The sequence below is a fragment of the Mytilus galloprovincialis genome, chromosome 9, assembly GCF_965363235.1.
Source record: "Mytilus galloprovincialis chromosome 9, xbMytGall1.hap1.1, whole genome shotgun sequence".
NCBI classification, from domain to species: domain Eukaryota; kingdom Metazoa; phylum Mollusca; class Bivalvia; order Mytilida; family Mytilidae; genus Mytilus; species Mytilus galloprovincialis.
In genome coordinates, this window is record NC_134846.1 from 62,939,472 (window position 1) to 63,062,202 (window position 122,731).

A 122,731-nucleotide genomic window follows, 5' to 3' on the forward strand; every position below is an offset into this window, starting at 1 on the left:
TGTGTGTGATCAATTTAACAGTGTTGATCTACCTTGAATATAAAATAAATTGTATACTGATGTATAACAAGTTAAGCTGAGTTATCTATCTTACTACATCCTAATGTAATACATTGGACATATTGTAGATCCTTATTATTGTATCATGTCTATACTCTTAAACATAAGGCTGCTAGACAGAGTTATCTATCTTACTACATCCTGATGTAATACATTGGACATATTGTAGATCCTTATTATTGTATCATGTCTACACTCTTAAACATAAGCCTGTAATGCAAACTTCATATTTAAATTGTCAATGTAGTCTAGATGTTAGATAATAAGTATATATGCATGTACCTTATACATGTATATTACATGTGATATGATGTTATTTCATATTTAACCATGAATCAGTTATAATGTAACTCAAGCTGCAATGCAATAATTTCAGGGAAACTTAAATTTCTATGTTTTTTACCCTTTACCCTTTCACTATCCTACATGTACACAGTATAACTCAAATTGTAGGGGAAAAAATACCTTTCATTACAATGTAAGCATTTAAATAATCTGTTTACAAACTTGAAATAGTATGAGTTCAAAGTGAATCTTCTTATTTTTATAATTTTGTACAAACATGACATAAAGAGAAAAAATATATAGAAATTATTATTCTTATTAGCTGATTTGTATTCAATATTTTGGAAACACTAATCCATGTTCACACAAAAAAATGTGTGTGCACTAGTACTATGCAGTTCAATTCTATAACAGTAAACCTTTAGAATGATAAGCAAAATATGTCTTTGGAACAATACAACCAGAAGGCAATGATTGCAATCACAAAATTATTGGAAAATCATAAAGTTTGAGAAATTAATAAAAAATTATCTTATCAGGTTTGAAGGTATTTTTGTAATAAAAATTTGTTGATCATTCAAGTATATTTGTTCACTTTATTGATATCACTAAAAAATATAGTTCTACTGCAATACATGTGCATTGTATATCACATGCAATAATATGGTATAAATTAAAAAATGCAATTTTACAGACATTACACATTGTTACAGAGATGATTATAAGTATGAAGACATGATGGTTTTAGAAAAAAATGAGTTAAATTTGATATATTGTTTTAATTAAAAGACTCCCTTTCACATCTAAAAAGAATAACTCCATGAACTTGCACATGAAAAAAACAAATTGATGATAAATGAAATATTTAAATAAAAATTTCTTATTCATTATCCCTTTCATGCCTTTTATCAAATTTTGTACAGTTGATAACAGTTTGTGTGCACATGTATACAATTGCTCAATGTCCATATTCATGTAGGACTAGTACAATGTACTATGTTAAAATAAAAAGCAAAAAAAAGAAAAAAGATTAATTGCTTTATTGTAAGTTGACTTCTAAATACATGTACATAAAATTTTGTATGTGTACAGGAAGCAAGCTTCCCCTAGCATGTAAAGAATATTTTATACTCTTACAGTAACAAAGATGTACATCATTTATGTCTACAGGCCTTCTATTCTGAAACATATGTTTTTTATGTAAAAATAAAATTTAAACTCTTTAAGCAAGCTCCTTTAATCATGTTAATTTGTAAGCCACACTTTAAATATGACAATTATAGAAATATTGACTAACTTTTATTTTCAGACTTGTTTATACATGTTATAGGGGGTACTCACTACTGAAAGTTTAACACAAGCCTCTGTACACACAAAAGTTCAATTAATATTTGGCCACATAGCGGTGTTAAAGCCCTAACACACACACACACACACACATGTAAGCATTAAAGTATATAAATTGTACAAGCTAAGAGAAATAATAAATTAGAACCAAAATCCAAATTCAACTATTACATTGCAGTATAATGACCTGAAAGTTTTGTACATGTAGCTGTTATATTTTATAAACATGTGTTAGTGTAATACACAGAAACAAATAACTCTTTTCATAATTTATAGTCCAGTTACCTGGTTACATTTTTTCAAAAATCATAAACCCTTCATACATTGTACATGTCATATAACAATTAAGAAGTGTACATGTACTCTACGTACAAATGTATCTGACCAGGAGAGCCCACAGTAAGGTCCTTAGGATAACTGGTAAAGATTTGAAGAAGATACATATATGTACATACATGTATCTATATGATTACCATCGCAGTTATTCTAACAACATTAATTTACTTTTTTCAAGTAAATTGTTTATTACATGTACATTTCTGTTGTACATGATCAGTGGCGGATCAAGAACTTTTCATAAGGAGGGCCCTCTCCCGTCATGCTTCAGTGATTCTCAATACAATCAACCAAATTTTCCCCACCAAAGTCCCTCCCCTCCTGAGTCAACCTAAGATCATGTAAAAAAGCTTTTAACTAGCTTTAGTAATGTTAGAATAAAATAAGATCTTTAATTTTTCTTTCCATGATTTGTTTACCACAGCATGAAAATCTGAAGACTAAGCCACTTACTGTATGGGGCCATGTCCTGTCCATTCAAATATTTGCCTTTTAATAGTTTTTGTACTTTTAACTATTGTAATATATTGTCATGTAAAGTTTCATTGTTTTACAAAGAATTCAATTTCTGTATTATAAATCATCAGCTCAAGTCAATAAAATATTTATACAATTTTGATTCAACTTTACTTTAAGAAGAAATTTGTAATTACATGTACATAGTGCCAGTGCTAGCATTCCACTTGGAATAGTTACAACCAAACATGCCAAATGTAGTTGATTGATTAAAATGTGCATACAATGTAAACTGTTGTCTAAATATAAATATGACCCCTTGTGGAAGTCTTCAGATAATAAAAGCTGCCACAAACAAATCTAATGAAGCAAAGTGAAACTGTGAAAGATTATTTTTTAATCAGTTTGAGTTTTTCACAACTAAAACTTATAAATTTTCTTATATATACGTGTACAATGAACATTGTATATATCATGTATAAGATTCACCTAAATCATGTAAATAAAGTTAAAAAAAATGTTAAACCTGTTTAAGGGACAAATCTACATGTACATGATGTATGAAAATTTCTGTTACAACAAATCATGCTAATACTGTACCATTTGCTGTACACGTACATTGTATGTACAAGTATAACTATAATTTTAATGAATTTAAACTTGATGTTTGTTGTGATAAACAAACCATCATCACAAAAGAAACTAAGAACTACATATGTAATTGTTTAATACACTTACACTTTACTTACTTTAAGTCTTATATATACACACCAAATACATGTACACAAAAAAGGTCTTTTCTAATTTTCTACTTTTAACAATAAATAACATTTCAAAATTTGTGGAAGTGGTAATGTTTCAATGTTTTGTCCAAAATATTTTCCTTTACAACTTTCACTGACTGCTGTTCTCAATATCCTTCGACATATTTGTTTTAGCGATGGTGCATTTCTTGTAAAATCATCAAGATAGCCTATAGCCGCAGCATTTCTTCCTGTGGCATCATGTAATGAATGTTTTACACATCGTATAAGCCACATTGGAACTCCTGCTAAAAGAATCAATCTCATCATCTCAAAATCTTTATATTTAGAAGCCCAGAATAAAGGACTGTTTTGGTATGAGGACACTACTCTAGGTCCATCTAAATTACTTCCATTTAGCACAAGTGCTTTAGTAATGTGAGATGTCACCTTGTACATCATGGCAGTAATGAGGGGTGTGTAGTTATATCGGTCTGTGATATTTACACTAGCACCATTGACTATTAAATATTCCACAAGATCTGGCATTTGCTGTCTAGCAGCCACCCATAGTGCTGTATGTCCAAAATTATCTTGCGCATCAATATCAGCTCCTGCATTCACCAGGGATATAACTCCTTCAGTAAAATGCATCCTACATGCTGTAATTAAAGGAGGTTCTCTTCTGTTTAATTCATCCTTACTGACGGTGTTCAAACAAGTTTTACCTCTCCTTTCAGAATGTCGCATTAACAAATTAAAGATATCAAAATGTCGCTTATAAAGGGACAGTGACAAAACCGTTGCCCCTTTCACTAGAATATTGAAATCAGCATCTGGGTGAGACAACAATATATTCCTTACATTTTGTGCATTGCCAGAAATAACTGCCATGTAGAGATCAAAGAAAATATGTGACTGATTATAAAAGTTTATAGCCTGGAATGACCCAGTCACTAAAATACCTTCATTTTTCATGTTATCAGCTGATTTTGGCTGGAATGTACTATAGTCTTCCCGAGACACACGTTCAACTCGACTTAACATTGTCGCTGTATTGAGATCTATTGACAATTCTTTGATAGCACTATTTCATGAACATCAGTTTATAGTTTATAGTAACTTTTTTTTACAATTGTGATTACATCAATACATTACGCATGAAGCTTACGTCACTACTGCACTACACTGAAATGTGATCTTCTATCATAATCCCTACCCGGGTTTCATATTTCAATCAATTCTGGGTTCGTGTTTCAATAATCGATAAATTTGGTGAATATGTGATTGTCCGTGCAAACCTTTCCATGAAATCGATGCATACATCAATTTTTTAATAGGATAATTTCATAATTTCATTCAAAAACAGGATATACGTTTTTGCTGTGCGGTTAATCAAACTAAACAAGGTGACCAAACCCACAAATTAGTTGCAGAGTATTTTGATGTTGATTTCCGGTTAATGCTTGTGAAGAACAAGCTTTGTGATTGGTGAACTGAGGACATATGATCCAATTAAAAAGTCCAATACAAACTATTCGTACATTCCTTGCCATTTACCAAAACATTGAACTTTTAGTATTTTGATAACATTATTACCATCAAAATACACCATGCCAACTTGTTTAAGAGCAAAATGTATAATCGTTGGTAAGTTGAGAGTCCACCATTTTTGCAAAAAAGTATAATTTCAATACAACAATGCCCTTATTTTACTTTTAAAGATATATAATTTCTACATGTCATATGTCAGACTGTCAGATAAAAAATGTATGTACCAGGTCATGTCATGATGTCCATGAAGATGTACTGACTAAGTATGGTCTACAAGCTATCGACACATTTTATGGACTGTACGAATGCGGCTGTAGTCCTTTTGTCCATATAGTTAATTTCAGCCTTAATAGTCGGTTTGATGATAGTCTGACTAAATAATGGAGCATATCATAGCTAGTCAAGTAATGGAACATCTAAAAAAAAACAATATTTTATATGATTTACTACATGGTTTCCGATCAAAACGCTCTTGCAAGAGACAACAATATTAACATACAAACTGATGTCGTTGTGATGGACTTTGCTTAAGCTTTTGACAAAGTCCCTCACAAAAGGTTACTTTACAAATTAAAATACTTAAACCTTAACCTTAAAGTTTCATCCCAAAAAATCAAATATCGGGCATACATGTCATTAGTCAGACCTAAGCTTTAGTACAGCTTTTGCGTCTGGGACCCTCACACCAAAAATCAAATCAACCAAATTGAGATGGTCCAACTAAGAGCTGCTCGCTACACATGTAATAGATATCCATGATATCACAATACCAGCTCTGTCTCAAATATGCTTGATCACCTACCGCAGCCTACATTAGAATTGAGACGTATACAAACAAGACTAGTGGTATTCTATAAGATCATACACCAATACATAGCAATCTACCCTAAAGATCCTCTCTCTCGTTAAATCAGACAGTAGAACAAGACATAAACATACCAACCACTTTAAACAAATTCAAACAAATAAAGATTCTTACAAGTTTTCATTTTATCCACATACAATAGTACAATGGAACTTACTTCCTACATCCTTTGTACAACAGTCAACGGCTTCAAAGAGCAGATATCTATATCTACTCTTTCACAAATATTCTAAAAACTGCATAACATGTACATAGTTTTACCAAGAAATATACATAGGATAACAATCCACAAAAAAAAATAATTAATAATTAAATCACTGTTATATTTTTACTTTATTTATTTTTTTTTCTAAGCACCAATGCAATGTAACGTAATATTACTGCAAATTTATTTCTTTTTAATTGTAAATAAGCCACGCATGCAACGGCACGTAATAGTCCAAGTTGTGACTGAGTGCGGAAATATGAAGATAGATAGATAGATAGACTTTCGTTTTAAGTAGCAATACACAGTTAGAAGTTTAGTTTCGCATTATGGCTAATTTGCTATGGTGATTTTTTTAAATATGAAAGTTTTTGTGCAACATGTGCAATAAAATTGATTTTTAGATAATTGAAGAATAATATAGCCTTCTTAGTGGGTTCATGTGAACATTTAGAATGTTTTTAGCATGTTTTATAGGCCATTTATCTGTTTGACAGTCCGTATTTTCCTATCCGTACCACCCATAGGTCCCTAAATTATTGTAGTGTTTATCAACAAAGATTTTGCGCTTGATCTTTTCAATTCAATTTAATGTAAAAACGAGCAGAAATGCATATGATTTTTTTTGGACCATTTAATAGATATATAAACTTATGTTTTCAGGAAAGGTATCACTGTAATTGATTGAAATTTTCCTTTGGACCAAATTTTGGAGACTTTTGTGACATGTTCAACCCCCTTTTTTGCTATATTTTGTATCAAAGAAATGCAGATTGTTGCCATGGTTACACCCAAAAGGGATTATATTTCACCATTATGACCATTATAAATCAAATCTATGGAAGATTCTCTTTCTATAAATATATAAATGCATAACACAAATATTAAACCTTATGTGTTAAACAGGAGGGGAAAGAGGGTGTTTAAAATTTATGAGTGTCAATTTTAAGTTTTTTCCTAACTGTGTATTGCTACCTTAGTCAGAATAATTATGATGTCTTGTAAGCATAATGGTGGTCACTTTGTTTACTTGTTTGAGGAAATTGGTTAATATTAGTATTACTTAAAGTTCTGTTACTCTTCCCGAGACTGGTCATGTAATTATTCTTGTTGGGACTTCCTGCTTCTTGCACGTGCCCGACATACGTCTTGGCTTGGCTTGTTGTCCCTAGGAACTATAATTATGACGTCACTCACCAGGTTCAGGGCAGTCTACACTTACGATTTGAAATGAGCAGATGCTCATATCGTTTGGCTTTAAATATGGAACCTTTATTTAAACAACTGGTAGACTAGCTGCCACTGTATATTTTATTCAGTATTCTTTTATGTAATTGTATGTTCAACCATAATGTATGTCTTTAAAACCAACCAAGATGGCCAACATGGCTAAAAATAGTACATAGGGTAAAATGCAGTTTTTGGATCATATCTCTGAAACCAAAGCATTTAGAGCAAATCTGCTGTACATAAAATTGTTATGAGGTTAAGATCTATCTGCCCTGAAATTTTCGCACCAATTGGGCAACTTGTTGTTGGGTTGCTGCCCCTGAATTGGTAATTTTAAGAAAATTTTGCAGCTTTTGGTTATTTTATTAAATATTTTTATAGCTAGAGATAAACTGTAACAGCAATAATGTACAGCAAAGAAAGAACTACAAATAAGTCAACATGACAAAAGTGGGCAATTGACCCCATAAGGAGTTATTGCCCTTTATAGTAAATTTTTTACAATTTTCATAAATTTTATAAATTTTTTTACAAAATATTTTCCACTGTCACATTCTGGGCTATTTTCATTATTGTCAAAGATAATTGTTAGCAGCAAGATTAAAGTAAAGTTAGATCTACAAACACATCACCAACACCAAAACACAATTTTGTCATGAATCCATCTGTGTCCTTTGTTTAACATGTCTAATATGCACATAAACCAAGGTGAGCAACACAGGCTCTTTAGAGCCTCTTGTTAAACAAACTCATCCTGTGGATTCGTTCCTTTAGATAGTTAACTTGTAACTGGTATATAAATAGTACATAGATGAAACTGAGCACAAGTTTTAAATATTTATCAATTTGACAAATATCTCATACACATAATTTTTTTCAGGTGATTCTTCTGTAGGAAAGAGCTCCATATGCCAAGTTTTTCACAGCGATGGATCACACTTTCCTAAGAATTACACAGTAGTAAGTTTATAATTTATTAGGCTGGAACTTGTCCAGTAAATTAATTTAAAATTTCATGCATTATCCAAAATATAAACACATTAATCAATACAAATCACTTCAGTTGTAGCAAATTAGAAAATCTGTCATTTTGTAGTTTTACCAAAATTTCAAACATTACTAAATGGAAAAATGAAATAAAAAAATGGGGTCACCATTCATTTACACTCACAATCTGCCTAGTAATGGAAATGAAATAGAACATTTGCTTGTCAACTCTGCAAATTTTTCCTACTGAATAGAAGTTGAGGTGACCATATTTCCATACCAATCCTTTGTACACTAGTCATGACAGTATACATACATTTATATGGATAATTAAAAATGATATATAATTTATCTTGTTTACGACAAAGAAAATCACCAGATTATCAATAAGCATAAATTTACAAATGTGGTATGAAAAGAAATACATAAATCTATGACATCATGTTATGAATAAATTCAATTTTGATATAAACGTATATAAATGATACTAAATAATTTTTTGAAGTTTAAAATGTCCAAAATATACAAATACAATTAGTTGATTATTTGATGATTCTTTCCAATTGTCAAACATCCATATCACAGAGAGACAAAAAAAAGAGGAGTAAAACATTAAATTGGACATAAAAAAGGGCGAGAATCTAAGGTCAGTCTTGCCTGTTGGTGGGTAATTTGAAATTTTCAATGAGTATGTAAGTTCAATTTGAAATCTTTTATTTTCAGACAACTGGTGTAGAACTAATGGTGAAACATGTCAATATACCAGATACCAAAGATACAGTTGTAAGTTATATTCTTATCTATTATTAACAAAATAATAAATTTTACATGTATTGTTATCTATTTAGAACTTCATGTGTAATCCTACACATTTAAACAACTGTGAACAATTTTTTTTATATAATAACAAATAAGTTTATGCATCCTTTAAATCAACAACAGCATATTAAGCACATGCCTTGAACAATCATTGTGTAAAAGTTTCATGAGAAGTATATATTAAAAGCATATTTAATTTATCAAGAGACATGATTTCGCCTCTCTCACCATGCTCACTAAAAACTCTGGAACATTTTTTTTTTAAATTCAAAAATTTTTGTGATGCTTTTATCATGTTTATTAGATACACGCAAAGAATTCAAAAGGATATGTTTTAGCAAAAGTAAAAAAAATCACATCTTACATTTTTGTAGCATTATTTATAAAAGTATGCAGCATTTTCTGAAATTGAAATAATTGTGTTTATTATTCAACAATCCCAATGATGAACACCTTAAAAACAACTCAATTTACACAAAACAAGAGCTAGTTTACATGGACCCTACACATCACATGTGTAAAATTTGGTGAGGATTTTTAGGCAAGCATGATTAAGTAAAACAAAACATGCATTGATGAACATAAACTATAAACCATGTTATGTTAGAATCGTACTATAACCACCTTAGTCCATCTATTTTAATAATGGAACAAACTAGTATCGAATGTAATAATAGCTACTTCTATTAAGATACTTGGCAACTAAACACAATCAAATATTAGTATACAGATTGTGTATGATTTATATAATAATATATGTATTTATATGTTCATTTTTGTGCAGGAACTCTTCATGAATGATTCTGCTGGAAAAGAAATATTTTCTGATTTAGTACAGAAATTTGTAAGTACATGTGTATATATATGTTATGAGTGAGAAAAATTCCTAACAGTAATTGTAATTTTACAGAAGTTAATTTTTATAGTGGGAGTCAAGTGAATGAAAGAAGATAAAAGGTAATAATCATTGAGATGTCAACCCAACAACACAATCAATACATCTAAAGGTGGTCACATGGCCTTTTATAAAATATATTGTTGGCAAAAACCAGGAATAATGAGTTCTGAATTAACAACCTCAGTTACTTACATGTGTATTTGGGAAACAAACAATGAGAAAAACATTGCAGAATTCAGATTTTGCCAAGTTACTGAAACCCATTGTGATGTGTCAGTGATGCTTTCACCATCATAACCATTCTATAAACCTGTAAGTCAGCACATTTCTAGGTCATCTGAATGTCCCTCACATGCATGTGATGCTAGACTGACTGGTTAAATTGTGCATGTACATGTATGGTTAGCTCATTTCTAAAAATACTGGTGAATTTATAATATTGCAACTTTATAGTTCTTTGATTTAGTTTCGTTCAGAAATGTTTTTGCATCATATATAACATGTACAGATGTATCAATTTTATTATGCAGAAACAAGTATTTTCTTTAAGGTGGGATATCCATTGGATTAAACAATGGAATAACACAGTGCTCAAACAGTGCAAGATTAGTCTTGTTATAAAGGTTTAACTGATGTAAACAAATTTTACATATACAATCAGTTCAATTGTGGGGCTATTATTTTAAACATTTTGTGTTTGTCTGATGGATTTGTATGACAAATCATATTTTTCTTATTCAATAAAATAATTTATCATGGGAGATAACTCAGATGATTTAATGGTAAAAATTATCTTTTTTGTTTAAATAGAATGTGAATGATTGTTAATACAGCTTTATTCTTGATATTTTTCAGTGGGATCACCCTAATGTTATCATGGTTGTATATGATGTCACTAGTGAAACTTCATTTTCTAGTTGTGCAAAGTGGTTAGAAAGGGTACGGTCACAAAAACCAGATGTACATCTACCAGGTATATGATACGATATGATTGCATTGGTATAAGCCTAGCATGACTAGATTATATATTTGATTTACTCTCCTTTTAAATTTTCAAGTTTAAGCATAGTAAAATACATAACTGATTTATTTAAAACAGCAAAATTTTGTACAACAGTAATTTAACAGTAAAATGGTGTTATGAAATACTCTTGTACATGCATTTTTTAAGACACTATTTAAACTTACAAATCTTTCTGGAAGTTTTGGTTTTTGTTTGAAAGTTAAAGGAGTAGGTCCGGTAAGACCCCTTTTTGGCCCCAAAATATAACAGTTTTACAAAATTGTTAAAATGTAAACTTTTAGTTATTTATTTGACAGTTGAATGCGTCTGCCACATAAATATGAGCTGTTTTTGACTATGCAATGCACATATATCGGTTTGTAGCGCCATTAAGTCATGCTAAATTACTGAAATCTTCAAAATTCTAGCATTTTAGTTAAATTTTAGACGGTTTCCGTGTAAAACGAAAGTGGCCGCATTCGTGTTCATCCTTAATATTGAAATGTAAGTTGTATTTTATGATATTACATAACATATATAAAGGTTGTGGATGAACACGGATGCGGCCACTTTCATTTTTGACAAAAACCATCTGTAAAGTGACATTTTTCAGCATATTTGGTAGATTTTTCATATTTGAGCTGGAATCGGGTCGTTTTTAATGACTAAATCAGTTAAAATCTTTCACATAAACTAATTGAATCAAGTGAAATAGACACTTAAGTGTTTAAAAAGTGGTCAAAATCTTTCGTCAGATGAAACTGAAATTTGAGGCCAAAATGAGTCCTTACCGGACCTTCTCCTTTGCAGCTTTAAAAAAGGACTTGTTGGAATAAACTTTTGTTCATAGATCACAGATCAACAGAATTGGAATGGAAATAAAATGTAAAGTATAAAACGTTTTGTTTATTTTTCTTTTACAGGTGTGTTAGTAGCAAACAAAATAGATTTAGATCAGAGAAGATTAATAAGTCCTAAAGCTGGTCAGGAATTTGCAAACTCAAATGGTCTCAAATATTTTGAATGCTCAGCAGTAAGTATTAGAGACTTTTAAATGTAAAATTAAACAAGGGGTTTTAACAAAAATATCTACTTTCTCTCTTTATCAAGCAAGCTGTTTTGATTTCTTCTTTTTTAGTCCTCAACCCTCCCCTAACCTAGGACTGAGATGTGACAGCACAGCATAAGAACAAACTATAAAAATAAGTTGTAATAGGCTCAACTCAAAAGCTTTTCATTGTTGATTTCTAGTTTTTCGTAAAATTGTTGTTCCTTATGCTTTTTACAATTAATGATCTATTATTCTTATTGTTGGGAAAAGCTTCCAATAATCCATTTCTAAGTGCATGGGAATATGTAAATAATTATGTTGTGTTTTTTTGTTATTGTAGAAAGAAATGCAGAATGTGGATGGTTCATTTTACTACCTGGCTAATGAATTCTACAAACTATACCAGGAGAAGATAGAGACATTTAAAACACTCACATGATCATCAGAAACATTCTAATTAATTTATTACATTCCGTCCAACTTCTGTTATTATGTAGTAAAATACATTCACTACAATTCATAGTTTTCATTACTGTTGCCTCATTGACCAGTGAGTGTGTGTCCATTTCGTCTGCACTTATATGCTGTATGATATATCAAGATTTCATTTTTTTTTTTTTTTTTTTTTTTTACATAAATATGGCTGTTAGTTTTCTCGTTTGAATTGTTTTACATTGTCTTATCGGGGCCTTTTATAGCTGACTATGCGGTATGGGCTTTACTCATTGTTGAAGGCCGTACGGTGACCTATAGTTGTTAATGTCTGTGTCATTTTGGTCTTTTGTGGATAGTTGTCTCATTGGCAATCATACCACATCTTCTTTTTTATATCAACTGCTTTAGAAACTTTTATGCACTGCCTTAAATTCCCTAAAAAAACAAAGGTCTCTCATATTTTGTGAAATGGATAAAAATTGTTGGAAAATTAAACTTTGATAGTGTTTGTTCAAAATTCTAGAATCTGCTTGTGCTAGAATTTCAATAGTCCTTAACATTAAATTATGATATGCTATTCAAATTGATTCTCCTTGACAAAAATTGATTTTGTAATAATTTGGGGGTAATATTTATCACAAATCTTTATGCCCCCGCTGTAGCGTAGTGGGCATTAAGATTTTACACTTGTTATGAAACTTATACTAAATCCTTACTACAACAAAACACAGATCCAGTTTGAATTTTGAAGGTGTCACTTATACTGTTCTAGAGTTATGCCCCTTTACATATGGAATAAAATGCTGAGTTTTTGTTTCTGTTCTCTTAATTTTATAAGTTTGATGGATCTTATACACAATGCTTATTACTACAAAACACAGATCTAGTTTGAAATTATTATTTTGGAGGGGGGATTTTTACTGTTCTAGAGTTATGCCTCTTTAGTATCTGTTCTGTAACTTTAGTTTGCCTCAGCCAAATGTTATGAAACTTATACTGAATGCTTGCTACAACAAAACACATGAATTCAAATAAAATTGAAATATATATAGATGTAATAAGCTTTTCCAAATTACTTCTTGATGTCAATTTTAAAAAGGATGAATTTTAGTTGTTGTGAGGAAAATAATCACAAATTTTGAGAAACATCTTTTATGTGTGAGGATTTCAATAAAAAATGATATGTAAGTACAATATGAATTCCAAATTGATCCCTGATGTCAAAATTGTGGTAAAAACTTGAATAGTTGATAAAAAATGATAATCTATAAAAAAAAAAAAAATTAAAAAAAATGTCTGTTTTTTCAAAGATTTCAATTAAAAGTATTATTTTTGAAGCTAAAATGAATCCCTATTTTAAAAAATATTCTTGCTTGAATTTTGACAAAACTTTGCTGTCCTCAAAATTTATGAAAAATTGGCATCCCATGAACATGAATTGCTTTGACTGCTGATCAATATCTGTGCCTCACACAAAAATATGCAAGTGGGTCCTTTGTTGACATATTAGTTTTCTTGTTATCTATCCAAATGAAGTAAGAATGGTTTATGAAGTATCTTAAATAAAAGATAATAGTAATCATAAAAACATTGAGAACTATTTGATAGGAAAAGTAAAATAGATGGTTCTACTAACTAGTATTGTGAATTCCACATTGTGTACTTATGTATACATATTGTGATTAAATTTATTTCAAAGCCACACAATTCAAGAATACAGTTAGTAGTTAAGACAAATTATTACCAAGAAAGCTTCTCAGATCAAAGTTATCATCTTATTAACTGGAAAGCTTCAATTTCATTAGATTTCTTTTTTTTTCAAGGGGTATTATTCCAGAAAGTAAGAATTCAAAGAAGACATGTTAATTGTGAATTTGAAATGTATTTCATGGTTGAAAACAATGCTTAATATATTGCCCAATGCCAATTATGATAAAATCATCTGTCACTTCTAATATGCTGATGATTAATTTCTTAATGTTCTTTCCTTTTTGCCTTTTTTTTGTACTGAACATGCATTAAACATTTGCCACTAGATGTTAGAAAAACAAAAATCAATCAATAAGTCTTTCCTGAATATTACTAAAAATTTGCAGACAAACAAAATATCAATTTCCTAAACTGCTAGATGACATGTTGAAAAATAAACTTTTCCTATAAGTGTTCTATTACCATTATTGATTTCAAATATATGTAAACTTCCATCAATTTTATGTTTTCACATATATTTGCAATGTTTTAGACCCTAGCATATTTTCATTTATCATGTTAACTATGTATGCCCAGCGAGAATTGAAACAAATCTGACATGTTCATAACATTTATTCTACTGTTTTGTTACTGCTCCTTCACACCTTTGTACAATGACTGAAAATAGTCTCAAACAATCCCAATGCAATATTTTAATGCTCCTGCTTTTTAGTGCAGATCTGAAAGAGGGATGAAAGATACCAGAAGGATAGTCAAACTCGTAGATTGAAAATAAACTGACAAAGACATGGGCTAAAAAAAAAGGCAAACAGACAAATAATAGTACAGAAGACACAACATAGAAAACTAATGACTAAGCAACACGAACCCCATCAAAAACTGGGGGTGATCTCAGATGCTTCTGAAGGATAAGCAGACCCTGCTCCACATGTGGCACCTGTCATGTCGCTTATTTTATTACAAATCCGGTAAATAGTCTAACTCAGTAGGTCACATTCGTGAAGAGGGAAGGGTATTGTAGTTACGACAGAAGGAACATATCCGATATCATCTGTGAAAGGGTTATTCAATAACGGTCAATTAACTCGTGATGAAGTCCGCAAAATTTACATAGGGATGATTTCAACTTCACCATTTGGAACTCTTGGTTAAATAGCCTCCTTGTAAGTCAAGGGAATCATGATAGGAAATACAGGCCCTGGAATATCGTATCAATTGGGAGATATATACTCAATTTGCAGGTGCTGCTGAAATGTTGCTACATAGAAATGGAAAGTTCACAATTGAGAAGCTGAAATCATCTCTTTTGTCGTAAAGTTTTGTTTTCAACTGACCCTCATTGTCAATTCTTAGATGTAAATCAAGATATGAGGCAGACTTAACTGTATCAGTAGTATCCTTGATCTCTAGTTCAATGGAATAGATTCGTACAACATAGTCTCCAAATTTTGTATTAGTGAGAGAACATCATCTATATAGCGGAACGTAAAGTTAAAGGACATTGCTGACTTCTTATCTTTCTTCCTAAGAAGTTCATTTCTAAAGTCAGCCTCAAAATAATAAAGAAACAAGTCGGCAAGAAGATATGCTCAATTGGTTCCCAAAGGAATTCTGACAGTCTGTTGAAAAACACGTCCCCAAAATGTAACAAATATGTTATCATCCTGATTTTATCAATCTATAATGGAGAATTTTAGGTTGAGTTTGTATTTTTTCAGTTAGAATAACAGCTTACAGAACTTGTGACTCAATCAAGACGTAGCAATCATTCCACTTAAGCTTGTTGCCATCTTCAATATTAAGCCTGGAACCTCAGTTTTAAGATTTTTTAACACCAATAACTTCATAAATCTTTTATTGAATTATATGAAACTTGGACAGAAAATTTTATATGATCAATATGCTTAATTTCTCATACAGTAAATTAGCATTAAGATACAGTCTTAGGTTAAAGTTTTTAAAAACCCCAAAAAGGTTGTCAAAATTTCATGGAAGACATGCATAGAAGATTTCTAATGCCATTTAAAATTGTATCCATAGAGAAATTTTACTCTTAAATAGGATAATGTCTAATACAAAATAATGATTTTTTTTTCATTATTGTCTCTCGTGCAAAACATTACAATTCAGTGACTGAGATGGCATAATCTATTTGTGTAAAGCTTTATACTTCAGCAGGTAGAAGTCTTGGAGGTTTCATACTTTGAATGTAGATTCCGTATGTTTAGAAGTTTTCGTCTGTTCTATGTCAATTGTCCTTGACCTCTTTTTCTTGGTTCAGTGAATGCGTGTAAATATCAATATTTTTTTTGTCATGTAGAGTACGCACTTATATAGTCCGAGATTACTCTGACGTCCAACGGCTGTTTTGGCAGACAAGCTGGGGCCGTGGGACGTCAGAGCTTGTCCCATATCAAAAAGTGGATATTTGCCCACCCAAAATAGATGCGCTGCTTCGTCGCTTCTGGTGCCGACTGACGGCCTTGGAATTATATAAATCGGGCCTCAATCTGTTCATTTTTCATTTATCTCTTCATTTATGTAAGTTTCACCTACCTGCCAACCTTTATTTTCTCATCATTAGACAGTTTTCACAGTGACTCAGTGACGAGTCATTCTACTTGCAATAATAGATGTAAGAAGATGTGGTATGAGTGCCATCAGAGCTCTGTCGTCCCACGGCCCCAGCTTGTCTGGCAAAACAGCCGTTGGACGTCAGAGTAATCTCGGACTAGCACTTATAATGAGTAATATAATAACTACATTTAATTTGGTGTATGGGACCCTTGCAAAGTCTTGTCCGTCAAACATGATTCACCGAACCTTAATCTCATTTCATGGACAAGTCAGTATCTTGGATACTTTTGGATACTTTTAGCAAAAGGTTCATTTTATTTTGTGTACAAATGATTGTTAGGTTAACCTGTAGATCTTGCAGGTTTTATCTGACATTAACCTAATTTTCATAGTTCATCGGTCGATGTTGAGTGTACACGTTTTTGTCTTTTTATCAGATACTATAAGAAATAGGTCGCCTATATATATATATAATGTATGAAATGATGGCATGGTATACATGTTGTCCATCAGTGTTTGGCTGAACTAGACCTCAATTTTTGGTTCATTGGTCAATGTTTAGTTTTGTAATTATGTCTGTTTATCAGCTACATAAAGCGATAGGCTACTACATTTGGGGAATGGTTAATTGTAATGTCTGTCTGTCTGGTAGGAAGTAAAATCACAAGAATACTGAACTCCGACGGAAATAAAACGGTAAGTTCATAGTCAAATGGCAAAATCAAAAGCTCAAACACATCAAACGAATGGATAACAACTTACATATTCCTGACTTGGTATAGGCATTTTCTTATGCAGAAAATGATGGATTTGAACCTGGTTTTATAGATAGCTGAGCCTTTCATTTGTATATCAGTCGCATCATCTGCGTTTTATCTGACGTTTATTTCATTTAAACAAGTGCATACTGGTGACTTACTGGTAGAAATTTGCATTTTGTTTTGGTTGACTGATGTGGCAGAATTTAAGATTGAGATTTTTTTCTGGTGTACATGTCTGTCTGGCAGGGGTCTTCTGACCTTGACCTTATTTTCATTGAGTTCATTGAGTCTTGATAAGGATGTCATGGTGCGGTCTGTTTCTCGTACTATAAGCATTATGTCAACTTTATTCTGTGCGTAGAATGATTGCTGGGTGTACATGCATTTCCTGCGGTGTTTATCTGCCATTGACAAATTTTCTTCGATAATATGTATTTTTATGTATGTACATGTAGTAAAACTTAATATTTATGAGTAATCACCCTAAACTCAATAAAATGTAAAGCAGGCGACACTTTCAGCGTGTGCACTCGTATGCGATAATGATATTGCATTTTAGTTATGCTGACTGAAGATTGAAGTTTAGGAATTAAGGTACTGGTTGGGATGGGTATTTGTATCATAAAAATATATCTAGTTTCATAAAAATATATCTAGTTTCATAATAGTATATTTAGTTTCATAAAAATAGATCTAGTTTCATAATAGTATATTTAGTTTCATAAAAATGTATTTCAGGAAAAAGGTTCTAGGGGCATACTTTCCAAATGACTTTTTCCCATATCTAATGTAAATAAACACCCTAAGGAGTTTATTATCCTTCTACCATCATTTTGATCACTCTTGTCGCGGATTTCATACTTAAACACTAATTACCGGGTATGTGCGTTGTTGGGAGCCTGTTTCAGCCTTACACCCAACAAATAATTATTGCTTACCTTTATTTAATGCTGTATTGGTTTAATAACTAGTTGTACAAAGTCAAGAATATGACAGTTGTTGTCCATTCATTGGATGTGTTTGAGCTGTTGATTGTGTCATTTGATTAGAGACTTTCGGAGTTCAGTATTTTTGTGATTTTACTTTATACTACTGTTTTTAATGCCATGATACTTATTGCAAGTAGAATGGACGTTTTTACCGATACACTGCTGCGTCAGCATGCAATGCATCCCATTAACTGGTAGTTTGTTAGTAGAGGTTTGACAAAGGTTTAGTTAGGGGACAACCATTTGATATTCAGGGCTGGAGGGGGCAAAGTATTTTTTGCGGATTAACTATTTGATTACATCTGTTGCTGTTTATTGTATTTTGTATTGCTGACTATTCATTTTCATCCTTACGTCTGTATTTTCATTCATTTCCAATACCAAATCAATAGGTTAAAATAATATTTTTATTTAGATTTATACGTCTTATCTGGTTGCAGGGATAAAAGTCAATGTGACATCAACCAACGATTAAAACAATAAAGCCACAAAATGTGTTAATTTGTCAATATATGGTCTTTAATTTGGTTGAAAGTGTCCGTGGGTGACAGGATAAACCAATAAATAACGACAACGTGAAAACCAAACTAGCTTAGAATATGATAACATTCAGGATGGGAAAACATATTGTAAAACTAAAACAAAACACATTTTTAAATTTGTTATCGTACTGATTTTTTTATTTCAGCATTTGCTACAGATGACATATTTTTAGTCTTATTTTCCTTTCTTCAATCGCAGTATCCTGTCTCTTACTCTCTTCCAAAAATTCCCTTTTCCGTTTGGCTTGTTTTTCTGTAATTTGAAAAAAATCTAATTTAATATACAATTGAATGCATATGAAACATTTGTTCACATACTATCGAAAAAGTCTCTTCTGTTATTGATTAGTTTTAGTATATGATTTGGTTTATATAAAGGCAACAGTAGTATACCGCTGTTCAAAACTCATAAATCTATGGACAAAAAACAAAATCGGGGTAACAAACTAAAACTGAGGGAAACGCATTAAATATTACAGGAGAACAACGACACAACATTAAAATGTAACACACACAGCAACGGACTAAGCATTAGACAAATTCCGATGAGAATAACCAATATAACATTAAAACCTTAGTATTGCAATGGAAACGGAAACAATATTTAAATTATTGCCATTAGAAAATATAATATTATCTTCTTTTCTATATATAAACAGTACAAATTAGGACTAAAACTAGTCAAATATATAGCAAACAGCCACATGTTCTTATGGCATAGAATCTCTTTTTTTTAATTTGGTTTTATATATTAGTATATCTTTAAATAGTTTTTTTTAAATAAGGAGATTTTTCTGTAATATTTTGAATTATTCCCACTAATTAACTGTGACACAATAGACGACACGCAACATTGTATCTTCAACTTTTGTATTAGGTTTTGGACTTTCAGATATTATGGATTACAGCATCCCTGTAACTACATTAATTTTCGATGCCTTTCTGGTGCAGAAACATTGAAACCTTAAATATTCATATCAATAGAATATCACAGGGACTTTTTAGTATAGACTGTATTTAAATATCACACAGGACATAAGAGATACGGGTTTGAAATTTAGCAGCAAATATATATATATATATATATAAACTACGGTGATGGGTGTATTCTATAAAGGTAGAATAATTGTACAAAAAGAAGCATAAAACAATGACCATTCATTTTCAATATAATCTTTAATATTTCATTAGCTTTTTTCATGTCTTAATCTTTTGTATTTAAAATTGACCTTTTAAATTGTCAATACTCAACAAAAATGTAGGTAGTGCAAGTTATATTCATTTAGTCAGATAGAAACATTTTGCCATTGAGCTGTGAACGTATAATTGTACGTATAATTGTACTGGTCAAAACTTGAATTTTATTGACACTAACCTTCCCTTCATTTCTTCTTAGTGCATGATATTTCTGAAATGCTGTCCTGTCGAATGTAAGGTCACAATCTGAAATATAAGAAACCCTTTGAAATTTGTGAATGATTGTTGATATCACCAATAAACGTCTTTTTTTTTGTTTGTTATGTATGATCACATGATTGTGTTCTTTCTCATTGACATAACTCCACATTATCTATTATTCATAAAGCATTATTGCGAGAAGTGATAAAGATGACCCTATTTCTATAATGCCCCAGTAAACCGTTTTAGTGTGTGATTTCAGAAAGGCTAGTTAATAGAAAACAAAAAAATATAGACAACAATAAACGAATCATGATATACAACACATTACTACACTACACTATCATCACTTACAAAAGCTGTTTTTTTAGCTGTATTCTGCCTATGGTTACGCGCTTCTTTTGACAATATTATACAATTACTGTCTTTTGATGAGGTATATTTGTAGTTTTATTGACTTTTAAAAACTGATATTCACTGACATTATTGATCATGTAATTTCATTTGTAAGTACTAAATTTAAACTTAACCTTTAGAATTCAATTCGTTCCAATCATCTTTACAAGTTCCTCGGCATGATCTGCAAGTTCTGGTTGCTGAAAATATTAAACAAAATTATGCGGTGTTACGTTATTTTAACAAAGCTTAGACAATCTGTACACTTCGTCAAAATGATCAAACTTTATGAACGATACGTGTTAAATTCATTAGAAAAAAATAATCTTAAGGTCAAATTTGATTTATTGACAATCCTACAGTATCTCCGTATTCTTATTAATAGTTATTGTTGTATATTATTTCGTATAGATTCATTATGAAGTAACCAATTTATTTTCTATTTTCGGGGAAAGGAATGGTAGGAGGATTTAAAAAAAACTTAAATAAACGAAAATGAATCTTGACCCAAACATTTGTTGAAAATAGTTAAATCTTTCCGCGCCATGATTAAACAAAGCGTTTTGTGCAGAGAAAATCCCCTTTACCCTCCCACATCAGAATATTCGACGGTGTTATCTTGTAAGTAACTTTTGATGAATTATGGCTTACATCTATGCAACCTTCATGCATCAATATCTATTACTAAATGTTTTACCTCTACAAGTTGATCTGCATTCTTTGCAGTTTTCCATTGGTACAAACTTATGCTTCACGCCACATGCCTCTATCCTATCCCTATATGACTTTCTGGCTGCCTTCATTTGTTCTCTCAACTCTTCAAGTGTCTCACGTTTCACAATGTCGTCATCAGTTGTCACTTAAACACAAACAAATTGCAATGAGATGCTAAGAATTTCAAAAATAATTTTAAACACGTATCTAAAATAATGATAGTATAATACCGTTATTCGTGAAGGCATTGTTAATCTAATGATATCAACGTCTAATTTTTCTCTTAAATGAAATGTTATATTTGTTGGATTTGGTCTTTATTTAAAACATTTTCCTGCTACATTGTTTTTCAAAACTTAATTTGCATGTGCATACAAAGTAAGGATACTCATTTCTATTCGCAAAGGGTACTGTCATTTATGTTTTTCCAAACTCTAGTACTGTCATATGTTTCAATATCCAAACAGTTTTAAACAACTATTACCTTCCTCCTCTTCGTCGTCTCTCTTTTCGATTTCTGATGGGTTATCAATATTTTCATCATTCTCCTCTTCTAAAGATTCGTCATCAGATCTTTCCTCTCTTTCCATTTCATCAATGTTTTCATCGCTTTCCTCGTCGATAAATTCGTCTTCCGATCTTTCATCTTTATCATTCAGGTCATCCTCATCAGTGAATTCTTCCTCTCGTTCTGATATGTCATGGACGTTATCATTGCTGTCTTCGTCAAGGTTACCAAAGTCATCTTGACATTTACCAGCCACAAGGATGGCAATGAAAAACAGGACTACCCGTGTTGTTTTCTACAATTGTCAAATCAAGTTGAATTGACCATTGTACGGTAGATAAATGATAAAATGTTTGAATTTTTGAATCACGTTAATTATCGACGCCAAAATTGTTATATTCATGTAATGTTAAATTTTTAGCGTGTATTTAAAAAAATATCAATTTCTATACTATTAAACGAGAAGACCTCATTTTGTGTGTCGCTTCTCTTCCTTCCACAATATATTAATCATCATGCCTCTGTGTCCTATAGGTAACATGCATAGTCGCATTTGTCATCCATTCTTATGATTATTGAGATTGAGTTATTTTGGGAGAAAAAGACAAAAGGGTGTCCGGATATTGATTCCGTCATCAGACTGACTTTTGGCCATAGATAGGTTTTCCGGTTTTAAACATGCACAACTACATCCAATCGTATGATTGATAACAAAAATGAAAATTAAATAAGCCAATCAGAGCGTTCTCCATATTATGGTTTTTGGATCGCAAGAACCACAACTATTATACCTCCTTAGAGAGGACAATTATTTTTCGCGTTTATCTACATGTAAGCTACGATTATAATACTATGATATATAGAGACTTTCTGTATAATTCTGTCTACTGTTTTCTTTGAAATGACTATTTAAGGGGTCTTACCAGTTGCATATATATTGAAATAAGTAAAACATGTGGAAAAAAGAATGTGTCCATAGCACACGGATGCAACATCGGCACTATCATTTTCTATGTTCAGTGGACGGTGAAATTGAGTAACATCTCTAATTTGGCATTCAAAATTAGAAAGATTATATCATAGGGAACATAATTATTTACTAAGTTTCGAGTTGAATGAACTTCAACTTCATCAAAAACTACCTCGACCAAAAAGTTAAACCTGAAGCCGGACAGACGAACGGATGGTACGAACGATCGAACGAACGGTCGCATTTCTTTGAAATGACTATTTAAGGGGTCATACCAGTTGCATATATATTGAAATAAGTAAAACATGTGGGGAAAAAATGTGTCCATAGCACACGGATGCAACATCGGCACTATCATTTTCTATGTTCAGTGGACGGTGAAATTGAGTAACATCTCTAATTTGGCATTCAAAATTAGAAAGATTATATCATAGGGAACATAATTATTTACTAAGTTTCGAGTTGATTGAACTTCAACTTCATCAAAAACTACCTCGACCAAAAAGTTAAACCTGAAGCCGGACAGACGGGCGGACGGTACGAACGAACGAACGAACGAACGAACGGTCGCACAGACTAGGAAACATAATGGCATTAAATGGAGCATAAAAATTTATTGTTGAAAGTGAAAGTAGTGATTTGGCCAAAATGAAAGTATGGTGGAGACTTGAGGGAGGCAGGACTTTTTCGGGACGTCAGGATCGGGTGTTTTTAAGCTCGGGATTTCGGGGTTTATCCTTTAGTGATCCGGGAATATTTTTTTTCGAATTTCGGGATGTCGGGATATGAATGTCTTTAAATTCGGCACCTCGGGATTTCATGTTTTTAAGCCCGGGATTTCGGGATGAGGACCCCTCCGATCCGTGACCCCTCAAATTAGCCTTCGTCATTTATACAAGATTCAAATCCTCCCATTGGCATGTTAATAGGGCTCTGAAAAGAAAAAAAAAAGTACTGATGGACTGTCCTAGAAGCATATTTATTTTTGTTAGAATAATAATGGTCTATAAGCAGTTACATTTTATTTATGTTTGAAGCGGTGCAAATTTTTAATTTGATAATTTGATTTGACTTTTACAAAGAAAATGCATTGTAGTAAAGGGGTAGAATAATTGTGGTTTGAGGCCAGAGACATGAACATAATTGAATTTAACAGAAAGGAAACAGATAACGGACTTAGGAACAAAAGTGAGGGGGCTTTTGATACCTTTTATGAAATTCTCCAGACATAATATCTTTTACAAAAATTCACCCTACAACAGTTTACAACTGTGTATGCCCGCGATTTCGCGGGTGTGATCTAGTAGAATGTTTAATTTTGCAGTTTGTTCCACTGCCAATTCTACCTATGAAACAATGTTCAAAAACATAACGTTTGACATTATATGACATGTTCTATAAACTGTTGTCTTTAAATTTGTCAATCCATAAAAATTATGAAAATGTTGTGCCTGTTATGGTATATAGAGGTATAAAATTCTGAGATAAGTACCGGTGGTCTTTTCAGTCACTTGGCCGGCTACAGTAGTTTATCGATTTTCAATATCATAATTCGATATGAAAGAGACAAATCAAGATAACAAACAAAAACTGAGTGAATCGCATGAACTCCAAAAAGGGTGCATTCGTAAGCGTCGACATGGTAAATATAAAAAAGCAGATGTGATATGATTGCCAATGAGGCAACTCTCCACAAGAAACCAAATGACACAGAACTTAACAACTATAGGTCACTGTATGGCCTTCAACAATGAGCCAATCCCATACCGTCCCCGAAATGAAAAATGTAAAACAATTCAAACGAGAAAACAGACAGCCTAATATATGTACAAACAAGAATGTGTCCATAGTACACGGATGCCCCACTCGCACTATCATTTTCTATGTTCAGTGGACCGTGAAATTGGGTAAAAACTTTAATTTGGAATAAAAATTAGAAATATCATATGGAACATGTGTGCTAAGTTTCAAGTTGATGTAACTTTAACTTCATCAAAAACTACCTTGACCAAAAACTTTAACCTGAATTTCGCACTATCATTTTTTTATGTTCAGTGGACCATGAAATTGGGGTCAAAACTATAATTTGGCATTAAAATTAGAAAGATCATATCATGGGGAACATGTGTACTAAGTTTGAAGTTGATTGGACTTCAACTTCATCAAAAACTACCTTGACCAAAAACTTTAACCTGAAGCGAACGGACGCACAGACGGACGAACGAACGAACGGACGCACAGACCAGAAAACATAATGCCCCTCTACTATCGTAGGTGGGGCATAAATATGAACGAAAAACAAATATGCAACACATGAACAAACGACAACCACTGAATTACAGACTCATGACTTGGGACAGGCACATACATACATAATGTGGCGGGGTTAAACATGTTAGTGGGAATCCAAACATGTAATTCTTGCATCATCCGAAATAGGAGTTTACACTCTCAAAATTTCACAACTAAGACTAGAATATAATCGGCAAAATTACGGATCTGACGACTTAACTGGTACCTAAAGATCTAAAACCACGAAAACGTCGTTTGATAATAAATATCAACTATTTAGTTAACCAATTCGTGATGCTGACCATAACACCTATTTGTTGATTTCAGTAGCTTTTCTCCATTAATCTGTTGAAGAAGTGTTTGTTTAAAGATCATACCCTGGTAATGAAGTCAGAATAGCGTCAACATGCATGAGCGTAACATAATAACTGGGATATGAAAACGCCATAAGAGGGATAAGAGTATATAGAACTGCTACGAATAAGGAAAGTTGGCAATAAGAATTTTGCTGGATGCTTTTTCGTTTTGTCTTTGAGAAGGTTCTGAATTACATCTGCTTCAGATGAATATAATGACACTGTCAATAGAAAGATAGATTTTAATCAATACACTTGGATACATGTAGCAATATCTTACAGGTATATTGATAGGGAAGACTATTTGACCCGGAACGTAGAGCTTGAACAAACTTTGTAGGATTAGATCAACTACAAATGAAAATACCAGAAAGGTAACCATATACGATAACTCTTACAAGTTTATAATTACCTTGTTGGAACAAAACAGAATGTTCAGAAACTCATGAAATGTTTCAATAATAATGCATTCGCAAACTAAATAAGTCACAAACAATAATTACATGTCTTGATATTGGGCAGTAATATTACAGTGATAACCGCAATACTTATATAATAGTTTTGAATACGCAATACAAGCTTTCATTCATCAGTTTTAAGATTTTGATTGTAAATCAATTGAACTATAGGGCATTCAAAACGCTTAAAAGTGTTAATATGATTAATTTTAACTTTAAAATGTTTTTAATAATTATAACTCAAGTTCATCAAAATAATACGAATAAAAAAATAAAACTTACCATTATGCTTCGAATAAAATACAATATGTTACAAGTGGAAAATTGTATCAAATATCAACCGTTCTGTGAAATATTATGTTACTTTTTAATTACTTTACCACACCAACATCAAAATTTATGGATTTGTTTTTAGATTTGAAGACTGAACACTTTTCTTTAGAATAGAAATTCTGAAGATGCAGATTCCAAATAAATTTAAAGGAACTATATGCAATCCCATTTTATAAGAAGCAGGACAGAAAAAAAAAAGAAATCAATTAATATTTAAAAAACAAAACCCGAATGTATTGGAACAACCACCACCAATCTATCACGTCTGCTTTTTTGTGGTACAAAACTGAATATTTTAACATTCTTATTATGACTATATATTATTTTTTTTCCTTTTTGCTAAAATAGACTTATATAAATGATACAAATAAAATAAAATACGTTAGCTCTGTTCTAGATAGATTACAATTTGTTATCATATGAAAAGGTAATACATTTAAACAGAGAGCGAAATTCATCACCAAGCTATTAAGTTTGGAGTCAATAACAGAAACACTCTTGACTATCATTGCCAAAACAAAACCCCATCCAATATCAATTGATAGACTGTGATTGCCTTTCCTAACCTTTCTTTCTGTTTCTAATTCTCGTATTAAAATTGTTTTTCAGATAATTTATGTTTACAGAATAGCTTATTCAGTGTCCTAAATCTATTTTTGAATATATTAATGCTGTATATTTTGCTTCAAAATATTACTTTATGAAGATGCATCAAGCTATCCTGCATATAATTTTGTACGCAAGACTGCGACTTTGACGCTCGAATAAAAAAATATAGACGTAACGTTAGATACTTCACAGTTCAAATTGTTTTTGTGTTAATCATATATTACTATCACTACATGAATTTTATATATGTAATGTACATTTCAATCACTCAGGCTTAAAATACAGGATAAGATAATTCGGTAAGGTTTCTATTAACTTGTGTTTGACCTAAAATTGGCCATTTTGACCAAGTTTTATTGGAAATGTATACAATTTATTTACAAAAAGCTTTAGATGATGATGCAATTTGGTGTCCGATGGACAGTCGTCTCATTAGCAATCTTTCAGCATCGTGTTATTTTTATTTTGAGTTGATATTTTTAGCTATAATTTACAAAAAGTATACATTTTGATAATATTAATATTACTCATTTCAATTTTTCTTAAATGTCCTGTACCAAGTCAGGAAAATGGCAGTTGTTATCTTATAGTTGGTTTCTGTGTGTGTTGCATTGTCGTATGTTTTTGTTACACTTGAGTGTTTCTGTTGTTTCGTTATTTTCCTCTTCTGGTTGATATGTTTTCCTCGGTTTTAGTTTGAGACCAGGATTTGTATTTTCTCAATCGATTTATGCCTTTCGAACAGTGGTATACTTCTGTTGCCTTTATTTCCCATAAGCATGATTGGTTTTACTATTTTATCAAAACGAACATTTTGATCTTTTTCAGACAGATTGTTCATGCACTTACACCATACATTTGTTTTGATGACTTTATCGGTTGTGTCATTTTTTTATTTGAAAAATTTACAGATCTTGAAAAAAAAAATACCCACATAATTTTTATATTTCAAACAATAACCGACCACAACAATTTTAATTTATGCGGAAGAAACATTTATGTCTTTAGTTAGTTATAATGAGCTATAATAATATACTATTGACTTTTTGGATTTTTTTGACAATTTGGACATCAAATAGTTATCAAAGGTAATAATTTCATACGCCAGACGCCCGTTTCGTCTTCATCAGACTCATCCGTGACGTGCAGATCACAATAGTTAGAAAGCCAAACAAGTATAAAGTTTCAAGAGCATTGAGAACCCAAAATTCCAAAACGTTATGCCAATTACGGCTAAGAATATCTATGCCTGGGGTAAGAAAATCCTTAGTATTTCAAAACACTATCATCTGCATTCGGAAGAACAATAATTCAAAGCCTTAATTCAGCACATTTTCAATTTCCTCGAGTATACAAATCAAGCTATTCATATTTAAACTAAAAATAAATTGAAAGAAAATAAACTAGAGGCTATACAGAATAGTGTCGCTCAACTGTATTTTTGTGGTTCTCCAACAATGAACACTCACCAACACTGTAGATTACTACAATAGAATTCAAGACTAAGATATCTTGCTAATCATATCTTACTGATAATTTGTACTCTGTTCAGCTTCTCTCTATCTTCAATAATATTCGTACAAATCGTCATTAGACTGAAAAACCCCGATCTGTTGACCTTTTTTGGAGATAATTTCCGCTACTACAAATCTTATCCACCAAAATGTTTTTCTTCACAAAACAAATACTTGTCAAAGGTACCAGGCTTATGATTTGATGCGCCAGACGCGCGATTCGTCTACATAAGACTAATCAGTGACGCTCAGATCAAAATAGTTAGAAAGCCAAATAAGTGGAAAGTTGAAGAGCATGGATGACCCAAAATTCGAAATAACTGTGCTAAATACGACGAAGGTAATACATGCCTGGGATAAGAACATCTTTAGTTTTTTTTTAAATATTTCATACCTTTGCAAACAATTAATTTATAAAAATGACTATGTATTTGATACTCATGTCAACACCGAAGTGCTGACTACTGGTCTGGTAATGTCCTCGTGGTCGAAACGTCCACCAACAGTGGCATCGACCCAGTGATATAAAAAAATCCATCATTCAGTTGAAATAAATACCTCACATAAAGAGTTGACTGCCACGACAACTCCGGTCATGTTGACATATTAATAGCTTGTGTCCTGCTGATCAATTTTGTCTTTTAAAGTTTCTATATATCTAAATGTATTATAGTTTTCAAGATAAAAGGCAAAAATGGCATTAACTTCTATTACATCTTATCTTACTGACCATTTTGCTTTATTAATTTCTATCTATCAATTATAGTGTTCAACACAAAAGACAAAAACGCATATTTAAACATTGTCATTTAATTACAACCATGCCCATAAATAGTCAACGGACGATTATAGCAACATGAAGGTATTTGTAGATCCTGTTTTGCTGAGTTGTCGTTCTGTTAGGATAATAATTCATTTAATGTGTCGACTGACTATGTTAACCTTTTTGTAGATCTTGTCTTGCTGTTAATATTTTCTATTTAGTTTCTATATATCCACTTACGTTTCCCCTATAATGCAAGAATAGATTATAATCATCATTTATGGGCAATATCTCATGTAAGGAGTTGACTGAAATTAATGTCATGTTGCTTTTAAGATGCTGTTTTACTGATCATTTTTGCTAGCTATTAAAATGTCGATCTATCGAGTATAGTTTTCAAGATCATACATAATCACGCAAATTATTTTATGCAGAAACTGCTCCAACAGAGTTATGAGAAGGAAAGATTAAAAATGAACATCATCACCAATTGGTTGAACTAGACGCTGTGTCTGTCTTTAAACAAACTAATGACAATTCTGGCGTATCAACATTTTAATCCTGGTACCTTTGATAACTATTAACACCACTGGGTCGATGCTACTGCTGGTAGACGTTTCGTCACGAGGGTATCACCAGCCCGGTTGTCAGCACTTCGGTGTTGACATGAATATCAACTATATGGTCATTTTTATAAATTTTCTGTTTACCAAACATTGAATTTTCGTAGACCTAAGGATTTTCTTTGATTACCTTAGCTGTTTTTGGCACAATGTTTTTGGAATTTTGGGTCCTCAATGCTCTTCAACTTTGTACTTGTTTTGCTTTATAACTATTTTGATCTGATCGTCACTGATGAGTCGTATGTAGACGAAACGCGCGTCTGGCGTATTAAAATTATAATCCTGGTACCTTTGATAACTTTAACCACGTCTTAGAGATTGTGGTTTTTACATATATGTCGTCTGTCTGCTAAGTACAGAACGTGTCATATTCCCCAAAATACGACGAATACCGAGTGTATATTCGCATTGATATACGATGTGTCTCGGTATTTTCTACATTCAACATTCATGTATATATTATTGATGTTTCTGCTAGATAATATGTTATGTCTTATCGTTTGTAGTTCACATATTTATAAGATAGCCTTATAAATTATCTACCACAGGCATAGATTACCTTAGCTGGATTTGGCAAAACTTTTAGGAATTTTGGTCCTCAATGCTCTTCAACTTCGTACTTTATTTGGCCTTTTTAACTTTTTTGGATTCGAGCTGATGAGTCTTTTGTAGACGAAACGCGCGTCTGGTGTATATATAAAATTTAGTCCGGGTATCTATGATGAGTTAATTTTCATCATCATGAAAATTGCTTGGACTGGTATTGCGAATATAATTGTTTGTTGGCGTTTGTTTATGTTGCACTTTGGTGTTTCTATAGTTCCTTTGTTTTCCTCTTACAATTGATGTGTTTCACTCGGTTTTAGTTTGTTACATAGATTTGTTTTCTTTCAATCGATTTATGACTTTTTAACACCGGTATGCTACTATTGCCTCTATTGGTAAACATGAAGACAATTACTAAAACAAATCAACAACAAGCAATTTCAAGCATTTTGACATATTTGAAGATATTGTCACAACACCTATTCTAATTGATATATTGTTAATCATTTCAAAGAACTTCGCATGTTGATCGTGACGCCGTTTACAGTTGCCCTCTTCCCATCATATGTTTTCTAGAAAATAGAAAAATATGAAAAAAAATCATTATTTCAGAGTCATGACTCTTTTAAGAAGTCGTCTGATAGATTCATTACTAAATGGACAGTAAGGAGATATTGTCGTTCTTACCTTTTTAAAGATTTTTTTCTATATAAGCGACTTTCAATATTTAAGACATTTTTATACAATCTTTAGCCATGTCGGTTGGTCATATTGATTGGCGTGTGGACTCAATTATTAAACAAGATACATCAATAACTTGTTCCCAATCCACTATAAATAAATAAGTTTAAACTAAACAAGATACACCAATGATGACTTTTGAAGTTTGGTTCCAAATGGCCCAGTAGTTGCAGAGGCGAAGATTTTATAAAGGTTAACAGACGACGGAGGACAGATGACAAATGACAAAAACGAAGACGACGAAGGGTAGACAACGAACGACGGACGACTGATTCTAAGTAGTGGTAATAAGCTATTTGTCCTTTCGACATTTGTTGGTAACATCCCTGTCTAATGGTTTAAGGTGGACACTTGTCTCATTGTTAATCGTACTACAGCTATTTATTTTTAAATAATATGCAATTAACAATTGGGGATTATGTGAGTCCTCGTTCACGATGGAATTTTCTTCTGATGTCATACAAGTGAGAGGTTTAGCTAACAATAAAACCATGTTTAATCTATCATTTTCCACTTTAGAAGTGCCTGTAACAAGTCAGAAATGAGACAGTTGTTGTCCATTTATTTGGTGTGTTTGAGCTTTTGATTTGCCATTTGATCAGGGACTTCCGTTTTGGATTTTCTTCAGACTTCAGTATTTTGTGATTACTTTTTCTAAACTAAACGGGCAATTAGATCAAATTTGGAAGCAAGAGAACAGATGGCACGTATGGAAATATGTCGATATTCATTTTCAAGAAGCAAACTCAAATTGAAAGAAAGAAAACAACCTATAATATGATTACCACGCGTTCAAACTCTGAATTATTCATGTTTTTTTTTATTGATGATTACACACTTAGTATACAAATTTAAACTGTATGTACTTAGTATATAAAATTTTGAAAACAAATCCCGTGAGGTGTTTTTCGAATATTCTATACTAATTCAGATAGGTTATATACCAACTATTTGAAAGCCCGACAGAATCAATAAAACCTAGTCGAAAGATCCTCTGTCCCACCATAAGAGGTTTACACAAATGTATTAATACGCTAAGCTCTCGCATCTTCACAGTTTACGATTTTCTTTAACATGAGTGTTATCCTTGTTCAAAAAGTACCCAAATAGAGTTATGAAAAAGAACCATTTAAAGTTATACTGTCACCACCAAAAATTAGTTCTCCTATGTGTCTGTGTCTCAACTCAGTAGCGACATGTTTACACAATATAAGATTTTGTGATACCAGAATAGTCGTATGATCATTCAATTTAGCGAGTGTGTCCTATTCTTGATTGTGAATTCGCTAAGCATAACAGGAGACGCTAACCCCTATTTATCGAGTTTATCAAATGGTTTGTTTGTTACCATAATGTGTATATTTTTAATAAATTTGTGATTTTTTATCCTCGATCTGTTACATTAATTTAAGGTCTACTTAAAAAAAAGGGGGAGCGAAGGATATCAGAGGGACAGTCAAACTCATAAATTGAAAAATACACTGACAACGCCATGGCTAAAAATAAAAAGACAAACAGACAAATAATAGTACACAACATAGAAAATAAAGACTTAGCAACACGAACACAACCAAAAAACCGGGGTTATCTCATGTGCCCCGGAAGGGTAAGCAAATCCAGCTCCACATGTGGCAGCCGTCGTGTTACTTATGCTATTACAAATCCGGTAAATAGTCTAATTCGATAGGATTCGTGAAAAGGGAAGGGTATTGTAGTTCCGACATAAGGAACATATCCGATATCATCTGTAAAACGGTTATTCCATAACGGTCAACCAACTCGTGATGGCGTCCGTAAAATTTACGAAGAGATAATTTCAACTTTACCATTTGGAACTATTGGTTTTATAGCTTCCTTGTGAGCAGCAACCCTCTATCAAGGAAATCATGATAGGAAATACAAGCCCGGGAATATTGTATGAATTGGGAGAAACATACTCCGTATATAGGTGCTGCTGGAATGTTGCAACACAGACATGTAAAGGTCACATTTAATGTTATTAAGTTGATTTATTAGTTTTAGTTCGATTATTGTATCAATAATAAGCTGAAAAACTACATAAAACTGTATTATTTAACTCATTATAATACCGAAGGGCTGGCAACCTATTAGGATGGCATACCTCTGGATTTTCTGGTATTAATAACGAGTGGTAATGATTCCGATGCATTGCACAATTTAAAAACATCATTTTGCTCGTGTTTCGTAAAATAGGGTTCCAATTCTTTCAGGTTGCCGTTAAACTGTTTGGCTGTTCTTTTAGGTCCTCACAGTTTTAATGCTACTTAATTTGGTTGACTTCCCAATTTTGTGGTATATAGCGTTACTCGTGAAAACTATCACATTTCATTGAAATCGCTTAAAGTACGATAGAACATTTCGAATGTGTGAATGACAAAGAAATTAACCCTTAAATACAGTGATGAATCTTCAACAATGGAATAAAACTCTTAATCTCAATGACATAAGTATTTTAAATACTTCTAATCGTTTTAAAATGTACTGATATTTTTGTTTCTTCTTTTTTTTGTGGTATTAATCAGTGAAAAAGAAAACAACAAAAGGAACCATTAGATAAAAACAGTCACTATATATGGTAAAAATAAATGTAAATATGGGGTATACTTTTATGATACAACAAGACGATACAAATGTATTTTGATATCAGTATGCGATCTTATCTTTAGAAATAAGAAAGGTAAAAATGAGAATGGAAATGGGGGACAACAACACGACAGAAGAACAGAAAGAATCCACCAATGGGTCTTCAACATAGCGAGTAAATCCTGCAACCGGAGTCTTCAGCTGACCTAAAACCAATGTTTTCGCTTGTTAATTGGAAACGGACGTCACACTAAACTCAGAAACATATATTTATAAATACGACGGGGTTAAACATGTTTTTTGAAATCTCAACCCCTATGTAGAATAAACGAGCTCACGGCGATACTCACTAAACTAGTGAAATCTGGTTGAAAGATTATCTTTCACAAGGGTATATAAAAAATAATTTCAAACTTAAGATCATCCTAAGTTTATAGAAGATACAATGAATTACTATAGTAACAGACACAATCAAAGTTCAGTTACCAACATTTCTTTCTTTCAGCACAAACAAAAACCGATATGATAAAAAAAATATGCTTAAAAGGATAACAGTATTACCAATTTTTTCGTGGTATAAATACGGCCGTAACAGGTGACAGTCCACTATCAACATATCACAGAACAAAAAAAAAACAACAAAAAACAACCAAGTATGACTTATTTTTATTACCATAATCAGAGCGAGCCTACTTGTAGATCTTGCAATACATAAACACTACCAGGTTAATAGAAAACCCGTTTATATATATGTATGGTGAGGCCATGTGAACTGAACTATTTTTACTACGAATACTACGACTTTATCCATTTTTACAAACGACGAGGTACGTCAAATTGGTCATTTAACTGTTGTCTCGCTTTAGTGGCATTTATATATGATGTTTTATAGATTTATGGCACCCTCAACGGAGTTGGGGTGACATATTGTTATTCTACGTTTCTTTTTTTCCTTCTTATTTTTATTATTCTTTCACACATTTTGTCCATCGTGTTTCTAAGAAATGAGTGATCCAATGTTGTTGGAACTATAACAAAATGAGGACCCCCATTTGAAGTTGTGTATCTGACTCTGGAATTTTTTTAAATGTCGGCCGTTTCCATGGAAACTGCTAAAAAGTGAAAAATTTTCAAAATTCTAAATCTTTCATTATAAGACCTAGCTGGATGAAACTTTATGGAAATGTTCCTTGGTATGCCTAGATGTCAAGACAATATTAAGAAATTCCAAAATGGCCGCCATTGTCATGGAAACAGGGCAAATGTTTAACATTGAGCCTATGGAAAAATACATAAAAGCTGCATTTTCTTTAAGAATATTGCATAGAGATCAATGAAACTGTATTGATATATAACATGACATATGGCAATGAGATGCCTGCTTTTTTGAATTTTTGAATTGTCTACTGTAACCATGGAAACAGTAAAAATATCAAAATTGCAAAAAAAATCAAAATGCTGCAAACTGGATGACACTTTACAGAAATACAGAAATGATAACTGACATGGGCAGAATTGCATTTTGGAGTTGGAAATTTCAAAATGACCGCCGTTACCATGGAAATGACTAAAATGTCAAAAATTTCAAAATGTTCCAAACTTAATGAAACTTTACAAAAATGATAATTTCCATTTGTAGATACGCTTTTTGACTTTGTAAATTTAAAAATGACTGCTTTTATCCTGGCAATCGGGGGATGAGGGTGCCATCCGTTATTGCTAGCAATTTCAAATCTAGTATTGACTGTTTTTGTTCTATTATAGCGTACTACAATTTATAAACCAGTATCTTGGCCTAAGCTTCCAGATTATTTGCAAGTTACCAATGCAGTTCACAATTACCAGTAAAAGATATTGATTAAGCTCCTTTTTTCTTAATTTGTTAACACAGTTAAATAATAAATAAACTTGAACACTATATAGATTCGTAATTCTAGCGTTGAAGTATTAAATAACACAAAACACATTTAGTTTTGTTATCGTACTGAACTTTATTTCAGCATTGGCTTTTAATGAAATATGTTTAGTCTTTGTTCAATCTATGTATCCGGTTCCTCATTTTCCTCCAAAAATTCCGGTATCTGCTTTGCATGTTTGAAAATTTGAACTGTAATGAAAAAAGAATTACATTATTTGATGTCACAGACATTTTTGAATACCTGCAGACTTATTGATTTATTTATGTTTATAAATGTATATCTCACATATCTTTAAGCACGTCAGTAAAAAAAATCATATTCTAATATACTTAAGCAATTCACAGAACAATGACAATCTATGTTATGTTAAAAGGAATACTGTCAGTTTTATTTCAAATATTAATTTGTTTTTGTAGTCGAAATAAAGAAAATAAAAATCTAAAACATCGATGTGTGATCAGATGGAAAGAAAAGTTGTACAAATATTACAGTGGACTGTTATAAATGGATAATTAATTTTAAAAACGTTCGTTATTATGTTTCAACATATTTTTAATTCCTTACCCATTCTTTTCTTCTTTGTGCGTAATATTTTTTAAGTGCTGTCCTGTCACGCGTGAGGTCGCAATCTGAAATGAAAGAAGTTATGTGTATTCTGAAATCATCATATTGTATGTTGACCTATATACGTCCTCTTGTTTTTGTGCTGTTTGATTGCTCGCAATGATAAAACTCGCATCGTAATTTTATACAATGATACAATTATGTAATGTATAACTGTAAATTTACAACAGTATGCTTTTACCAGTATTGAAATATTGAACAATAATAAGGAGTAATCAAATAAAAAAATATATATTTTTAATATTACAAATAGAATATAGAAAAACATCAATGTTGTCAATGGGCGAATTAAGCATAGGCTTACACAAAAGAACAACAACTTAATATGTAAATTCCTAGATAGGTGACACAGACTATCAGAGATCCTTCTGAATTGTTATAACACACTGATTCGATCTGAGCTATATCAAAATGTTGCTTAAGTGCAAAAAAGTAAACTGACGACTATAAATAGTCTTGTTACATAAAATTCACCATTTCTAAGAGTGAAACGTACAGTTCGATGGTTGACCCCATTTTTGTGTAAAAGGTAAAATAGTAAATACCGGACTCCAAGGAAAATTCAAACGGAAATTCCTCTCTTAAATGCCAAAATCTAAACCCAAAACACATCAAATGATATGTCTCTGTCGTTTACCAAGAACAGTTGTTAAATATAGTGATCTGGTTTTGATAAACTTATCATAGATATATCAGGAGGAAAATTTTGGAAATATTAACGCTTGAGCTTCTTGTCCTTACCAAATAATTTCAACGTTATGCAGTGTCATTGACCATTTAGTATTTTCAATCATACTTAATTTATCTTATACTTTACCTTTAGATTTCAGTTCTTTCCTATCAGCCCTACAAATTGGTCGACATGATCTGCATTTTCTTGTCTCTGAAGATATTTAACAAAATTATCTCTTATTTCATAATATAAACAAAGCTTTTCGTCAAAGTGAATGTTTATACTTTGATTATCGATACTTAAAGGCCCATCTGTTCAAAGTTTACAATATCACAACGTCAAGCGCGCAAGTAAAGGTTTTTATTATAGATGTATATACAATGTAGTTAGCAAAGGTATCAGACTTATAATTTGATACGTCAGACGCGAATTTCGTCTACATAAGACTCATCAGTGACGCTAAGATCAAAATTGTTAGAAATCCAAACAATTAGCAATACACAGTTAGGTGTTTAGTTTCTTATTTTGGCACATACATGACACAAACAGTAAGCTTTATATTGCAAGAAAGCAATGCCAAGGGGATGATAAAATATATGAGGGCTTTAAATTTTTTCCTAACTATTTATTGCTACCAAAGTTGAAAAGCATTGGGGACTCAAAATTCCAAAGAAATTGTGCCAAATACGGAGAAGCTAATCTATGCCTGGGATAAGAAAATCCTTACTTTTTCGAATGATTCATACTTTTGTAAACAGTTAATTCATAGAAATGACACATAATTAATATTCATGTCGACACCGAAGTGAGCACTACTTGGCTTGCCATACCCTCGGGGACGAAACGTCCACCAAAAGTTGAATCGACCAAGGGTGTTATTATTTATCTTTATATGGTAACGTGCACCAGCATTGCCGTATAAGTTTCGTTTTAAAGCAAAAAAGTAAAGTTTTTATTTTATGCATACATAGGTAGATCTGTGTTACCCCGATTTTGTTTTTTGTCCATGGATTTATGAGTTTTGAACAGCGGTATACTACTGTTGCCTTTATTTTGCTATGAACATTTATGAAAGCAATACATTTAAATACAATTCTCTATTAAGAGGCAGTTTTGTTTCAATTTTCACAAAATAAGCTAACAGATATCGCATATGTATAATGAGTTTGTAAGACTATGATTTAAATTCATTGTTCACTGTTTGTTTTGGGCATTTTTCAATTTGGCTATACGTTTTAGTACGTTATTCCTTAAATATAAGAATTTGAGTTCAATCGGTGGAAGTGCTTTTAGCAAGTTTTGACGCATTTTCAAAGAAATACAAAACGATAAATGATAAAAGAAAGCTGTTATTTGGAAAGAATATTTGTTATGTTTTGATCAAATTTGTAAATAATTTAATTCAACAACAACAATATTTCACAAAAAGTATAGCTGTGATTTGTTTAAGATGCTTATACTTATAATTTGCTTTAAGATCCTCTTGGCAAAATTTGAAAAACAACAAATCAACCATACCATTTTATGCATACATAGGTAGATCTGTGGAAAAAATGTTTTAACTGCACTCTGTAAATCAAATTCAAGACATTTTCAAAATGATTCCAATACAAATACATACTTCTATTTTGTTTTGGTCACATTCGATTTTCTTGCATTGATATTCAAATATCATTATCATTGTGTTTTTGTGTACTGTTTATACACATTTCTATTGTTCATTGAAATGCAGATATCTATTAATTGTTACCTCTACAAGTTGCTCGGCATTCAAAACATTTTTCCATGGGCACAAATTTATGCTTTACTCCACAGGCCTTAACCTTTTCTTTGTATGCATCTTTTTCTGCCTTTATTTGAACTCTCAACTCTTCAAGCGTCTCACGTCTCACGATATCATCGTCATCTGCCACTAAAACACGAATAAATGAAAAAAGTAGCCGTTTGAATAAATAGATTAACATGATTAATACTTGAATTTATATGACATAATGAATGTATCTTATTCCCAGTATTAATCTCCCAGTGTCTCATTCTTTTCAGCGTTCATGCGATTCCATTAGTCCTTGTAATGCATTTTTACCGTACATGTAATTTGTCATGAACTTTTTATGGATTTATGAGATTTGAACATTGGTAATAACCTAATGTTGCCTCCAATCTATTGGATATATTATCAATAATTTCTTGTTCTAAATATGCGGGACATAATTGTCACTGGGCATTACTTAAACGAGCAATAACCAATCAATCTAAATTGATTTATACCATTTTTTTCAACCCTTACTTTCATGTGATTGAAGGAAATGGTTACTGTTTCTACGCAATAGTGGTATGGTGGTATATTCCCATTTCCATTTCCATTCTCAAGTTTATGTTGCTACAAAAATCTTGAACCGTTTAATGATTCAATATCCAAACTCTTTCAAATGTTTCTTACCTTCCTCCTCTTCGTCATCTCTCTTTTCAATTTCTGATGGATCATCAATGTTTTCATCATTCTCCTCTTCTAAAGATTCGTCATCAGATCTTTCTTCTCTTTCCATTTCATCAAGGTTTTCGTCGTTTTTCTCGTCGATGTATTCGTCTTCTGATCTTTCATCTTTGTCATTCAGGTCGTCCTCATTTATGAATTCTTCCTCTCGTTCCGATATGTCATGGACGTTATCATTGCTGTCTTCGTCAAGGTCACCAAGGTCATCTTGACATTGACCAACCACGAGGATGGCAATGAAAAACAGAACTACCCGTGTTGTTTTCTATAATTGAAAAACCAAATTGTGTTTACTAATTGTAAATGATTTGCAACAAAGAGTTGATACAGATTTAACATACAAAACAAGATTCCAATCAAGATCAACAAAAATTAGAATAATAAAAATATCGGACTCCATGTAAAATTTTATAAGTAAAGTCCCTGATCAAAGAACAAAATGAAAACAACTGACTTTATACAGGCATTTCTTTACGTAGAAAATGATGGATTTAAACCTGGTTTTATAGATAGCTAAACCGTTAACTTTGTATACAATAAATAATAATGTTAAGTTTCTCTGTTAACATTAATCTTGAAACATCTTTCGTTCATCTTCAGCTTTCATCAAAAGGCCATATATATCTTGACCAATCGTTCTGATAACAAACCATAAAAACTTAAGATATACTTTTAACAATAGATACATGTCAAGACACACTATTGGGTACCACAGGACATGTTCTTGTAACTAGTAATCGTGTAAAATATAAAATGATATATAACGTCACAAGACAATGGCGAGGTAATTAAACAGAAACTATAAAAGATCCTTTATCATCACCAATTTTCCAAATAACACCCAAAAGATATGACATTGGATAGCTATTTACGCGGCGATTGCAGACTAATGAATGTTACATTTTTCAAAAGTACAGTAAGTCTTTTCCAAAGCTATGAAACAAAGTTTACTAACAGTAAAGACAATCCAGGACAAGGAATCTGAACGTTGTACGAGGGAGGAACGCCAACGATCCTTTATTCTAACTATTTCATAAAACTTTTATAACTTCAAATTTCAATAAAAAAAAATGTATATGAATAACAATATACGCTTGAAGGATGAACACTATTTACAAAATCAAAAGGAAACACATGACATCTGAGAACATGTAGAGAAATTGTTTTACCAATATATCTAAATACATATGACAAGTAGAAAAAATGTTTTGCAAGTATATTTATAAAGGAGACGAAACCTAATTAAATCAATACTATACGTTAATGTATAGTTTGTACGAACACTTTTACATTTTTAAAAATTCATTAATCATGAATAATTTTTGCAAGTCTCTAATGATGCAGCAAGAATATTTCAATAAAAGATTTTTTATAGATTTGGGCATTTTTGCGCTAACATGTTTAACATTACTAATTTAAACAATTTTGTGCAATGATTTCAATTCTATTTCAAATAAATTAAACAAAAAATATATCAAAACTTACCATTTCAACTTCTAACAATATACAATCTGTTGCAAGGGAAATCTGTATCAAATATCCCTTTTTTTGTTTATCTCAAATTACTTTTTAATTACTATCCAACGCCAAAATCAATATTTTTTATGTTATTTCTTTGAAACTATTTTTCGATGAAATTGAAATTCTAAAACTTTCAAAAGAATTGAAAAAAATTATCAGATATACCATTTTGAAACAGAACATATATGATATGGGATAACTAATGGGTCCGATTGTAATGTATTTAAATATCACCCCTCACCTTATCATTACAACTTCTAAGGAGAACTATTGTTGATGCCTGATTTGTGATAATATAGATGCTCCACTGGTTGCATCTAGTCGGAAATGGAATAAAAAGCATCTTAAATAACCTGTTTGAATAGTTTTTCGCTAATAAATTTTGTGGCTCTTTATAGCTTGCTGTTCGTTGTGAGCTAAGACTTCGTGTTGAATGCCGTACTTTGACCTATAATAGTTAAATTTGAAAATGTGTTCCTTGGATAAAGATTTGTCTCATTTGCACTCATAACACGTCTTTTCATATATACTAACCATATTCCTAATGCAACCATATTTCAGATTTAATATCGGGATCCGCAAAATAGTAAAAACACTCCGCTTATTAGATTTTTGATTATACAAGAAACCCCCTTGTGTAAACGTCTTTTGAATTTAACTCTGAATAAACACGTGACATTAATTAAACTTGATCGAAATCAAATTTCATAATATAAACACTTAAAATGTGTTGAAAAATGTAATGCACATACATACAGAATATTTTAAATCAAACTTGAAAGTTAAAAGCTGAAACCTTAGTTTTAGTGAAATCATATAACAAAGGTACAGGAGATAATTATATGATGTTTTAATAATTTGGTTTTAAGGGGCATTGGCTGTCAAATTCATGTTCACCGATTTGACTCAAATTCCCATATTTCATTTATTACATACTAAAACCAATACCCTAATCATAAAAGTCTAAAAATAACGATTAACAAAGCATGAGCTCGATGAAATATTTCATCGTTTCGGTTGTATTTAGTCTAGACACCATCTAATTAACAATTGAGTTGACCCCTAAAGACTGCTGATGGTCATATAAGCGATAATAAACATAAACAAAGATATAGATCATAGATAGTGAACTCGTGCAACTAAATTTTTCTATGTCTGTTTAATTTCATTTGAAAGGCAAAACATATATCTTAATCATCGCTTTTGCCATTTATAAGAATGAGTTTTAGACCACCAAATCAGTCACTTTAAAATTTGATATTCAATTGTTATTTCAATAACTAAGTACGCATAATTCATGCGTAATCCATCGGGTAAAAATCGAGGGTTACATGATTACGGGTTCAATGAGGTCAAATCATTCACTTGCAAATAAATAATTCTTCGTCGAAGATTTCAAATAATTTAGAATTTTTGGTTGCTTAAAGCGAATTGTTATATTATCATTTCACAACTTCATTCTCATTAATGATTGAGAATAAAATGGATTTTTTTTTCATATATCTCGTAGCAAGTGCCCCTTTAACATCCACTTATATTATGCTTCAATGTATATCCTTACTATACAAAATTTAATGAACAACAAGGATATAGGGTATCCATGATCCATGACACAAACTCACTACATGCACATAAAAAAAAAAACACACACACAAAAAGCAAAGGAACAACGCTTTTATTGCTAGTTGTTCTTCATAAAGTTTTATAAATCCTTTATAAAAAGATTAAACATTGGTTGGAGGCTTTTTTAAAAGATAGATATTTATATATAATTTATAATATCCTCAGTAAAAATATTTTAGTACTTAAAAATAAAAATGCTTCATTTATATGATATACATGAGTTCAACGTAAAGATGATATTTTGGTAGTGCAGGCTTATTGAATAAAACAGATTTTCAAAGCGAAAATTAACCATAAGTAGAATCAAGATTTTTACTTTTTACTTTTAATCAAGACATAAGCAAATACCAGAAATAAGCAAATACAAACTTAACTATTTGTACGACATAAATAAAAAGCTAAATTTCCTATGACACCACCCAACGTAAACATGCATGTTATGTGTGTATCTTTGTTTTTATCTAAAATAAAGTAAGTTTTATATGATGCATATGATACACTATCAACAATACATATCCTGTTTTTATTGTGGAAACATACAACAATGATTTAGCTGTATATTCAACAAATTGATTTAATTGAAATATGATCTTAATGGTTTTGTAGAATATAAAAAGATTTGAAAAGTGATAGAAACCTCTACATTTGATACGAATTCTTACAATATATTTTGACATAAAGATAGATTTACGTCAGATTAACACGTACTTCAAAGGATAAAGGGTAGAACAATTTGTTCATATGGTCATAAAATATTAAATATCCCGCTGTGGTGATGATGTATTTTGTGGTAGACCATATCATTAATATCACACTAAATGAAATGTGAGTACAAACCATGCCCTTTCGTTTAACATTATATAAATACTTCTGACACAATCAGAAATGTTTCACATCAACCTAGATATATCAAATTCAAAATATAATTTCAGATAGACCATTATTCAGGTCCATCTTTTCAGATATATTTATAGATTTTCTTTCACTGGCTATTTCAAAGGATTTTTAGTACATTCCATCAATGGTGAACATGTTTTGTTTAGATATTTACGAAATTATTTTGATTTTAAAGGGTATTTCAACTACAATAGGTCATTTTACAGTTTGTCGATTTGAAAAAAGTAAAAAATAAAAATGGAGAAAAAAACAAAAGTGCAGTTAAAATCAATCAATTTAAGAAAAAAGATCATAAATAAAATACTGTTAATAGGGTTTTATAATTTCCTCTAAGAAATTATTGGTTACATTTTATCATAGCCGAAGAAGAAATAAGAATAAAACACCGCAGTTCACAAAATGTTACACATAAAGTTTAAGATTAAGCTTCACAAACTCAACCTCAAACCGAGTTGTAATTCTGGACGCAAGTCTGAATTTTGGGTCCTCATTGCTCTTCAACTTTTCACTTGTTTGGCTTTATAACAATTTTGATCTCAGCGTCACTGATGAGTCTTATGTGGACGAAACGCGCGTCAGACGTATTAAATTATAATCCTGGTACCTTTGATGACTATTACCTACGAAATATATCACATCAATTTAAAGCCCAAAAATATTATCATGTTTGAGAACATAAGGCAAACATTATATTATCAGGTTTAGAAATACATGTTCAACTCTAATTTCTGACCTTTTTAAATTTAATATATTTAATTTTCCCAGCTGTCGGTGTTTTTAAATAATATAGTTAAGTATGTCGATGAATGAGCTTTTTGACGCAGTACTGCTGTTTATGTTTTTGGAAAATTGTGAATTTTCTTCTATCTTTATTATAACTTTGGATGCATTTGTTGCATGTCTTTATATATATATATCATAGCTTATAAAGACTATTTAAGTTGTAGTTACTTGTGTCTTATTCTTTTTGTTATATGTAACAAGTAAGCATACAGCTGCCATATATGCATATACTGAATGAATGCCAGTTTGATCTAATCATCTACATGTATGACACAATAATCAATATAAACAATATTAAAACTTATATGTTTCATGAAAATTATTTAGTTGGAAATTTTCTGTTGGAACTTGGCATTGGAAGCTAAATTTGCCTGGAAATTTTCTTTTGGAAGTTATATTTGCCTGGAAATATTTATTTCCACAGGATTTTTTCTTGGAACTTTTAGTATTATTCTCATTTTTTTCCTGGAATATTTTTTTTAAATTTTTGAAATATTCTGGAAATTATTGCCAACTAAAAGAAATTTTCTGGAAAATCTGAGACTTTTACAAATTTTTTGTCTGGAAATCCTAAAACTTCTATTAGGGGGGGGGGGGGGGGTATAGACTATTTCTGGAATAGCCCAATTCACGAATACAAGGTTTCCGCTGATTTTGTCAGTTATTTAGTCCAAATAACTATGACGTCTTGGAAGGCTATTTCTTCCTGTCGAAGTAAGGCACAGGGGCTTGTTTAGTAGGTCAGACGAGGGTTTACTGTCAATGGTGATCGCTATCCTATATAAAATATAGGATAGCGATCGCCATTGACAGTAGAATAGTAAGGCGTTAAAGAAAAAAAATATGATAGCCTTTCAAGATGTCATAATTATTTGGACTATCAGTTGGTATGACTGACATTAGATGAAATAAAAATAGATATGTCAGCTGATAAAATATTCAATAGTTTTTTGTTGGTTGAAATGTCCTGAAATATGATGGGTTTATGCAGCACATGTATCCCTTTACCAGTTCACTGGCTTCATTTTTGAATAATAGACTACAGTAGAGACTAAATGGGGACTAAATGTGTACAAACATGACATCTAACTATGTTGTAGAAAATGTGATCATCAATTTATCAAAAATATATACACAGAGAACAATATATTTCACAATACATATGCATTAATCCAAATTTACATCCATTCGTACGGTCTCAATAGAAAAATTTCCCACGGAAATGTCATGTGATATAAACCAGGAAATTTCATCACCGATACAGGTGAAATACGTAGAATAACAATTGTGGACACAGCAATAGGATCAGATATAAGACCCTGATGAGCTCGGTGTAAAGTAAAAAAATGTAAAAATCAATTATTAAATAAATTTGTTCGATTAACCTTAAAGTGAAGACTAATAAAAATTTGCGTGTATAGAGTGAACCCCCTAAATAAAATAATACTGTGTTCTTGACGACTTCCCACCGCGATGATCGATAGAAATGATATTTTCCTATATAGTATGTTAATAACAACAAAAAATGTTTAAATCAAGCAGCACAATATGAAAACTTACTTTGGAAATCAGTTGAATAAGGTGCATTAGATTGAAAGAAAACACCAAAAAAATAACAAAACTAAACCGATATGAAACCGAACTAACCGATATGAGAGATCTCAAAGTAAAACAACATGCACAAAACTTAACTTTAAGAATCATTATGGTATTTTTCAAATGGAAAATAAAGACAAAATTTATCTTTTCAATAATTTTAATAGATATAGGAAGATGTGACAGGAATGTCAATGCGGCAACTCTCCATCCAACTCATAATACCATTATAGTTTAAAGAACGGCTTTCAACAGTATAGAAATAATGGCTATGATCAAATAATTTTCTGGAATTCAGAAGAAAAAACAATATTTTTGTGAATTTGGTAAGCAAAAAATAGTTCAAAAGATCTGATTATATCTAATGTAAGCTGAAATTATGTATCTAAAGAAAAGACGTGCTTATTTTCCAAGGCAATTGATTATTTATTTGACAAATATACATGTTTTATGTCATTTTAATGGAATAAATAGCAACTTGAAAGACTAAACATAGCACTTATTTAAATTTCATTGACATTTTATAGTATTTGTTATAAAATGCGTTGTTAATATAATATGAACATTTCGATGGAAAAAATCCGATACCTGAAATATATATCCTGTCATAAAGTTTTAACATAAGGATTGACTAAGTTTACATACAATTAAAATGATAATAAGTAGACAAATATGTTTAAATGGTCGTAAAGTAAATAAAAAACATGTTATTATATTATTCATATGAAGCTACCCGCGGTTTTACATAATCATAAGGGAAATGATATAATTCACGATTTCAAAATTGTACAAAGAATAATTATGATCGGCATTTTACAACCGGACAATGATAATTGTGATTCTGTCAAGGAACGGAAGCGTCTTCCTGATGATTAAAATAAAAAAAAACGACATTTCTATCTTAGTCATACATATGTAATATTACGCTGAAGTACTTTCTATATATCATATTGTTAATAGTTCTTGCTCTTCAATTTCGTACTTAATTTTAGCTTTAACACGTTCTTTATTCAAGCGTTACTGACGAGTTTTTTTGTAGACGAAACGAGCTTCTGGCATACACAATTTTACGCCTGGTATCTATGTTGATTACATTTAGATACTGTCAAGTGTTAAATGGAACATTGTAAATACAAATTATCTCCCTGCTGATTGGTTGAGTTTGTATGTACAAGAGCAACATGACAGGTGCTACATGTAGAGCAGGATCTGCTTTCCCCACTGGAGCATCAGAGATCACCCCTAGTTTAGGTTGGCTTTGTGTTGCTCAGTCTTTGGTTTTCTGTGTTGTTTTATGTACTGTTGTTTGTATTTCTTTTTCTTTTTTACAAATGATGAGTATAAATATCCCTTTGTTATCCTTCGCCTCTCTTTTACACCGATTTATGTTAAATATGAATTCAAATGTTTATTGTTATAAGTAATTAATATTTATGATCCTGTATTCTGTTAACAACTTTTAAATACTTATCTTTTGTCAATGCAGACAAGGTCATGCTTTTGTCAGTTTGTTTATGAAAACTTAACATTAAATTCGATGAATATATGTAGTGATTGATATTTTAGTCTTTGACACATGGTTTTATTTATTAATTTAAAATGGATATGAACTAGCTCTCAGTGTCTGAAAAAATATAAATCACAAAAATACTGAATTTAGTGGAAAATCAATTCGGAAAGTCCATAATCACATGGCATAATCAAATAACAAAACGCATCAGAAACGAATGGACAAGAACTGTCATATTCCTGACTTGGTACAAGCATTTTCAAATGTAGAAAATGGTGGATTAAACCAGGTTTTATAGCGCTAACCCTCTCACTTTGGTGACAGTCTCATCAAATTCCGTTATGTTTACATTGATGCGTTAACTAAACAGACATAATGAATAAAATAGTCAAAATATGGGTACATCAGTCATCATCGTATAACAATCTTAAAAGGAACAATTTAACAGAACACAAAAACATCTATCTACAAACACATTCATTGATTTGTGTGTCTGACGTTAGAAAATTTTATACGTCACATAGATTTGTCGTTCAATGTGCATACAAACAATTTCATTTAATTTACATAGGCATTGTTAGCTTATAGGGTTAAAAAATCAAAAGTATGTAAGAATAAATTTCAGAAATAGACCGAGATTGAAAATAGTCCAACAGTTATATATAGAATTTATAAGACTCCACAAATTGTTAATTCCACTACGCGATTGAATGATTTTGAACGTTTAGGGTTCAACGTATTTTGTAATTCATATAAATAGAAATATATCATAATGACATAAAATAGAACAATATCATACTGACGGGATCTTTTAAAGTACAGAGTCACGTTATAAAAACAAAAGAAATACAAAAAGTCGCATATACAAAACACGCCACCGAAAAATGAAAGACAATACACATTGACGAGATGTATAAGTACCGAGCCACGTCATAAGGATATCACATCAAACCATTCATCAGTAAAAATAATATTAATAATAGAACAAAGACAAATGAAAGAACTATAAAACACGTTGTTAAGATGATAAACAACATCAGTACGCAGAATCTATACATCAAGACCATCGTGTATTATTTGTGAAGTTGATACGGAATATTTATCAACAAGGTCTTGGTACCTTCCGATGATCTTTTTTAGAAAAAGGACGAGACGTTCTTTTACATAACCCTGGTTCATCAACTTTCTACTCAGACACTGATGACGTTTTACAAAGTCTGAGTAGGAGCTGCAAGCTCTTGGATATTGAATAAGTTGGGAAATATATATCCCATATGCAGGTGAAGTTGGTATATTGCTACTAAGGTGCGGGAAAGTACCCTCAGATCGGTTATTTGTTTTGGTTATTGAATTTCTTTCCGATCTGACGAGTATAGAAATGTCCACTGATTTTAAAGTTAATTTTTTTTTTATCATAAATCCAGCCGTTGGTTTTTATTTTTTAAATTGTTTTACATTTTGTGATATTCAATAAAATTAAATTCACTTATCACAAAAACAGAGTGAAACACGACTTCAGAATTTTGAAACAGCATTGAAATAAAATATAAAAAATAACTCAATGAAAAAACAACAACAAATATTGATATGTAAACTTTTAAAAAGACTGGTGTTTGTCTTCTTGTCGTTTTTTAACATGGTATCGGCAAGTTGTTTGTCACAGAATGTTCTACGACTTATGTTTAATTGTTGTGATAGTGTCTTCTGCCTCTTTTATTCTTGCTTTTTTTCTGTATTATTTGTTATTTTATAAAAATCAATTGAAGTCTCTGTAAATAAAATCGAGCATCCTATATACTGACACTTATTTTATATTTATAAAAATCTAAAGTTGGGACAAATGTTCAATTACAAGTATAACAAAACTTAAAGTGACGTTGTTTTCAATTTGACGATTAAGTGATTAAGCAATTTTTCATAGTTGATAAAAATGTAATCTGACCTTGATCAAATTATTAAGAATGTGTGTGGGTAACTTAATCAAACACCTTTGATAACACGAAAGAGAAAGAACAAATTTTAAGAGTGAATTACAGGGTATGCCGTTTTTGCGTGACCAACAGAATTAAAAATGGACAAGGTGTATTAATAACGAATCTTGTTTTATTATATTACATCTTCCAAGTAATGTCTAATTGCTCAGTGTTGTTTAAAAACAACTTCCTGCTTATGTTGAGCCATGTATTGTCATCAATGGTTTTGGCAACTTCCTTGTTAGAGGCAGTCATAATAGCATATAATAGTTGCTTTCGTTTATTGTTTTGTACATAAATGAGACCGTTAGTTTTTACGTTTGAATAACTTTAAAATTGTCATATTGAGTCTTTTATAGCTTACGACGCAGTATGGGTTTTGCTCATTGTTGTACGCCGTACAGTGACTTATAGTTGAACTTTTATGTCATAATGTCTCTGGTGGTCAGTTTTCTTGTTTGCAATCATGCCACATCTTTTTATTTGTATATCCTTATGCATGTGCTGCTCTAAATGCTACAGAAACAAAAACAACACAAAAACAATTAAAACTCCAGGGGAGCTGACCATAAAAACATTATTGAGGTTATCTCTTTTGTCGTTTATCTACGCCCCAGAAAACTCAAAATTTCCATTTATGTCAGTCAAGTTATGAATCTAACCCAATGACATAGATGCACATTCACAAAAGAAATTTATATTTTATATTATATATCAATGATTTTAAGAACATCTATATAGCAGAACAAAAGTTAACAAGAGCATTATGTGAGCGATCATGATGTGGTAATCTTAATTCAAACACGAAAAACATAAGAAGGTCATATAAAATTTGCTGCTTTTGTTTACTTCACAATATATTATTTGACTTTAAAAGTAAGTTATATTAGTTGCCGTCTTCTCTTCATTTTAAAAATTGAAAACTATGTGTTTTTTCTAAAAGTTGCAATAACTATTTAATATCCATTCAATAAGCAAAACAAAAAATTATATTAGAGCAGATTGTTAAACCAAAAAAAATATCAACAACCGATGCGAAGCCGAGTAAAACAATCTGCTCCATCACCTGTAATTCTTTTTAATTCAATATAAAGAATGTTCCGATTTTCTTTAAAGCTTTAATAGAAAGAAGGTAACTTTCTTAATTTCATGTAACTATTGCTGTAAAGGTACAAAGTATACGATTTATTGGGGGATGCAAATATCATTACCACTAATTTACTGAAATTTGATCGTAACTTCAAATATAAAGTTTAATTAAATGTCGTTAAAAGTAGTAAGAAATTTATAAAACATTTAATTTCACTGTATATCAACATTTGCGTGACAGAAAATTATAAAAATGGACCATAAAATGAGAACAATTTCGCTTTGTATTTCACCACTTTGTAAAAATCGAGATTTTATCCATACGCTGTCCTGCATGTGGGGGTGTTTATATTTATTTTTTTTTATAAAAAAAGAATCCAGATTTCACTTATTATACATTAACAGACCTGTACTGTTTACTGTGATCTAATCTGATATGTTTGTTTAAAACAGGACCATTGTTTAACAAATGTTAAAATTTAAAAAAAAAAAAGAAATTTAGATTTCAATTTGATGTATTTGATATAGTTTTTATTTTTGCATTACTACAAAAATACAGCTTCAAATTACCAAAAGGAAATATCTTCTTTTTGACTCATCAGTGACGTTCGAATCCAAAAAAGTTAAAAAGAACAAATAAAGTACGGTTGAAGAGCATTGAGAACCAAAATTCCTAAAGGTTTTTGCCAAACACAGCTGAGGTAATCTATTTCTGAGGTAAAAAAGCCTTAGTATTTCAATTCATGTCATCACAGAAGTGCTGATTACTGGGCTGGTGATACCCTCGGGGAATTAAATGTACGGAGAGTTGCATACAAATACTATTAACTGTACCAATTTTACTGCACCAAAGGCGAATTTCCAGAATAAATGTCATGTCAGTGATGCCCGAGGTCAACATTTAATAATCAAAAACTAAATAAAAATTTGAGAGCCGATAAAAAGAAATCGAGAAAAAGTTGAGCCAAAGCCGGTCAAGGAGTAAGAGCTTTGGGTGAGTGAGGTTTGTTCCCTAATTTCAAATAATCTCCAAAATTTTGCAACAACAAATTCAAACCACCATTTTCTACATTTGAAAATGCTTGTACCGAGTCAGGAATATGACAGTTGTTGTCCATGTGTTTGGTGTGTTTTGTCATTTGATTTTGCCATTTGATTAGGGACTCTCCGTTCAGTATTTTTGTGATTTTTCTTTTTTTTTATAACAAAATATTTGATTATACAAAACGGCAGAATAGATAAACAAACGGATAACCGAACTATTCATCAGACAATCGTTCATATCGCTGAAAAAATATTATCTTTTGAATTGCATGCTCAAAGAAACGTTACTTTGGGAGAAATTAAAAAAAAATGGAATATATTAAGAAATGAAATAACAAAAATATAATCAAAATACACCAGGCCACATCATTACTATAAATATGCAAAGGACAGAGGAAAAACTTGTATTGCATGTATACACAAATAAAAATAAATAAATTTTGTATTAGAAAATTATATAATTTAAACGTGAAAATTTGAATTGAAAGGACAAGGTTTTGATATTTAGGTTTTTCGGGAAGTAGCAAATTAAAAAAACACTACGTCATATGCTATGTTGATGAATGAGGATATAATCATTTTACGGGAAAATACACGATGTTGTGAAACCGAAAATATTCGCAATAAGGGAAACGTTAACAATAAAGGCAACAGTAGTGTACCACTGTTCGAAAGTAATAAATCGATTAAGAAAAGAAAAAACAAATCCGGGTTACAAACTAAAACAGAGCGAAACACATCAGCAGTAATAGGGGGACAACAACGAAACAACAGAAACACTAAAGTGTAATAAAAAACCAAACGACATGTAACACACACAGAAACGAACTATAAGATAGCAACTGCAATTTTACTGACTTGGTACAGGACCCTATGATAAAATGTGTTATAATCCATTTTTTTTTGCATATAATTCAACTTATCACTAGTCATTTTAGGGTCCTTTATATCATGCTGTTCAATGTGAACCAAGAGTCCGTGTTAAAGACCGTACTTTGATCTAAAATTGTTTACTTTTACTGATTGTGACTTGGACGGAGAGTTATCTCATTGGCTCTCTTACCACAACTTTTTTTATGTCTATTATCATTTGAATTTATTGAAATTCACCTAAATACGTTATTGTAAATAGTTAAAGAATGTCACTAATTCAGGTTGCTTGGACCTTTAACGTAGATTTTATAACGCGTTTATGTACGAGGAAGGCAAATATGTGGCTACATAAACAGGGTTGATTTAAAAGTTAAAATCGGTATAACTTAAATCTTCTCAAATTCTTTTGTAATATATATATATATACAATGTACATGTATTGTCTTCTCCATTATAATGCCATGTTATGTGCTAAATAGTTATCGGAGGTACTAAATACTCAAGTATTTAACTTTGCAATAAGTAAATTAGATACATTCAGCTCCCTCAATTTATAACAGCTGACTCACTTAAAACTTAAATAAGAAAGAAGATAAAACAAAGATTTTCGTTATTTCGCAAAGGTTTGCATTATTTTTCAAATGTGTGCGATATGTCGTAAAGGCCTGCTTTTTAACGCAAAAGGTTTACGTTATTTCGCAAACATAGAAAGAAACATAAAAAAATATTGTGTGGCAATAATACTCTTTCGATAATTTCGCAACAGCGTTGAATACCATTTAATAGATAACTCAATGAAAACAACAACAACAAAATGTTGATGCGTCAACTTGTTTGTCTTTTTCTTGTTTTTGACCATGGTATTGGTGTTTTTTCTTCGACTTATGATGTTTGATTATCTGTGTCTGCTTCTATCTTTTTTTCTCTCTTGATTTTAAATAAAAGTTTGTTATTTTATAAAATCCAGTCTTTGTAAGTAAACTGGAGCATCTTATATGCTGATACTTTTAATTTTTTTTTAAACATTCTAGGTTCTTTTATAAGTGAAAACAATCTTATAGTGACTTTGTTTTCAATTTGAAAACCATCAAGTGATTAAGCAATTTTTCATAGTTGATGGATATGTAATCGGAATTTGATTGAATTTAAAATAAAAAAATATAGGTTGCTTTATCAAATACTTTTAGTAACACAAAAGAGAAAAAAAAACAAATGTTAGAGTGAATTGCACGGTATATCACTTTTGCGTGACCAAAAAAACTAAAAATGAACTGGGTGTAATAATATAAAATCTTGTTTGATTGTGTTACATCTCCCTTTTATTGTCAACATCAATTATATTACTAACACTCATGATCAATTTTAGGCGTTGGTCTAACAGAATACCTTGAATCAATTGCTCAGTATTTAAAAAAAAACTTTCATGATATACTTTCATCTATTGGCTAAATAGCTTCCTTGTTAATGATAGCCCTCTATAAAGAAGATCTTGTTTTGAAACACAGGCTCATAAGTATTGTAGTAACAGAGAGAAATATACATGTCAGGAGCCTGTAATTTAGAGGTCTTTTGTTGCGGTATATCATATTTGTGTTCGTTTATTGTTTTGTATTGTTTATTTAGTTGGTTTTCTTATTTTTCTTGTTTTTCTTGTTTCACAGTTGGTATATTGGGACCTTTTATACATGTTTTGCTACCCTGTAATACCAAAAAAACAATTAAAAACCCCGACAGCTCATCATTAGAAAATTAAGATGACCCCTTTTGTCGTTAATTTTTGCGCCATAATATTTCAATTTCGAATTATGTGTTTAATTAAAGGTATCAAGCAGTTGGTCTGTACCTTAAAATTCAATTAAAAAAATAATAAAATTAGATAGACATTTTTCAAAGTTACTAAAAAATGATCAACAAAGGCGTAGTCGAGTACAAATCAACTACTTTAATCTTTATGTTGTTGAATCTAATAATCGATTTCTGTTTTGCAAGTTTTCATTTGTTAAAATGAGAGGATAACATATACTAGAAATTCTGTCTGAGCCATGCATAATAATAGAATAGATTGCAAAGCTTTTTGTTTTGGTGAGTACGCTACTCACCAATAAAAAAAACCTTGCAATCTAACATGAAGGATACTAATGCTTACTGTACAACTTATTACATAAAGCTGCTAATTCCTTAACTATAAAATGTCTGTATGTTATCTTTCTTATTTTTTTTATTCTCTCACTGAGTCTCCACTGTCACTTTCTATTATACCCGGTCTTCATTCTAAACTAACCATTTCATCAATAAACACTTTTTCTCCATAAAAGCAGTGGATGAATGAGAAGCAATACGGTATGTCAATGCATGCTTTGAGTGAATATTTAAAGTTGCAAGGTAACTTTCTTACTTTCATCATACAATTGCTATAAAAGTGTAACGTGCGTAATTGTTTTAGGGATAAACGTTTTTATCGTCTAATATTTGGACTTTTGACAGCAATGTGCTCGTTTTATGGTTAAATCAAAATAAACACAAACGTAGAAATGGTAAACCCATGATTATTTCAGGAATTAAAATTTAATTTAGTTATGATTGGGACAAAATGACATGAATACATGTATTCTGATCATCGAAAGGAACTTATTTTTCTGTAAGATAATGTATTATTGATTTTAACAAAATGTAAAAAGGTTAAATCACTACGATTTGACTTACGACTGCATGTTAACACTTGTGAGTTTACGACCAAACTTACGATAAAATTCTACTTTTCATAAACGATTGTTTATGAAACGGACAAAAACTGACGATATGACGTACGACCGACCTACGATCTAAGACTGTCGTTTGATCTTTTGTGAAACGATGGCCAGTATCCTTAATTTACTGAAATTTGACCGTCACTTCAAATATAAAGTTTAATTAAGTGTCATTAATAGAAGTAAGAAATTTACAAAACATACTATGAAAATCATAAAAACAATTAGCTGTGTCCATTAAATGAGAACACAATTCCGTTTTGTATTTCATCACTACGTATTCAGGTGATTTCATGTATACCCTGTCCTGCATGTGGGGGCGTTTATTTTAAATATTTAAGAAAGAATCCAGATGTCACTTTTTCCACATCAACAGACCTACACTGTTCACGGTAAGACCATCTGATATTATTTAAAGAATAAAACAGGGCAATTGTTAAACAAAAGTCAAAACTTGTGAAAAAGTTATTTCAAAGATATTGTAAAATAGATAAAAGTGTTTTTTTTGTTAATAAATTAAAATTTTAAGGATTTCTCCAAAATCTACAGCTTCAAACTGTTAAAGGTAAATCTCAACTTTTTGTTTTGGACATGGATTTACGAGTTTTGAACAGCGGTATACTACTGTTGACTAGTTACAAAGAGTCGCCGTTACATGTTAAATACGAATAACATAAACAATAGCATTTGAACTGCACCTGATGTGAATTTCGACAATAAATATCCCTTCAGTCTCGACCGAGGCCAAACATATTTGAAAATGATGAATATAATCAAAAAATTAACAGATGATGAAACAAAAAAACGAGAAAAAAAGTCAAAGTCAAATGTATTCCATTAATTTTAAATACATTCCCAAATGGTTTAATAGCAAACTTGAATAACATTATATTTGAAAATTAAAAATTGAAGAATAAACAAACAAATGGGCGGCCGATCAATTGAGAGAAAACCCGTTCGTATGGGTTCAGTTATTTATTTTCTTTTAAATTATATGTACATTTCATCAAAGAAACAATGCATTGGAATAAACTATAAACTGTATGAACAAAGAAATATATATATCAATGAAATTGAAAGAATCAAATCATGACACTATTGAACAGATTAAAGATTCCATATTATTTTTCAACAAACTAGCGACTAGTTCAAGAAAGTCATTAATATTTATCTTAACTTTTGAATGCAGTAAACACACTGTATTTTAACATGTTTAAATAACACTCCGTATTAAATAAAGGCAACAGTAGTATACCGCTGTTCAAACTCATAAATCCATGGACAAAAAACAAAATCGGGGTAACAAACTAAAACTGACGGAAACGCAAAAATATAAGAGGAGAACAACGACACAACACTACAATGTAACTAACACACACAGAAACGGACCAAGCATTAGACAAAATCCCACGAAAATAACAAATATAACATCAAAACCAAATACATGAATTTGGGATAGACAAGTACCTTGACACGTCTTATCGCAATGTCAATTTACACTCAAAAATAAGAGAAAACAAACGACGCAACGTTTAAATTTTTGCAATAGTCTTCTGTAGAAATTGCATACATTTTCAGAACCAAATTGGACAAATTTGACGAAGAGGTAGAATTCACCAAACAAGGAAGTAGATATCCAGAATATGTTAAAATAGACAACAATAGATAAACATCATTTAGTTTAGCAAGAACAGATGTTCTGTAAAAGAATAGTTTTTTTTTTAAAAGACTTCATTGTTTCAAAATTTTTCCCTTTCGACAAATGATAACACAACACATACTTTGTTAAACGTTATGCTATAAGGGTAATTGAAAATGTTAATTTTAATTGAAACGCGGACATACAACTCTATTTATTGTTTTGTAGATGATCAAACATAATTATGTTCTGGCTCTCTTCACTGCAGTTTTTGTACTGAACGGAATTGGTAAATCTTTATTTTTATGTTTTTGCATATATGTAATCATTTATTAACATCCCTCAGTTGTTTTCTTGACTCCACTGATTGCCGTTTTCTTAGATAACATTTTATTCACAGCAATCCTGTGACTTGAGCATTTGAATTGATGATTCTAATATGACGTGCTTCTTTCGATTTGTGAATAAACCCATGCTCTAAATACAATAAAATTTGTTTGCACATGCGTATATCGATTACTGCAGAATAATGAATTTTATCAAATTGGCATGCATTTAATATATTTCATTAACTTAAAACACTTTCCAAATGCTGGAATGATGCACATGTTGTTACTAATTCATTTATTGACTGTAATGTGTTGCAACTGGAAATTGACATATTTTACCTATATACGATAACCGTTCATGCTGGCTGTTCAAAAATCCTCACTATGAAAAATTACATTACCAGTCGTTTGCTTGTTTATAAACAAAAAAAGTGAGGTTCATGGAAGAGCCTGCACAAACGCTCTTACACTTATACACATTGGATATAGAAATTACCTTAATTATCCTAATCAGAATCGAAATAACTGATGTAAGCTATACTTTTTTGTAGCTTAAACATAGGTAGGCATTATATTCGTGATTATTTTTGCCCGAACGATAGTGAGGGCTAAAATAACAATAAAGTATAGCTTGCATCAATTATGTCTTAAGTAGTGTTTTCGTAAACTATATATTATGATATTAGATATTCATTATCGATACTTCCTGCTTCATTGGATTAAGTGTAAACTCACTCGGGAAAAACAAAGTATAATAAAAGATTTATTGTTCATGGATCAGTTACGGCAAATGTGAAAAGATAAAGGGCAATAAGTACTTCATTTGGTACACATATTGCTTAATAAAATATTATACAACATTTTTAACAGCAACAAATAAAAAATAGAAAAACATTAACAAACAATAAAGAAATATTACCAGCAGAACTCTTCAACCAAAGTTTGAACAAAGTGATCTATAATGGATATCAAGTGACCCGGAAGTGTTTGCATAGATAGAGATCCAAATGCAAATGCAAACGTTAACAATTTTTCTCATTACCTGATGTTATAAACTATCATTATATAATAACATAAGATAATATTTCAACAAAGATCGATACACAGCTGGGTCATCAAAATGTTCGAGTAAACTTCTTTCTAAAGGACTGACTACTATACTTTCTACAGTTAAAATGGACTGCTTCAAAAATATTGTGATGAGATATATTCTATCAGTGGTGTAAACCAGATGTGGATTCTCAAGAATTCGAAAGATCTACTGCTTAATCTTCAATCACAATCTTTGCAATCTTGCAGCAACATAAAGACTTTTGATTTTCCTACGCTTTGCACTACTATTCCGCATGCTCAGTTGAAAGATCAACTTCAGCATCTCATTAAACAGACCTTTTTCTATAAAAATGGGAATCGTAGATACAAATTTCTTGTTTAGGGTTACAATAGGTCATATTTTGTGAAGAACCACACTGAATCTACCAAAAAATATACTGAAGATGATATTATCAAAATGCTGCACATCTAGATCGACAATATATTTGTTGAGTTTGGAGGATTTATATTTAAACAGATAGTCGGTATTCCAATGGGTACTAACTGTCCACTCCTACTGACCGATTTGTTTTTGTACTCATATGAAGCAGTATTCATTCAAAACCTTCTAAAAGACAAAAAGAAAAAGCACCTTGCGAATTTCTTTAATTTCGCTTTCCGATATATTGATGATGTCCTATCATTGAATAACCCATATTTCAGCCAATATTTACATCTCATATATCCCAGTGAACCTGAAATTAAGGATACTATTGATACTAGAAGAATTGTTTCATATCTTGATATTTTCCTTAATATTGACACGGATGGACGACTTCAAACTAAAATCTATGATAAACGGGACTTCCCAATTAACAATTTCCCATTTCTCAGCAGTAACATAACCTCTGTCTCTTCATATGGTGTTTACATATCTTAGTTGATACGTTATGCTCGTGCATGTTCACACTATACGGACTTCATATACAGGAGTGTGCTCCTAACGTAGAAACTGCTCCAATAAAGTTGTGAGGAGGACAGATTAAAAATTATACTCCGTAAATTTTACGGACACCATCATGAATTGGTTGATCCATACGATGTGTCTTTGTCCAAACTGACTTAGGAAATTTTTACCACGTGTTAGATTGTGGTTCGTCAATACTTCGTCTGATCTTTTTATTACCGAATGTGACTGTTTTCCTGAGTGTCAATTCGCATTGCTATAAGACGTGTAACGGTACTTTTCTATCCAACATTTATGTATTTATTTTGATGTTATATTTGTTATTCCCTTCGGATTGTGTCAAATGTCTTATCGTTTGTAGTTATAAATCTTATTTTTCCTGTTGTATTCGTGTGTTATGGTTAATTTGAAAAATTACCAGTTAATTTATTAGATTTTATACGATATATTTCTTTTACAGTTTGATTTAGAAAAAACACCGACATAGCTACCACAATTTTTTATCAATTAGTATTGTAATTTTTTTTGTTCTTAATAAATGTTATATCATTATTACAAACCTAATCTTGAATTATATCCTAATTCTTTCCTATTTTTAGGAAATTTTTAGAAATTCAAATGTGACGTCACTTTATGCGTTGATATCGTTTGCTAACTCTGCTGTGAATTTTTATGTGCTGGTTTAGGTTGTATTATGTATTCGTTTTATTCTGTAGTTAGTCACCACTTCGGTGTTATCATAAATATCTATTATATAGTAATTTTTATAGATTTACTGTGTGCAAAAGTATGAATTATTTTAAATAATAAGGATGTTCTTATCCCAGGCAGAAAACCTTAGTCGTATTAGGCACAACTTTTTGGAACTTTTGGTCTTCAATGCTCTTCAACTTTGTAATTGTTTTGTCTATCGAACTTTTTTTATCTGAGCGTCTCTGGTTAGTCCTGTTTTGACGACACGCGCGTCTGGCGTATTACAGTGACTTGACTGTTAGTGTTGCTATCAAACTATTGCAACCTATTCAAAATTCTGACAGAATTGCAATTTGTTTTATCAAACCCAACAGTTCAACTGGTCAGAATCTTTAACAAACTGTTGAGTCTTAATGTAAACGTGCCAGGTGATAAAATAAAACATACTTACAATCCTATATCATTTTCAGCCACTTTAATGTTGTTGTGAATAATTAGTCTATCAGTTTGTAAAGATACCTTATAGTCATTTTCATGCTAAAGGTGAACTGTTGTTATTTAGAATTGCTCAAAAATGGCCAAATTAAGCTTTCATATAGTTTTTCTTTTGCAAAGTCTTCTATATTCATAAAAATCCGATATCATTGGAATTAAATCATCATATATTTAGTAAAATATGTGTGAAATAACATTAGGTTATTCATAAGTTTACATTGGGAGATAACTTAAAACATTTTAATCTTTTGAATAAAGACTTTTTACAAGAAAAAATGATTATCTTCCAATGGAAACTTCCTACAAACATATTGTAATTTCACACATATTTTACTGAATATGAAATGTTTTAATTCACATAATGTCTGATTATTATGAATATAGAAGACTTTTCAAAAGAAAAACTATATGAAAGCTTAGTTTGGACATTTTTGAATCAATTCAAAGTTCACCTTCATAAAAAACAGATGTGGTATGATTGCCAATGAGACAACCGTTCACAAGAGACCGAAATGACACAGAAATTAACAACTATAGGTAACCATACGGTCTTCAACACTGAGCAAAGCCCATACCGCATAGTCAGCTATAAAAGGTCGTTTAGCATGACAATGACTATAAAATTTATATACAAACTGTTACACTATGTTTTGAATACAAGATTAAAGTGGAATTTAAGTCTTATAGGATTGTAAATATGTTTTATTTTATCACCTTGCACTTTCACGACTTAACTGTGGTTTTCTACAGCAGTTTGTTGAAATTTCTGACCAGTTGAAAAGTTTGATTTTATAAAAGAAATTGTAATATGATCAGAATTTTGAATAAGTTGCAATAGGTGGAGAGCAACACTAACAGTCAAGTCACAGTAAATTACATACATGGTACCTGTTGATAGCTGTTATTCGTGTGTTTCTTTGTCCTATATTTTCTCCCATATCTTTGTATTGTAGTCCTGTCATGTAATGTTGTCATTTTAATGTTATATTTAACATTGCCATAAAAGCAGAAGGTTTGGCTTGCCACAAAACCAGTTTCAACCCACCATTTTTTTTTCTTGAAATGTCTTGTACCAAGTTAGGAAAATGGACATTGTTATATTACAGTTCGTTTCTGTGTGTGTTACATTTTAGTGCTGTGTTTCTGTTGTGTCGTAGTTCTCTTGTATTTGATTTGTTTCCCTCAGTTTTAGTTTGTAACCCGGTTTTTTTTTCTCAATCGATTTATGAATTTCGAACAGCGGTATACTACTCTTGCCTTTATCTAACCAAATGCTCTAATCCTTTTTAAAGTAGTATGGAAAGAAAACATATGTTCCATCTGTTTTATGCGGTTAATTCTGTTTTCTATCACAATTTTACAGGTGGGGCCATAGCAGAGTACAAAAGGGTTTGTTATTACACAAATTGGGCACAGTATCGACCGGATCCTTTCAAGTATTTCCCCGAAAATGTTGACCCATTTCTCTGTACGCATATTATCTACGCCTTCGGAAAAGTTAGCGGCCTCGATATCCAGCCATATGAATGGAATGACGCAGGTCAAAACGGTAAGAAGTACAGTATAGAAAAACATGTTATGAAATAAGTCCCGTACGCACAACACGTGTCTTTTCTAGAATCTTTCCTTGAGCTATAATGGTTTACTTTTAAAAAATGTTATTTGGATGGAGAGTTGTCTCATTGGAACTCGCACCACATCTTCTTATATCTATATAACATACATCAGGTGCGTCTGATATAAAAACGTTTAGCAAACCAAAAATATGAAACATGCCCCTACAAGTAAAAATGGAAGCTAATAAGAACAGCCAAACCAATTATCGTTGCCTCAATTGAAAAAAAAACTCCGCTTTTATGGATTTTATGCGACAAGAAAAGACCTTCATCAGGAACGGTCAAGTCAAATATTTAAAATCCAAAGATGTATAATTGCCGAAACACGCGAAGAGCTATATATAAAAAAAGAGGGAGTCGCATTCCTTTTTAGTACATTCGTAATACTGCATAGTACTGCATTCCTAAGGTATGTCTCATTGAAATTGCAATAACGCAACGGCGACAGTGAAATTTTATTATTGACATACTAGTATAAGGAAATGAGAACATATGTTTTGTTTTTTTAACATTTCAATTGAATTTCCTATCTTGATTTGTATTGTAAATATGTATTTCGTTTGATATTATTTGCTAAAATCAAAACCTTTAACAGTTTTCTGTTCTTTGGTACGGACGTCAATAGTGCATATACATATTGTGTAATACATCTTTCCAATGTAAATTAATATTCAGCACGAGGTTGAGATGTTTTAAGTCATTGTTACTTGTCATCATAATTCGAAATAAATCGCAATTTTGTTTTACAAAAGGCATGTATGAGAGGACAATGGCATTAAAAGCAAAGAATCCAGATTTGAAAATTCTGATTGCCATTGGAGGATGGAATCAAGGATCTGGTCCATTTACAGCCTTGGTTGAAAATGAAAATGATATTTACACGTTTGCTGGAAATTCCATTGATTTCCTCAGAAAGCACCATTTTGACGGGTTAGATTTGGATTGGGAATATCCGGGAAATAGAGGAAGTCCACCTGAAGATAAACAAAGATTTACAAAACTTGTTAAAGTATATACTATTTTGATAAAGTTTGTAATATTAGTTTGTATAGACAGGTCAATTATTCATCTTGGCAAAATATCAAAAATCTATCTTTGACTGATGTATTCATAGTTTTTGAAGTATCGTTCTTCCGGTTTCTACTTGGCAGGCGTCATACTATCTCGAAATTGATACCAGATGGACAAACGGTTCAGAAAATGTTCAAATCGACTCTGATGATAAAAACATCGAGCTATTCGTGAGGGCATCTAACGCCATCGCATGTCCGTCGGTTAACCTTTTAGGAATCGACAGCAACTTCGTGAGTGGTGGAAAATAAAAGCAACAATAGTAAACCGGTATTCCAAATCATTGGCATGCCAAAATATTTCTGAAAGACCCTGCGTACATAGGCAATTTTCATTAACATCAATTTCACGTGAATTTAAATTCATGTGAATCTCACATGAAGTTCAACTCAAATTAGCTTATACCTGAAACTCACGTGAAATCAGTTGATGTGAGTTTCACATGAAATTATATGAATTTTATCCAATTGAAATTCACATGAATTTTGTCCACGTGAAATTCACATGAATTTTGTCCACGTGAAATTCACATGAATTTTGTCCACGTGAAATTCACATGAAGTTTGTCCACGTGAAATTCACATAAATTTTTAAAATAAAGATATTCAAACACCTTCTAACTTTTAAAATTTAAGTAAAATCATGAAAAGTACCAATTTGTTTTCTGAAAAGATCACGTAAAAATAATGTGACTTTTTTCACGTGAGAATCATGTAAATCTCAATTCACATGAAATTCACAGGAAAATGTTCATGTGAGTTTCATGTATAAGCTCGTTTGAGGTGAAACTCACATGAAATTTGTCACAGTAATTTCATGTGAGATTCATGTGAAATTCACATGAGCAAATTTTGCCTGTGTTATGAACTAGTATGTCATTTTTCCAATTGTAAGACCATCGCGAAGACATCTGGTCAAATCGTGTCATCTTCGTCTTAACCTCGTGTAATTATCGGTGCCATACAGTGTTTTTTTTGCCTCGCGAAGACATTACGATGGAAACAAGAAGCTGTCCGATTGTTTTTAGGAGGCTACACGAAGCCTATGTAATGCCGTTGTGTAGCCATCATATTATGATACGTTGTCATCGAGATGGGACCATTGTGTCGACGAAGACAGAACAACTTTTGTACCTCAAGCGTTTTACATATGTCATGGTATCTAACAGGCTTGTCTCTGAACATATTCCGCAGACAGTCCTGATGAACTGTACAGTTTAGAGGAATGTGTAACTGCCAAAAGCTTTTTCACAATAAATAACTGCTCAGTTCCTACAGAATGGCATACTTTAATGATGAGATAATCAAGAATTAGAAGCCAGCAGTATTGCTTCTTTAGACGCATCTCAAAGAAAATGATAAGCAACTCTTACATGACAGGCAGAACCTCAGATTTCTCGTTGTCATAATTTCAACCTTTCTAGTATTCGACAGTTTCTCTATCTCTTTTGGCCAGTGCATAGGAAACCGAGTTCTATAAAATTGAGAATAAACAGTGGGAATATGTTAAAGAGACAACAACCCGACCAAAGAGCAATAACAACCAAAGGCCAAAAATGGGTCTTCAACACATCGAGAAAATCCCGTACCCGAAGGCGTGCTTCGACTTGGCCCTCAACAAAAATATGTACTAGTTCAGTGATGATTGGTCACACAATGGATTTCGGACTGCTATGACTACTATAGCACTTTACTAATGGAGCTGAAGACAGAAGATGAAAGGGCCTTCTACAACTGCACAAGACTTTGCAGAGGCGTCTACGGTGTGGTTCTACGAAGAACGAAGAATATAAGCCAAATTCCACGAACCAGAAAGATGTTCTTTAGGCATTTAGCAATGACAAAGCACTAATTGATAGTAACAATGAAAGGGCAGGGACCACTAGAAGCAACCCAGGAGGGGAGAAAAATTACATGATACCTAGGTTTCTACTTTACCCCAAAATATTTTTTGGTTCCATAGCAAGACAGGATGATCCAGTAATTATTCCCACATAGCAGTGTTAAAAAAATTAATACATAGGCACTAAGATTGTGATGATGAACAAATAATTTTCACATACTAGTAGTGCATTGTAACTTTGAGCAAAATGTGTCTGGAGAAATATATATCATTTCTATAATTTTGATCGAAAATTAATTTAATACAGAAGGGTTTTAAGCCATCGTGACTCTTTATACGAAATCGGATAGCCATTGCGTTGCCTTCATGTGTCCTGCGTAATAACGTAGTAATAAAAAATCAAACCTTTGTGTTGCATTCGTGTGTGATTCGGTGCCATCATGTGACCATCTGGTAGATGGTAATTGCTTCTGCTGATGATTCGCTGTTGACCAAGCTCGTGAACACCTTCGCGCGAAATTAAACATTCCATATTCGTATGGCCATCTGATGTCAATTTTGAAACAGTGTGACACCTGTATTACAACTGTTTTTGGTTACATGTTACGATATTTGTCTTATTGGAGTTTAATGCTTTGTTGGTGTTATCTCTTATCTGAGTATACCCTTACCCTCTGACTGATACTTATTTACTCCCTCCGAAATCGTTCAATTGCAGGATTTAAAATTTGACCTTTACTGAGTATCAGGTTAAAAACAAATCGCAAAAGATATCAGGTAATATTTAATACATCAGTTACCTTCTCTTCAATTTTAACTACCGATTTCTGAAATACAACAAACATGTATTCACATTAAGACCATTTTCAAAAGGTCTATCAATCTTTACTTCAATTCATAGCTCCATGTATACATAAAGGTTCTAACTATTTAAGGCTTATTTCTAAACAGATCAAATTCTAAACTCTTAATATTACACACACAAAAAAAGGAACAATTTTGACAAATTCTAGCTAATTTTCACTTTTTATATTAAAACTATTTACTGAGTATATTTATATCTCTCAATTGATACGATATGCCCGGGCTTGTATTCCTATCATGATTTTCTTGATAGAGGATTGCTACTCACAAGGAAACTATTAAACCAAATGTTCCAAATGGTGAAGCTTAAATCATCCCTTCGTAAATTTTACGGACGCCATCACGAGTTGGTTGACCATTATGTAATAACCGTTTCACAGTTGATATCGGATATGTTAATTATGTCGTAACTACAATACCCTTTCTGTTTTACGAATGTGACCTACCGAATTAGACTATTGACCGGATTTATATTAACATAAGCAACACGACGGGTGCCACATGTGGAGCAGGATCTGCTTACCCTTCCGGAGCTTCTGAGATCACCCCCAGTTTTGGTGGGGTTGGTGTTGCTTAGTCTTTAGTTTTCTATGTTATGTCTTCTGTACTATTATTTGTCTGTTTATCTTTTTAATCTTAGCCATGGCGTTGTCAGTTTATTTTCAATCTATGAGTTTGACTCTCCCTCTGGTATCTTTCGTTGCCGTCTTTTACAATCTTATCCAAATCCAATTTCAGTTAGAAGTAAAGTTTTGTATACAAATTAGTTCAATTTGGTTCATCAACAGGCATTCAACAGCAATTTTCAGGACTTTTTTTCTCGATTTTATTGAAATATACAAAATTGTTGATTTTTTTTTAAGTTAATGATATTGATTGATATTGATATTAAATAAAACGATACAGCGAAAATCTGTCCAATATCTTTTTCTCCATTGAATTTCAAACCGATATTTTATAGATACTGAGAATGGAGTTTGAAATTGAGGCCCAAGCATCTGGAAGAGAAAGATTGTTATTAACTGCAGCCGTTGCCGCTGGAAAGGGAACAGTAGAATCAGCTTACGAAATCTCAAAAATAGCGGCGTAAGTTGAAACTGCTGTTATATGAGATAAATCTAGCCTTCCTCTGTTATTTTTTTTTCAAAATTTCTCAATGGAAGACAATCAAGGTGACAATAGGTCAACACAACATCAAACATTACAAGTCATGCAGGTATATGACAGTTGCTTTTCATTTGTCCCGTTGATTGATAGCGTTTGATTTTTTCAGTTTTTATGAACATCACCTATTTGAATTTACCTTAAAGTTCGTTATTTTTGCTATACTTTTTTATATAGAAAACTCACTATAGAACAATACCAACAAACTCATCGAACTATATCGTAGTTCAACATTGAGTTATGTACTTTTTTTTGTTTCTGTTTCAGTTTTAGAAGCAAGTAAAATTGTTACATAAATTTATGAGAAAATAAAGAATTGTCTTAGAATATAAATTCCCCTGCAGCAATTACAAAATTCATTTATTACAATTATGATAATGTATTAACAAAATAATTAAAATTGTTTTTGGTAATGCTGTAGACTTCAGCATATTTATAAGACTGATTTTCGTGTGGAAGCGATATTCTACGAATCTTTCACCACTCTGTATAACAACTCTTTTTAAATGACTGTCTCAGGTAAGGGTGAAGGTTGGCGTTTCTTATTTTTATAAAGATGAGACCGTTGATTTTCCTGTTTTAATTGTTTACACTAGTCATTGTGGGGCCCTGTATAGCTTGCTGTTCGGTGTGAGCCAAGGCTCCGTTTTAAGGGTCATATTTTTACCTATAATTGCAAACTTTTTATATATTGTGACTTGGATAAAAAATTGTCTCATTGGCACTTATACCACATCTTCTTATTTACATTGTGATGGAAATTTATCGCTTCGATTCCCTTTTTAGGAAATCTTTGTTATTTTTACCAGAATAATGGAATCATGTGGTTTATGATCGAATTGATAACAGTAGTGCATAATTATACCCCCGCTTTAAAAAAAGGGGGGTATACTGTTTTACCTCTGTCTGTCCGTCAGTCCGTCCATCAGTCCGTCAGTCCGTCCGTCAGTCCGTCCGTCAGTCCGTCAGTCCGTCCGTCAGTCAGTCCGTCCCATGAAACTTTCGTCACATTTTTCTCAGGAACTGCACATCCACCCTTTCTGTAATTTGGTATCAACATTTATATATGTCAGCCATACCGTGTGATGCGTTTTCAGATTCATCACTTGACAACTTCCTGTTTACCGAACACTTGTCTGATTTTACACATGATAGCCAAGTTGAAAATTTTCGTCACATTTTTCTCAGAAACTACAATACAAGGATTTCTGAAATTTGGTTTCAGGATTTATATAAGTCAGCTATACCGTGTGATGCGTTTTCAGATTCATCACTCGACAACTTCCTGTTTACCGAACACTTGTATGGTTTTACACATGATAGCCAAGTTGAAAATTTTCGTCACATTTTTCTCAGGAACTACAATACAAGGATTTCTGAAATTTGGTTTCAGGATTTATATAAGTCAGCTATACCGTGTGATGCGTTTTCAGATTCATCACTCGACAACTTCCTGTTTACCGAACACTTGTATGATTTTACACATGATAGCCAAGTTGAAAATTTTCGTCACATTTTTCTCAGGAACTACAATACAAGGATTTCTGAAATTTGGTTTCAGGATTTATATAAGTCAGCTATACCGTGTGATGCGTTTTCAGATTCATCACTCGACAACTTCCTGTTTACTAAACACATGCATATTTTTACAATATTAATATTATCCACTTGCGGCGGGGGTATCATCAGTGAGCAGTAGCTCGCAGTTTCACTTGTTAATTATTAATCAAAATTGATTTATGAATGGAAATCTAAATATTTATATAATCACAGTGATCTAGATTTCATCAATTTAATGGCGTACGACCTTCATGGTTCATGGGAAAAGAAAACCGGTCACAACAGTCCGCTGTATGCTAGAAACGATGAAAAAGGAGACGAACGAACACTCAATTCGGTAAGGATTAATGTATAAGATATTAAAGAAAAACAAATTTGGAACACATTTGTAACAGTGAGAGATTTTGTGTTGTGTGTTTTCTGTTCAATAGAATTCAAATTTTAACAAACAGAGCATCTAAACATAATTACGGCTGAATAGTCCAAATCAGCGACGTACTGATATAACAAACAACCAACGGAAAAGTAAAGTAATTTAGTTTCTATTATATTATTTCAGCCTAAAACAACTCGTAAGGTCTTTTTGTATCGCAAGGAGTAAATAAACTCCGACATACTCCTAAAGAAGTAAGTAATGTTACTTGCAGTTTTAAAATAAATAAAACATTTTCGATCAGACTAAACAGCGATATTACGTTAGTAGCTTAAAAAAGGGTTTTATTTGATTGTACATGTTGAATTATAATGTCTAATGAATTTAAGTGAAAGTCATCCATTTCTTTTTACAACAAATTTATCCCGTTATACCAACATAAAACAGTATTGCACATAATTTGATTTAAAGCCATAATATAAATCGAGTATTCAGATTCAGATTGTTGGTAGGACATGATTTGTAGGTAACACTAATTTGATTGATTCTTTTTTTTTTAAATAAATGTATCATATACATTTTAGGACTGGTCTGCTCAAAATTGGGTAGATCAAGGAACACCAAAAGAAAAACTAATTCTTGGAATTGGAACTTATGGTAGATCATTTAAGTTGGCAAATTCCGCAAACAATGGATTTGGTGCCGCAACTGCTGGTCCAGGATCTCCGGGAAAATATACAAAAGAAGATGGCTTTCTAAGCTACTATGAGGTTATTGTTTTACAAGACATTTTTCCTATATTTATTTTATTCTTTTTCAAAAATAGAGCTAAATAGTAAAATTAGGATATCTGGTATAATTGCAAAAGAGACAACTATCCATCAGAGTTAAAAAGAAGTGGCAGTAAGCAATTATAGGCCATGATACGGTCTTCAACAATGAGAAAAGCCCATTTCGTATAGTCGGCTATAAATGTCCCCGACATGAAAAATATTGCAAGAAGTTATGAGCGGGGTTGTATTAGCATTAAATGATGTATACATTTAACACTGGGGTTATTGAGTAAAGAATAACATACTCTCTTGGTTGATACATCAGATACAAGAACTTGTGGTCTTGATAATTTCCAGCACAATTATCGAACTCTAGACCAGAAATCAATCAATCAAAGATAAAAAAAAAAAATCAAAATTTTACTCTAGGCAATATGCAACCATTGAAGAGGTCCGTAACGTTGGACATATGTGTAACTTGTTTGTTTGGACATGTATCCTCTTTAACCCAAATGTACAAATAATACCTATTTCAGAAAGGAAAAATTAAATACTTTTTCCTGCACTTATTCATCGGCGATGGTTGTTTCATACAGTAGCATCATCAAAAGAACAGTGAGACACGATATTTTGCAGATCAAACAGTAACGGATTTTCTTATTCTATCCACACTTTGGTATCGATGTTCGAACATTTTATTGAATTCAAACGTACAGTGAATTAAAAACCAGCAGCAAAATAAAGGTTATCAACTGGATCAACATTTTGTATAAATATACAAATATAAAAATTGGTAAAATCATACGAAAAATGTTTATTTAATATTTTAGATTTGCTCAAACGGATGGACAAAAGCATGGAATGATGAGCATAAAGTTCCATATGCATATTCTGGAGATCAGTGGGTGGGATACGACAACGTTCGAAGTGTAACACTAAAAGTGAGTAAGAAACAAGTTAATACGTGTTCACGCCGAAAATATATATACGGCGCATGGCAGTAACTGATCCAAGATTTGAATAATTTAAGAAATACTATGTGGAATAATATCGGCCGCAAGACAAAACAGTAAACCTCGGGTTTGGCACTTGACGATACAAACCGCCGGCATTTGTTATATTGGCAAGAAGGTGCTATTCTGTTAACAGAAGTAACAAAAGTTCCTCTAGTGGAATTAGAGTAAACGAGGAGCACGACCTCGCACTTACGATTGGCCATTACCTTAATAATGCTTTCCCCAGTTTTCGAAGAATAAAATAATTCAAAACTGGTAGCAATTATGAACCGGTCGCTCTGGTATACAAAAGTAGACATACACTTGTAAAAAAAAAACACAACTTTGCTGTGGTACCACAGGTAATATGCTGGCATATGGTCTAACATAGAATTATAGGGTCATGACCTCCCTGTCATCTTGCCAGATCCTGCCAAAATGAGTAGGTCTATACACACTCATCCCCAAGAAAACGAGTTTACTACATGGTAGTTTGTGCTGAATTATCGACGAACAAAGTTTGCAAAATCTCAACTCATACTCAAGCTCATTGTGCATTGTTCAAGAAAGCATCTTTACATCAATGGTCTAATTCGCACGAGGTGCCACGCAGCATTGTGTCTATTAGTATCATCATTTACTCTTTTTCGCTTTGAAATTGCCCTTTTTCCTAAGTGATACCATAACTTAATATTCATTTGTCTTATTTCTCTTTTGAGGCTTCATCACTGGTGAGGATGGAACTGGATTGTTGAAAACTTTTGGCAAAATTTTAGCAAGGTTCCTTATCGAACATTAGAAAATTCTTAACATGACGTACGTATTATAGTGACGTCACACAGTGGAAAAGTCACACACACGTACAAGGTTAAGAATACGAAAGTAGAAGGGCTCGAGAACAAATACGGAATTTAAACGTTTATTAAACATGAATTATCAGTAAATTGATAAACATTTTTATGTAGGATTGATACCGTAAGTTGTGGAAGACAATTACTTAATAAAACGTAAGGCAGCAAGATAACTGGATCAACATTTTGCAACGTACCAAAAAACATCAAAATTTGTTAATAGTCAAAAGTACCTTTGATAAAAATAATTTTACAACTGCCTTATACAAAGTGTTTCTTGTGTACCCTTGTATTTTTTACATTTTTTTCTATTATGTCTATTTATTTTGTTCACGCATTGTTGTGAATATAAGGGAATGTGATGCGACTGTCATACAAGTGAACAGTTCAGCTAGATATAAAATCCACGTTTAATGCACCAGAAAATGCCTGTACCAAGTCAGGAATATGACCGTTGTTTTCCATTCGTTTGATGTATTTGAGCTTTAGATTTTGCCATTTGATTCGGGACTTTCCGTTTTGAATTTTCCTCGGAGTTTGGTATATTTGTTATTGTACTTTTACCAGTCTCATGCCGAACCTAATAACCTATATAAAAATGAAGATGTGATATGAGTATGTAAACAAAGTCACTGAATGATAATATGTGAAACAACTTTCAATGCTCAAATAATTCAAAATGTTCTCTTGAATCTTCGATGTTCAACTGGAGAATGTTTCTTTTTAGTTTTTTGTAGATTGGTTGAATATGTTCGCAATATTTACATTTTCGTTTATTTTTTATTTATATTTTTTGATAAAATAACTTTTAGATACATAGTAGTTCTTGTACAGTAAATATTTCGAAAGGTTTTTACAAATGAGCAATCTTCATTGACAAATAACAATTTTCAGGCAAAGTATATCAAAGAGAAAGGACTAGGAGGTGCTATGTTTTGGGCTCTTGATTTGGACGACTTCATAGGGGATGAGTGCGATGACGGCGTTTATCCTTTGATATCAGCTGTAACAAAAGAGCTCACAAATAATGACTCTCCAACGGGTAATGATTAAATGCCTTGATAATTAGAAGAAGAAAAACAAGTTGCTTTCTTTAAAAAAAGAAAAGCAATACATGAACCTAAGAAGTCACCAAAAGATTGTTGCTGAATTTGTGTTTGCTTTCGAATTGAAATAATTGACTGTGAATATAAGAAGCCAGTTGAAAGTATATATTTACAGCTTCTATTTGAATAGTTATTTTAAAGCTCGACTATTTTATTTATTACTTGGGAATGTACATAATTTTTCCGATTATAACCCTTTGGCAAATCCTAATTTCTACTAACCGGATGACTTATGCAAATTGCACAAACCTACTCAGTTTGCTTTATAATGTGGAATTTTGGATGCATTTATTTTATCTATCATATCTTTATATTTTGTTTCCTATATGAATGTCTTTATATTCTCAACTCGTATTTGAAGCTGTCTTTACTCATGGTAGATGTTGTATGCGGTGCAACCTGTGGCATACAATTGATTGGGACCTCTTATGAAGAGACTGATTTTGGTCTCATAAAACATCTCAAATTTTTAAAAAGGATTTCCTGATTTTACTTAAATCAATTCAAACATTCTACAGTGAAACTTAGTTTTGCCGAAGAATTTCTTAATTCAGAAGTTTATAAATACCTGTACACACTTTCAAAATAACCAAATTTATATAAAAAGGTATGTAGATATAAAAAGATACCAGAAATAAAATGATGTACGCCAGACACGAGTTCAGTAGACACAAAAAAGCACCATGCCAGTGACGCTCGAATGAAAAAAGTTAAAAGGCTAAATACATTACAAAGTTAAGGAATCTATTCCTTGTGTAGACAATCCTTAGCTTTTCGAAAAGGTCAAAGTTTATAATAGGACAGTGACTCAAAAAAGAAACAAAAGGGAAACAACTCGAGGTCAGAATACCGTTAGAAATGATGACCGTGCTTGAAAGTCATATGTGAAGCTCTTTCTTCCGTGTCCTGAATTTAGATAACAAAAACGAAAATAAGCTTTCACGAGTGAATTTAATAGTATTGCATGCAAGTCGTATCTTAGCGCACGAAATAGTAAATAGAAAGCATCTCACTGATACTAAGGAAAAGAATACGCATTTGCATCATCACATATCTTAATCTAATAGTTGAATTCGAATGTCAAACGGCCTACATTAAATGTTTTGACTCCGGATTCATTGACATTTTATCCGGAATTTTTGAGAACGCAAACCGATAGTGTGCTTTTGAAATGTGATCTACAATGTGAATGCATCAAGAGGTGTAGGATAGTTGTTCAACACATTGAATACAATTTTCAAAACCGTACCATATAGTACAAATATGTAGATGCTATACGGTTAAACTATTAAAACAAACAAACAAAAATTGAATTAAAATTTTATAAAAAACTAACGTTCCTGTTATTATTTTATTTTCAAATTCTTTTGAATATACATTGTATATAATATCAATAAACACGAACGTCAAGTATTTACGAATGGACAGTTTATTTATCGAATGAATCTACTTTTAAATTCTAACATTCCACTATGTGAATATATTACTATACAAAATATAAGCAAAGACTTCTAAATCCATACTAAAACGGTATGAAATAATCAACATCATGGTTGTAATTAAATTTAGTTGTGATTATTGTAAATTATTTTTACGGTTGTTGGGAGTTGCAAGGATTTAAAATCATGCTTTATGAATTGAAAACACACAATTATTTTTATTCACGACCGTTTAAAATTTAAATATTTACTAAATTTATCGTACTTTCCGTTTTATGGATATATTACAATACAAAAAATAAATAATAATTACTCATAAAACCTAAATACTAAAATGGTATGAAATAATTAACGTAGAAATATAATGATTATTGTTTATAAACATTTTTTTTTGTAGGATACAAGAATTTATTTACATTTAATTTTAATGTTTTCTTTACAAAAGAATATTTTAAAATACCACAGCAGAGTATCTTGTAATATAAAATACTTATTTCTTAATTGCAACTCTGAAAATATTCTGATTTCAATCATTGTTAGTTTCTTCAGAAACATAAATACAGTATATATTTTGTATATATTTCTTTGATTCCGATTGAATACTTTTGATAAGAATATTGTCTTTCTTTTTTCCGATCTAATATTAATATGTTAACCAGAATCTTCTCTCCCATAAGTCTATGATGAAATACACACTCAGTATCCCGTGGTTAAATCTTCAAACATAATTAGTTCACATGTTATCGAGACAACATACAATACCACGTTATAATTGACCCAGATACACACAGTGTACAGTGGTCGTTTTAAAACAAATATAATTGCGTCGTCAAGGGCCATCAAGGGACCATATCAAAGACGTAGATAACAACCTGTTAAGACCTGTATAAATGACCGAAAACTTTCGAGACGTTCCGAGAATCTTATTCTGACTTCCGGCCAAGAGATATCGAGTGGCCCATAGACACATCCAAAACTCGCCAATATATAAGCATGAACCCCTCAGGGGGTTCATGCAAAAACAATCATTGAAACCACTGGGTTTTTCATATAAAAAAGAGGGCGACAATTGTATTTACGACTTTTATTCATATTAACAAGTACCCTGATATTTTAAAAAGCTTATACATGTCAAATCAAACCATCAGTGGCAAAAACAAAACAGCTGAGTCAAATAAATATTTCTTTCAAAAAAATCCTTTTGATAAATTTAGACATTACTAGGTGTAAGATTTGATAAAATCCAACGTGCTTGTTTGAGACTATTTTTTTTTTAGATAAAAATAACCTTTTAAATTCATCAAACAAGAACCATGACTCCACCATAGTTCTTCCACTTCAGATTTTTATAGTTTGTTCCTATGTTGTACTGCTATTAAATTTACTGACCTGACTATAGATATAAAGTATCACACATTTTTTTTTCTATTGGACTAACGATTGCAAGACAACGATGAGGAATTCTACCGCTAAGAATAGAGACTGGATGGTACATTGGTGAACAACGAAAGGAACGCATTTGTAATTTTAGTATCAAAAACAGCATTGAAGACGAATCACATTTTTTTTCTTGGCTGTTCACTTTATACTGAACTAAGAAATACACATTTCCAAGACATTATATCAGATGTCAACTACTTGCAAATGAGCAAAACATTCATTCATACTGCTTTTGATATTGTTTTCCATTCTTCTTGTATCTACATTATTTCACATGCATATATTATTTCATATTCGATAAAAAAAAGACAATGTTGGGTGCTTCCGGAAAATTCTTTTTTTCTGTAATTCGATAAGCATTAATGCATAAATCGAATCTATAAAGGGTGATCATTGTTATTGTTTGATAACCATCCAGTGGTTAATGTTAAACGCATATACTGGAAGAGAACACATTACCAATAGATCCAATATTTATATATTCTGCAATGCAAGTAGCTCGGGAAAAAGGAGGTAATTTAATAGTAAAGCTTGAAATTAGGATATACATGAAAATTGTTTCTTTTGTTCTTCAGTGTACATATATCGCTATGCCTTATGCCTTCCTACTCGAAATTCATTTTGTCCTCCCTTAGAAATCTGGATTGTCCCTCTTTTGCAATGTGTCGATAGAATTATTATGTTCTGATAAATTGTTTTTTTACCGGAAAATGTATTAGATTTATAAAAATAAAATTATAATGTTCACAAGTTTTTAAATTCAAAAGATATCTATATGGCCCAGTGTAATACATTTTGAAATTTTGAAATATTTGTTTTCTTAGCTGTCGGAAGCAATTTTAACTTCAAAAGATTGTGTATGTACATTTCATCAAATTAACATTTTAAAACTTATTTAATGGTTTAATTTACAGGTTCTCACAGAGTATGTTACTTCGACAACCAGGCACAATATATCAAAAGTCCGTATACTTTTAAAGCCGACCAAATAGATGGAAACCTGTGTACTCATATAATCTATAAATCTGTAAAAATAGTAGGAACGGAAATCAAGCCTACAGAAACTAATGATCTAGGAGATAGTGGTAAGTAATACGGAAGCTTTGGGGTGCCATGCAAAAAAATACAACTTGTGCGCACAAGTTATATCTATAATAACTAACTTGTGCACATACTATCATCTGAGCACAAGTTGTAATTTTATTTTTGCATGACATTCCAGGGCTTCCGTATAAAGTAATATAAACAATACTTTCTAAACCAATATGTTACATTGTTTTTGTATTTAAAAAAGATGATTTAATAAATATTATGAGCCTTTTGGCAAATGTATACCAATTAAGGCTTCGATGAGCTGATCAATTACACAATAGGAATTTATTTAGGACATACATTATTTCATTATACACATAATTTAAAAATTGTTCATAAGTCATACCCAGCTAAGTAATGGGATATTTAGATTTTTCTGTGACAGAGAAGAGTTTGATAGTCAGTCTCTCTCAGATCCATAAAGGGTTACCTATATCGTCATACATGACAAGCCGACAAGTAATGTGTTTATACAAGCGTGCACAAGTAACGTAATAATATATAGCAATTATCGACAAACAATGAGTTACCGGCTCCTGATGTGTTAGTGTTAGATGGTGGCTTAGATTATCACTGATTTGGGAGAAAGATTTCAGAATGTCCTGAGTTATTCTATTATTCTATGAATGGTACATTATTATGCATTACTTATCTGTTTTAAATTTACGATCATGATTATTCATGATCTTTGTTAAAATACATTCCTTTTCGTGTCTTAGCGACATTCCAGATTTGTTTTCATTCGTTTTTTTTTAATTTAAGGTCAGTACGCCGAAGTTTTTTGGCTAAGAATGGGTAAGCCTGATTTAAAGATTCTTCTTGGAATAAACTCAGAAATGGTAGACCCATTTAGTCAAATGGCACAAACTGGTGAAGCTATGGAAGAATTCATTGTAAACGTACTGCTGTTTGTCAGAAAGTATGATTTTGACGGCATTGATCTGATGTTTGATTTCCAAGGTTCTCATGGTAACAAGGTCAAATTTACAGACCTCATTAAGGTGTGTACAATAAAAACGTATAATGTTAATGTATTCTATATATATGAGGATCCAGGATTTTGCAAGGAGGGGTGTGTGGGGTCGGAAACGAGGCAATGTTAGGAGTGGGACATGTAAAAAAGTCTATACATTAATTTATATATATAGCTTCATAAATGGTCCTTTATTTTACACCTTATAAACTGGTTTTTGTCTCCCACTTTATATGATCACGCATATGTACATTTATTTTGAGATGTACTTGATTTAGTTATATCATTCAAAAACGTCATATCAGTTAAATAAACATTTCATTTCTAATGTTCGTATCAATATTTGTTATTTTGGAATGTTTTCTTAAATGTCTTATTTTCGATCTATGAGTTTCAATGCCTCTCTGGTACCTTTCGTACAACTTTTATAATATTTAGAACAATCTACATTTAAGGTTTTTATGCTTTCATTATGAATGTTTTTGATGAAGTTTTGTCAAAGGACTATAATTCATGTCCTCACAGTGGCCACTTTAGAAATAAAATGTATGTTTAGAATACTGAACTATCACCTTGATTACTAATTTATTCATATAGTAGATTTATTACCATTATCAAGCTATATCAAGATATACACAATGTAGTGTAAATATTATAAAATCTCCCCTTAAGGAAAAATGTTTTTTACAGCTAAGATAGATTTTTAACGGAATAATAAAACGAATATTATTAGCAATTCTGAGAAAAAAGTGTATATTTAAATTTTTAAGCCCTTTTATACTGAGGTTTTTCTAGGACAACAAATTAGCAATTTAAAAGCAACATCATTTAACCTTACATAATATAATTATAATTCTATACTTATACTTATTTTTCTGTTTATATATGTTCCGGACCATATGAGTATCTGGACCATACGCGTATGGTCATGACCATATGGGTATATACTCATATGGTCCGACCATACGCGTATGGTCGGACTGTACGCGTATGGTCGGGGTAATCAACACGTATACTTTTAAACTCTTCATTAGGTGTGACCCTTCTGGTTGTTACGTCACTAAAATGTCATTTTATTATATATTCAAAAAAACTTATTAAAAAAAGCAGTTTCACACAGTTAATTATACTTACTATTTGCTAGTACAATTATAAGATGTCAAAATTAAATGAACATAATTGTAAAAGGAATTTTATTGTTTAAAGTAGGTGACCTCACCGGCAAGGATCATGATAATTTTTAAGGATCATGATATTTTTTAAGACATTTTTGAAAATAATATAAAAGTAAAATATCAAAAGTGTATGTTTCTTCATTTTTTTTCTATTCTTTATTTCTATACTTCTATTTTAATCTTAATTATAATACCGGTAAAATAGCATTTAAGAGGCATAAAATAGCCACTGCCTTTATTCAATTTGATCTGTGATATTCATTTTACAATATTGGAGATCTAGAGTTTCTTAAAAACACCGTAGACACATAGGAATTGTCCGAGTCGATATCACTGCACGCAGCCAAAACAAGCAATCGCAGAATAGCTACATGTATTGCACCGTGTGAATGTAATTCTAAGTATACAAAGCATACATCGGAATACAATTAGCGATGAAAACTAAGATCAGCTGACTGTGGCATCTATATTTAATGTTTATGTAGCTTTTGAAATATAAGATTAATACTTTTTTTTGTAAACACATTTTTGTTTTTTAATATTAAGTTTATTATATTAAATCTATTGTGTATTTGAAAAAATACCTATATGGCCAAATACTAATATGGCCCGGCCCGTTAATTACGAGTATAATACTCATATGGTCCGACCATACGCGTACGGTCCGACCATACGCGTACGGTCGGACCATACGCGTATGGTCGGACCATATGAGTATACGCATATGGTCATGACCATACGCGTATGGTCAAAATACTCATATGGTCCGGAACATATATTTCCTTACCAGTCCATCGCGACTATGTCCGATAGAGGTAAAATGCATTTCTATATGAAGAGAACGTGCGATTTATACATGTATTTGGCAATCACTTTTAATATCTTTTATTTTTTTAAGTCAATACGCAAAATATTTGATATGGATACAACCATCATGAGTCGTCGTCCCTTGATTATATCAGCACGAGTACCACCGTTTGAAGTTGATGTCATTTCTCGATACGATGTGGCTTCTTTAAGTCAGTAAGTAGATTCTGCTTAATTCACATGTAAGATATATAGGTAGTATCTTTCTCCCATGCAGAGAGAGAAAGAACCGATTACTCTGCATGGGAGATTGTTTTTATCCCTGTCTCACAGATTTATAACACTTATCTCCCTTTGCTCATACTTTCATGAAACATTTAGAAACATATTTTGATCGATTAGCTTAAAAAAATGATGTAAGAACCTTGAGTAATGCATATTGTATAATCATAAGAAAAAAGTAAAATCACAAAAATACTGAACTCCAAGGAAAATCAAAAAGGAAAGTCCCCTATAATCATACCATCATAGAGGTACATTTACTTAGTGAGTGATTAAAAATCATTAAATCTTGTTCGTTGTATACACTCAAAGATTTTCGGCAAATTGATGACATTCAGGTTGGTTTTTTTTTTTTAAATTTCTACAGTATATGTCACATCTAGTTTAAACATGTCTATATATTTTTTTCCAGATATCTGAACTTTGTCAATCTAGCAGCATTCAACTTTAACAGAGATTATAAAAATACTATTGTTCATGGAAGTGCTCTAGATGCCGATACTATGAATTCGTTCACAAATAATCTGAATGTGGTAGGTTCTAAACAATTGTCAAGCGCCATTTTGTCAGGGAGTAGTATACTTAATTTTTGTGTATATATTTTTAGAGCAAGTTTGGTTTTATTCATATTGTATATTTGTTTCTGAATAAAATAATTATTTCACAACTTGAAGCGTATGAAACCCAACAATAATGGAAATTAATACAAACAAGACTCCATTTTACATCCGCCAAACCTTATTTACACCGTTGTTAATTCTTACCGATAAAAAACATGATCTGCTTCCTTTCTGATGCACCTGAATTCACCCTCGGTTTTTTTATGTGTTCGTGTTTCTCAGTATTTATTTTCATTAACATTGCTTTATCAGTTTATTTTTCTACTTATGAATTTGAATGTCCCTTTAGAATCTTTCGTCTCTCTTCTGTAACAGATAAAGTAGTTAGCAGGCGTGATTAGAATTATCATGTTAATAGTGCGTATATTTTTATCCAATTGTTTCTTAATAATGCGACATTGTTTATAAATATGAATTGCTTTTAATTGCCAGAAATCATCCATAAATGTGTGGCTTAATGCTGGATTACCAAGAAACAAACTGGTAGTTGGAATACCTGCATATGGCAATACATACGAAACTTCACCGGGAACACATATGGTAGGAGCTTATGCATTTGGACTAGGAAATGAGGGACAATGGAGCCTGCAGCAAGGAAAACTGGCCTATTATGAAGTAATTATTCGTACTTGAACTTGTTTACAAGCGATTCTGTCTATGTTTAGCTTTATTGTAAGATATACTCCTTGTAATACAACCTTAAACTACTGGCGAGGGGATTTTGAACGAATTTTCGTTGTAGAATTAACAAGTTATCGTTAGTTAATAACAAAAGCTTGTTTTATAGCTGACTGTACGGTATCAGTTGTTCTCATTGTTGAATGCCGTACGGTTGCCTATGATTGCTTACATCCTCTTCATTTTAACTTTGGCGGATAGTTGGCTCATTGGTAATCATACCACAACTCTTTATTTTTGAATAACAGTCAAACACACTAGAACGTTACGGTAGTGTGTGATATTCCACATCATATATAACCATCATTACTATATCCTGCATATAACTTGTCATCTAAAATTATATCATATTGATAGCTAAAGATATGTGTTTTCTTAGGTTTGCATGAATATTGGTAGTTACTGGACTCAAGTTATGGACACCACACAAGGCGTGCCCCATGCATATTATTATAATCAGTGGGTTGGGTATGATGATACGAGCAGCGTACAACGAAAGGTAAGAGCTGTGAAACTACGTTCCCCTCTGCAATTCTCCTAAAAAAGTTTTTTCCCTTTCAGATAGCAATTTATAATAACTAGTTTTTGTTCATTGTATTGTACATAAATCAGGTCGTTAGTTTTTTTTGCTTTATATTTGTCATTTTTGATCTTTTTATGTATGTCAAAGATACCTAGTAGCTGAAGACTAATTATGTAGTATTACACTGTCTCTATTAAGACGGAGTGTTTTGAAATGATACCGTATTTCTACATCCAGTGTTTATAGATGACTACAGCTGTATATATCAGGACGGACAATAGCTACTATTGCCTTTAATTGATTCAATGTGTCGTAAACTCACAAATTAACAAGCAGCATTATTAAAATTACAATACAAAATGTATTCCTAAAACGACACTAATGCTTTAAAGTCACACGAGGAATGAAAAATAGTTCATTTGATTAAAAAAAAAAACCACCAAATATGACGAAATTGGATAACCAATAGTATTTCAATGAACTCGTTCTGACATGTCTATATTTTAATGTAGTATAATTATTTTTGTGTCAGTACACAATTGATGTATTTGGCGTCTCCTTTCCTACGATTCTGAGTATCGGTTGTTTTGAAAACATACCGGAATTTCCTTGTCTAAATTTCGGTCAAGCGATTTTCCGCCGGATTTTCCAAAAAGTTCATCTGCCAGTTTCATTCCACATGATTTTTTGGTGAGAGTAGTGACCATTTTCCCAAAAAGTAAATGATTTGTGTTTTACCCAAGGCCTTTTTAATCTTTATTAATATTAGAAAGGTTAAATATTACGTGTTTGTCTTCAGCTTTGAAGGTGGTGCATACTTCTTTAACTAATCTAAATTATTAGTAGTACTGCTCACGAATTTATTCGTTTGTTGTCTGTTATCAATGGTAAAGATTTGTAGTGAAAACGTGTCGTAAATTTGTCATTTACTTATACATTATTTGTATCTGCGGCTGGCATTTACAAGCTGCGTATTATTTTTTTATTAAATCTTTGATTCGTGAAGTTTTACACATATTCTTACATATTTATGTACCACCTGCAAACTGTGAATTGAATGAAATTACATCTTTTACCTAGCAGCAATGATGAAATAATGGTATAAATGCCAAAATATGCGAGTTTTTACTTATCAATACGTATGCACATCTAATACATGAAAAACCCTAGGGATTAAGTAGAAAGTTTAATGTGTGACACACAAACCAGGCCAATTAGGAAATGGTAAACTTTTCAAAATGAATCCATTGAAATCGATACATCTTGTTGTTATTTTTTATTTTCATTCATTTTGTTATTTTGTGTCACAACTATAAATGTGTAGTTTTATGACAATACAGATTTTATTTGAATTGAATTGTTATACGTTTATGGAATTGAACTTCTTGTATAATTTCATTTCATTTCAGGTTGAGTACATTCTGCAAGAAAACTTGCTTGGAGTAATGATCGATGATTTAGGAATGGACGACTTTGCTGATAATTGTGGTGATGGCAAATTTCCATTGTTGTCAAAAATTAACGACGTTGTGTCGACAGCTCCAACACCAATAAGACCTACTGTTGGTCCTTTTACAGCTCGCCCTACAACTACCAAAGCAACTACAACAACTACCAGGACGACCACAACGCACAGACCAACAACTACAACACCAAGAAAAACAACACCAAGAAAAACAACGACAAAAACAGCTACAACAACGATGGATCAACTATCTGTTAAATGTGGATTAGATGGTTAGCAAATTTTTACAACACTGGGTCGATACCTCTGCTGGTGGACTATCAGTCCCCGATGGTATCATCAGTTCAATAGTCAGTACTTCGGTACTGCCATGATTTATAACAAACCTATCTAAAATTGTCCGTTAAATTTTTTTGAAATTATGAAGAAGCTAAGGTTTCAACTCCCTCAGGCAAAGTTGTCTTAGATGGATTTAGTTTTTTTTAGGTATTTGGTCAATTAGCTCTTCAACTGTTTCGGTACTTATACATCCTCGGATTTCAAATATTTGTTTTTGGGCATTTCTGATGAAGGTAAACCCAGAAAAGCGCTTCTGACGAATGCAATTAATAAAAGTGTTGTTTTCAATTTTTAGCATAAATGATAGAAAAGATCAATGTGGCCTTTAGAACTTGCCATACTTTATTTAGCACAAGACAACATCGAACTTAAATGTAAAAAATAGTCTAAAATTACAAAAAAAATGGCACCATCATTAAGCATATGTGCAATGTTTTTATCGTAAAAAGTTTACTTATTTCGTTTAGTATAAATTATAATTATCTGTATTTCTCATCTTATTTATTCCTTGATGCCAAATTTTGAAAATAATCATGATTTTCAAATTCTGTCACGGGTTCGTTTGAGTAATAATTAAATTTATATCAAAAGCTAGTACAAATACAATATTACCTTCATTTCTAGGTCCTACACCATGCAGACATGGAGGATTCTATGCAGATACATGTGACAAGAATGTCTACTACCAGTGTTTACATGGTAGACCTGTAAAACAACGTTGTAATTGGATTCTTGTATGGAACCAAGCAGGAAAACGATGTGACTGGGCAAAAACTTTTAAAAGAATAATATATCACAAGAGGATATAAACATTGTTTTATCATCTTTTATTTTTTTTTATAGTTTTCTCTGTATTTCAAATCATATTAAATTTTCCATGTTTATTTCATGTTCAAGTTAAATTCTTCTGAATGTCACATTGAGTCCATTATTGACCTCAAAGCAGCACGGCCACAAATTGCTTGCTTATTAGAAAAAAAAAATACTGTTGACTTGCTTGCGTCTTGGTTTTGTAATGAAAAAAGCCCTTGACATTAGCCAACAGTCAAGAGAAGAGAGAAAACGTCCCAGCAGAAAGGAGAAACACATACAAATAAACAATTTACAAAGAAAACTTAAGGTGGACAGTAACAAACTGTTTAAAAAACCAAGGTCAGAAGCACTAGAAAGGTTGTAGGTCCTTCTCAACTGCGTTAACGTCAAGGAGGGGCGAAAAATAAAAAAGACAAACAAACAAATAATAGTACAGAAGACACAACATAGAAAACTAAAGACTAAGCAACACGAACTCCACCTAAACTGGGGGTGATCTCAGGTGCTCTATAAGGGTAAGCAGATCCTGCTCCACATATGGCATCCGTCGTGTTGCTTATGTAATAACAAATTCGGTAAATAGTCAATACGGTAGGTCATATTCGTGAAAAGGGAAGGGTATTGTAGTTACGACACAAGGAACATATCCGATATCATCTGTGAAAGGGTTATTCCATAAGAATCGTGCATCTTGTGTTAAAACCACTAGTAATTAATACGACTGATTATGCATAATATCATAATGGATACCAAAAACATACATTCAATTAGTAGCCGGTACGTACAAATAGTATTAATTAAATCATTGCCGAATATAAAAAGTTTAAAGTAAAACAGTTGCATATAAAAAAACAACCATTACATGAAATGATTTTTTTTACCAAATTCAACAAAAAAAAAAAAAACATCACACGATACCTATTAAAACCATTAAAAGTTGAAATCGGGTACAAATATTGATACATGTTCTTCAGACATGATCATTTTTCTGCCAAATGTCAAATAAAGGAAGTTAAAAGATTTGCTGTACAATATATTTCATTATTGACCTAGTTTTATTTCAAAGGGTAATCGGAAATATGTCCAATGATCAATTGAAATTCAAACACGAAAAGGATGTTATTGTAATGTCTATATATACCAAGGGAAATATTTATGAATTCTTTGTGTATTTTGTTTAAATAAAATATGGGATTTTTTTCAGAGCAGGGTGTAAACAGTGTTGTTGGTGGAGTCCATTTGTTCGTGCTCTTGTTCCCTTTGTATCCAAACATGCTTTTTTATTTTTATTTGCAGACAACCTAGAACTGTTACGTCTCCATTTATTTATTTTTAATCTAATAATTTTTCGGGTTTATTTTGGCATGACATTGAAGTTTGCAATATCAGAAATTCATATTTATTACAGCTTTTTTTCTGATCAATGTAAAGACAATTTGCACCTCAATTGTTTTTTTTTTTTGTCATGTTAACTCTTACACTTTTGTTTAGCAACCTTTGAGTATGCCATTAATTTATCTGGGTCACCCATTGTAAACCCGCAACTCATCCTGATCGCCATATCAAAGTTGTTCAAATTTTCTCAGAAAATTATTCACATCATGTCATTGCACATTTTTTTGATGATGGGCGACGATCGCTTATAAATTTTTATAAGAGCATTGTTTTGGCGATTAATACTATAAGAGCTTTACTCACAGAAACGACCTGTGCATAACTATTAAAGGTACCAGGTTTATTTAATACGCCAGACGCGCGTTTCGTCTACAGAAGACTCATCAGTGACGCTCAGATCAAAATATTAAGAAAGCCAAACAAGTACAAAGTTGAAGAGAATTTAGGACCCCAAATTCCAAAAAGTTGTGCCAGATACGGTTAAGGTAATCTATGCTTGGGATAAGAAAATCCTTAGTGTATCTAATAATTTAAACTTTGGCAAACAGTAAAGTCATTATATTGTGCATGTTGTGACGGGCCATAAAACGATTTTAATCGAAATGCGCATCTTGTGCAGGAAAAATGGTACCATTAATGTTATTATATTACCTGCCACATGTTCCTATTCTTGGTCAAAGTAGGGAGTATAAACAGTGTATTGTGACTTACAGTGGCGGATCCAGGGGGGGGGGGGTTCCGGGGTGCACACCCCCCTTTATTTTTGCCGATCAATGCATTTGTATCGGGACATATGTTTTGCACCCCCCCCTTTGCCCTCCAGGGCCTGGGTTAGCACCCCCCCTTTCGAAAATTCCTGCATCCGCCCCTGACTTATAAATAATATTGCTGTCTCAATGATGCATACTCGATATCTCCCGTTACCCTTGTTAAAAAAAGCAGCGGTATTATAATAAAATCATTAACATTTATTTTTCTGTCTATCATATCAAAAATAAAATTGCATGTATTCAAGTGAAAAATTTATCCTATTCAACTATCTTTGATCCATTCATTTGATGTCTTTAAGCTTTTTATTTTGCACTTTGCTAAGGGACTTCCGTTGTTGTTTTACTATTAAAATGTTGACAAATAAAGAAATGCAGTTTAAAGTTGCCAATGACAAAAAAAAAAAAAATAATCACTTATGTGATTCATATTCTATAAAATATAATTTCAGGAAAAAGTCAACATCCTTCTATTTTGCACTTTGTGAAAAAATAGAAATTGGTAATGGAAATGGGAATTTAAGAACGTTCGCTCCTCTTATTTTTGACTTTTTGTCAGATGTTCGGAATCCTCTAGTTTTATCCATATAGTAACAATTTAATGTCTATTACATACAATTTTATAAGACAATTTTGAAAGTCTTATTTTATCCTTGTTATTCTGTCACAATTTTTTTGAAAAAAACCCATGCCAATGTTAAATGAAAGAAAAATCTACAGAGATTAAATTCACGCTATATATCATGGACCTGCCCTTTTTTATTTTTTAAGTTCTGTTGTTTATACACTATCAATTCATATCAGTCTTTTAAAAAGCTTGTTATTTTCAAACACAGTAGGTTTAAGCTGATTCTAACAATTGTTTCCAATGTGTGTTATTTTAGAGTCGGATTTTTTGAAAATAAGTTTTTTATGCCTGGACTCCGACATCCTTGTTATTTTGAGGAAGTCAGCTCTTCATCTATATGGAATAATGAGAACATAAACATTGATAATGTCTGTGTTTATTATAGAAGTTGGCCACTAAATGTGGTATGGACTGTGAATGACCTTCTAGATGAGGAAGGAAATATATTGTCCTAACAAAATTTTGAACGGCTATATATTATTAAACCCACATTTTTTGTAATTTTACGGGATAAGAATAGCATTAAAAAATGTTTACTAACTAAAGGAATCAACACTGAAAGGAAACTAGAGGCTCTCAAGAGCCTAAGTCGCTCACCTCTATTTACTGATGCTTCGGAAATCATGTAAAATATTGTTGAAACATTAATAGTATTAAATATAAGATATAATTGGTCTATGTAATGATAATATTAAAAAAACCTGCTAAATTTCTGTAAAAAATACTAACTCAGTGGCAGAAACCCAACAACAGGTTGTCCGATTCTTATGAAAATATCAGGGCAGATAAATCTAAATTTGATGAAAATTTTTGCCAACCGACAAAATTTGCTTTAAATGCTTTTTAGTTTTAGAGATATAAAGCAAAAACGGCATTTTACCCTTATGTTCCATTTTTTGCCATAAAGGCCATCTTGGTTGGTTGGCCGGGTCACTGGACACATTTTTATAACTAGATATCCTAATGATGATTATGGCCAAGTTTGGTTAAATTTGTCTCAGTAGTTTCAGAGTTGAAGATTTGTGTAAAAGATAGCACAAATTTATTATAAAATTGTTAAAAATGACTATAAAGGGCAATAACTCCATAAGGGGTTGACTGACCATTTTGGTCATGTGACTTATTTGTAAATCTTACTTTGCTGAACATTATTGCTGTTTACAGTTTATCTCTATCTATAATAATATTCAAGATAATAACCAAAAACGGTAAAATTTACTTTAAATTACCAATTCAGGGGCAGCAACCCAACAACGGGTTGATCGTTTCATTTGAAAATTTTAGAGCAATTAGATCTTGACCATATTAACGAATTCACTAGATGTCAGATTTGCTCTAAATTCTTTGGTTTCAGAGTTATAATCCAAAAACTGCATTTTACCCCTATGTTTCTATTTTTAGCAATGTCGGTCATCTTGGTCGTTGGGCGGGGTCACCGGACACATTCTTAAAACTAGATACTCTAATAATGGTTGTGGCGAGGTATGATTAAATTTGGCCCAGTAGTTTCCGAGGAGAAGAGTTTTGTAAAAGTTAAAAGACGACGACGGACGACGGACCAGGTGAGCCAAAAAAAAAAAAAAAAAAACCCAACAAGCTTTGCTACCTTTTAATATTTAACATTTTTCAAGTCAAACCGAGGTTCAAAAGACATGTATAATATTTTAAGCAAAGGTACAAACCAATTGTTATTGCAGCTGAGCGAAAATGCGATATACATAATATTCAATAAAGTCGGCGGAGATTGGAAAAAATCCATAATTGTGTAACTTAATTTTCAAAAAATGCCAAGCTCTGTTTGTTTCACTACCGAACTCTTCACTGTATTTTAGGTACTAAAACTATACTTTTAAAAATGAACCTTGTACAGTGTAATTTATGTACATTTTGCAAGGAAGAACCAGAAACCATTTATTGTGGGGCTGTCATATTGTAGCAGACATTTGACACCATCTGAATGCATTGATTTTTGACGCAACACATATTAGAATTCCACTAAATGTTGATATAGTCATGTTTGGTCTCTATGATAAACTTATATATATATAGATTGCAGTGCAGGCGATTTGGTGTCACGATATCACAGTAGCATGGGTTCGAATCCCGGCGAGGGAAGAACCAAAAATTTGCGAAAGCAAATTTACAGATCTAACATTGTTGGGTTGATGTTTAGACGAGTTGTATATACATTATGTACACAGCCATGTATCACCATCATTGATGGCGATCCGATGGATACATCTGTTGTAGGGTTGTCACTGACTCAGACGTACTTATGAATATAATTATTTTCTGTGACTGTATCTTACATTAATTTGTAGGATCCTTTACTATAGATAATTTAGCTGATCTGTAACAATAACATCTTCATGCCTTATATATCATGTACTGTAGTACGCCGCTAGATTAAAACTGACGTGGAAAGGTAACACATGCCCACCGAAAGCTCTTTTTTTGAGAGCCCAGGTGGTCGTGTGGTCTAGCGGGACGGCTGCAGTGCAGGCGATTTGGTGTCACGATATCACAGTAGCATGGGTTCGAATCCCGGCGAGGGAAGAACCAAAAATTTGCGAAAGCAAATTTACAGATCTAACATTGTTGGGTTGATGTTTAGACGAGTTGTATATACATTATGTACACAGCCATGTATCACCATCATTGATGGCGATCCGATGGATACATCTGTTGTAGGGTTGTCACTGACTCAGACGTACTTATGAATATAATTATTTTCTGTGACTGTATCTTACATTAATTTGTAGGATCCTTTACTATAGATAATTTAGCTGATCTGTAACAATAACATCTTCATGCCTTATATATCATGTACTGTAGTACGCCGCTAGATTAAAACTGACGTGGAAAGGTAACACATGCCCACCGAAAGCTCTTTTTTTGAGAGCCCAGGTGGTCGTGTGGTCTAGCGGGACGGCTGCAGTGCAGGCGATTTGGTGTCACGATATCACAGTAGCATGGGTTCGAATCCCGGCGAGGGAAGAACCAAAAATTTGCGAAAGCAAATTTACAGATCTAACATTGTTGGGTTGATGTTTAGACGAGTTATATATATATATATATATATATAATTTATAAAAAAAATTTAGTCATTTCACTAGCAAAGTACTTCATCTACAAATCTAAGATCACAGTGTGTTATAGTACTCTCAGTGTTATAGTTGTCTGAGTGATAAGGTAGTGATATCTGTCGTATGCTACGGTTAAATACGAAACTATGTTAAAATAACGTATCTAACTTTAAGGAGACTCACATTAATCGATAAATTGATAGTGATCAATCTCTGTGTTATAGTAGTCTCAGTTTATATATCTATATATGAATATAATTATGAAAGACAGCATGGTCACCAGTATGTGAAGTTCCTAGCAGTCATCCGAAGTTAGTACTAAGCATAGCTCTAGAAATTGACAGATAATCATGACATTTAAAAAAAATCTCTCTTGTTTTGGAAGTTTTTGTAGTTTTGTTTTACTTAAACAAATTGACACACACATTAGTACAGTATTGTTTATTTTTAACTTGTGTTCAATATATACATGGGTAACACCAGTTACTAGGATAATAATCCTGTCAATTTGTCACGTATGAATTTGGTAAAATAAATCAGAAAAAAGGATGGAAATATGAAAATTTACGTGCGATGGGTGCAACAGCATACCGACAATTAACATGACTCATCAGGGTTGAAGCTTAAAAGTAAATCAAACTCCATAAAAATTTTATTTAAATATAAAAAAAGATGTGCTCATGTTTGCCAATGAGATAACTCTCCATAAGAGACCAAAATGACACAGAAATTAACAACTACATGTATAGGTCACCTTTGTTCTGTTTGTTCCAACAAAGTTATTGAGATTTTGTTGAGAATTTAACAATTTACGACAATAAGAAGCTGTTTAGAGTTTAATGCAAAGACTTTTTAAAGTCTTTCGCAAGAACATACTATATTTTTTTTCTTATCCTAGTTTAACTTCCATGCAATCTCTACCCCTTCATGATCATTAACTGTAAAATACTTCTCGGTATTTTCTCTATTAAGATGTCTGATTTATATATAATTATGAAATAACTGTTGTGAGCACAAGATTCACTGCACACTTTCAAAGTTCTGCTTTATCAAACATTAAAACATGAACTTTATGATCGGTACGATTGAGATTTTTATCTAAGATAACTTGGTTTATCTACCGGTATTAGTTGAAAATGCGGCTTTGAACTATAGCTTTCACAGTAGCTGCGAGTATGCACTGTTCAATAATTTGTGTCTTAATGTTATTGTTTTATGTGATAAATTGTTGTGTTGTTACAATACAATACAATACAATGAGGAAAGGAGGAGGGGTTGGTTTGATGGAGTTGCGAGCGGTGTGTGGAACGCATATTTAACTGAATAAACCAGTCTAACCTTAATGTCAATAAAAGACCCCCTCTTATAAATGTCGCTTTACTTTAAGCACCTTTTAAAACTGTTTAAGTTAACATAGTATGTATAGAATCATCAATTCAAAAATATCTTGAATAAAACTATTCTAATTAGATACATTTTCATCTGCTATTAGACGGAAGATGTTGCTCATTTGTGGTAATATAAGTTACTTTTATTTGAAAACGCTTATAAAACAGACAAATGGATGCACTAAAGTAAAAATAGGAGTCACAGATCCGATTGAATACAAGTATCAGCCAAATTTTGTTGATTTTAATACATTTATTTCAAATATGACAAACTTTTTACCCAAAATCACCAGCACCGTATCAGGACCCACCAGCACAATGACAGAACCCACCAGCACAGTATCAGGACATAAATAAACTGAGAAAATGCAAACTTTTCTTAAATTGCATGGGTTTTTCACAAAATATTTTTTTCTTTTGGATTTGAGTATAGAAAGAGGATTTCATGAGCACTTTTGTTTTATTTTTCAAGTTCTAGATTTTCTGAAAATGAGCACTTTTGTGTTACGCTTATTGAAACAGTTGAGAGGGTCAATTTTTTAATGGTTTGCTTATGAACCCATAAGAAACAAAATTGAAAAATCTCAACTGTTTCCTTCCATTTTGTATGAGAGAAAACGTCAAAAATTATCATTTTCGTCTTTGTTTACATTTTTTCAATGATCACCAGCACCATTCAGGACCGAATCACCACACCAGCACAGAACGTTTTCTCGCAGGACACCCTTACCCACCGTGGTTTATGTATATCTTAACGAATTTGGGATATACAATATTGTCTTGTTTTTGTATTTTTAAAAGATAAAGAAGGAAAGCAAAAGTAATTGATTTTGAAACAGAAATAATAGGTTAATAAGTTTCTTATATTACTGTTTTGTTGAGGAAACAGAAATAATGTCAAAGTTACATGTAAACCAATTTTAATTGAACTAAGTCAAGTACTGTAAACATGGATGTTTTGTTTGAAAACATTACAGTTGCTACGGATTCAATATTTGTGGCTACCTATTTCCGTAGATTTAGAGAAGATTGTATTTTGGTGATTATTTGATTTTGTTGTTTGGCAAACTTTCTATTTGAGCCTATAGAAAGTTTATCCTTCATTGACCATTTAAATTCGTGGTTCAGCTTTACTCATGAAATCCACAATAATGGTATCACCGAATAATGATGAATCCGCAATATCTTTATTGTTTTGTTGTCCTGAATGTGGTTTATTTTGTAAACAGTTTAATTTTGCTAATATTACAATTCAAATGAAATTCCCCAAAATCCTCTTGCTTTAATATCAGAATAAGTGACAAGAACAAGCCGAAAAGACCTTGTAAATAAATTGTGCCATATGATTTGCAACAATTAGATACTGTGGATTGTTTTTCGTGGCAAACCAATTTAGGTGGATTTTATTGGGTACAGATTATCCAATTTTGTACGACTTTGCCCCCCGCAGAGCTACAGAAAAAACAGTACATTAACGGGTGTTACACGGACTCTTTTTTAGACGATACACGGACTCTTTTTAGTTGTTACACGGACACTTTTTATGAATAGAATCACTCGTGCATGATCAGTGAGTTCATGGGCTTTTTAACTTTCAATTAGATTTGGACTTTTTGGTTCAGCGACATATTTCCGGTCTTTTTCTAAAATAAAATATTTACGTTAGCATCAATATTTTTTTCAAAAAAATCCAGTAAAATACTATTCATATCAGTACACTAAGAGATTATTAGCCATTTAACTTTAAAAAAAAAGGGGGGGTATGGTTTTCTCCTAAAAAAACATATTTTGATCCCAAATTTTATGAGAAAAAATTTACTGTGGTCAAGCAGATGACAAATTAATGTTCTGCATGATTCAGGAGTTTCCGAATATCGTATATATAATAGTGCTAATTTAAAGGAAAAAAATATTTGGGCGATGGCGTTGAAAAAATAGATTATTTTCATACTTTGAAAAGAGCATCCCCCCCCCCCTATTCATGAAGCAAAATAATCGGTCAATTAATGTATTTTCTTCAATATATGGACATGAATAGTATCTTTTGGATAATGCTGAAAGTAAAAAAATGATGATACCGACGTTTATATTTCAATAAAAGAAGACAGGAGATATGTAAATAAAAATCAAATCTTATCAAAAGATAAAATACCTATCAACTCACCAATGCACGATTGATACTTTAAGTAAAAAAGTATTCGTGTAATACATGTCCAAATAAGCAGCAAGTTTTGAAGAAAATTACTCAACTTATGTCATCAATTTTGGACGGTAAGCTGTGATTGGATCATATACAATGTAGTAACACGTGTTTAATCCCGATCAACACAAGCATGTATTTCAAAAAAAAAAAAAAAAAAAAAAAAATCAAAGGATAGGCCTAAATATCTAAAAACAAGACAAAATCTATTTTTTTTTATTTACATTACATTACCTTCATCAATGAAGTAGGAAATTCATTCTTTTGAAACATTTATATTGTTTTTGAATTTATATATAAATTGAATTCATATATATATCAGGGACGTATCCAGCCATTTTAAAAAGGGGGTTCACAACCAAGGACCCCAAAAGGGGAGGGGGGCGTTCTAACTATATGTCCCCATTCAAATGCTTTGATCGTCCAAAAAAGGAGGTTCCAACCACAGGACCCCCTGGATCTGCCACTGAATATTGAATTCATGTTTTTTGCAGAAAACGTGGGATTTTTTTGGATGTTTTAAGATGGGGAATGGGGGATGGAATAGCACATCCTGCATTTGTTCATCAAAATAAATATCAAGCCAGTTTATTTTAAATTAACTTAGCCCCCCCTTCCCCCTTTCCGTTTCCCCATTAAGAATAAAACGTTAGCTTACTTACCACTAAAATATTTCTTAAATGTGTTAATTTTTTACGATGTTGCATTTTGAAAAGTATCAAATGTGTACAACATTCATCTTTAACTTGAAATGGTTCTTTTTTATCAAATTAATAAATTCCTGATTTTTTTTTCTAGAAAAACTTTCGGTTGAAGGGGGAAAAAATGTGTTTAAACTATACTTAAAATTACTGCTTTATGGCCATTTAAGTTTCTCAAATGTTCAGTCGTGAGAAATGTACTGCTACTTTCTTGAAACGTTGTACAAGTCATATACAAAACAAAAGTAACAAAAAAACAGGCCGGAAACAACCTGCCGTATAGTTTTTCTGCACTTGACCTGACTGCTCGTGCAGAAAAACTATCCGGCAACGGTTGTTACCGGCCGGTTTCTTTGTTACCTTTGTATAGTATCTAATACTTAAATCTCGATGAAGTACCAATCTTGTATCGGACTGTTAATTTTTGAAAAATTACGAAATCAGATTTTCATGAAAATACATTTTTCCCTTAATCCATGAAAAATTGTTACCTTCACAAATGAAGAATCCACAGTATCAGAAAATAAACATCTTTATAGTATTGAATTCTTCTTATGAATCATCTGAGAACAAAAAAAAAAAAAAGAAAAAAATTACATGAAGTATTAGTAGTGTGTTTTTTTAGTTTTAGATCATTAATAGTGTGTTCCCGTCCACGTCCACTTGTATTTTTGTCAATCTGATGAGTTAAGCTTTTTCAACTGATTTTTATGTTTCGTTCTTAAATTGTACTGTTATACCACTGTCCCAGGTTAGGGAGAGGTTGGGGATCCCGCTTACATATTTAACCCCGCCACATTCTGTATGTATGTGACTGTCACAAGGCAGGAGCCTGTAATTCAGTGGTTGTCGTTTGTTTATGTGTTACATATTTGTTTTTCGTTCATTTGTACATAAATTAGGCCGTTAGTTTTCTCTTTTGAATTGTTTTACATTTTCATTTCGGGGCCTTTTATAGCTGACTATGCGGTATGGGCTTTGCACATTGTTGAAGGCCTTACGGTGACCTACAGTAGTTGATGTCGGAGTTATTTTGATCTCTTGTGGAGAGTTGTCTCATTGGCAGTCATACCATATCTTCTTTTTTATATTTATATGGAAATGAAACATGTTTATTGTTATATATCATATTATATTTTTATAAATCACCTGAAAACAATCACATTTGTAAATGAAGAAGAAGAAAACAAATAAGAGTCTTGATGTTCATTTGACACTTTTTTCAAAATTAATTATTTTTCATATTTAGTAAAACCTGAATAATTTAATACTATAGGATATCTATTGTGAAAAATTTATCAAGTGTTGTTTTGCTTCAGAAATTCCAGTTAAAGTTTGTGTCAGGAAAAAAAAATAATGTTATTTGCTCTGAAGTAATAAGTCTCAAAATAGCTCACTTATTATTAATTCGGACTAACAAACAGTTTATATATAGAAAACCACATACAATAATAGTCTTATGCAAATGTCACCAGCCACAACATTTTCAGTTTAAAAGAGGTATTTAGGCAAACAGATGTTTATTGTATATTTATTAAGAATTAAATTATGGAAAACTTCATGCCAATTTTCCCTCTAGTGCCACTTATATTACCAGATTTTTTGAAATGCAAAAAACGTGCACTTTTTCATTTATCCTTGGACTTTAGATGTCAACATTATGATTTTTTAAACGATTTTTTGATGAAATAAGTGCACTCCTGCAATTTTTCAATAGACTCTAAATGTCAAGGTCTGATATGTAAACTATGTTTAACAGTCTTTAGAATTATCCCCCCATTTCGCCATCTATTTTTCATAATCGAAAAATGGAAGCAATAATAATGATAACGCGCTGTGAATTTAGCTCTTGAAAACTGATAAATTTATCCATATAGCATCATTACGATCTTTATATTTCAGTTTTATTCTAAAAGACAAATGTATCTACTAGCTACTGAGCTTCATTTAATGTACTTTTATCCTTTCTTTGGTCAACTTAAAACTATTGTCTGGTCGGTTGTTAAAGGGAATTTTTGAATGTTCAAATATTAAAAAAAGAATTAGATATTTAGTGTAAGGGCAGACTCAAACTGACACAAAAATGGATGCTTTTTTTGAAGTCTTGCATTTTAAAGATTCAATTGTAAAGTGAATCGTCAAGTACTTTTAGTAAAAACTTGTTATTCGAACATACCTACTCTGTTGTCATGGCTCATTAGAAAAGTATTTCACTTGATCCATATATTTCAGTTTAGTACTGTAAATTTTAACGTTATTATATTAACTTTTAGCGTATATATAAATAAAAAAATGTAAAGACAGTAGTCAACGATCTTTCTTACGAGGGCGCTGGATCGTTACGAGTAACGATACATATATTAAATAAATAGATTATATAAACGCATAAAAATCAAAGCCGGGTGTTTCTATCTTCTGCTCAAAATACACAAAATATATATAAACGCCTAAAAAGTGTACAAAACAACACTAACAGAAGGAAGCATTAGATGTAATTATCTATAAATATTTCAGATAACAGATATCCTTCATCAGTATGATTAGGAATTAAAATCAATCATATCAATCTATTCTGTTTAAACTGTAACAATCTTGAAAATTTTACAATTCAAACCGAACAAAGCAACGCTTGTACAATTCATAAATTTAAAAAAAAAACGTAGGTTAGGTATTCATAACAGAGCCTGCATAGATATGCTACTGACAAAAATAGAAATGTGCGAAAAGTTTTAAAATATATTAAGGCTAAGTACCATATTTTAATTAAAAACAAATGTAAGATGCGAAAAATTCTAAATATGTACATTCATTAAACTTTTAAAGCAAATAAAACCAGATGAACGAAATAGGCCCTTTTACCGTCTCCAATAAAGAGTTCCAATTCTTTTGTTTAAGTTGAAAATTTTACATAATTATCTCTTCTTAGAAAAAAAAAGAAATCACAAAAATAATGAACTCCGATGAAAATTCAAAACGGAAAGTCTCTAATCAAATGACAAAAGCAAAAGCTCAAACATATTGAACGAATGGATAACAACTGTCATGTTCCTGACTTCGTACATACATTTCTTAAGTGAAAAATGGGTAATTAAATATGGTTTTATAGCTATCTAAACCTCTCATTTCTATGACAGTGGCATAAAATCTCATTATATTGACAACGATGTGTGAACAAAACAAACAGACATAATAGGTAAAAATGTTCAAAACTGTTTAAAACAATGATCATGAGTAGCTAGAAATTTACTATTTTCAGATATAATTTTTTTGTTGTGTGTAATATATCCTCATGTATGCATTAAATATTCTAAACACGTGGTAATTAATTAAAACAGCAAGCTTACTGAAAACGAAAGTACAATGGTTGTCTTCAAACTCATATGCGCATAATTTATCACATGAGAACCCAAACAGATCGTTGAAAACAACTCATGACTTCAAGACTTACCACATACATATATATTTTTTGCTGTTACACAATATTGAAAATTATTATAAATTAAGGAATGTGTCTCCCTCGTGCAAAGCTCTGATTCCTTTCACGGATTTGGCTATACTTTTTTGAACTTTTGGATTAAAGCTCTTCATCTCTTATATTAGCTTTGGATTTTACATATTTTGGCCACGAGCATCACCGAAGAGACATGCATTGTCGAAATGCGCGTCTGGTGCAAAGAAATTGGTACCGTTAATGTTATAACTACCACTGGGTCGATGCCTCTGCTGGTGGGCTGTTAGTTCCCGAGGGTATCACCAGCCCAGTAGCAAGTACTCCGGTACTGGCTTGAAAATACAGATTTTTTGTGTTATAAAATTTGCTGTTACAAAATATTAAAAATTATCATAAATTAAGGAATTTATCTCCCTCATGCAAAGCTCTGATTCCTTTCAAGGATTTGGCTAAACTTTTTGGATTATATCCTTTATCTTTTATATAAGCTTTGGATTTTACATATTTTGGCCACGAGCATCACCGAAGAGACATGTATTGTTGAAATGCGCATCTGGTGCAGAAAAATTAGTACCGTTAATGTTGTTACTACCACTGGGCTGGTGGACTGTTAGTCCCCGAGGGTATCACCAGCCCATTAGCCAGTACTCCGGTACTGGCATGAAAATACGGATTTTTTGTGTTATTAAATTTGCTGTTACAAATTATTATAAATTAAGGAATGCATCTCCCTCATGCAAAGCTCTGATTCCTTTCACGGATTTGGCTATACTTTTTGGAACTTTTGGATAACTGCTCTTCATCTTTTATATAAGCTTTGGATTTTACATATTTTGGCCACGAGCATCACTGAAGAGACATGTATTGTCGAAATACGCATCTGGTTCAGAAAAATTGGTACCGTTAATGTTATTACTACCACTGCGCTGATTCCTCTGCTGATGGACTGTTAGTCCCCGAGGGTATCACCAGCCCAGTAGCCAGTACTCCGGTACTGGCATGAAAATACGGATTTTTTGTGTTATTAAATTTGCTGTTACAAAATATTAAAAATTATAATAAATTAAGGAATGTATCTCCCTCATGCAAAGCTCTGATTCCTTTCACGGATTTGGCTTTACTTTTTGGACTTTTGGATAACTGCTCTTCATCTTTTATATAAGCTTTGGATTTTACATATTTTGACCACGAGCATCACTGAAGAGACATGTATTGTCGAAATACGCATCTGGTTAAGAAAAATTGGTACCGCTAATGTTATTACTACCACTGGGTCGATGCCTCTGCTGGTGGGCTGTTAGTCCCCGAGGGTATCACCAGCCCAGTAGCTAGTACTCCGGTACTGGCATGAAAATACGGATTTTTTGTGTTATTAAATTTGCTGTTACAAAATATTAATTTTTTTCATAAATTAAGGAATGTATCTCCCTCATGCAAAGCTCTGATTCCTTTCACGGATTTGGCTATACTTTTTGGAACTTTTGGATAACTGCTCTTCATCTTTTATATTAGCTTTGGATTTTACATATTTTGGCCACGAACATCACTGAAGAGACATGTATTGTCGAAATACGCATCTTGTGCAGAAAAATTGGTACCGTTAATGTTATTACTACCACTGGGTCGATGCCTCTGCTGGTGGGCTGTTAGTCCCCGAGGGTATCACCAGCCCAGTAACTAGTACTCCGGTACTGGCATGAAAATACGGATTTTTTGTGTTATTAAATTTGCTGTTACAAAATATTAAAATTTTTTATAGATTAAGGAATGTATCTCCCTCATGCAAAGCTCTGATTCCTTTCAAGAATTTGGCTATACTTTTTGGAACTTTTGGATTATAGCTCTTTATCTTTTATATTAGCTTTGAATTTTACATATTTTGGCCACGAACATCACTGAAGAGACATGTATTGTCGAAATGCGCATCTGGTGCAGAAAAATTGGTACCGTTAATGTTATAACAATATTTAATTAAAGCATGTAAAAAAAAGATGTGATATGATTGCAAATGAGACAACACTCCACAAGAGACCAAAATTACACACAAATTAACAACAATAGGTCACCGCACGCCCTTCAACAATGAGCAAATCCCATACCGCATAGTCAGCTATAAAAGGCCCCGAAATGACAATGTAAAACAATTCAAACGAGAATACTAACGACTTTATTTATGTAAAAAAAAAAAGAATAATAATAAGATGCTTGCGAGGACAGTCAATACAACATTTATTAAAACGCATGAATTCCTCAGAAAAACTGATTAAGATACACGGTAGTATTTGCATTAATTTAGGTTGCTCTTTCAATGTATCTGAACAGTGAGATAAGGCAAAAAATACAGTATCTACTGAACATTCTTTCCTAAACTGAGAGATGAATCGGGTGTAGAAAAATATGATGTTTTAAATCAATACAAAAGTCAAACATGGTGATTCAGGAGTAATTATTGAATTGCCAACTCAATTTATAGTTAATCTAACAGAAAGAAACAGTTTAAGAACCAAATCATAAAAAAATGATATTAAAGTCCATTCCACATTTTACAGCATGCCTTACATTACTTGAAGCATTTCCAGATTATGAAGGAAACACAACAATACTCTTGAGATGGCAGTTAGCTATTATTCTAAAACCTTTTTGACAGTACATGTACTAGAATATATATCTAAGTTAACTGTTTGTCTATTTCTCATGCATGCATTAAGTTAAATTATGTCCCCTTACATAATCAGTTTTCCTTTATTGTGCTTTTGATTGTCAGAAAATCAAAACAATCAATAACAGTCAAAGGGAAAATGAATAAACTATTAAATCCTGCTGATAAACAATCATAATTATATTTTTTGTTATTTGTCAATGTAAAGAAACCCCTATTGCTTTCTCCATTACAGCCAAATATGAGGACTAAATGAATAAGTAAGGACCCCTTAACTACTTAATGGGTAAAAAAAACCCCTCATACTGTTGTCATATTACCAAAGAACTACAAATTTAACCCGAAGAAAACTCATCTATTCCCGTGAAAATGATAAAACTACTAAAATATGTCGCGTCTCAAATTCCAGTGGTTGCACATGTTTCAGACAGTGCGAAAAGTTTAAGCGAGCATTTATAATTTAAAAAAGTACTGCAAGTTACTTAAAGATAATGAAGTTCTACTTTCTAGGTGAATTTTTACATTATTACTCACAGATTAAGCAAAATTTGCTGAATCGGCAATTTTCACTCTCAGGGGTGGAATTTAAGGCCTTTTTATTATAGTTGCCCTTTATCAACTTTTTATTGATGAACATACAAATTGGACAGGTGAAAACAAAACCTTTATTGATTTAGTGTTAACATATATATCCCCCTTAAGGTGGCACGGTAGTATTTCCTGGCCCATAAGGGATAATGATAACCTTTTTAGAAATTTCAACACTTTCTAACTCTGCAAAAAAATCTACATTCACAGTAAACTGAAGTACTTTCATTTTAGTATTCAGAAATGAATATAAATGTTTATCATGACCGTTTACTTTTTTTGCTATTTTAAAAATCTAAGGCCACTAGTGCTTTTAGGTCTTTTATCATCAGTTTTGGAAAGTGTCTTCAGTTGATACTGTATTTTTTTGTCCAATTACACTGTTCAGATACATTGACTTAGGTAGGGTACACAAAAGAGCAACCAAAATTCTGGAATGCAAATACTACCGTGCCACCTTAAGGACAATGAAAGTAAAGTTTTAATCATTAGAAACAAAAGGGGACAAAACTGTACATTTTCCGTAATCATGTGACTATACACTTCTTAATTCATTAGGTAATTTCCATTATTATTCGGTGACTAATTCACCAAAATGTTCGGCTAACTGCTGAAGGTCGAGTATTTGCAATTACAGCAAAGAAAAAAGTGCAATAAAGATATTTTTAGACAAAAAAAGAAAAAAAAAAAAGAAAAGTAGTTATATTTGTATACGTGGTCCTGCATGTGGGGCGTATATTTTAGGTATTTAAGCAAGCATCCATAATTCTCTTCGACATAAACCAACCTACACTATTCACGGTAAGACAATGTTTAATATTTTTTTTTAAATCGGGGAATTGTTTAACAAATATTGAAATTTGTTTAAAGAATTCTTTTTAAAAATAAGATATAATAAATAAATGTAACTTTTTGAATCAAATATTCATTTTCTGAATTGCTACAAGAATAAAATAGGGAAATCCCTACTTTTTGGCTTGGACTATGTTTCCACTGGTTATGAGTAGTTGATAATCAAAGGTACATGAGAACGTCAGAACATTCCAGTGAATTTCGCCGCAATATTTTTTTTTCTTTTAAATTGGATGCATTATCCATAAAAGAAATAGATTCGAGGAATAAGAAAATAATCAATAAAGTAAAATCAAAATACTGTGTAACAGATTAAAGATGCAATATTGATTTTCAACAAACAAGGTTAAGACGGTCTAAATATCAACACTTTTTAGTCCAGTGAACAAACTCTATTTCAAATGTTTTTTTTAGGAAGAATTGTAATGCATTACGTATTCTATAGAAATTGTAAACATTTTTTGAACCAAGTACCCTTGTTTTTTAATACAATAAATTGTAAATTTGGAAGGAAATGTTTTTCTGTTGATTATTCGTAAATTAAACATTAAAACCTTTCATTTCAAAAACTATAAAAAAAAAATAATAAGGATTGCTGTTTTAAGTATAGGTGATAGAATTATAAAGAAACAAGAATGTGTCCCAAGTACACGGATGCCCCACTCGCACTATCAGTTTCTTTGTTCAGTGGACCGTGAAATTGGGGTAAAATTCTAATTTGGCATTAAAATTAGAAAGATGATATCATAAGGAACATGTGTTCTAAGTTTCAAGGTGATTGGACATCAACTTCATTAAAAACTACCTTGACCAAAAACTTTAACCTAAAGCGGGAAGAACGAATGGACGGATGAACGAACGGACCCACAGACCAGAAAACATAATGCCCCTCTACCATCGTAGGTGGGGCATAAACAATAAGGGTTGTTGAAACCCTCACATACAACTATTTCTATTATTTTGTAGATGATGAAAAGGAATATAATGCTGGCTCTCCTCATTACAGTTTTCGTATTGAACGGAATTGGTAATGCTTATTTTTATTTTTATTTGTATTCGTTTTTCTCGACTCCACTGATTTCTTTTTTCCTAAATAACAATTTTTAAACATAATTCCTTGTGCTCTATAAATTGATAAGTAGTGGTTGCGTCTGAAAATATTAATTTTGCACGAAAGAGCTGACATTTTACTATCTAAAACCTTAGACAATTAAAGATTTTCTCAAAATGTCCTATACTTTGAAACCTGTTAACAGCTTTACATTAAAGTTATCAAAAACTGCAACTGACCTAAATCGAAATCCAATATTTCAATGCTTCTGAAGAGCAAAAAAAAGACACAATTTATTTACGGCAAAAAATATTGCTAATTGTAGTAACCACAACACTCAGAGAGACACCTAAATCAGCAGTAACTCGGCAATCTGGTAAATGTGACAAGAAAGGTAAGAGTAATTGTTATTAATGGTCTTTTGATGAGCTTTAAAAATCTACTTTACTTTATTGACCGTTATATCATTATAAGAATTTAGTGTTTTATAAATCATTAGCATGTGAATACACATGCATACATCTCCACTCATCATAATGATACATATACCAGCAAAAACATCAAAGTAGTATGTTATGTCAATCTGTATATATAAAAACGAAGATGTGGTATGATTGCCAATAAGACAATTCTCCACAAGACACAGACATAAACAACTATAAGTCACCGTACGGCCTTCAACAATGAGCTAAGCCCATACTGCATAGTCACGTATAAAAGGCCCCGAAATGGCAATGTAAAACATAAAACATTTCAAACGAGAAAAGCTAACGGCACTATTTATGTACAAAAAATGAACGAAAAACAAATATGTAATACATAAACAAACGACCACCACTGAATTACAGGCTCCTGACTTGGGATAGCCACATACATACAGAATGTGGCGGAGTTAAACATGTTGGCGGGATCTCAACCCTCCTCTAACCTGGAACAGCGGTATAACAGTACAACATAAGAACGAACTATAAAAGGTTTAACTCATCAGATGGACAAAAATACTACCTTCTTGCAACAAATCGCAAAATACAATTGAATAAATTGTTGTCATACTTATAGGTCTTCCTAATTTGAAAGTGCATTTCGGCATCCTTAATCAAGTTTCTATTTTCTGGAATCTATATTTGAATTGAAGTTACACGTTGGAAGCATTGACACAGTTCGTCTTTTAACTATAGTCAACAAATATTTTATCGTATCATCTTTGTTTGGCCAAGTGCTAGTTAATGTAATAATATAATTATTCTAATAAGACATGAACACAGCATCACATACCCAACGAAAACCAGATGTCAACATCAATAAACGATTTTGTAAAATCTGTCTAAAAATAACCAAGCATATACACAGTGTACTAATCGTAAATAGTTTATTAAATTATTACTATTTGTACCTATGTTCTTATTAATTTAAAAACACCATTTTTAAAAAAAATAACATAATATTATTTAATGCTTGTGGATGAATTCATTTTTAGGTCCAACGCCATGTGCACATGGAGCATTCTATGAAGATACATGTGACAAGACTAAATATTATCACTGTGTATGGAAGAAACCTGTGAAAATGCCATGTCCGGCGGGTCTTGTATGGAAACAAGCAATAACAACATGCGACTGGCCATAAAAGTTATTCTAATACTTGACTCTGGAATATTAGACTGAAAACCTTTAATTAAGTACAAACTGTAACTAAAGCATGAGTAACTTTTGTACTGAATAATAAAAATATTTCAAAATTTTTCTTTTTTCTATAGTCTGCTCTCGCGAGTATTTCAATTTGTATTTTGTTTTCATGTTAAAAATAAATTCTTGAATTAGTTCATTTCAATTGTTTCAAATTTTTACGTCATGGCCCTTTATAGGTGACTATACGATTTGAGTTTTTCTTATTGTTGAAAGCCTTACAGTTTTCTATAGTTGCTTTCATTCATTTTATGTGAACTTTGGTGGACAGTTGTCTCCTTGGCAACCATACATATTTTACCACATCTCCTTCATTTCAACTATTGGCAATTATGGACCACATGTTTAATAAATATAACCAACGCAACACGGTCAAAACTTTCTGCATAATAAGAAAGAACTAAGAAACAGTTGTTTACTTCTTTGCCTCTGTTCTTTTAATGAAACAATTAGAAGCAATTCACATCGAAAACAATATTCCAATTACAGACGACGGACAAAACAAAATCAGGGATGATTTAAGGCACTCTAGAAGGGTACCATTTTCCTCTCCTCTGATCTGATGATTATCGTGCAAAAACTATTTGTTATTCATACCGGTGCTTTTGCACTCTGTCATAGTAAATAGTGAAATGTTTCTCATCTTATCGAGAAAACATTACTTTAACTAATAATCGGTACAAATGATATATTTAGTTCATGACCGAATGTATAATATTAGAAGGAGAACAGTAACATATTGAACATCCTAGACCTGAAATAAAAAATATTCAACATAGAAAACTGCAATTAAATTAAATCCAAACTTATCCCCTTTTATCCCCATTGACACCCATCATGCTGCTCATGGCCGGATAAATTCCAAGGTCAAATGATGTTTTCAAACATGATTATTTTTTTTGCAAACGAAATGTAAAATATTGGAAGTGAATAGACACATTGTGCTTATTGTTTAATATATTTTATGACAGATCGAGTTTCATTCCAAAGTGTAATCGGAAAGATATTCAATGATCACTTGAAGTTTAAACAGGAAAAGGATGTTATAGTATTGTCTATATATAGCAGGGTAAATATATAATATTTCCTTGTGTATTTTGTTTAAATAAAAGTATACATATTTTCTGGTGTTGCTGATTTCAAGATTCACGATCATAAACTATTGTATGTGAACACGAAAGCATACTATTTTGGTTGAAACAGTGCATCTGCAGATTTACTGTTTCTATTATTTTGTTCCATTATTATTCGTCTTACCAAAACATTACTTTGATTAGTTGCCGGTACGTACAAATTATATAAATTAAATCGGACCGAATTTGAGAAGTTCAAAGGATAACAGTTATACAAAGAAACAGTCAATACACATGTTACATAAAATAAAAAATCCCAAATTCATCAAGGCAAAGGAGTAAGCCAAGCAAGACCCCTTATTGGCCCTAAAATATAGAAGTTTTACAAATTTGATAACATGCAAACTTTAAGCTATTTATTGGAAAGTATAATGCTACTATTACATCATTTTGGTTAATTTTTAGACGGTTTCCATCTAAAATGAAAGTGGCCGCATATGTGTTCATTCTTAATGTCTTAATATAAGTTGTATTTGATGATAAAACATACACATGATACATGTAATAAGATAAAGGTTGAGCATTAACACGGATGCGGCCACTTTCATTTTCATCTAATATCTCGGCCAACGAAACGGCAAATAGAGGAAGTGAATAGGTTTGTAGTTCCTATTGTTCAATATATTTCACGATTGACCGAATTTTATTTCACAGTGCAATCGATCGGAAAGATGTTCAATGAACACATGATTTTTAAAATGGAAAATGATGTAACTGTAATGTCTATCTATAGAAGGGGAAATTTGGAATATTATCTTGTATATTTTGTTTTAAATAAAACTATGAATATTTTTTTATATAGCGGTGTGTATACAGTGTTGTGGAAGTCAAAGTCGATTTGTTCGTCCTTTTGTTCCCTTTGTATCCGCAAACGCTAATGAAGTGTTTAACATAATTTGTTCAGCTTTTGATTTTTATTTGCAGATGAACTTGTACTGTTGTTAAACCTGTTTTTCATTTTTTTTATTACAATAATTTTTCGGTTTTATTTTGGCATGATATAGACTTTTGTATTGTCCGAAACTATCATTTAGACTTTCCTAGAGCAATCTTGGATTATGTCATTAGTGTATCTAGGACACCCATTGTGAACCTGCCATTCATCATGAACTCCATATCAATGTTTTTCAAAATTTCCCAGATAATTAACCATATCATACCATGTTCATGTGTTGGAGTGAGGAGGGACTTGGGTCGCTTATCAATTCATAGACTTTGTTATACGAGCATTTTTTCTGGAGAGTAATACTATGTGAGCTTTACTCTACCAGTTAGTCATTATAGTGTGCATGGTCTAGCGGGCCATACATTAAATCAGTTAAACCAAAACGGACATCTTTTGCAAAACAATTGGTATCGTCAATGTAATTAACTGCAACATGTTCTTTTTCTTGTTCAAAGAAGGGAGTATAATCAGTGGTTGTCTTATTTCATGATTAGAACGTATTTTGAAAATTTGGTGTTTATGGCAGACAATCCTAGCTTCTGTTTAAAATCACAACTTTGCTAGATTCGTCGTGACAATTTGAGCTTGAAACTCTTTTGTGGGAGACTGTATCGTGTCTTACAACTATCATTGCTGTTTCAATGAGGCATTCCCGAAATCTCCCGTCGCCCGTGTTCTGTTTCAAGACATTGCATATTTTGCATCATCAAACAAGCGTGGACACAAATGAATGTGGATAGTATGCTTGGATGTTTGACAGTGTCTTATGACAAAAGGGAGTTCTATGTTTTCCTATATGGTGTAATTTTATTGTGTTGCACGATGACAACCGTCCTGAGCATTAGGAGTATTGTTTATTTAATATTTATTATTTATTTATGTTCAAGACGGGCATGGAAGAGACAGTAATTACCTTAGTTGCCAAATTGTTTTGATAGAATATGTTCCACATCTTTGATTTTGGATACATTTTGTAGATTGGAGAGCAACACATTATAGGTTCATTTTTTCCTGTGTTTTTTTTTCTAAATGGGAGATGATATATAGATTTGATAACATGATATAAGAAGCTTGTAATTCAATGGTTGTCGTTTGTTTGTGTGTTACATATATTCACTTTTCGTTTATTTTTTGTACATAAATAAGGCCGTTAGTTTTCTCGTTTGAATTGTTTTACATTGTCATTTCGGGGCCTTTTATAGCTGATAATGGGGTATTGGCTCTGTTCATTGTTGATGGCCATATGGTGACCTGTAGTTGTTAATTTCTGTGTCATTTTGGTCTCTTGTGGAGAATTGTCTCATTGGTAATCATACCACATCTTTTTTTATATGTATTTGCTTACTATTTGTATGGTTCTATTTATATTATTTTGTGGTGGATCATCAGTATCATAAGTAAATTTTTTTTATTAAATTGTTCCCCAGATTAGAATACATTGAATGATTTTTAGTAATGACAATGCCTGACATGATGCTTGGAGCTAGATGATCTAGGAAGTAAACTTTTGTGCTGATTTTTATCAATTCTTTGATAATATCTCCTCCAAATCCGGTCGAAGCAAAGAAAATTTTTGACCAATATGACAATGATTTCACCAAAAGAACCTTTGTGAGCATGCTTCAAAGACTCATAACTGTTCCAAAAGTAATCTGATAGTATTTCAAGCATGTCAAGTGGATATTATCAACGGCTACTTAATTAGTCTTAATGTGTCTAAATATCTACAAAGTAATAGTATTCAAAAAGTTATGCAAAATTATACTTGTTTCATTTTTTTTGGTTAATAAGTGATACATGTACCAAAACAGTATTTGTTGTGGTATGAAAGTGTAGTAATTAACATTTACTGTTACAATGTTAATTCATACAAATTAAGAAATAAACAAATGAATGAAAAATGTTGAACATGTACAATGAAATTAGTTTTAGAAATCGATTAGGCCAGATAGGCCTTACATATTTAAAAAAAAAATTAAATTGAAGGACCATTTACACTCAGGACCGAGTCATCAGTAGGCAGAACAGATGTATTAAAACAACCTAGCATCATATTGCTAGTAGCGGGAGTAGCATTGTCGGGTAAATTTGGTCTTTTTTTAAAATTTGGTCAATGGACATACATTTGTATAATGTTTGGTTCAAGTCGAAATAGAATGCTATTATCTCCCTATTACTTACATTGTACATAGAGGTATTACTTTTACTACAAATCCTTGTACATGAGAGTTGTCTGTCAAATCTTTATTTCACAAAGAATGAATTGCATAACAATGAACTGAGCTCAAAGCAAAGTATTTTTATAATACACTTAGACCAAGAGCTAAATCCAGTGATATACTTTGTACTACAGGTCCTTCATGAACATCCATCAACCAAAACCATATCTCAATAACATGCCATACTACATGGTTGGATAAGAAGTCCTGAAAAAGGCATGATTTTTTTTTTATCGTATTTTAAGTATATATGCACAGGTTAACTTTCTTGTGGTATAATCATTCAGTATCAAGCAACTATCAATTTGCTTCATGCACAAATTGATATAGGTTGAGTGCCCCTCTGTTGGAAATAAGAACACACCTCCACCTAATTTTAGTAAACTGATAAACAAACATTCAAACTATCAAATGTTATCCAAGACTTGTCAGTGGTATATGTACACATAATTATATACATGTAAGACTAAAATTTTAAAGTACATATATAAGACTAAACCTGACATTCAGTCTTTACTGAAAACTTTATTCCCCAAATCATTTTCAAATCAGACTTCACGATAAAATAAGATTCCATATCTACATGTACAACCAATGAAAATCAAATATCCCTCTATTAGACTAGCATTGAAATCCCAGTTTTCTAAAATGTTAGCTAGGTGGAACCTAAAAAAAAATAAAAAAAAATGAAACAATATATATTAGATATTTCAAATGCATGTACAGGTAATGATATAAAAGTTCTCCAAAATTCGCTATATTTTTCTTTTTTTTTGTCTTCTGTTCGAGACTGTCTATTGACCTCTAGATGTCTTTCAATTATATTCAGTTTGGTGTGGGTTGATGTTTGATTGTTGTACATATTACAACCAGAAGCTCAGCAGGGTGCAACTTTATACGACTGCAGAGGTCGAACCCGGAACAGTTGGGGAACCCCAAGAATTCAATTTTTGAAGAAATCTAATAAAGTTTGAACCCTTTAGACCTAAATGGCGTAAACCAATTTACAAAAAATATTTTTTTGTAAATTGGTTTACGCCATTTAGGTCTAAAGGGTTCAAACTTTATTAGATTTCTTCAAAAATGGCAGAAAAATAGCAATACGATGTTTAGGAAAACATGACCTCAAACCTTCTCCATATAAGACAGAAATACATGGCAGGGGTGTGGAAATGCTATGCCCGACTCGCCCGACTCGTACATTTGAACAACCGGACAAGTAATTATTTTTGTCTTGGTTGCCCGTGGACAAGTAAAAAAATATACAAGACAAAGTTCAAATCCAACAAAAACATCAAATTAATTTCAAAACGTATAAAGATGTTTAATTTATGTAAAATAAACCAATGTTCAGCAAGTAAAAACATCAATGTTCATGACGATAAATATTACATGATACCGGAAATAGATCGATTACCAAAATAAATAAAAATAAGTATGCGAACCTGAGTCGCGTAACATTGCATTGGCTTTGTCCATTGACCCGGGATCGTCGATTAAGTTTCATCCATCATTTACTGGAAGTGTCATTTCTTTAAATTTTGTATCGAGATTCAGATTGACAAATACTTAATAAAAAGCTGGGCAAGCAAGGCAAAAAGAATCATGAGTCGAGTAGAAAACCTTAAATGCTAACGGAGGACACAGAGTATTTAAAAAAAAAAAAAAAAAAACGGAAGCGAGAATTTCAGACATCGTGGATATCAGATTGCCCCTGGATATCTATAGATGGAAATTCGGAAAATAAATTAAGTTTTTGTCTTATTTATATATGAAAGGTCAACATAATATGTTGTCAAACTGGTAAAATAAAGGGACGCTTTAATTGCACATCAAGACAATAATAAATAATCAAGAAAAAACAAGTGTGTCAGTTAAGAGAAACACCACAAACTCAATAGTTAATCTATATTATTTAGTTTACATTTCTTCAATCACTGTCCTCAAATTTATTATAATTATTATGTACCTACTGGCTACAATTTTTATTCCAAAACTGCTGCAAAATTGTCCTTTACATGTCATTTCATTGGTTGGTTTGCTGTTAGGTTTCTGTCCCATTGATGTTAACCCATTTCCTACTTTTCTAAATTTTTGACACATATAAACAAATGGATTTCATTTGTTTGTGATGCACAATAGTGCTAAGTAAGAATCATATATTAGTTAACAAGAAATACTTCAATATTTATTGGGATCATCAGGGCAAGTAAAATTTTTTCCGGACAAGTTACATTTTTAGTTTTACTTGCCCAGGGACAAGTGTTCACAACAAATATTTCCACACCCCTGCATGGAAACCGAATCAAAATCACAAAACAGCTGTTACTGTAAATGGACTAAAGAGTATATATGACTTTTAAACAAATGTAGAGGAAAACGACGGGGGAGGGACCAAATAGAGTTCAAGGGGAGCAAATTAGAGGGAAATTTTAAAGTTGAGTCATTTTTTTTGACGCAAGTTAATTGAGAGGGGCAGGACCTTTTTCGGGACGTCTGAATTGGGTGTTTTTAAGTTCGGGATTTCGGGATTGACACTTTCGGGGTCAGGGATCATTTTCTTCAAATTTCGGGATGTCAGGTTTTGTATGACCTCAAGATTTCATGTTTTTAAGCGGGGATTTCGGGATCAGGCAACTCCGACCCCCCCCTCTTAAATAATCACTTATTAGACTTACCTTCTAATTCTATATAAAAATTACAACTCAAAACAGGAACTATGTCTAGTCTAATTTACTTCGACTACCGATATGCAAACCTAAAAACAGACACAAAAATATCATAAAATAGTGATTGAAAGATTGATTGCACTTTCAATATATACTTCAGACACTTGTTACATGAGCCAGTTTGTTTACAAATAATAATGTCACGTGCTCGCGCACTGACGTCACAATTTGCATCGATCTTGCAATTCACTCATACAGAACCAATTATCATGCAAACATGCATCGTGAATGTGATTGGTTATCAAATAATACAGAAATAATACTTGTACAGTTTTAGAAGAAATTAGTTCATAAAATAGATTAGATTTTCACTTTGACACGAATAGGTCGGGTTGACATTTCTGTCATCGGGGATAATATTCAGATAAATGGGATTAAACTGACCGTCAAAAATGTCTAGAGAAGCACATCTCGAGAACCTTAACATTAATAAGCCATACTTTACTCTATATTAATAAACTCTATGTAAATGAAATTTCACAATGATTACGATACATAATTTTGATGATGACAATAGCAATGCTGGATAAATTGGCGCTAAAAATATTCTTACTCCTATTGCTTTAAGTAATAAAATTTGTATGGAATTGAATTTTACTAAAGTTCAGCATAAAAAAAACGTTAATATGCAGATGCATGACACTATATTTCTGATAAAGTGTATATATATTGCTGAAAACGTAGTTGCCTGTACACTTTACTAAGGATTACATTTGAGCGCAAGGAGATCTCTATTTGTGAATCGGTTTATTAACCCCTTTGAACCCAGGGTCGAAGTTTAAGATGTTAACATATTAACGGAAATTTTTTGCTTTGCGTTTACATCATTGAGGCCATCTATTTTTATTGCGGGGTTTCACATATTTAAATCGGAATTATAGAAAAATGGAATATTGTTAGCAGAATCAAAACAGAAAAAGATGAACAATTGATTATTTTCAGCAACCCATAAATTGGATTGAGGGTCTGTGTATTCACATTATTTGTAAAACTCTCCTTATTCCTGTGAAGCGTGTGCTTTATATCGAGGCTTGCTATGCTTTACATCGACGCCACAGTACTTCAACCAATCAGGGAATGTTTATTTGGGGCATCGTCGACCTATTTTAACTCAGATTTTGGCATATTTTAATTGAAACTATAGAAAAATGGAATATTGTTAGTACAGATAAAATAGAAAATGCTGAATACTTTTAGCTAAAGATGAATCGGTTGGGGGTTCTGTGTACTCACACTACTTGTACAACTCTCCTTACTGATGCCATATTTTGGAATTTCCGTGACCTAAATGGTTTGCGAAAATTAATATTTTTATATATAGTATAGTAAATATAAATATAATATACCGATAAGAAAAATATATAGACCTAACTATAACAAGATACAGCTGTATACAAATGATTTAAAGAACTGGAATAAGATCGTTTCAGAAATACCTGTACCAAGTTAGGAATATTACAGTTGTTCTACATTCGTTTGATGTGTTTGAGCTTTTAATTTTGCCATTTTATTAGAGACTTTCTTTTTTGAATTTTCCGCGGAGTTCAGTATTTTTGGGATTTGACTTTTTTTCAAAGCTAACTTTTGTCATGTTGGATTCATACGAAGAATCGAACAAAGCAAAAGAAGTTGAAATTTGCGGCAGCTATGAACCTTGAGGTATTTTTATTTTTGACTCTATTGCCTGAGTATATTTTAATCACTTCGAAAGTATTTTCTTTAACTCTTGCTACATAAATGGATCTGTTTGGTTAATATTACAATTTTGTCGATAACTTCTTTTGAATCACTTCAAGTTTAATAAGAAACATTGTTTTAAAATGTTATCAGAACTGTTTGTTATTCTAATATTGAACATATGAGATGAACACATAGATGTTGACATTATTTCATGTTATATTCAGTCCGTCATACTTGTCACTTAACGTTTACGAAACGTCACACAACGAACAATTCACATTTTGTTTTCTGCAAACAACGACAGTTGAAATATGAAGTTGAAATAAGATGTAAACATTGAAACCGAATATGTTCTGCATAAAAAAGGTCTAATTGAATACTTAGGTATTGGTAGAATTCGTCTTATCCAATCTTTTGATTTCATGGTTATTGTTGTGATGACTGATGTTTGGATATGGTGTTGTCTGTATGTCTATCAATTACGACTTTGGATGCCCTCTGATGTTTTCTATGTATTTCTCATTAGGAAACAACTAACCAGTTTTAGGAAAAGTTACAAACCATAAAATTGTTTTGATATTCTTCTGTTATAAATCATAAAGGTTGTACTGCAGTCACATTTTCAACAATTTTTGTGAGTTAGATCGACATTCATTTTATGAAGATACATGCTAAAAATGCTAATGAATGTATAAATAATTGCCATACTAATACATTCGTGTGACACACAGTCTACTGCGCTTTCATAAATTAGTTTAAAGTTTTCTTTGTTAATCTGTGGTTTACGTGTTGTAATTTACTATTATATTATTTATTTATGCATTTCTCTGCCCTAAGTGTTTTTGCGTTGAATTAGTACTGTATTTCTGCCATCTAATGTTGTCATTTTAGTAGAATTAATAGATATAACAAGATGTGGTATAAGTGCCAATGAGACAACTATCCAAAGAAATAATTTGTAAAAGTTAACCATTATAGGTCAAAATACAGCCTTCAACACGAAGCATTGGCTGTGACACCGAACAGCAAGCTATAAAGACTCCAAAAAATGACAAGTGTAAAACCATTCAAACAGGAAAATGAACGGTCTAATCTATATAAAAAACGAAAACCGAGACACTCTTATGAACAATATCAACAAACGACAACCACTGAACAACAGATTCCTGACTTAGGATAGGTGCAAACGAATGCAGCGGGTTTATACGATTTAACAGACGCTCATTTTCACCCTAACCTGAAACAAAAGTGTAACATCCCAACATAGAAAGACACACTATAAAATATTAATTGAAATGGCTTAACTCAATCAAAAGACATATTCAACAAAAATAAGTAAACATATACTGAACGAATAAATCTACGACACAGTTAATACAAGGAGGTGAGATGTAAAAATCAGAAAAATAGCCATTACCTTAGACAAAATGCCGCCAAATAAGATAACATACGCAGGTAAATAATTGTGATTTTGTTGTTAGGTAAACATTGAGTACAGAAATATATTTTTACAAAAAGAATAATTTTGTTGTTCATTGTACGAGAATCGAGAACAGAAGTGAAAATTTATCGTCATACCAAACACTTATAAAATAGTCCGTTTCTATATCATAGTTCGTTTCTGTGTGTGTAACATTTCTACGTTGTGTTTCCGTTGTGTCGTTTGTTTTCTCCTATATTTGAGTGTGAATTCACATTACTATAAGACGTGTCACGGTACTTTTCTATCCCAAATTCATGTATTTGGTTTTGATGTTATATTGGTTATTCTCATCGGATTTTGTCTAATGCTTAGTCCGTTGCTGTGTGTGTTACATTTTAATGTTGTGTCGTTGTTCTTCCCTGATATTTAATGAGTTTCCCTCAGTTTTAGTTTGTTGCCCCGATTTTGTTTTTTGTCCATAGATTTATGAGTTTTGAACAGCAGTATACTACTGTTGCCTTTATCTATGTATTTTGATGTTTGTTTTTGTATCAGTTCAGTGTTTTTGTTGTAACGTTGTTTTCTCTTATAGTTGATGTGTTTTTGTTGTTGACCCGGATTTGTTTCAGTTAAATCGATTTATGACTATTACACATAGGTATACTACTTTTGCCTTTAATAGCATAGCTACAATTTATTTTGAACCTAAAAAGATGGTTATCATAACAGATAAATCAAAATTTCCTACATTTACATAAAGCATTACAATTTACAATAATGTAGAAAATGTAAGTTGGATTTGGAACATTGAACCTTAACGATAATGCAATAATTTGACATTTAAAATGAATGCAAAACTGATTCACTGGAAAACTTGCATATCTGCTGATTTTTATATTACTAGTTAGCCGACAAAAAATATATAAAATGCCGACTAAATGATTTTAACCTAGAGGATCATAAACAACTGAGGAAAGAGAAAAGAAACGACGTGTTACCAATCAAGCAACAACAGCCCTAAACTAAAGTTTACGTATTGTATTATAATTTGTCTATTACCGGTGTTCTAATCTCATAAGAAGATGAAAATCTGGAGGGAAAAATGTCCCTTTTCAGAGTCAACAAAAGTTAACTTTTTTCAGTATCATAAATCCTTTAAATCACAAAACTTTATTTACATTGTACGGTAAACAAAAAAAATAATAAGATGGGAGCAATGAACATTTAGCAAAAGCAGATCATCTGAGTTTGTTAGTACGTAGTAAACATAGCTCCTTTATTTGAATATTTTCTTGGCAGAAGTTTCTGCATATACAAGTATTTTAAAAGGAGCTACTGAACCACAGTTTCCTAAGTTTGAACTTAAAAAACGAAAAATTTATCTTTCCATTCCTTGTTGGTGACATGAGTTTAGCTTCTCCTTAAAGAAATGTAAACATGACTGTCATTTTTGAATCAAGGACACTGATACAATACATTTCTTAAACATTTTCACTAAAGGAGTAGGGGCATTTAGGCATGGATATGACCTAAAAAAATAAATGTTTGATATCTATTTCAAATTGGCACATAATGTTTAGAAATGCATAGGTTCAAGAAATATAAAAAAAAAACTTAAAGATTTTTACCAGATAACGTCACAATTATGTCATAATAAGTACTATTTTTAAAAAAGATGAAAAATCAATTTTATGCAGTTTTCCATCTTTATTTCTGTTATGGAAACATTGTGCGCACGCAAGACACAACAAAATAATTTAACAGAAGCATTATTATTCCACCAAATATAAAGTGGTTTCTTGGGTGCGCACATACTTTGTCAATCTAAAATATACATAAAATTTGATGAAAAACAAGGAAAATCGCGAAATTTTACAATACATGCAAAATAAATCATGATTTGTTGCCATGGAAACTTGTTCCATGTCAAATTTATTTTGTTTTTCTGAGTACCTTGTTCTTTAGTACGGTTTTCAGTTATTTAAAAATACATATGATAATTTTTAAATTTGCAGTAATTTTTGGGCCAAATACTTATCAAAAAAATTGTAAGTTTAATTCAACTCGCAAACATTAAATGAAAATACCAATTTTATTGCAAAATATTGCGAAAAAAAGGAACCAGTATACTAACTGTACTTCACAATTTCATTACCTTAAATTCAAACTTGTGAACTTTCCATTTCTAAGTAGCACCATTCCAGCAGCAACTGCATATGGGGTATATATCTCCAAATTGATACGATATTCCCGTGCTTGCATTTCGTATCATGAGTATCTGGATAGAGGTTTGCTGCTCACAAGGAAACTATTAAACCAAGAGTTCCAAATGGTGAAGTTGAAATCATTCCTTCGTAAATTTTACGGACGCCATCACGAGATGGTTGTCCGTTATGGAATAACAGTTTCACAAATGATATCGGATATGTTCCTTACTTCGTTACTACAATCCCCCTTCCCTTTCATGAATGTGATCTACCAAATTAGAATATTTACCGGATTTGTTATCACATAAGCAACACAACAGGTGCCACATGTGGAGCAGGATCTGCTTGCCCTTTCGGAGCACCTGAGATCACCCCTAGTTTTTTGTGCGGTTCGTTTTGCTTATTCTTTCGTTTACTATATTGTTTCATGTGTACTATTATTTGTCTGTTTGTCTTTTTCATTTTTAGCCACGGCGTTGTCAGTTTATTTTCGATTTATGAGTTTGACTGCCCTCTGTTATCTTAAATTTTGAAATCTTGTTCAGATTGTTTTCAGCTTTTCCTGTAATTGGAATAATTATTCTCACATTTTTTGTTTGCCAATAGTAAAATCAGGCATTTCCGAATTTACAATTTATCAATAGTAACACCATTGTATAAGCCATATCCTTAAGTAAAATAATCAAAATAATTTTGTATTCTTTAGTAAAATGTCAAATTATTTTTCTGTCATATCTGATATTTTTAAAAAGTTATTAAGGCAATTCAAAAACAATTTTTACCAGCTGCAAACATATTAATGTGTACTGTTAAGAGATTTATTTCGAAGTTTAAACTTTGCTATTTGGTAAAGCTTATCCTATTTGAAAGATTTTATTTTTACATTTTACTGGTCCTTGATTCCAAAGACCAAATTTAGGCTAGGGGAGATTCATATTTTTTGTAAATTAGAAAACCCAATAAAATAATCCTTTGTCAATTTTTATAATCTATATCTCTGTCTTCTCCATTTATACTTTTTTTAGCTCACCTGGCCCGAAGGTCCAAGTGAGCTTTTCCCATCACTTGGCGTCCGGCGTCCGGCGTCCGTCGTCCGGCGTTAACTTTTACAAAAATCTTCTCCTCTGAAACTACTAGGCCAAATTTAACCAAACTTGGCCACAATCATCATTGGGGTATCTAGTTTAAAAAAATGTGTCCGGTGACCCAGTCAACCAACCAAGATGGCCGCCATGGCTAAAAATAGAACATAGGGGTAAAATGTGGTTTTTGGCTTATAACTCAAAAACCAAAGCATTTAGAGCAAATTTGACAGGGTTAAATTGTTCATGAGGTCAAGATCTATCTGCCCTGAAATTTTCAGATGAATCGAACAACCCGTTGTTGGGTAGCTGCCCCTGAATTGGTAATTTTATGGAAATTTTACCGTTTTTGTTTATTATCTTGAATATTATTATAGATAGAGATAAACTGTAAACAGCAATAATGTTCAGCAAAGTAAGATTTACAAATAAGTCAACATGACTGAAATGGTCCGTTGACCCCTTTAGGAGTTATTGCCCTTTATAATCAATTTTTAACCATTTTTCGTAAATCTTAGCAATCTTTTACAAAAATCTTCTCCTCTGAAACTACTTGGCCAAATTTAACCAAACTTGGCCACGATCATCATTGGGGTATCTAGTTTAAAAAATGTGTCCGGTGATCCGGTCAACCAACCAAGATTTTTATAATCTATATCTCTGTCTTCTCCATTTATACTTTTTTAGCTCACCTGGCCCGAAGGTCCAAGTGAGCTTTTCCCATCACTTGGCGTCCGGCGTCCGGCGTCCGTCGTCCGGCGTTAACTTTTACAAAAATCTTCTCCTCTGAAACTGCTAGGCCAAATTTAACCAAACTTGGCCACAATCATCATTAGGGTATCTAGTTTAAAAAATGTGTCCGGTGATCCGGTCAACCAACCAAGATGGCCACCATGGCTAAAAATAGAACATAGGGGTAAAATGTGGTTTTTGGTTTATAACTCAAAAAACAAAGCATTTAGAGCAAATCTTACATGGGGTAAAATTGTTAATCAGGTCAAGATCTATCTGCCCTTAAATTTTCAGATGAATTGGACAATCCGTTGTTGGAATGCTGCCTCTGAATTGGTAATTTTAAGGAAATTTTGCTGTTTTTGGTTATTATCTTGAATATTATTATAGATAGAGATGAACTGTAAACAGCAATAATGTTCAGCAAAGTAAGATTTACAAATAAGTCAACATGATTGAAATGGTCAATTTACCTCCTAGGGAGTTATTGTCCTTTATAGTCAATTTTAAACAATTTTCATAAACTTTGTAAATTTTACTAACATTTTCCACTGAAACTACTGGGCCAATCATTATAGATAGAGATAATTGTAAGCAGCAAGAATGTTCAGTAAAGTAAGATCTAAAAACACATCGCCATCACCAAAACACAATTTTGTCATGAATCCATCTGTGTCCTTTGTTTAATATTCACATAGACCAAGGTGAGCGACACAGGCTCTTTAGAGCCTCTAGTTTTTAAAAATTATTTCACTTCACTCAAAACACACATTTCATATGAATATTAGAAGATGCTCTATATGTAATGACAAATGCAATACAAAATGAAAATCTAAAAGTTAAATATGTTGCAATGGCAATTCTTATACTTCGTGGTGCGGATTGCATGGAACATAAATATATACATCAGGATTCATCAGTGCATCTGTTTTGTTGGCGCTCTGACATGCACAGGTCTTGTCAGATTTTTATTATAAAACTTACAGCAGAAGTATATTTCAGATATGTCTTGTGCAAGTTCGAAAATCAATGCCGATCAACTATTTGAAAAGCGTTATGTTCCTTTGGAATATTAATTATATGGAAAATTTCATTGTTTGCGCTATCACAGGTAAAGTTCTTGCCAAATTTTTATGAATCTTTTATCAAAGGTTTATTTCAGCAATGTCTCGGACTATTTTTCAAATCAGTGCTTATCAAATATTTTTACATGAGTTGTGCCCCTTAGAAATATTTCTTATCTAGAAAATTGCATAGCATTTGCACTCAAGCTTTCATTTCTCTAAAACTTTCATAAAAAGTTTTAAAGAACAAAACAAATTCAAGAGATAGAAAGTATTATACATAATTGGTCAAAACAGTCGCGTACCCAATTGGTAAAATAACTATTATAAAGTCTTTAATTATATCATAATTGAATCATTCGTTTCTATCCATCCCAAATCCAGATGACAATGCACTACGTCAACTCAATAGTAAAATGTATGCATTCATTTGGGATGGTAAACCTGACAAGGTAAACCGGGAGCTTTTATGTCAAAAATACTGCAGACGGGAGTTTAAAATGATTAATTTAAGAAAAATTATACAAGGGTTAAATTGACTTGGTTTAGATTTTTATTCAATTCGAATTCAAAGTGGATAAAATTATTTACTGCTACACAAAGTATAAATTTTACAGTGTTGGCTTATTTTGGAAAAACTAAAAAAAATTATAACGTTTTTTGGAGAAAAAAAATTATACCTGGAAAAATATGTCAAGACTCTGACATCCTTGTTATTTCGAGTAAGTTATCTCTTCATCTATATGGAAAATGTGGTATAGACTGTGATTGATCTTCTTGACGAGCAAGGAAATATATTGTCCTATCAAAATTCTGAACGGCTATATACATTTAAGCCCACATTTTTACAATTTTTTGGGTGAAAATAGTATTAAAATGGTTACACTCTATAGGAATCATCACCGAAAGGGAAAAAAACAACAAACTATGTTACCTTTTAATATCAACATTTTTTTTAAAGTCAAACAGAGGTTCAAAAGACATGTTTAATATTTTAAACCAAGGTACAATACCAGTTGTAATTGCAGCTGAGCGAAAATTGAATATTATATTGAATAAAGTCGTTGGAAAATGAAAAAAATACATTATGTCACTAAATTAAAAAAAGATATCAAACTCTGTTGTGCTCAGTAATTTTAGAAAAGTATATTTCCTATAAAAAATATGAGTGCGAACACATTTAACATGTACTGGAACCCTGAGATAAAGTCATTAATTAGATTTGAGGATGAATTATAAATGCATAAGACAATAACAATCAAAACCTAGGAGTAAACAAAAACTCATAAAACCAAGACATTTACACCAACAGTTATAAACAATAAGTAAGAAACAACATGAACTCCACTAAAATCCGAGAGTGAAATCAGATGCTCCGGAAGGGTAAGTATTTCCCGCACCGTATACGGCACCCGTCGTGTTATTTCTTTGTTCGATTCGGTAAGGATGGAAGGTTATTATGAATATCAGATATAATTTCTGACACACTTTAGTCATAAAGGCCAATCATGATGGCATTAATTTGATTGATTCATAGCCCTGTGTTAGCAAATTTTAAGAAAGCAGTATTCCTCGTTCAACAAAGTCAACGTACTTTGAGCTAGCTCTAGAGTAACATATCAATTGAGACACATATACTCCATATACTGGTGCCACTGGGATGGTGCTACACAGAAAAGGAAAGTTGACTATAGGAAAATTAAAATCATCGCGTTTGTCATAAAATTTGGTATTTAACCTACCATCAGTAGTCATTTCGAGAAAAAAGGTTTAAACATGAAGCCGATTTATCTGTGTCCGTAGTATCTTTAATTTCAAGTTCACCTGGATATATTAAATGTAAGTGATCACTGAATCTAAAGAGACAGCACATCATCAATATACAGAAAGGTGAAATTAAAAGACTGAGCTATTTTTTTTCTCCTTTCTGTACAAGCCCTTGGATTAATTCTGCTTCATAGGAATACAATACCAAATCTTCAAGTATAGGAGCGCAATTGGTACCCATAGAGATTCCAATACTCTATTGGAAGACCAACCCTCCAAATTCAACAAATATGTTGTCAATTAAAAAGTCCTGCATGGCAGTGATATCCTCTTCGGTGGAGTTTTGCTTGACTTTGTATGATGTTTCAAAGTAAGCTGAACCCCTGTCAAAAACTAGATATCTAAAACGTCTAGTGCCCTTTTTGTTACAGAACCATAAACCGAAGAGTTCTTTCAGTCGAGTAAAAATGTGCTTGAACTGTAATTACAAGTACCACTGTATTATTCAATGAAAATGTGATACTTCGTCTATATATTGTATTTTGTTATATCGTATCATATTATTATTATCTTTTAATATCTTTCGTTTGCTTGCATATGCTTATTCATCTCGCTTGCTTTATTATGTGCCACTATAGATAAATATATGTTACTGCCTGTCAATCTATGACGAATATAAAAAAAAACCCAAAAAATTATAAAAAAACCCAAAAAATTCACATAATGACATTTTCAAGTCAATGCCATATTTTATTTCAGCTTAGGATCAACAAGCTTCGATAGAAACTCCTCACGCAGTGGCTGATCATATAAAAACGGATTTACTTTGAACCATATACCTTATATGAATTATATCTATGAACTGTTCAAACAGAAAGAATAAAATATTTTAAGAATTTTGCTTTAAAAGGTTTTATAGTTTTTGATGAATGAAAGGAAATTCTCAAGTCAACTATTTATTTTAGGACTGATATGTCCATAACAAGTGCGCATGCATTAGTTAACTCTGCTTGTCTTGTGCCTTTATGTATATGTTGACATGAAAATCAATAATGTGGTCATTTTTATAAATGTCCTGTTTACAAAACTTTGGATTTTTTAAAAACTAAGGATTTTCTTATCCCAGGCATAGATTACCTTAGCCGTATTTGAGACAATTTCTTGGAATTTTGGATCCTCAATGCTTCTTCAACTTTGTACTTGTTTGGCTTTAAATACATTTTTTTGTACATAAATTA

At 31.8% G+C, this 122,731-nt stretch overlaps 6 protein-coding genes across 6 annotated transcripts; 3 read left to right on the forward strand and 3 right to left on the reverse strand.

Annotated features, from left to right (window-relative positions):
* Positions 1-2,796: 2,796 nt before the first annotated feature.
* Positions 2,797-4,416, reverse strand: LOC143045573 (intracellular phospholipase A2-like). The gene has a single exon (XM_076218174.1). It carries the CDS (start codon positions 4,272-4,274, stop codon positions 3,285-3,287), a length of 990 nt encoding a protein of 329 aa, XP_076074289.1. The 5' UTR covers positions 4,275-4,416; the 3' UTR covers positions 2,797-3,284.
* Positions 4,417-4,731: 315 nt separating this feature from the next.
* On the forward strand, positions 4,732-12,355 carry LOC143045574 (intraflagellar transport protein 27 homolog). Its single transcript, XM_076218175.1, has 7 exons — positions 4,732-4,877; positions 7,962-8,041; positions 8,792-8,851; positions 9,672-9,731; positions 10,641-10,758; positions 11,712-11,821; positions 12,180-12,355. The coding sequence occupies exons 1-7, from the start codon at positions 4,841-4,843 to the stop codon at positions 12,276-12,278; spliced, it is 564 nt and encodes a 187-aa protein (XP_076074290.1). The 5' UTR covers positions 4,732-4,840; the 3' UTR covers positions 12,279-12,355.
* Positions 12,356-18,961: 6,606 nt separating this feature from the next.
* Positions 18,962-27,775, reverse strand: LOC143046821 (uncharacterized). Its single transcript, XM_076219881.1, has 6 exons — positions 27,737-27,775; positions 21,846-22,164; positions 21,345-21,506; positions 20,782-20,847; positions 20,229-20,296; positions 18,962-19,106 (listed from the first exon to the last, which is right to left on the reverse strand). Exons 1-6 carry the CDS (start codon positions 27,773-27,775, stop codon positions 19,029-19,031), a joined length of 732 nt encoding a protein of 243 aa, XP_076075996.1. The 3' UTR covers positions 18,962-19,028.
* Positions 27,776-35,644: 7,869 nt separating this feature from the next.
* On the reverse strand, positions 35,645-40,905 carry LOC143045575 (uncharacterized). The gene is made up of 6 exons (XM_076218176.1): positions 40,874-40,905; positions 39,335-39,653; positions 38,645-38,806; positions 37,039-37,104; positions 36,162-36,226; positions 35,645-35,785 (listed from the first exon to the last, which is right to left on the reverse strand). Exons 1-6 carry the CDS (start codon positions 40,874-40,876, stop codon positions 35,702-35,704), a joined length of 699 nt encoding a protein of 232 aa, XP_076074291.1. The 5' UTR covers positions 40,877-40,905; the 3' UTR covers positions 35,645-35,701.
* A 14,521-nt stretch (positions 40,906-55,426) lies between these two features.
* LOC143045578 (chitin-binding domain protein cbd-1-like) lies at positions 55,427-104,650 on the forward strand. The gene is made up of 4 exons (XM_076218180.1): positions 55,427-55,436; positions 102,742-102,802; positions 103,152-103,220; positions 104,304-104,650. The coding sequence occupies exons 2-4, from the start codon at positions 102,742-102,744 to the stop codon at positions 104,450-104,452; spliced, it is 279 nt and encodes a 92-aa protein (XP_076074295.1). The 5' UTR covers positions 55,427-55,436; the 3' UTR covers positions 104,453-104,650.
* LOC143045576 (putative chitinase 10) lies at positions 56,917-84,164 on the forward strand. The gene is made up of 16 exons (XM_076218177.1): positions 56,917-56,972; positions 61,563-61,748; positions 62,568-62,824; positions 66,554-66,678; positions 68,530-68,653; positions 69,274-69,459; positions 70,293-70,403; positions 72,203-72,350; positions 76,208-76,378; positions 77,148-77,386; positions 79,432-79,556; positions 80,035-80,155; positions 80,675-80,857; positions 81,300-81,419; positions 82,853-83,180; positions 83,872-84,164. Exons 3-16 carry the CDS (start codon positions 62,570-62,572, stop codon positions 84,054-84,056), a joined length of 2,421 nt encoding a protein of 806 aa, XP_076074292.1. The 5' UTR covers positions 56,917-56,972; positions 61,563-61,748; positions 62,568-62,569; the 3' UTR covers positions 84,057-84,164.
* Positions 104,651-122,731: the final 18,081 nt, after the last annotated feature.

Coding starts and splice junctions, on each gene's coding strand:
- LOC143045574 (XM_076218175.1), top strand. CDS start 4,841: ATGCCAACTTGTTTAAGAGCAAAATGTATAATCGTTG. Junction 8,852..9,671: donor CAGATACCAAAGATACAGTT/GTAAGTTATATT, acceptor ATTTTTGTGCAG/GAACTCTTCATGAATGATTC. Junction 11,822..12,179: donor AATATTTTGAATGCTCAGCA/GTAAGTATTAGA, acceptor TTGTTATTGTAG/AAAGAAATGCAGAATGTGGA.
- LOC143045573 (XM_076218174.1), bottom strand. CDS start 4,274: ATGTTAAGTCGAGTTGAACGTGTGTCTCGGGAAGACTATAGTACATTC.
- LOC143045576 (XM_076218177.1), top strand. CDS start 62,570: ATGTATGAGAGGACAATGGCATTAAAAGCAAAGAATCCAGATTTGAAA. Junction 62,825..66,553: donor GATTTACAAAACTTGTTAAA/GTATATACTATT, acceptor GATATTTTATAG/ATACTGAGAATGGAGTTTGA. Junction 80,858..81,299: donor GAAAACTGGCCTATTATGAA/GTAATTATTCGT, acceptor GTGTTTTCTTAG/GTTTGCATGAATATTGGTAG.
- LOC143045575 (XM_076218176.1), bottom strand. Junction 38,807..39,334: donor AGATGACGAAGAGGAGGAAG/GTAAGAAACATT, acceptor TTCGTGTTTTAG/TGGCAGATGACGATGATATC. Junction 37,105..38,644: donor ATGCCGAGCAACTTGTAGAG/GTAACAATTAAT, acceptor AAATATCTTCAG/AGACAAGAAAATGCAGATCA.
- LOC143046821 (XM_076219881.1), bottom strand. CDS start 27,775: ATGACACAACCGATAAAGTCATCAAAACAAATGTATGGT. Junction 22,165..27,736: donor CATCAAAACAAATGTATGGT/GTAAGTGCATGA, acceptor TGACAATTGTAG/AAAACAACACGGGTAGTCCT. Junction 20,297..20,781: donor GAACGAATTGAATTCTAAAG/GTTAAGTTTAAA, acceptor CTTATATTTCAG/ATTGTGACCTTACATTCGAC.
- LOC143045578 (XM_076218180.1), top strand. CDS start 102,742: ATGATGAAAAGGAATATAATGCTGGCTCTCCTCATTACAGTTTTCGTA. Junction 102,803..103,151: donor TTTCGTATTGAACGGAATTG/GTAATGCTTATT, acceptor TGCTAATTGTAG/TAACCACAACACTCAGAGAG. Junction 103,221..104,303: donor TGGTAAATGTGACAAGAAAG/GTAAGAGTAATT, acceptor ATTCATTTTTAG/GTCCAACGCCATGTGCACAT.